The sequence below is a fragment of the Syngnathus scovelli genome, chromosome 12 (assembly GCF_024217435.2).
Source record: "Syngnathus scovelli strain Florida chromosome 12, RoL_Ssco_1.2, whole genome shotgun sequence".
Taxonomy (NCBI): Eukaryota; Metazoa; Chordata; class Actinopteri; order Syngnathiformes; family Syngnathidae; genus Syngnathus; species Syngnathus scovelli.
This window is the reverse complement of record NC_090858.1, coordinates 2,193,292-2,321,010: the sequence shown is the minus strand read 5'-3', so window position 1 is coordinate 2,321,010 and position 127,719 is coordinate 2,193,292. Positions and strand designations below refer to the sequence as shown.

Sequence of the window (127,719 nt, the reverse complement as noted above, 5' to 3'; positions counted from 1 at the left end):
GTTTATGCGTATATCCAAAGAGTACGCCATTAAATATGCTAGATCATGTTTGTTGTGTATGTACGTTAACAACACGCCGTGAAATGTGCGTTCTCGGCGGAAAATGTGTTTGCAGTGTAAACAAAAGCATACTCGAAAAGTAAAACGGGCACAAAACGTTCCGACTTTCCCACGACGACTCAATGTCAAATATTTCCCTTATCGACATGCTTACCTGCACTTTATTTTTAAATATTGCATATTTGGATGGAAAAAAGAAAAAAGTACATACTACTTGGATTAAATGTAAATATTAATATAATGCAAATTAATTGCAAAATATATTGGATTAAGAGAAACATAAATGGAAAAAATGCAATCTAAAAAGTAAATTGTACAAATAATTAATAGAATGGAATATTTGGATTTTTCTGCAATTTCCCTCACCCCCCCAAGTCTTATGTGTTGATATTTTCCAGTCTGTCTCAATTTATTGCTTTTACAATATTCATGTGACGTTGTGTATTCTCACCAGGAAAAACATGACCTGCAGGAGGAATATTTTTTATTACATTTCCCCATAAACAAGTCGACAACATTGCAAAATGCTCCAGCTGTCAACATTCATGCAGCTGTATTTCCCGCTTTTCAGTATTTGCCGCGTCATCAAACTCTCGCGGTTTCATTTAAGAAATGGAAATAAGGCGGTTGCAGTGGATGATGATGTCGTCCATTTGCTATTGTTAGCGCTGAAGAAGTTGCTGAGGGGTATTGTGTCGGATGCGCTCGTGAATCATTCACGCGCCGCCATTCCACCCTAAACTAAATCTACCAAAGAACTTCATCACTTTTGATCACAATGGCCAATAAACTGTTAGCGTATGGAAATAACCCACTTGAGGGAAACAAAGCATCAGGACAAAAGTCATTTAGCAAAGTACAGTTACGGAATTATAGCTTGAATTGTTTTTCCACCCAGCGCTTAATATTTCCTTAAGCGTGCAGTACACTGGAAAAGTTCTGAAGGAAAACTTTCAGGCCATCAGCAAATTTTTCAAGATTTTTTTTTCAGACTAATGCGGTAGACTAGGCCTGATCCGTCACGGAAGAACCTCAGCTGCCCTCGGGAGTGAGGACACGTCGTCTTCTTAGCTATTTTTAAAGCGTAAGAAACTGTAGTTTAAGACTTTTACCCTAGAGGTCAAACTGAGTGTTAGGTCATTAACACCAAGCAGGGGGTGACAACCACGCTAATCCACGAGGTCCTCTTAAAAGGCATTTAAACGTAAACATGCTAGACCAGCGATTGTCAACCGGTGGTCCGTGGCGGTATTGCAGGTAGTCCGCGAAATACAAAATGGAAAATAATTGTAACATTTTTAAAGAATAATTTGTTTTCATTATTTAAACTTTATTTTTAGCTAATGTGAATCATTTACCCATCCAAATTGTGTCAAATTTAGCTCCCAAAATAGACCAATAGCCTTGCTAGCGCTTCATTGTCTCGGCCGTCATCTCCTGATGCTTTCTCATTTTCAATCGACCCCAGCAGGCATCAGTGACAGCTTCAACATGAACCTTCGCCAGGTTGAAAGCCCGCACGTCGTTCACGTCACCGTAGTACTACTTGCGTCGCGCCAGCTAGCTAGTACCAAGCTTCAACTGGTTACTAGTACAGTTCAACATGTTCTAGTCATCCCTAAATTGTTGTCTCTATGGTGACGAATAAACTAGATTTCTGATTCGGTTCGAAAAGCCATGCTAATTGCTAAGCTAACCTACAATTGACACGTTTACCTCTTCAGCTTTTCTCCTGTTTTCCCAAAATGTAAAAAATGACTTGACACAGAGGTCACTTTTAATGTGTGCATAGCGTGCAAGGCACACACACCATATCATCGTACACAACCCTCACAATCTCGCCAGATATTAATTTTCACAGCTGGCTGCCTCAGGGTGCCTCTCATACATCAAACTCCGCGTCCATGTGTTAGACGCCCTCCATCATACCCCGACGCTTTCCAGCAGGAACTGAACGTGCTTCGGTATGGTTTGGGTCTTCTGATATGGGCTGAGGGGCGTCCAGCTGCTACGCAATTTGTCCTTTACTTTGGTTACGTTCACACCAGACCCGTTCGTAGGCTTCCGTTCGTACGCCGATCGCTTAAGCGTGCCCGATCGATCGGGTTTCTGCTTGTCGGTCTTCGGCTTCATGTAGGTGTGAGAGCCCACGGTTTTCCAGTCCTTTGTCGTTCTTTTGTTCCCTTTAGGACGTGACGACTGCTTCGCGACACGGGTGTTGCGATGACTGATGGAGCTGGTCGGCGTCCAGTCGTACCTCGTGCTTGGCGTCCCGCCGCTTTCTGTCTCGATAAGACTCAGATAGGTGAAGACCGACTTAATGGGGTAACTCGGAAACGTGGCGGCCGAAATGTTCTCTGGCGAGTTTATGTATTTCCGCTTCGGCGTATTTTCTTGACTGTGGTTCGTACCAGGGGTTGTGTTGGACCGGCCGGGTCCTCTCCACTGCTTTTTAGTCTCCATACTCTTGTCATCCTTGTGGGATAAAACCATTTCCACCCTTTCTAGTTTCTTCTCAGTCTCCTTGAGACTCTTGTGCATCCGGTGGTTTCCATTAGTATTCTCCAGTCTTGTGTCCTTAGTTTCCTTAAGAACGTCACGGGACTGGGCAGGTCTCCGGTGGTTCATTTTATCTACTCGCGTTGAGTCCTTAGTCTCCTTTACATTGCCGTACGTGGAGTACGGGGCAGCCTTCCGTTGGTTTCCATTTGTTTTATCCACTTTGATGTCTTTAGTCTCCTTAAAAGTGTTGAGAAGGTGGTTGTTTCTTTTATCGACCCCTTTTCGCTCTCTCTTCGGCTCCTTAGTCTCCGGTAGGCTGTCGTGAGCCTGGGATGTTAGGTAATTCCGGTGGGTTCCGCTTACTTTGCGCCCTCCTATTAACTGCGTCGTGTCTTTAGAACTGTTGTGAGCGTAGTTATTTCTGCTTCTCCTCTCCACTCCTTTCCTCTCCCTTTTGGAGTCCTTAGTCTCCCGTAGACTGTCGTGCGTATGGGATTTATGGTGTCTGTAGTTTACTTGCGTATGTACGCTTTTTCGATCTGGTTTTTGCTCAAGACTGTCACCTATGTGGGCTGCAAGGTTGCCATTTGGGATCTCGGCCCTCATCAGCACAATCGTCTCTTCGTGTTTGTCACCCATTTGGGGTTCAAAGTGATTATTACCGTACGTGTTTTTGAATTTCATTACCTCCTTAGTCTCATCAAGATTGTCACGCATGTGAGAGGTATGGTCCCGGCTTCTTTTTTTGTTTTCAAATCTTAATTGTTCCATAGCGTCCTCATGATCTTCAGGCATACTGGATGTACAGGATTTTCGGTTGTTTCCGTCTACGTTTTCTCCCCCAATGAAATCCGTAGTGTCCTTTAGACTGTCATGTGTGTAAAATTCAGACGGTTTGTGGTAGTTTCCAGTTGTTCTATCAATTTCCATGAAGTCCTCAGTCTCGGAAAGACTGCCATCCGTCATGTGGGCTGTGCGGGGTCTCCGTTTCTTTCCATTCGTGTCTTCAACTCTTTTGGGCTCCTTAGTCTCCTTCAGACTAAAGTGGATGTGGTTGCTTCCATTCCTTTCATCAACTCCTTTTCTCTCTCTTATTCGGTCTTTACTCTCCATAGGACTGTCCTGCATATAGTGGTTATCCGTGTCTATTAAGTCCCTGGTCTCCTTAAGGTTCTGGTAGGTGTGCGATGCAAGGGTCTTACGGTCGTTTCCGTCGGTCTGATCGACTTTCTCCCGTAGTCGGTCCGTAGTCTCCTCAAGACTGTAACGCGTGTGAGGTGGTGTGATGGGGTTCTTTTCACGACTGTACGTTCTATGAACTCCCTTTCTCTTGTGCGGCGTCTCTTGAGGTCTGCGAGGCTTACTGTCGGGTCCCTTGCCTTCCCTGGAACGTGTCTTTCTGGTCATTAGACTTTCAATCTGCGAGCACATCCAGCGCAAAAAGGCCGCCTCGGACCGGTTACGCAGAGCCGCCCCGGGCTGCGCGGCGTGAAGGCGGATACACTCCACCACCACGTCAGGCAGCAGGGGCAGCGTCTCCGGGGGGATGTGCTCGACCAGCCGAGACAGACGTTCGCTGTAGATATCCATGGGGAGTAGCGAGCATAGCCCGGCGCTAAGTATGCTCTCACTATAGCCGACACGTGGCGATGTATGCTCTGGTGGTGTGTGTTCAAAGCCCAAATCTGATGTAACAAGGCTCTGATGGCATCAACACATGCCGCCCGGTGACATCGCAGCGGCAGTCTGCAAGGAACTGCCAAGACCTCCAAGATGGGCTGATGTTAATCATCTGAACTGTATATACGGCAGGCAGCGGTTGCCGTAGCAACCTACCACGGTGGGTTGCAGGTATAATGATATGTCCTTCTCCTTATCGTCTGTATTTAATCCCTCTGTATTTTGTATAAGGCATCATTAAATGCTCTTTTAGTTGTGTTGTAATGATCCTATACTTCTAGAAAGCCATTCGGGCGATTGATGTGTGCTAGTCCATCCGGTTGTTAGAAGGCCGACAGGGTGATATCAAAGACGACTAGACAGTGAAAAAAAAATATCTATACGAATGACCTGACTGAAGTTTTCTCGAGATACCGTATGTGACCACGCTAGCAAAATAACAAACAACAAAGTACAGTAAACTGGAGCACTTGTATCTCGAGGCAACATTGTGTATCACGAGAATGCCTGCCTAAGCAAATGTGTTTTGAATTGTTTTTTTAAATGTTCATAAAAAAAAGGCAGCTCTGTGGATAAAATATATTTGGAGGAACTTGAGTTGTAACACTGTACATCATGTTCATTTACATCTGTTGCATTTTAAACATTTCATGACACATGGAGTTTAATAAAATATATTTCAGAGGCGATGAATCCATTTTGAGCTGGTCTGTCCTTCTGAACGGAGTCGACACGGTAACGAGACTATAATGATGATCTCGTTAAATTGCTAGTGAGTGAAAACACACATGCACAAACCTTTTATGAGTCTCTTATTTCCCAGTGGTCTCGCTCATATTGACTGAGGCACTCCTACAGTGGTAATACGGTATGTGCATTGTGTGTGTGTGACTGCGTGTGTTTGTGTATTGATGAATCGCACCGATATTTCTCATTCAACCTACTTAGCTTGTATGTGGGGACAATCACAACAGGTATCCTTTGGGGCTTTTTACATGTTTTGTGGTTGTCCATTAATCCCAATTCAATAGTCCATGTCAGTAAATAATAAAAAAAAAAAGTCAAAGAATAACCCTGGCAATGAGCCACATGCTGCTTCACTGACTTTTTTTAGCTAATGTTAGCGACCTGCTCTGTTATAGTTCCATGAGCATAACAATGCTGAGATTGATGGTAGCAAAAAAAAATTGTTTTGCAGGCCTACTTCATGCGTCTGCTTTTATAAACAAAACCTCTCCGCATCGGCTATCCAAATCCGGGTGCATCGGGAGAGTCTCATCTCATCCGCGTGTCATTCCGACATCTTTTGGCATCCTCGGCTTCTCTGATGTAGCTCCAGACTCCCGTTTTCCAGAGAGGCCGCCTTGTCCCGGAGGTTGCCCGAGGCGTGAGTGAAGACAAACAGGCGGCTAACACTTCCCTCATGGGAAGACGGCACCAAAATGAAGGCAGCATAGACACAAAAAAAAAAGATGGCCTCAATCACGAGATGCTCCCTTCGTAGCACTGTGACAAATGGTGTCTGTGTTCTGTACAAGGCATTAAAGGCAGCTATCTAATTAAGTCCCACACTACCTGCGGGATCAAGCCAAAACGAATTTTTCAAGCCTCTAAAAATACATCTTTGTGAGCTGACACTATTAATCCACAAAGCACAGAAATCTTTCCAAGGAAAAGTGGCCAGTGTATCCCATTAGCGACAAACGTCTCTTAACTGTAAAAGCAGGCAACACAGGTCAGACTCTGCAGTTGCGATGACAAAATTATTTTTTTGTAAAAAAAAAAAAACGTGATTGACAAGTGAATAACAAATGATGTAAAGAAAGTCAAAAATGTTTCTCTTCTTAGCCTTTGCGCTTTCAATACAATCAATCTAATTACTCCAGTTGGTCAGCCATTTTGTTTAGCTACACTCGTGTAACGTAGAGTATCTGTCTTTTGCTTCGATATCGACGACAAGGCCGAATGGGAGCGTTCTTTGTGTAGTCTCGCAATCAATCTGTTCATACAATGAGCTCCTCATTCTGCCCTGAAGCATTAGCGTGACATGTATCTATCCTCTCGTATTACGTTACAGGCTACTAAATGTTTGTTTAGCAATGATTCTTGTATTTCAATAATGTCGCATTCAAGGTTACAATAGTGGTAATCATTCTTTTTAATCAGTTATTCAGTACAGTGACATTAGCCATGGTGTTAGCTATTGGCTAACATGTTAGCAAGCCAATTGTCAGCTTCACCATTGAGTAAAACAGACTCCATGATAGTTTTGAGGCAACGAAACGGTTGGAAAAATCAGATTTGGAAATGTCGAGCATATTAAAGTGGGAGTTTATCACAACAGATCTGCTAACCTTTCTTAGCACTCATCGCTAACCGCAGTCTTTCATAGTAGCTATTTCCGAACCTGTTATGCACTTGAGTGCCTTGACGTCCACAAACCAAAGCCAGCTAGCATGACAGCTGACGCCACCAAGGTGCAAATGAGAATCGCAAACCTGAGACAGGCGGAACCTCGGGCGACAAAATGCCACCGCTAACCGACTTTTGTTACGCAGCTTGCACATGCCTCGACGACTGAAATGAATAACAGGCCACTACAAAATACCAACATATTTTATTAAATTTAACAGTGTTATTTTGGGGAATCCTGTTTTGAAATATGAACTGAGTCACCTCGTAAAACCGAATTTTTGTCCCTTTCCACAGTCTATATTACCCGTTTGGTTTATATTGCCTTTACTTTCAAAATGTAGTTATTCACGTGGTCATAATGATAAAGACAAAGCGTTTGTCTTTGCAAAAACAAATCAATTGATTGTTGTTGACGAGCCGTAAGGAGGAAATGCCTCCTCGGGCGCATTCTTCACACCGATTGTAATTACGCTCTTCGATCTTCCCTGGCGTTTTACAAATGAGAAGGTGTTGCCGAGTCTCTCGGACAAGTCGCGAGGTAACCTGCTTCTCCACCACCGCATTGTCTTGCGAGGACGCAGTGCGGATCGATGACCTCCATGCTCCCCGGCGTTTTGTTTTAATCTATTACTGCCACTGCTGATGGACGGCAAACACTTGAAGCTACTACCCGTGGAGACGGGCGGAGGTAACATTCCGGGAATTTCCTAAGTTGGCAACTCTCCATCGGAATTTATCGTGGAAATAAAATGACAAAATTCAAGGTTGGCTTTTAATAGGGAACTTCAAATCCCTGTAAATTGAAAATGAATGTCTTTTGAAAAAATATTTTCCACCCACAGCACCTGGAAGGAAGATGATGACAGCTGAAGATACTTGAGGAACCCAAAGGAAGAAACTATTGATAAACAAACGACGACGCTATATGGTGATCCTGTGAGTTATTTCCGGATGTCCGCATTCAACCTCAAAATGTCATTTTGTCTCCTCCCAGAGCCAAATTTGTCGGCGTCTGTGCCCTTATTACTTTCCTCCCACTCCTTCCTTCCCTCCTTTGTCTCGTTTGGGTAGCTAATGTGCTGTGTGACTGGCTGGCATCCACACTAAGTAGAATTTAAGGGTTTTAGTCATTATACATCAGCTGCCAGGGCTAATGGATACAATCATCCTTGGAAAACATGCTCAAAGGAAAAAGAAAAGGAGCAAGACATTGTTCAGAGCCATTTTCTTGAAATTATAGCCTGAGCATTTATTTCATTCTGACATCTTTTGTTCCCTGATGGACAAGCGGTGGAATTTATATTGAAATCACCAAGACAGCGTTTTAAACGTGAAGTATGCGTAATAGCGTCTGGCTCAGACGAAAGACACGCAAAACTGAGTCCATCACCAAACACACCACGCATTTTTCCACGTAACGTTGCAGTAATCATCAGTATGGATGGTGCTGAGCAGGACTAAATGAAATTGAAAGTCATTAGAAGTGAAAGATTGCATTTCCGCCTGATAGAACATTTCATATTCACGGCGGATATCCTCTTCGGACTTGGCGCTCGCAAGTAAACATTTGCACAATTGCTTTCTTGGGCCAAGATGGATGCAACAAAGCAAGAGGGCAGAGAAGTTCAAAGATTCAATCAAAGCGTGAAGCCAAAAATCTTCAAATGAGCCACTTAAGCTTGATACAAATAAATAAATAAATAAATAAATAAATAAATAAATAAATAAATAAATAAATAAAAATGTAAAACTGTAAATAAATTAATAGATAAATGTGTAAATAAATAAATAAATAAATAAATAAATAAATAAATAAAAAGTGTAAATAAATTAATAGATGAATGTGTAAATAAATTAATGAATTAATAGATACATGTGTAAATAAATAAATAATAAATACAATAAAAGTCATTCTCCGTTAAATGTCAGTAATCCACCTTAATTGTCACAATTTGCAATCTGGCAGGCAGAATCAAATTCAATGTCCTGGGGAATCAAATGAAAGTCATTCATGCAAGCAGAAGCTAAAAACACAAAGTAATAAAAAAAGGACCCAAGTCAAAAACCGAAAATGAGCAACTAAGAAAGACACAGAAGTAAACATTCAAACAACCAGCCGACTTTGCATCTTCCATCCTCGTCCATCCATTTACCGCTCCGAAATAACACCCCCTTCTACTTTAGTTTATTCATAATGGCTTTAAAATAGCAAGCGTGGAAGAGTACTTACACTACTTTCAATTAGACGGCTAAAACTAGCTCAGTGTAGCGCTAATGGATTCACTCTGGCATCCGCATGTGATGCTTCAAAGCGTCATAATTGAATGAAGTATAATTAAAGCGAGCGACTACGCAGGTACGCTTGCCTCCATTTTCACTCCCGGGTGAGCCTTTGTTGACAAAATCCATATCGGTGACGACACTGCAGATTAGCCAAGCACTCAGGGAAAACACCAAGCGAATCGATGACTCGGCTCTTTTTGAGATTGGCGTGAAAAGTTTGTAGCTGGCGTGGAGTGTGGAGCTCTCACGGCGGCTTTGGGGATTCATTTGCTGGAAGCGGAAATTGTTCTACATCAGCCATGATTTGACAGTCGGAGGTCACTCAAGGGCATCACGACTCTTGCTAAAGCTTCATCTTTGGCCATGCTGTCATATTTATACTCTATTTTTTTTTTAATTAGATTTTTTTTTGGGTTATGTAGAATAATAAAGAATGCTTTGTATTTTAATAATCCATTAAATTGGCTTTTATTACCTTCAAGGGTACAACCATGGGGGGGGGGGCAGTATTTTGCTCAAGGACACTCTTAAATTCAAAATAAATATAATATAATTTTGCCAGTGACAAATATTTAAGCCTTAAGGGAAAGTCTCTTTCGGGTACTCTTGTTTTAATTCGTTTTCCAGCGTAGCGCCGTTGTGCTTTATTTAGACAACTGTTTGTTTAATCGCGCAGGACGAGCCATTAAAGGGAAAACAAAAGCGTACTCGGCGGAATGGCAAAAGGAAATAAATGACTAATACACAGGGACTGCTCGTATGGTTTCGTAACAGCCCATTGTTTTAGGAAGGGCTTTTTCGCAAGAATCGGTGAGCTGTCTGTGACGATCTGCTCAAGCAGAGCCTCGGGAGTGTCGGCGAGGTCAACAAGCCCATGCTGATGTTGGATGATGTACAAATTTGTCCTGTGGGTCGGCACTGGCGGGTTGTTAAGTTCTTTCAAGCTTGTCACCTAAGTGAGAGGCGTCAAAACTGTGCCACAAATGTTTCCATAATTTATTTTTTGGTTTATTTGTCATAATTTGCATGGGTGGGGTGCAGCACCTAAATATATTTTTTAAAAGAAACAGGCAAACAAGGGACTGGGAAGAAAAAAATACTCAAATAATTTTAAAAAATTTACTTTTTGGGGTAATTCTGAATGAGTCAAAAATGTAAAAGTAAATAAATGACAGCTAGCATTTCGCCTCGCCTATGCAAATCTCATGTAATATATTTTTGAATCGCACTTTCAAACTACTGCGGTCGTAGAGCAGAAGGCTAAAATCATCAATCAAAAAACTTCTTGAGTGCTATGCCTTCAAGTCACATTGAAGGATTTATTTACTAGTGCTGCCGTCAGAGAAAGTGCCAAGTGACATTACAGTGGAAAGGTCTAACGTTGTCAAAGGCTTTTTTTTTTTTTTTTTTCCATCATCATTTTTTTTCACAGGAAATAGTGTCGGAATTAGACAACGGCGGTGAAAGACATTACCGAAGACCAAGCTGTGATTCACGTCGGCCGCAATCTATCAGCACTTGAGCGAACAACTTACATTATTCATTGACCTCGTGAGATCTAACGTGTGGTCGCGGTCGTCGTGTGAAATAGCTTAGCAACACATTTAGCCTGGAGTAGATGGAGTTTTATGAAAAAGTGTCCGTAACTATATCAAGCCTACCCGGGGGAGCTTAGTGACAGTGCAGGGACAGTGTTTGTTTCATGGCTGCCCCCCAGCCAGAGAGCGTCACAGACTAAATGAAATCATTGCTCCCTTGCAAGGTTACTCTAGGTCACCGTTACATAAGATACTTTTTTATTTTTTTGGGTCACCAATTTTGGAAAATTACAGAAACTACAAAAAAAAGCTACATTTTTAAACCTAGATTTAATTGTGAGGATTTATTTCGTATCTCAAGTCAACATTTCTTAATGAAATGAATGGAAATACCTTTAATCCGTTCCAGCCTCCTAAAAAATACCCCCAAATTTAGTGCTGTTTAATAAGAAACCCAAATATGTTGGATATACGTGAGGAACAAAAAAAACGTAAAAGAAACGAAAAATGAAACACACACCCCGAGGATTTCTTACAACAACTAAACTTGTGTTTTAAACAAGAAGCCAATCAATAATTTAGATTTAGCGCAAGGACGGCAACCACTTACTGTCCTTTCTGTCGACTTAATTGAATCACTCTGAAGGAACGGCGTGACGGTGGAAATACACGAGTGACGAATACGAATGGTACGAAAAGCGCTTACGCCCACATACAGTAAATGACACGTATGGAAAATGTGTTGTAGCATGTTGACATTTGGTTAGTCAGCATGCAGATGGTTGCGGGAGATTAATATTGTGATTATGTGGATGGAAACATGCAGGTTTTTGTGCTTACGTCAGCACGGAATGGCGAGGGAGCACATGACATGATGAGATCTGTCGTGAACTTTCAGTTCTGTATTGTTCAGTAGCAATACACCAATATTTTGATAAACTTATTTATGTCTGGAAGCAAAACAGGTAATAAACTATCATACTGGATTCATCAAGCCCAATAGTCAATGGCTCACTTTTTATAAGATATTTTTATTTATTTATTTTATTTATTTACATTTTTTATTTATTTTCCCACGACCTTCTTCTAGATCCTCAGGCAATTCCAAAAATATTGCTCAACTAAAAAAGCTTGCAAACCAATATTTAAGAGTTTTTCCCGCAAGAGTACATGATAGCTGTTGTTAGCTGCTATGCTAATAGGGTCGATAACAAACTTTGATGTAAGATAAATTAGAAAAAAAAATACTTTTTGATGATAATTAAAGGTTAAATAAAAATTTAGACACAAGAGTACATGCTAGCTGTTGTTAGCTGCTATGCTAATAGGGTCGATAACAAACTTTGATGTAAGATAAATTAGGAAAAAAAATACTTTTTGATGATAATTAAAGGTTAAATAAAAATATAAAGACACAATTGAGGCAACAGGACTTTTTATTTTTTAATCCTTTTCAAACAGGCTACCATGCTATTATGCTAATGATATTCCAAACAATCTCTCACTCCCTCACAAATAATAAAGGAGGGGCGTCTTTTCAGAACCTAAGTATTAAAAAGCTGTCCGGTGCACTCAGTGGCTCCGCCGTTGATCTGTCTTGGCGTTTGTCCGCAGGGCTCTGCGTCGCCAGCTGTCACTGACAAACCCGAAGCCTTCAGCGACCATGCGCATCCTCCCAAAGACTCAGCTCCTTCCCGGTGTCGTTCTCTCTACGAGGTGACCTTGCATTTTTTATTCACGCTGCAGTGTCACATTGTCATCTTACAGTTACAATTGCTCATTGATTAATCCCATCATCCAATCAAAACAGCTTCTGTTGTGGTTAGCCCATAAAGAATCTTTTATTTCTCAAATGTTGACCTATAGCTCAGACATCGTCTCCACTGAACAGTCACCAGGGACAAACAGATTTTTTTTGTTTTGGGGTGGGGGGGTGGGGATCAGCTGCTCCAAAGTACAAAAGCAGGCCGTGTGGTCCCCAGGCAGACTGCTTATGATGCAACAGTTGCTTTAAAGCGGAAACCGCTCCTGTTTTCATGAGTCATTAACGCCTTATGGTCGCTGCCAACAAAATTGAAATATTACAAACAAAATGCAATGTTAAGAAATCCGAGAAGCACCCTGGAAAATATAAACGCGACATATCGTTGGAATTTGAAAAAGCCATAACAGCCAATCAAAGCGTAGAACAAGTTTTTGTTCAATATATGATCAGAAACGATCTAAGAATGTCACCGCTCGCATTCGCAAGAAACATTTCTGGCAGCGGAGATGAGAAGACCTCGTGTTGGACCATCTGCTTGAAACAAGAAACTCGAAACGACTATTAGCGAGAGGCTGACAAGTGAGCGAACGGATAGATATGGAAATAGATAGATAGTCCTCACATCCACTTCTCTGCATATCTGATGTTTCGCCGCTGTTGTTTGTCTACCACTCGGATGTAGTGTGTGTGTGTGTATAAAATGATTGCGTAATGAGAGCAGAAGGGGGAGGGGGGGTGGATTAACGCTACACGCATGAAGCGTGGGGCTTTTATTGTGGAAAAAAAAAGTAGAGCAGCTGAAGATGGCCAACGTCGCCATTGATCAATTCGTCCCGCTGTGCCGGCCCGTCACACCTTCTCGATTCAGCCGCTCAACTATGACCTATTATTTGATACTATTTTATTTGTTTTTAATGGTAGTCTCGTTTTTTTATCTTCATTTTATTTTGTGTAATTCTTAATGTTTTTATGCAAGTCTTGTTTTTAACCTGCAAAGATTTTTTGGAGGATTTACAGTCGTACCTTTTTTTAAATTTGTCCAATTTATTTAAACCTGCGGAATTTACTGCTGTCATTTTTTAAACAGTACAGCTTTATTCTTAATTTACGTGAAGTACATTGTGTATTAAATTCGATAGATTTGCCTGTCCTTGCCATCTTTGAGTCTTTCTAGTAAAGCACATGGGGGGAGGAAAAAAAGTGAATTTGTGAAGAGTGAACAGCTTGTTTTGCTTCTTTGAAACAAGATGCGGCCATCTGATGTTGTCCTGACCTTGAATTTCCCTCGCACTAATCTCCTATTGTCACCTAGCATCCTCGTGTTTGTCCAAGCTCGTGATTGGTGGCCAACGAGGCAGCCTGTGCGTGACTTTTCCACTTATCGAGAAAGAAAAGGGAAATGCGGCGAGGTGAGAAGGCTTTCCGGTCCAGTCAGCATCATGGCAACCGTTGCCGTGACAGCAAAGAGGACGGAAAAGGGGATTCCTCAATAGAACTGCGGTTAAAGCCTCTTTGCGATGATCAGCTTTTCCCTCCTGGGGCAGCAAACCCCGAGGGGAAGATTGCCGCAGTCTTCCGCCAAACTCCCACTTTGTCTCTGGAGAGCCCTCCCGATAATGGGTTGTTGCCAAGGTCACCGCCGCTGTCATCCAATCCCGATACTTACGCCGCAAACCGGGCTTCCTGCTTGGGGGTAATTTGACCCTGACATTGTTCGGCGCTACCCGGCTCACGGCTGTAATTGCGCAGTCTCCAGCGACGGCAAAGTCAAGTCACCCATTGAAATTGGCCATTAGCGCTCGTGGGGGCGGCCCGGGCGAGGCCCGGGGTGCTGCAAAACATGACAACGGCTTTTTTCCGCGCTTAGCACATCTGACGCTATTGAATTATTAGCGAGGTAAGGAAGAGAACCCTTGTCGCATTTATTAACAAAGGTCATTATCGAATAACAAACACAGGACTTTATTGACTGAGAGGAAAAATGTCAAGCAAGCAGGTGCATACGAATAAAGTTGCAGATTTGTAGGGGATTGACGATTATACACTCCGAGTCAATCATCCGTCTGTGAAAACCGAAATTAAATGGATTATTTGTCAGGGTTTGAATGATAACGAAATGAGCACTTAGAGTTGTTGTCATTGGCAATTACTTGTTTTTGACAAGTTGATGTGGCAAAAAAAAAATCAAAATTTGACAGTTTGCGTATCGAGCGATTGTAGCTTCTGTTGTGTGTTGGCTAACGGTTCGATTCAATCGAGCCCTTTCTTGGATGTAGGCCAATAATCCCTGAAGGTTAGAAGATAATTGCCTGCGAATTACAACCGGCAGAGCGCTAACAAAAATCCTTAATGGAAGTTTGGGCCTGGAAGCTAATCCGGTGCTATTTCTTGTCTACGCCGCTAAATATAGTCCGCTGTTTTGTCAACTGTCCAAATGCTAATCCATATGTCTGCGCTAGCCAAAATGGAAAAGTCCTGAATTTGTGGATCAAAATGCGCATACAACGTTCCCACTGAACAGTCTCTAGGGACGAATTGATTTTTTTTTTTTTCGGCGTAATTGTAATTGATTAACACCATGAACATTATGGCAGTGGAGGATGACCTCAAAGATTGTAGATATAAGAATACAAATAAGGTCTTATTTCAATTTGGATTCTTTTCCAAAGCTGACAGGTGGTTAGCGATTCACCAAAATGAATCATCTCCTTGTATCAACCACACACACACATCGAAAACCAACACGGCAGCCTGTAGGGCTTCACCGATGTTGCTGAGGGTGCAGAAAAAGAATCAAAGCGCCACATCTATCGGCCGTGCTTACGTTGACGGTAAAACGGTGAACGCAAACCAGATGAAGCCAGCCAACCAGCTAGCGGCAGTTGCTATTTTCGATGCCGGCTGAACGAAAGGCGCGATGGAGAAGGTCAAGAGAGACAGATGAAAATAACCAGTGTGAGTTTGTCAGTGATTGCAAAATTGAGGTTTTCATCCTGTTGATTTTTACCTTCCAGAACACAACGACTCTCCCAAATGAACGCTTAACCGTCAAATGGCTCGTATGATTACATTCAAGAGCAGCGGCGTGTAAAAGCGTCACACGCTGAAAATCTTTACTTTCTGAATGTGAGAAATTTGCCCGCAGGAATAAAATCAATAGCAAGCAAAAAATAGATAACCATCGGCCCTGATCCGTCCGCACATAAAACTGCCGCGGCATAAGCGTTTTATGAAAGCAAAATGCAAATGTAAGAGATTGTTATCGTCAGATTGATAACAGGGTGGCCAGAAGTTGAAAAAGTCTCGGAACCGGTAAAACTTTCCTCAGTTTACTTTATTTCCCAGGGGTCTGAATTTGTAAAACATTGTGTTTTAAAGGAAAATACCAAAAATGCAGAGTCATCGCTTTGAGGCTGTCAACAGTAACGATGCATGCAAACCTAATTTGGGGAGTTTTGTTCACTTTCACAAATGAGGCGGGGAAAATATTTAATTAGCAAAGCGTGACATTAGCTTACAAAAGTAGTCTGGCTGAACACAAACATTCCTGGCAGGTTCTTGGACATGTGTAGGCCAAGAAGAAGTCCGCCAAGGAGCATGCGTTTCTTTTTTTCTAGCTAAGATTCTTCTTTGGCTATCAAGATTTTTCTTAGCAGTGTAAAAGTATCTCAGTTGCTTCAAGCATTTTTTTTCCCACGGTGGTCAAAAGCTGAAAGATTGATTTTTCATCATTTAAATTCTTATATATTTGTTTAAATTATTCAAATTTGGCAGTAATGTTAACACTTTTCTCTATCAATTTTTTCAATCATGGCATTATCCACATTTTCAGCAGAATTATGCTTGTTTTATATCCATGCACCTCAATATACATATTCTATAAGCATTCCGTAAATATCGTTATGCGGATGTCTTATTTTCAGCATCCACTTCTAAATCCACCCACATCAGAATGAGGCCATAAAACAAAGAACGTTCTCGACGAATGCGAGCGAGATGACTCAAGCCTTGTTGTTTTTATTTTTTATTTTATTTTTTCGCCAAACGACAAACAAAAGGCGTACCCGCGATGCCCCGTTATGTAAGCGCCGTGTTTTTGTTGTGCTCCCTAAATTGCGACGTGTAGGATTAAACACGGCAACCACGCGCTCATCATCAGATTTGTCCTGTGGCTAAACATGCAATGCTAAGCCCCCCCTGCCAGGGAACGTTGGGTCCTGCTGAGTGCGAGATACTTCAGAGTGTTTGTACACAAGATTTAACACCAAGTGACCACGCCGTGCTTTGAATTATTCATTTATAGACACTCATCTTATTATTGTAGAGTAAGCTATCTGCGGCCGCAATGATTTGAGCTCTGTTAGCATTTAAGTCTCGCTGTCACTTATTCGGCAGTTTTGTCTATACAGGTAAAAATGAATAATTGATGCTAACAATTGCTAGCTTGCGTTGGCTGCAGTTCATTAATGGCATTCATTCTCTTCTACTTTTTTTTTTTTACATTATTATAAAGGCTGAGAATTCTTTCCAAAAGGGTCAGGTGAAAAAATTGTAGCATGAACGCGGTGTTAAAATGTAACCTGTCTTCTCATCAAAGAAAAATCAGAAGAAAAGTTTTCTTCGATAGAAACTCCACCACATCACTTTCAGACCCGTCAAGGGAGCGGCACCTCAGGCTACAATTACAGTCGGTGCAGTTCGAAGTTGGTTCATTAAAATTGTTTTCGATACGACGGAAAGTATGTTTGTAGGTCATCGTAGGACATGCTAACACGAGGAAGGTGTCAGATTGAAACTCAAGACTTCTTGTGAAAGCTTTACCGCCAATAATGTAAAAGGAATAAAGATTAGTTGTCTAATCCATTCTCTCGCCATTCTTTTTTTTTTTTACGAGTGTGCTCCTGAGGCAGAGCGGCGAAAGCGTGGAAGGCATTAGCGAGTCGCTTTGTCGGCTCCCGCGCTAGCTACTTAAACATGAGTCGGGCAAATCCTCCTTTCATACATAAAGGCCCAGATTCGCGCTATTGTTGGCTCAGAGCGGCATGCACCGAGACCTTCCAGTCGACCGCTCTACCGGACAAACCGACACGAGATAATATTGGATGATTACGTTTCTCTACGAAGCTTTTTTGCCAGAAGTCCAGAAGTCAATCCAGTGATTCAAAACAACTGCGTGGAGCTTGGAACAACAGCTTCAAAAATAATGTTGATGACACGCTGGTTTGTGATGAGTAGCATCCCTGTCGTTACCATGGCGACAGCAATGATCTACTTCAGTGCTCTATAATATTGGCGGATCTGACCAGGTGTTACATGATGGTAGCACATTGAATACATTTTTGCCTTTTAAAATGGTGAGAAAGGTAGACGCAAAATGCCAGCCCAGAATGAATGTTTCGTTTTAACATTGTCGAATGACAACACAACCACCTTGGTGGAAGTAATACTATTTTTTTGGTCTGAGTAAAAACAATGTGGAAAAAAACAAACAAGTGTTAATGCAGTCGGACTTGTTTTATTGTTGTCCTTTGCTGTCACATGTGAGGAGCGATCCAGGAATAGATCAGATCAATCCTTTAAAAAAAAAAAAAGAATCTGATAAGAAAAAGACTTCTCGGAGGAGAAAAGTGATGTTTTTTTTTTCCACAAACTTTGCATCGTTCTCAGTTAATGTCTTCATTTCGCTCCTTGTCACTCTGGCTCTATTTGTAAACGAAAGCTATCAGTCTGACAAAAACATCTCGACGAATTTGCTTGCGTGGGTGTTTCGAAAATTACACTTCGTTGACTGAATGTCAAAAAGATGAAGTTGTTATCTTAAAGGGAACAGGAGTCTTGTAAAAAAATACTTTTATGAGTTTATTCGCCGGCTACGACGTCTAATTATCTGATGTGCTGCCTTTAAATTGCTGTCCGACATTTATCAACGAATTTGTTTTAATGCGCCCGGGACTCTAATCATATTACATCAATAGAAGTATGAGTGCCCTTGTCTAAAAGTAGGTCTCATTCATAATTCATGGTGGATTATTAATGTTAAGAGTAGAGGAGAAGCTTGCTTATTCTAGACGCAAAATGAGAGTGATGCTGAGCTGTTTCGATTTTTCATTAAAAGTCACCTTGTGCAGACTCCAAAAAGATAAATTGACGCAAAAATTGTTGTGGCTCTACAGTGCTGTTTGCCCACCACTGGCGGAGCTAGAGGGTGGGCCGTGAGGGCAGTGTCACCCCAAAATATGCTATTTCAATTCTGAAATAGTTTTATGTCGGTATATCCATATATGTAGTGTATGAAGTGCTCCACGATTGTAAAATATTTTTATTATCTTGACAGGCTCTTGCTGCTGTATCATTTTTTTTATGACAAACTATTAATAAGATCATCAAAGTTTGATGTCATGTTCCACTCAGACTAGCTTGCGTAAGTAAAAAAAAAAAAAAGCCGTAATTGCCTGGTAGGAGTTTGTCAAAGTACAAACCTTGGGTATTGCCCAAGATGGCCGACTTCCTGTTTAATTTCAGGCATGGGTCCTTTTTGTGTGTCCTCTTATGAAAGTCATGTCCACCCACTTCTGTATCGGAGTTTTTTTTCTGAAAATCCTCAACAACAATAAAGCCAAGAAGTAGAATTGCATGTTGTTGTCAGTGTTTGTCCCTTAGGGACACGCTGTCAACAATCAGGCGTCAGCATCCGGCCGACTTGCGGCCCCTGAGGGTTCTTTGTCACTGGATCTCAGGGATCCTCCAGGGAGGAACGTATAGGACAGAGGCAAGAGGGCTCCATTTCCCCCCCTGTCACTGACCCCAATCACTTGACTCTACGTGTGTGAGCATATATCCAAGTCTTGTAGAAGTCAAAGCTGTCACTGGTCGTCCATGCTTCGCTTGCAGTTGCTGTCAAAGAGCTGATTGTTCTCCAAGGTTACTGAAATAAAAACTTGAATCGTGTAAAATCCCAAACTATTACAACTTTGGTTTATTCCTCTTTTACGCTTCTATTTCAATCTTGCGACACATTTCCTTTTATCGGATTTGACCCCTTGGGAAAAAAACGTTACTTCCTTTGACCATAGAAACTGAAAGAAATGTGTGTGTGTTTTGAAAGAAAATGAAGAAGTGGCAAAAGACTTGACTTATGGAGTTCATAGTCGTCTGCCGTCACCATTTCGTTCCTTGTATGTGATGTGAAGGCCATCTTGGAATTGAAATTTGGTAGGCCCACGAAAAAAGTCACCAAATCCGACATTTTGATTGAAAGCAGCCATTTCATGGTCGTTTCGTCAATTTCCAAAACTCCCTTGGACAAACCCGTCCTATCCAAACATTTGGAAAACACTCAAATGTCTTCCACACATTTGGCAGAGCGCAGAACTGTGCTAACAGATGCCGAGACGCTGTCTAAGCGCTATTGGACGACAGTTGGCATGGATGTGGCGCTCCCCGTGGGTCCCTTTTTAGACGAGATGGAGTGTGCGACATCACGAAGCTGTCGATGCCATCCTCGTGCGAGTGGAGTGTGTATTTGCGTGTGATGCTTCACTCCCAGCTGTGTCTGTCAAAAGCAGAAAAGCTTCTGGTCGGGAAGATCCCAGAGAGGAGGATGATCGGAATAATGAGGAGGAGGAATAATTGTGTGTAATTATAAATGGGGACGATAATGAAGCTTGAAATTGAATCATCAGTTTGAATCAAAAGATTCACTTTGTAAGATTTTTTTTTTTTTAAATTGAATCATCAGTTTGAATCAAAAGATTCACTTTGTAAGATTTTTTTTTTTAGTGTGAAGGCCGCAATCAAATTCACGGACAAATGCGCAGCAGTGTTTGAAATGCAAATATTTAGCGTTTAACAATTAAAAGGACGCACGCATGTGTATTTGCGAACACCAACACGGAATGCCGCCTACGCAATCCGTCGGGTATGCGGCGCGGATCGAGGCACACCAACAAGGCAGTCAAGCGGATTAATTCATTTACGCTTGTTTTGACAACAAACCACTGCTCGCTGCTAGCGAGGAGACAACATGTGACGTGTAGCATACGCGTTAGCTAGCATATTCAAGTACAGTGCTACCTTGAGTTAAATTCTATGTCAAGGCATTTTGGCATTTTTTGGTTTGTTTTGAACCAAATGATGAACTGGGCATGCTCAAACATGGCGAATAAAACCTCTTGAATCTTGAATCTTGAATCATTGTGTTTTAGTAGCCTAACACTGACAGTTGACTCAATCTCCAGCGAACGATAACGCAAAGACAATCAGCCATACATACTGTAAATCCGTCCCGGTTTTGACGTGACATAAAACATGACTCCATCCTACATCATTTGAATGCCTGCACGCCGCCGCCGGAGAAGGTTGTAAATCTTTTATATCTTTGATCATAATGCGGACGAGTGAGTCATTCAGATTCCAAGTGCGTCTGTCCATTAAAAAGCAAGCATCTCCAGATTCAGTTCTTCTACAATTAATAGTACGTAATAAGAACATTTTTATTTATCTTAACAAAAAAATTTGATGTCTTATACAATATTTGCCAACTTGTCACGATGTCACTCTGAACTAACTGCTAGCATATCTCACTTTTAAAGCTCGCAGCCAAACGTTGACTTCATTAACGCTTCCGATCCGTGGAAAGTTGAACCCGCTCGGAGACAAAGTCGTCAACAGCGTCGCCCGAGTGATTACACGTGACGGGAGAAATGACTCGACAAAGAGTGGCGAGGCGAGGCGCGATTGCTCATCGTGATCCTGCCCGTGAGTGATGGAAGAAGACAAGGAGGGCGAATACAAAAGTGTCATTGTTATTATTGGAATTATGATTAGGCCACTTACAACGTCTGTAAGTCTCTCTGGATTGACTCATTAATTTACGCGGTTTATTTACGATGTTTGGCACAAAGGATGAAGAATTACACCACCTTTTTATCCAATTGACCTTTGACCTATTGCTGGACCAATAGTGAGTCTAGCTAGAAGGTGGTGCTAGGGTGTTGCCACTAGGAGAGCGACTTATACTTGCGAAACAGAGCTCAGGGTAGCAAAAAAATGATAATAGCAGTCACTTGAAAGTGGCGCTGAATCTTCACCCAGCCTGGCTGATCATGTTTTTGTGTAAACAGACTGGTTTTATGTAAATTAGCCTCGCTGTTCTGTCACAGTTGGCTAGAAGGGCTCACTTAGAGACACAAAAGGCAGATTTAGCTTTTTTTTTTTTTCTCAATTCCACACTTGATAGATGAGCAGGCACTCCACAGACCCAACTGTTTTTATACGAGTCATTAAAAAGTCAATTTTGCGTGACATGTCCCCTTTAATACCTTCCGGGTTAAATGGTTTCAGTAAATTTCAACCCCAGGCACCTCGTACTAAAGATCCCTTTTGCTTAGATTACCAAAATATTAGAGACAGCTGCACCAATAATAACCTCTTTGACAACGGCAATCAGAAATGAGCAAGGCAATGCAAATTGTCGGGTTAAATACACCAAATATTGCTCCGCAATTATTTCCAACAATGAGCCCCGTTGTGCTTTTTGACAAACATTTGAACCGCGCTCACCCTGTCAACAATCGCATTTGCATGACAAAACGCCCTAATGCGGCATTGTTAAATCAATTCGGTACGAACTGGGAGTCAGAGGAAACAGATTTCGACAATTTCCTAGGCAGCTTGTGCCAGGGAGGGAAAGACGGGAAATGAAAGGAAAGCAAAATGCCGTACTTGGTATTAAAATGGAAATGAGAAAATGCAGGAAAGTAGAAAACAAAGCAATGTGAAAGCTTTTGAAAAGCTCGCTGATGAAACCGATAAGGGTACCTTTAATTAAAACTGTGATTTATTTAATTTTCATTGACTGTATTTTATTATCATATTAATTAACAAGATTGAGGCTCAATTGTAGGCTGAAAATTGACTACTTTTCAGAAAAACTGATGAGTACTGATCAATATATGGTCCTTACAAGCGACAAAATGTTGAAAAATTCATTTGGTCAAATGTCAATTACCCACCCTGGTACCTAGGCGGTCCAAGCATATTTCTGGGGCTGGGGAGGTCAGTGCCCCCAGAGCCCCCCCAATCTAGCTCCGCCAGTGTCCCCTCTAAAAAGCCATAATGTCCCAAAAAAAAAAAAAAGCCAATCTGCATGGTGTCTGCAAACTATTAAGATATTTTGCTACTGCGTGCCAGAAACGAAAACAGGACCGAGACAATCAAAAGTCGCAACCGCAAATCCACATTCACAGATTGCGGCTGCTCCACCAATGAGAGAAGTAAGCAAACGTGACAGAAAGACGGTATAGCTTGTTATCGCAGGCGTGTTTGCGTGATTGTGTGCGTTTGCAACCGAGTTTGTACACAATGACTCATTATCTCCAAATGAACACTGAAAATGAGGTTCAGACTTTTCATCCAGGTAAAGGTTACAATCTGGAACACACAAATACTCATTCCACCCAAACACACTTTGAGTGAAAATACATCCGGCAAGGAAAGCAAAACCAACTGACAAATGTTTTTTTTTTTTTTTTTTAAATCCAATGAACACTTACTTTATTGACCAAAGTTTTTAGACACCCCTTGCAATCAATGAACGAATCCATCTGAAGTTGGACTAAACCACTTAGCTAATTAATTGGTCATCTTCTAAAGACATTTTGGACGATTAGATGCCTCCAATTTTCCCAATCCAACAATTGTATTAAGTCTTATGAGAAGAGTATAAATCTGCTGTTCCATTTGTACTGTACAGTATAGAATGTTTCCAGAGATTAGCCTATACCTCCATGAATACAAATTTAAAAAAACTTGCTAAAAAATTGGACGAAACCGATAAAAGGACAAGTGGTGTCACAATTATCTACAAGATTTATTGTGGCAATTGGCTTTCCTGCCATGTTTCCCGCACAGAGAAGGCCGCTTCTTATCTGCAGTGAAGTCACATCACTCATCTTTAGGAGTGCCTTTCTCATTCACGGCTCGCCGTTTAATTGCCTTAAAAGGAGGGTGACTAATGATAAACTAGACAAATGTGAATAGGAGTTAATTAGGATGTTTTGGGTGAACCGATTTAGCTTCTTCAAAACGTAAAATAAAAAATAAAAAAAACTCGGTGTGATGTAGTGAAGCTCTTTACAAACCAAAACCGTAAGAATTAATAATTTTTAATCGGGAATGTTCAGTGTTTGGGAAATTCAGCCCCCGAAGACAGTTTCACTTAGCTACATGAAATTTGGGTGGCATGTCAAACACAAGTTTAGACCCACAAAAAAGAATCTTAAGAAATCATACCCTGAAATCTATGTCGTCCATTTTGGTTTGAACTGGCCATTTTAGATGAATGGAGGCCATTTCAAAGACAAAATTGGCTCTAGAATATTTCCAAAATCCACTTCCTGAAGTCAATGTTACTTAAGATTTGGGGGAATTTTTCATCAAAAGTAAACTCACCAAAAAGTCTCCTAAAGCCAATTAAAAATATACAGGAAAGTCTCCCATTTTGATTTGAAGCGGCCATTTTGGAATGATTTGGGCTATTCCCAGAGGTCCCTTAATGACAAATGGCTATCAAATTTGAACCACATGTGAACCACTAAACCAGATAAGATACACCAAATTATGAAAATATTTTCACTTTAGCCATTACGTGTGGTCAAAGAACAGCAACGAGGTTCGAGGACCCGTCATCAAAAACAACTCGACCCAATGTTTACTTGATGAAGACAGTGACGTCACTCCCCATTAAAAATGAAAGAACACAATCGCAAAGTACGATACGACTAACACCACAAAACAATGGGGCGATGCCAACATAATTCAATTAAATAAAATCACTCATGTGTAGCAGATTAGCCACTTGGCTTCGGAATTTATCAACATGAACTAAATTGGCCGAGGCGGGCAAAATACACTTCCTCATAGTCTTCCGTCCTGTATATTTTTAGCCTTCCTTCAAAATGAAGCACATCCCTTCTTTTTAACCAGGAAGAAGACATAATGTTATTTCCACTTTGGAGACTTTGCAATCCTTTCATGCACGATGACTCACTTGGCCTGTAAAAGTCCCGGTCTGGAAGGTGACTCCATCCCCCGCTTTTGTTGGGCTAAGGCTGTTTATTCCCGTGTGATTTACTGAGCGCTTTCGGTTGACAGTGGGCGTCCGACCTTGTCCTCGGCAAAATGAGCAGGTGCGGCGACGGATGAATGGGATGAAATTGGGAAAATGTCTCTTTTGGCGGGCTTGGGCGCGCCGCTCGTAATATGGTTTGCACATCCATTTATTGATGAGACCCCATGGCTCTATGATTTATTATTTTTTTTATTATATATCACCAGAATGGAGCAGGGATGAAATCACAAGTTATTGCGTATAAGTTTAAAGTAAAAAAAAAAAAAAAGGGAAAGTCGTGTCAGTCAATACTGTTCCACTCCATTCCTGTAGGGGGCGGTAATGCACGTTCCATCGTCATTCAACCATTCGTGATCCGAACCGTTTATCCTCACGAGTGGCCTATCAGAAATTCATATTGGGTGTGCTTTGAGCCAGATTCTCTTTCTACTCTCCATTTTACTTAGTATTATCATTTCACAGCGTGTCTCCCGGCTTTCACTAAATCTCTCACATGGAGCCTGAGGCAGTGACACACCTCGCCTGTGATAAATCTGCCGCTTGATTTTGAGAAATGTCGCACCAAAGTGCAACGTAAATACGACCGGCGGCCTTTAACTTGATTAAATCCCCGGGATGCGGCACCAGGCTGCGACATGCGGAGCAACCAGACACACTTTTTGACGCCAAGGAAGCCCGAAGCGCAATTGTGTTCAAGAAGATTAGCTCAAACTGCTAAAATTATGTAATATGCTGATCATTGTTCCTCGCAGTCAGATGATGTCACTTGATGGAAAGCGTTTGACATCGAGAGGACGCTTGTGACAAGAAATACGAAATCGGACAAATGTTCTTGGACGGGTTTGCCTCCATGGGGATGCTCCTTTACGAGAAATATTCCCATGTATTCCCGATTGGGGCCTAAAATGTTTTTTAATGTGACTGATTCTTGTTACTCGTTGGAATACACACACACACACACACACACACACACACACACACACACACACACACACACACACACACACACGTTTTCATCTGATAGTGTGACATGTCCAGTTTGCACCGACTGCCCTCAACTCAACTCTGTTTTCTTCTGCAGGCTTTTTATGTCCACAGGTGACCCGGGGTCGGTCTGGTTTCGCCCTGTGTGTGCGTGCATGTGAGATTAAGCGGAAACATCATGAGGACGTGTCCTCTGATTAGCACACGGAAATGTCAAGCGTGTTTGGAGCCGCTGCTAATGAACAAAAAGCTCCGAAGACTTCGAAAAGGGGACAAAAGATGGAAAAGTGGGCAAAATTAGGAAATGTTTGAATATCAATAGAAACGTGATTTTTTTCGCTTTTACTGATGATGTCATCTTTTTTTTTTACCAGCTGGTTGCTTAATAATAGTATAAGTTTGAAGACAAATAAAATTAAAAATATATTAGCTGTCTTTTTCCCACGAACTTTCTTCAGACTTGGCTAAAGGGGTCATCTGTTCAATTCCATGAAAAGATTGTAAAAGTGGGAAGAGGCAAAGAAAACAGATTAAGTGGATAAAAATGTCATCAGACGTGTCGCTATTTTCCAACATTACGTGAGTGTCTGTTCCGTGGGTACAATTACAATAAAAGCAGCGTTTTTATCCTTCACGCGTAGATATACGGACGTCAAGTCCTATTACTGTCATCTTCCTCCAGATTGTTCTTTTTTTTTTTTCATCTTCTTCTGCCTCGGCACCATATTTCTCCCAAGCTCCATCAGTTCCTCTAATACCTTCCCTGCGTGAATAAACAGCAGACATATTTTGACTTACGGCAAACGTTTGCCAGCTGGCTCCGTTTCGTTTGCCATTCAAACTGTAACCTTTATTTTGTTCTTTACAAAATGTAGTTGTTGTTTTTTTTTTTTTAAATACACAGCAGGAATTGCTGAGCTGAAATTCACTTGTTCACTCGCGGCGGTGTGAACGCTGCTTTATAAATAAACCGGCCTTGTCTTCTCACTTCTCTACCGCTTGTCTTTCTGATGCTATTTTCTCTGTCCTCTCTTACTATTTCCATCCCTGTGTATGCACCGAATTACCAGATATATTTTTTAAAGGCAAACATTTGTTATCCTCAAGCCGATTTGTGTCATCGTTCTGAATTTCATTTAGTAGTGTCATGTTAAAGCTGCTACTTAGGAGAAGAAGAGTAGGGGAGGGGGGGGGGGGGGCAGAGAGGAGCCCTGGGCTTTTTTTTTTTTTTTTTTGGCACGGCCTTGCGTCCCTCCCCTCCCTTTCCCTGAAATAGCTCCTTTATTTTCAGCTGCCCCCAATAAGACAGTAGTGGCTGCAGGTGAAAAAGAGAGGACGTGAAAGAGAGGAAGAGTGGCATGCGATGGGTTGGCACGGCAATGTGGACATGTCATGTGATCACTCATGCGATTTTGTAGACTCCACTGGCTGTAATCCTCCAGTTTTTTTTTTCCCAGGTGCACTTATAGAAGAAACATTGGACATAATACATTATTGTTCCAAAAAAAAATCTAATTATGTTTTTCTTTTTATCCATAAATATTAAAATGCCCTTGCCACGATATAAAAACACCAATATGTTGATTATTTTTGTTTTAAAAAAATCTCATTTTGTCATTTACTTTAGATTGATTATTGTGAATTAGCCTAATTGACTACTTTTATTAACAACAAAGAATTGGTCACATCGCCAACTACTGGCCTAGATGCACATTACATCTTTTTTTACACCTGTGCAAAAGCATCCTCCTGTTATTCTCACAAATAAAAATAAAAAAGCTGTTTTTACTGACCTTTACCCCTACCCACGTGTTCTTTTAGTTTTTGCCTCATGATTAATTTGCTACAATTTGCATAAAATGCCAAAAAGCATTCCGATGGTGCAATTTAGATTTTACGCTCTGTCACTATCATCATGCTGGCGCATGTAACCCCAGCTGTTATCAAGACAATAAAGAGAAAGTAAGAAAGGAAGAAAAAAAAGGCGTGTGAAGGAAAAAGGAGTGCTCACTTGCCCCCCCCCCCCCCCCTTTCTCTCTTTGCAGATCTCTTTACGCAGAGAGAGAGCGAACGAGAGAGCGAGAGAGAGAGAGAGAGGGTGGGGGTAAGTGGAAGAGGAAGAATGAGGAAGACGAGCCTCTCTCTCTCTCTCTCCACTCCGGTCCCAACCCAAGCACACATGCGGGCTCTGCTGATGAAGCTCCTCCGCGGTCATTCAGGTCGCTCCGGAGGCGCTCCATGGAAACACGCCGACCGCACTCTCGCCACCAACAACAGATAAACAAACAAACACACGAGGAAGCTGCAGGAAGAAGAAGAAAAAAGTGCCCGTGTGCATGGGAATTCGGACCGGTCTGCCTCCCCTCCACTACTAACACCACCACCACCACCACCCCCTCCTTCTCCTCCGCCTCCTCCTCCTCAGACTTGTGTGTGCCTTCGCTCGGGGGCCCCGTCCGCCGTCTCGGTGGTTATAAGAGAAGCTCCGCTCGGCTCACCTCCACTCGGCTCACCTCCACTCGGATCACAGCTCGGCGAGGAAGGTAGGAACTTTTACCTCCACCGTACTGTTTTTGGGCCAAAGTGAAACGGAACACCTGGATGAGCTCTCCGTACCCCCGGTTGGCTCATCCGAGCGCGCAGCCGCCGGTATACCGACGCCCCCCCCCCCCATTCAGCCTTCATTCAATGCGCTCCAGGCTCCGGCTTTTCTTCTTTTGTGCACGAGTGACAATTACGCACGCCGAGCACGTCCTTGCGCCATTCCCTCCCTTTTTAATTAGACTTTTACCGTGCAAGTTGCGCTCCAAATTGGACCCCCTGCTAAATGTGAATGGACCACTGATGCACCCAATCACATTTGAGGGATTTTTGAGTCTTCTCTTTGGGGAAAAAAATGCTATCGCACGCCTACTACTACGATGCGGTCCCATCACTGGAAGGCTTTCCAAGCATTTTCCCGCTTGACTGCACCTCAAGCTCTGTGGAATTAGATTGCAGAGCAGATTTAACCAAAAAAAGTGTGAGAGGGGGGATGTCACGCCTATAGAATTTAATCATTGTTAAATCCAGATTGGAATAAACTGCACGGTCTTCCATGTAAATGCTTTCATGATGCCAGTGACGTGTGAGGTTGTCACATTACCCCCCCTCCCCTCATGTCCCCCAGTCATAAATATTGTCTAATGGTTGCCGTTGAAGCTGAAATGATCATAATGATAGAGTGAGATGCTGCAAATGACAAATACGAGGATGTTTGCTTCAACGCAGACGATTGTTTGAACAGCTTTGAGCGCCTCCGCCAGTGCAGAAAAGTGGAGTAAGAGAAACCCGCTGTTTACGGTAAGCACGGAAAAAAGGTCAGGGATTGGAGGTGTTAATGGATAACTGAGTAAGGCGGGAAAATAAATGATATACATCTTTTCTGAAGATGTTTTTTATGTGATATGTGCTGACAGGTACTATCTATCCATCCCGCAGGAGGAGTACGGTACTAGTACCCCGTGTAGCTGCAATCGATGAGGCAATTCAATCCATCGGTCGTTCATCAGTGGCGGCGGTGTGATCTAAAAATGGCGGCTAAGCGAGTCATGTTGGCCTCCGTATAGTCCGGAAGATGTCAAGATGATTTTTGAAAGGAAAATCTATATTCAAAGAGTTTCAATTGCTCTATGCGGCCATTTGTCAGTGGCCCACGGGGCAGGTATGGTTCAGCCCCATGAACTCTGCCTAGCAACAAGTAGCTGGGGCAAGTGTAGCTGTGCCCCATTAGAACCAGTAGACAAAAAGCTTTTACTTCTCATGTAGATTCCATGTTTGAGATTGAGAAAATGAGATTTTGTTCAGTGCAAACACACAGAATTCAGTTTGAGGTCTTCTGACTAAAACAGCAGCCGCTTTTCCGCCACAGCTGCTGTACGTCTCCAAAACACTGTCATTTTTATTTTTTTATGCGTGCATTGTAATCTTCTTAGACAATCCTTGTTGGAATGAACAATGGCGTACTCCAGCCCATGGGGAGTATGATGCAGCTTACAGATGATGCATGCACATTCTCATTAGTCTGAATATTCATATTTCACGCCACGTTCTTGTTTCATCTGTTTTTTGTACTACGACAACATACATTTATTATTCATCATTGGTATGTGTATACCAAATGTACACCCCCCCCCCCTCCCAATCCCGTTGCTTCTCGATAAACCGTACATGTTAGCTGCTAGTGGACCGATCCAAACGAGCTCAGGAATTAGCACGCGAGAGCAACAGCCTGGCTAATGTACGGCGTGTTGATGGAATTAGCATTCTCGCAATCTGTGACTCAAATTGATTGATGATTGGTGAAAGCGTCTTGAAACCATTTTTGGAGCAGGTTCTTAATGAATCAATTATTTCAGAGTCCTCCATCGCATACCTTGCCGCAATAACTTATGACAATCGGGGGAAGGCCAAAAAGTGATGTCGATGGCATTACAGAACAACCTGTGCAGCTATGACCGGACCTTGAACCGATTAATGGTTACATCGATGTGTGGATACTATTTTTAGCACGTGTTTACCCTCCTAGTTGCTGACCATTCTGTGATCGTTTTCGGAAGCGGCGGCTATAAAAGAAAAGATGATTAATGATGGATGGAACCGCAGGCGTGTGTAAAGCCCAAACAGCGAGCTGACAAATGTTCTTGTCATGAAATGAGACACCTCGGGTGGCCCCTTTGGACTTCCAAAATGAAATACCCCACTGCTGTCATCTCTGGATGGGACATAAAAGCAGAGCTCAAGGTCAACATCGATCTCATGATACGCACCATTACTCTTTTTTTGTTTTTTTAAATTATGTTTCTTATTTATTTTGCTCTCCTCGTTTACTTTAAATCCCAACTTTTGACGTCGTGGCTAATTTTGATACCGTTGTGTCAAAGTGACACAAGTTTTGGCTCTTTTCCGCATGAGCTCGTTTTTTTTTTGCCCTCACCGAGTTAGCTCCGTTTTGAACACGAGCCCAGCATATTTTCATGCCAGCTCGCGAGGGGATATTATGGAATGTGATATTTCAATTAGAAATCAATGGAGCTGCCAGCATTCAGCGGGTCAAAGCTCTCCGGTATTAGCCACACGCGTACTTGATACTGCTACCTGCTAATGCACACTTTGATTCCCTTTGTCTATCGATTAAAAGCTCGTAATTTATTTACTTTTGTTCTCTGTTAAAACTCATCTTGGATGCCTTTTAGATGACACAAGTGGTAATTTAATGATACTTAAAATGGAAATAAACACTGAAGATTTAATGTCCTTTCAAAAGTATATCGCTAGCTATGTTGCTTGCTAGCCAGAAGCTGAGCTGCACTGTTTACTGAGTAATCAAAATGTGTGTCGAGCTAGAGGCAGTTACGCTTCCTCTACTTTACCTAATACGTACCCCCCTAAAATAATAAAAATTCTATTCCACCCATTGTAAAACGGGATTACGCTATGAGTATACGCAGTGTTTAATTTGTCAAGAAATTGTAAACACGGTCTATTGATTGAATTTTAAGTATGACAAATAGAAGAGTCTGCTGGACTTTTACAATCATCTGGGCATAAAAATCAATCAACAATCGCTAGTTCTTTCCATTATGAGCGGCGGAGACGAAGTACAGACTTGGTTAGAACAGCAGCTATAAAATTAATAAACCTTTTGCGTATTGTTTGATTGCCATAGTTACGGAATAATGTGACAACGGATGACCACGGTTTGCTGTAATTACGGTATTTTCCCTCTGATGAGTTACAGTTCGGGGGGGGGTGTATAAACACCTTGCTCTGCTTGGCGCTCGATACCCCGCTAGTTATTGTGCGCAGGAAATAAACGAGACGCGGTGTGATCATGGACGAGGGAGATGCGTTGGCTCAACATGAAGCTTTTGTAATTGAATTTGGGATGAGTATAATAATAGAGTCAACGATCGTTACGATTGTTGATTAATCGTGTCTGGCTGGGCCTTGTTGATTCACTCAATGAGGTCACTGTCTCAAGAATAAAAAAAAAAACGAGATTTTAGAAAGATTTGACTTTATTTTCAATGATATTTACCATATATTTGTCCTATGAGGAAAAAAGGTTTCGAAAAACTACTCAAGTTGATCAAGTAAACCTTTTAGCTCCGACAAATCGTATAAAATTACGTGGAATTATAGCTCGACAAAACTCCAACGAGCTAATTTGCGCAGACGTGTTTTTTTAAATCCATAAAGGTTGCGATCAATAACAAAGCCCGACACGGAGAACGTTGTTTGCTGTATAATTTTCGCTTAGCGCGCTAGAAAACAAACAACCAAATATCGATAAGTGCATCAACACTTTTCTGCTTTATTTGCAGCCACGTCATTATCAATAGTCTCTCAACATCTTAATAATCGATGTTTTCACCGTGCAAAAAATCCTAATTCATCATTTTCCATCCCAAGATAACACAAAAGCCGTCTTGATGTTCCTTAATAATATCCTACATGCATTAATCTCACGTTTTTCCAGATATGATGCGTACGTGAAGCGTCAATCCCATGAGCTCCCTTAAGCCAAAATTACCTCATCTTGATCCGGCAGCAGCTCCTCGTCTCGTGCGGTCGCGGCGATCTTTGTGTGGCATTTGAGATGATAAATAATTCAGCCATCTTGGGCTCTTTCATCCCTTTTCTTCACTTGAGACAATTCTTTTTTTTTTCCTATTTTTTTTCCCTCTAACCGTCTGCGTCAGTGGCGCACCGCTGAGCTTTAAACACGATTATTAGGCTAGAAAATGACCACATTGTTCAGTCGGGGGCCGAGTCCTAAAGTGATATACTGTCACTCGTCTGTTTAATACATCGTTATTTCAACACGAGACCAAAGCACAATGGTATCCTGGAAATTGTCATTTAAAACCAGGTAGAGACACCTGTGCCACGTGTTACCGTCGATCCATCGTGGCGTAAACACTGAATGTTTGCTTAGCGCTTGTAAATTCCTGACTTGTACGGCAAGGTTTGTTATCTTGCCAGCCAGATTGAAAACACAATTTAGAGCCCAGCATCACCGCTGGCCAAACGTGTTTACGCTGTAACCTCATTTACTCGGCAAACCTTTTTACCACAAGTCAACCGGAGACCGTTATCGGTGAACGCGGGGACAGACGTCCCGCGGATTTCCGCGTGGGCCGAGTAGGGCTAACAAGCATATTATCGAATGATGGAAATTCAAGTTTATCTTTGAGTTATTTGAACTTCCCGACCTTTAAGCAACGCAAACATCTGAAAGATGCCTTTTGATGTTCTGCTTCCCAATGAACTACTGCATTAATTTTGCAGAGGCAATTTAAGCTAGGCTATATTTCACAGCATTGATTTCTTAAAGCAACAAGTAGGACTATAGCCAATTAAAAGTCATAAGGAAGCATTTGAAGCATTAATCAAGTCTTGCTCCTCCTGTGTCCTTTTCTTAAAGGTTCAACATCCTCATTGATCGTCACCTCACGTCAACATGGCTCCGAAGCTGTCAGTCATCGCCCTTGTTCTGCTCGTCAGGCTTCAGCCTTTGCTGGCCGGTGCGCCCCCTGAGCCCAGCTTAGGCAGCTCAGTGTCGGCGGTGTCCACTAATAAAACGGAATGCGGCAAAGCAGAAGAGTGCACGCCCGGCGTCATGCTGCCCGTGTGGGAACCCATGAACCCGTCGTTTGGCGACAAAGTAGCCCGGGCGACTGTGTACTTTGTAGCTCTGGTTTACATGTTCCTGGGCGTGTCCATCGTCGCCGATCGCTTCATGGCATCCATCGAGGTGATCACCTCACAGGAGAAGGAGATCACCATCAAGAAACCCAACGGAGAGACCAGCACCACCACGGTGCGCATCTGGAACGAGACCGTGTCCAACCTCACCCTAATGGCCCTGGGCTCCTCGGCTCCGGAGATCCTGCTGTCTGTTATCGAGGTGGTGGGCCACGGCTTTGACGCCGGCACCTTGGGTCCCTCCACCATCGTGGGCTCGGCCGCATTCAACATGTTCGTCATCATCGGTATTTGCGTTTGGGTGGTGCCTGACGGCGAGACCAGGAAGGTCAAGCACCTGCGGGTGTTCTTTGTCACCGCTTCCTGGAGCATCTTCGCCTACATCTGGCTCTACCTGATCCTCTCGGTCATTTCGCCCGGCGTAGTCCAGGTGTGGGAAGCCCTGCTTACCTTCTTCTTCTTCCCAATCTGCGTGGTTTTTGCCTGGGTGGCCGACCGACGTCTGCTTTTCTACAAGTACGTGTATAAGCGCTACAGGACGGGCAAGCAGCGCGGCATGATCATCGAGACCGAAGGCGACCGGCCGCTTCCTTCTAAGGTATAGTTTGAGCTCGCCATCTTCTTCAAAGCTTCTCTTACACATTTCAGAGGCTTATCTTTAAAAGTCTAGCGCTGTTTTATTTTACCGGGCAGTTTCGTCTTTGTCGTCTCCAGGCAACCTTTTGGTCGTCTTTGCTATCAGTGATGTTTGTCACAGTTGTCTCATTTCAACTCACTCGGTTCCATTAAAAATGACGTGACACATTGGAAACTGTAAACAAAAGTGAAAGCATAAAAGGCACTTTCACATTCGCCATGTCCGGAAGACTGATGTTGAAGTTGAGTCCCAAAATTTCCCAAAACTCATCAAGGACTGGTCCGGCTCCATCCTTGCTTTTGCTACCAATGCTAAAATGTTTTTGCTAGCTTGCGATGTATTTGAAACTCTTTTAGCAAAACCGTTACTGAACAACCAAGACTGGAAAACCAACTCTGAGATACCTTTTAAGCCAACTTTGAACCCCCTCCCAAAAAATGTATGGACTTTTAAGGTGGTATAAAAGGAATGTACCACTGTTTACCATTAAAATATAATCTTAAGGGAGATAATTGCCAGGTCAACATCATCCCCCTATTCCAGAAGGAAGGAAAAAAATCTGACTATTAAGACTTACTTAAAAATGTATGTGTTGCGCCTATTTGTCAGCAAATACTCATTTGATGGGAGTCTTGCCAGTGAATGCAATCCTTTAGTGCTTTGAAAATAGGGGGTTTTCTTTTATGAAAAGTTCAGATTCCGTTTCCTTCCAAACAAGAATCTCGTCAGCCTCGGAGGGTGACGATATGCAAATTCCCACAGTGTTAAATTGCCAATTTGCCTCAAGTAGAAAAGGAAGTCATTCTCAATCAAGCCTGTACAACCTCGAGAGCCCTGACGGCTGCAAAAATGAAATAAAAATCAGATGATGGACTTGTTTCTGCCTGATGAAATTAGTTGTTGGCAGCCACTTGCGCGAAAACCAGTGGTGCTGGTTTTTGGATTGTAGCGGGTCAAACACACGTCAACTTTTAAAGTGAGCTATTTGTATCTGCATTACATCATCCAAAACTGTTATTCACTTTGTTTACTTTATTGACTTTATACATTTACTTTTAAAAATCAAATCTGTCCCTTGAGCACAATTTTTTAAAGCCGACTTCCCTAACACCTCAAGGTGGACATCGAGATGGACGGCAAGATGCTCAACTCTCACGGCGTGGACTTCCTGGACGGCCCGTTGGGTTTGGATATCGACGAGAAAGACCTGGACGAGGAGGAAACCCGTAGAGACATGGCCAAGATTCTCAAGGAGCTCAAACAGAAGCATCCAGACAAAGAGGTGAGTTTTCTTTGTCCGAGGCTGTTTGTTGTGTGTCTACGTCACTCCGACAATAATTGATGAATGCTAGAACTGGTTTGACTAGGTCCTGACAAGGCTCTTTGATCTGATCGAACGAGGTCAGACACCAAAACACTGGTAACATGGTTAGCTAATGCTAATCAATGCTAACACAACAAGCTTTGCTTACCTTTTGATAACCAGGTTTAACAGTTCGCATTAGAGTTCGGAGAAGTTTCAAAGTTGGGATCGTATTCAGAAAATGGAAGCCAATAAATGTGCAGCCAAACAGTTTCCATGCTTATTGGCCCGAATAAGACTTGCAATCAACTTATACCAACGAGGAAGCGGTAAGCCATACTGATGAATTCCGACATTAGGCGCACTCACAGATTTAATAACGCCCTAAAACAGATCATGCAAGGTTTTGTGAGGCATTACACGGCTTTCTTAGCTGAGTATTATTTCCAGGTTTCACCTCCTCTGCTTTATAGTCGCATCTTCCTCACTCTCTTGCTTTACAAGCGCATCCATGTCCCAAGATAGTCTTGTTTCCAGTACGAGTGAATTTGCGAGGTCGTCTTCACAGCATGATTTAAGCTCACCAGCGCTGCTTTAGATCCTATCTGCTGACATAATACCTTTGCTATACCAGATACTTTTATGATCTGACTTGACATGCCAAAGGGGAATACAAGGACGGCGGCGAGGGAAGAATCTCAATGATCTTATCTTTCTGCAGAAGAACCTTTCGCAAACTTTTTAAGCTAATGCTTTGGAAAGCTCAATGTATCTTGTGACGCATCTGCATATTGTGAACAATTGACTTTTTTATTGCTTGTATACAAATCGCTGGGTCTCTGCAGTGCCTGCTCACCAATCAAGTGTGAAATTAAACAAGTACGTCTTTTGTTATCTGCCTAGTACTTCATGAAATATATGTCTCGGAGAAAGTCCCTTAGAATTTTGCTGAATAAATACATCGTCCCGTATTAAACCCAACCCTCCTTTGTGTGTGTTGTATCCAGGTGGAGCAGCTAATAGAACTAGCCAATTACCAGGTTCTGAGCCAGCAGCAAAAAAGTCGGGCTTTCTATCGCTGCCAAGCCACCAGACTCATGACGGGCGCGGGCAACATCCTGAAGAAACACGCCGCCGACCAGGCGCGCAAGGCCGTCAGCATGCACGAGATGTGTTCCGACGCCGCCGACAATGACCCGATTTCCAAGGTGTTCTTCGAACCCGCCACCTACCAGTGCCTGGAGAACTGCGGCACGGTCGCGGTGAACGTCATGCGACGCGGCGGCAACCTGGCCAAGACCATTTCCGTGGAGTACCGGACCGAGGACGGCACAGCCAACGCCGGCTCGGACTACGAGTTCACCGAGGGCGTGGTGGTGTTCAAACCTGGCGAGACGGTCAAAGAGATCCGCGTGGGAATCATCGATGACGACATCTTCGAGGAGGACGAGAACTTCCTTATCCACCTGTCCAACGTAAAAGTCCTGACAACAGAAGGCGAGGACCCCACGGAGGACGAGTCGGCTAACCACGTGGACTCGGTGGCCTGCCTGGGCCTGCCGGCCACAGCCACCGTCACCATCTTCGACGACGACCACGCCGGAATCTTCACGTTCGAGGAGCCCGTGTTCCACGTGAGCGAGAGCGTGGGCACCATGGAGGTGAAAGTGCTGAGGACGTCGGGCGCCCGCGGCGTGGTCACGGTGCCCTACAAGACGGTAGAGGGGACGGCGCGGGGCGGCGGCGAGGACTTTGAGGACGCACACGGCGTACTGGAGTTCCAGAACGACGAGATCTTGTGAGTAGCCACACTATCGTGGATGCTGTTGATGAAGAAGCGAGGTGCGATGTGGTCACAACGATGGTTCGCTCAACTCTTACACCTATTTTCTTCATCTCTATCAATCTGTCCTCTCTCCTTTGTCTTTCGGTTTCCATGAGGACGTTGGTTTGATCTGCTGAAGGCAGAATGAGTTAACTTGACTTGGTCTTTGCCATAGGTTAAGACTTTTAAGTCCGAGACCTTTTTGCGACTCCCTTACTGTATGTGGCTTGAATCTATCACTGCTCTTTGGATTCCACCGGCCGTCTGTTTAATCTGTTTTAGGGTTCTTATCGATCCCCCTCCCGCTCTGCACGCTCAGCAGGTTCCGTCCGCCGCGTGGCACCGGGCTGAAGATGTTGGGAAACTGGGTTATTTGTTGCTCAAATCTTAAGCAGGGAGGAATTAAATGCAGAGGCAGTTTCCGATAAATCACACGGGGGGGGGGATTACCCTGCGAACAGCCCTGCCGATCGATAAGCTCGTCAACTTGACGCACACCAAAGGCTAACACCCGTTTTTCAGATGAATCGTACGGGGGCGTTGCAGGGGCAATCATTAACAGTCGGGCTTTTTGTTTTAGCTATTTGCCATCCCAAAAAAGGATAACCGGTTATTTACCACCGGATGCTCTTTACCTTCCAAAAAACAATTGTTACGAGTTACCTAGGTTGACGTGTTTCCATTGTGCATGAGGTGATGAAGCAAGCTTATCACTCATTGTCACTTAAACTGAAACTGACAAGAAGATTTACTCACGCCTACCCTCGGGAGCGATTATTATATTGTATTTTTTCGGAAAGCATTACAAACACACCCCGAGGCTCACATTTAAAGTTATAAACAGACAAACAAAAACCCGTTTGTCTTTTTTTTTTTGCCATGAAACCTGTTTTTTTGTGCAACCCGGGGTTCTATACTAGCGCATGGTGGGCGAGCCTGTATCGTAAATCAGCCATTGCGGTAAAGGTCCCCCTCCCATCTCTCTCTTACTAGACCGCCATAAAGTTCACAGCTTTGAACCGATAGACCTTTCGCCATGGTGACCATTCGCTGGTTTATGGCCAACGCCTACGAGTATTTCGACCGGTCCATGATTGGAGTGTTGGCTCGGTGATTATCCGTTTAAGACCCCTGCTTGCACTGTTTCTCGTCATTCTAGAGTCTTCCGGATGAGCTACTGCTGCCCCAATTACATTAACGTTTCTGACTTCATTGATTATTTCTAGTCGTTGTGTTCATCGTGCATGTTAGCGAATATTAACTTTTAGAAAATATGGCTTTATTTAATTCTATTCATTAATGGTGCCAAAGTTTTTTGTTTTTTTCTCGACTGCCTTATTTATTCCCAAGGGGCCAATATTGGCATGTCTCTTAAAAGCATCGACAAAGGCCTTATTTGGCAATTAAAATATCTTCCTTAAGCACTTTAGTGGATTAGCATTCTCCCAAATGAGGACGAGTTGAGTACGTACAATACGTCAATCACACAAAGAGTGTTTTCGTTCTTTGAGGCGTCAGTCATCCATCAAATTATTCATTTTAAAATTTGACTAGGTTCAAAGGGACAATAGACACATTTTAATGTGAATTTGTAATCTTCACGCTGCAGCCTTTTTTTCGTCCAAGCCTGGCATCTCCTCTTTATCGAGAGCACCTCACGGCACACTTCATCTTCCATTTCTATAAAACCTGGTCCAGATGGGCTTGGTACTAGAAGTAGGTCAGCGGTTCTTTTTTTATTGAAATTAGACACACTGATGAGGACTGGCAGCCTGTTCCTCGCACGTAGCCAATGTTGGATAATGACGTCTGTAAGAGCTTCACGGATGAGACCAACGTAGGAGCACTCACGAATTGTTTGTCTAGTTTTGGACCTTGTGAGCTTGAAAAATGCTCTTGACTCTAAACACAATCACACACACACACATTCCTCTGCGCCATTTATGCAATTTCCATAAACAGGCAGGAGAAACGAGGTGCAGATTCAAATGAGGCTCCCTCCTACACAAACACACACACACAGACAGAACACACACACACGGCACACTGGGACTTCACACTCCACTAAACAGCACAGATTGGCCTTTTGAGACGCATGTTCACAAGTGTTGGGTTCCTCCGTGTGTAAATGTACTGTATGTGGATTTGTGTGTATTCAGTTTGAGGATTTTAAAGCCACAGTAAAGATTTTTCTTTTTTTTTTTTATTGTTAATTGTAGAATTGGGATGCAAACAAAGTTGGGAGAAATTGTTTGAATAAGAACTGAAAGGGCGAGCACGCTTGTATGTGTCATCGATGAGCTTCCTGTAAAAATACTAATTACTACTTTCCTATTCAGCATTCAACAAAGGTTATTTCTGATTATTTACCAAAAATTATCTATATAATATATCCTTGAAATTCATATTATAGATTTGTGCATTTTCCAGATCAAATCCTGGGGCGGGACGTGGTTGGCCACCTCTGGATTATAATTATAAATTTAAAGCATCCTTATACAACTTTAAACAAAGTCATAAAAAGCTTGTGAAAGTTCCTGGCCGGGTTGCCTGTTTGGGCTAAGTGGCTTTAATGGATGACGACGTGCAGGCTAATTGTTTAGCACTAGTGTTTATTTTGTATTTTTTTGGCTGGCAGCTGCTGGGAGCCCATCTCTGTTTTATTTTGGTCACTGGGGCACTACAAGTGGTGGCCAAATGTTTTCGGTTGGCGAAGGGATTGGCAAGCTCATCATCATCGTCACTTAGGGAATCCCAGGTTACTACTATGAGACGTCAGGGTGAGACTCCAGGAAGTAAATCAAAATCTGTTGTCGAGAAATTTCCATTGTGGAGATTTCATCACTTGGTCAAATGAGATCAGCAATTAATAATTGCTTCATCAGCTAAAATTTGAAAAGACTTTTTTTTTCCATGAACCCCCCAAAACTCACTCAATATATTTTACAATTATTATTTATCATTTATTATTATGTATTAATATCATTGTTTTAGTTTTATTGTGCCTTCCGCACAGAACCCATTCAAGCGTCATATCAGTGCCAATATCGTCCCACGATCAAGACACTCCATGACATCAGCAGTAATTATTTTTAACACAACTGGGCGTGAGAAGTAAATGTCATGTGTTAAACTTCACAAACCTCTCCTAACTCCGTTACGGCTTTGGTACAACCGGTTTTTACAATAAACACATCGCTAACGGTATTCTTCAGTTCTCTTTTTTCAACTAATCCAAATATTAAACACATCATTTGTGTGTTTTTCACCCCCCCAGTCTACCTCATGCCGTCTTATTCGTCCCGTGTTGCCTTGGGTTACGGCGCTAACAGCGGCCAAATTGTAGTAAGAAGTCGTGAGCCTTTTCACACTCGGCTGAGCCTCTCTCGTACTCCATGTTGCTTATTGTACCACGCTGACACCGAGGAGGCCCTCTGTGAAATCAATGGAGGGGGGGAAAGGGTTGAAAGAAGAGGTGCCACCGAGTAATCAATGCAGAGAAACAGAGGAAAGGATGAATGCGGAGCAGAAGAGGCGAGAAAAACACTCAGTGACACAATGTTGTGGTTTTTTTTTCATTCCATATTGTATTTCGTGGAGCTATTTTTTTTTATTTAGAAACTGAGTATGATGCAAGATACTTCTTATACTGACTACTTTACAATATTAGTTCTTGGATTTCTCTATTATGGTCAAGGATGGGCTTGAAATTAGGGGTTAGGGTTCAAACTAATATTTGTGGCCTTAATTCTGAATCTAAACGTTGCTTCACTGTTAGTAGGATGTCATCTTTTCTTCCTCCCTTTTGTTCTCCGTTGGATTCATTCCAGTTGGAGAGCGAGTCGCCGACTGCGCCTTGTTCTTACAAATAAGATCCTTTTCTTCTCCTTCAGCTCCAGCTCTGTCCTTTGCGTCAACTCGCTCCACTTCTTTCAAACGAGAGATTCAACAGAGTCGTAGCGGCCGGTCGTTAGCTATCCACGTTAGCTCGCCGTTAGCGCATTGTTACACCTATTCCTGGGTTTCTTCGTCACTGTGTAGCCGTTGTGTGTTTACAGCACGTTAGCATAGCATGCATAGTTTGGTGGGCAATGTCCAACACCAGAGGAGCTTGTCCAAAAAAGGACAGAACCAGAAATGGACTCGAGTACAAACGTGCTCGTGGCGACATAACATAAAAGCACAGATTGTTCAGTGAGATGAAAGCACACTCCAGATTGCGCTCATTTGCGACTGACTATATTTACATGCATTTTGCAAAGCGGGGAATATTCACGAGGGAGCGATCTCTTTGTAAAACAAGCACTTTTTGTCACTTTGCTCAGCCTTCTTTGTCAGGAGCACCAATCTAATGAGCACTCCAAACGGAATATTGCCAACATGGTGTAGGATCTATTAATTCATCAATCAGGGGTTGGAAATTCTCGCCGAAAAATTAGGCCGCAAATGGGAACACTTGTCTCTTTCTTCATTAAGTCAGCACCTTTTTCATTTATGTCACTTGGAAGACTTGTGACTAATCACCATGCTGAGGTATTAACGTCGATAAGATTTCCGTCCTTTTAAGAATCGGATGATTTGCGTGCAACTTGTCTATAAAGATGAACTTGACATTTAGAGAGCAAAGCTGGCCATTGCGACATGATCCTGACATTTTCCTGTCGATGAGAATGTAAGGATGATGAACCAAGTGATGATAACTCAGAGGAGAAGCTGATTTGTGCCGCTTAGCGACCCAGATCACTGCGGTGGATCGGAGGTGAAGACTGGAAATGGCATTATAGATCTTACACACACACACAAACACACACACACGCTTACTGCAGTGTAAACTGATCTGCAGGAGCGCCAGGGTGTACAATCCCAGGCTTAGCGATTTGATAGCAATAGCGCTAAAGCTCAGATCCTCAAAGTGGCTTGTGTATGTACGACATACTAGTTAGAGACGTAATCAACACTGAATCTGAGCTATTTATGGGTAAAAACAAATAATTGTGGAGCCAAGGGAGAGCTAAGTTAAAGGAGTTGTGGCCAAAGAAAATAATAAACAAAACCCTCGTTGGCAGGCTAATGATTAGCATCTACGTGGCAAAGTTTAAAGGCTTTAAATGTTGTGTATTTGAACACAAAGGGTGCAGCAACACATGTAGACTGTCACTATAACAGTTTTCATAGACATATATTCTTTATCCTCTGCAAAAAAATCAGAAAGTCATTTTTTTGTAAAGACTGGAATGGATTAATGGCATTTCCATTCATCTTGATGGCAAAATATGATTTGGCATGTTTCATCCCAACCTTGCAATATAACAGCATAACAGAATGGAGCTCATTTACCAGTAGCCATTGTGGTGACTCAGAATCCTTCCACAAACACACACATGCACACACACACTCTGAAGAACAACACAATCTGTCCGCCGCCGGCGCCAAGCTTCTTATGACTCTGACCAAAAACCCTAAAATGTCACAGTCGACCTGAGCATTAGCACAGCACTGCTAAAGTCATCGTATGCTAAAACTGTGTGCGTGTTAGTTGGGTTAAAGTCAGCAAAAAAAATAAAAGAAGGAAATCCTATAGTCGGGCCAGAAGCTACACCGGACTAACCCAACCGCTGACAGCTTCCCCTTTCTCAACTTAAAAGTTCACAAAAAACTGGAAGTGTTTGCTTTGAAAACAACACTGAATAAAAAAGCATATTCATGTAACTTAAGCTTCTTTCATGCAAAATTGCCGCATTAGTCATACCAGGAGAACTCGTGAGTCTTTTTTATATTCCCTCGAGGTTATGTTGCATGATGGTTTCCTTTTTTTTATATTTTTTTTTTTTACAATAAAAGGATGAGAACAGGCTCGAAGGAATATAAGTTAAAAAGTGTCTTAATAGATTGAAGTCAGTTTTGATCAATGCATTGAAAGCATGTGGAAGGGGTAAAACTTAAAAATATTATATGCATACAATTAAACTAGGCCATATTGTAGGTTATCATCCTTTTCTAACAGACTCCCATGAGTATGAGGTGGAGAATGAGGGAGAAGCTAAAGAGAAAGGCCTGGGGCCATCTTCTTGCTCTACCTCTTCCTCCCCTCTCGTAAATCCACATCCAAAAGATGTTCCTTCAACCTCCCGCTAATTTTCTCTCAGGGCTACTCGACGCCTTTCATCGCTATGCGCTCATCGTCTCTTTGAACGTGACATACATTTTCCTTTTCATCTGCTCGTCCACTTGTGTATTTGTAATAATTATTTCCCCAATATATATATTTATATACTACTTATATCAATTAAATTAAATTTGTTATATAAATTAATAGTCATATAAATCAATTAATTAAATTAAATTTGTTATATAAATTAATATAAATTATATAGTTATATAAATTAAATTCGAATAATGCTCACATTTCCCAATGGTCTGCCTCCTTGCTAGTTTTTCACGCTAGCTACCGATTGACCTGCCGCCACACTTGTTACTCGTAATAAAAGCATTATTAGTTCAACGTCTATCCCACCACTAATATCGTTTTGGTGAAGTTATTCTTCATTTGACTTCAGTAATTTCCGATTTTAAGCGTCCAACATTTGTTTCCGTTCCCCTCCAGTAGCAATATCGCTAGCACTACAAAGCTGGATGGCTAGTGCGTGAAATTAAAGTAATTTTAATGTTTGCCTTATAGTCTTATAGTCTCTCGGAATACGCCGCCATTATAAAAAGTCAATCTGGGAGACTCACACAATCGGTCCGACACATCTTCGTGCATGAAAGTGGAGACGCCATATTACAAGCGAGCCCCCGAAGCGTTTTAGTCAAATATTAAAGCACCAGTTGGTCTCTGGTCTCCCTTCAATCAACAGGGGATGTTTTTTTTTCTTTTTCCTACCGTGGGCGTCTTCTGCCGTAATATTAGTCCAGATTGCTGACGAGTGGGAGGAAATTACAATGAAAGCACAAGCGTCCTCAAAGAGATGAAAGAAGTCTAATGATGTTAAAGGTTAGCGCGTACGTAGCGTGGGCGGCCTATACCTTTTTTAACGGTTTGATTCCCTTGAAGGGGGATTCGCTGGATGGCTACAAAATAAAAAGTGCGACATCAGTAGTTTGATAGTCTTCTGTTTTGGCTCAATATGACGAGCTGCTATACCGCTAAAAACATTACCATGATGCTAGCTAGTAAGAAGCTGAGCCGCACTGTGTTTGTTTACCGGGGCTACAATATTTCTTACTCGCTATCTTCCGTGTTCGAACTTTGATTCAATATCGGTGAGCCTCTTGGTCATAATACATTGTAACTTTTAACTTGAAGTTGAAATGGTTGCAATCACACTTCCAGTGCAAAGGGCCCGCAGAGGACAATCAGAACCCCGCTGTCGGGTGAAAGCTATTTGCGAATGCTTTAAGTGTTTATCTGCACACCTGTGGAGAAGAGATCGGCAGCAAGCGCTGACGTCGACTGATTCAAACACACACACGCAGAAATACACCAAGTTTGATAGAACTACATTTTGCCAGAGTGGGAAAAAATTTCGCCAATCCTTCGTCCACTCCCTTTACCGTCTCGGCATTAACCGGGGAAGGAAGAGGCGGGAGGAGGGAGGGGGTGAGGGGAAATGGAAAGAGCCACGGTCTTGTTTCCATTGCTTCACCCAGAGGGAAACCGAGAGAGAGAGAGAAAGCCGCAAGGAAGATGGCCAAGTGACAAACGTCTGGCTGTAAACTGGAGCCAAGAGGAGGAGAGAGGCAGGGAGTGAGTCGAATATGTAATTAAAGCTGTGATGAGCGTTTCTCCCGTTCATGTCTGGATTGGCGCTGGAGCTCTTAAGTACACACTTCCCATTTGCTGTGACTGTTTACAACAAGGGTCACGGACATTTTGGAAAATCAAAGCGGCTTCCGATTAACGCTGAGGGATGTACCATTCGAAAACAATTCAATTTCATCTTGCGAATACTTTCATTAAAAATGCAAGCACAAAAAGTATCCCAGAAATGTTGGGTTTTTTTTTTTCCCCCTAATCCAAGTTTACGCCCACGACACACATAAACAAGCACAAACGCGTTCAGGGTGTGCTCGCTGTGCGGGAGAAATTTCTAGTGGGTCAATAACAGCCGTTGTCAACGAAGGTCAGTCATCTTAAGTGAGCTCTTCTTAGACACCTCACACTCAAGTAGCGCTCTTAGCCTCAAGCAGCTAGCGCTCCACCAGGGTCACCATTAGGGACGGCCTCTTTGAATCGCTCGGCTACATTTGTGCCTGCCAACAAATCAGGTATGAAATTTAAAAAAAAAAACATACGAGACTCAATTTAACAAAGTGGTTAATAACGACTTCATCTGTTTCTTCCTTGACAATCAGAGCATGTCTTTCTGGTTTAATTAAGAAAAAAAATAGTACAGTTAATTGTGTGTGTGAAACCTCAAACGCGATATAACATATTTTCATGATGGTCCACTTCATTCGCATTCAGCCATGTTGTTCGCTGTTGGTGGGCACCTGGAAGCAGTTTTAAATTGTGTGGGATGAGAAAAAAAAACTCTAAAAGGTAGACTCAAGTCTTTTTCAGATTTAATTAGAATGTAAAAGCACAACTTGCTGACCAGGAGCTCTCTAAATTGACATTTTGAAAAGTCATCTCTCCTGCATTTTAAAGTGCAGTCCAATTAAAGTTGAATCCAAACTAATTGCAGATAGTTTTTACTGGAAGTATATTTTCAACAAGTTCACTTATGGCAAAATAAAAAAAATAAAAAAAACCCTCCTCTTAATCAGTGACACATAACTATGATTCCTGCAATCTGATAATTAAATGCTGATGATAGTTGGGTGTTAAACATCATCCAGTTTTCCATTTTCACGCAGTTGACACACGCTCCCATCTGTTCCGCCTCTCAATTTAAATTTGCTGTTAGCGTTACATTTTGCTGCCTTTGTCCAAAGAATGGCAACATGGCAAAAAGGTTGAATTTCGGGGCAGTGTTAAAGGTTCCGTCTCAATCCGAGCCGCACAGACTTCTATTTCCCTCGACTCTCTTCACCCCTTTCCTGCCCTCGAACTCTCACTTCGTCTCCGGGGACTCTCGTAGGAATGTTTCCATTCGTGAAGATTAAAAAAAAAAAAAGGGAAGTTGCACTGGTATGTGTGTATAAACTGTATAGTTTCTACAACTTAGAGAGAAGATTTTTTTTTTTTTCTAAGAACCCCCCCCCCCTTATTATTTTAAACATAACAAGCATGTATACCCCAATTAATCATTGCAATTAAAAAGTTGGGAAGGAAGGACCAATAAATTCCCACATTACATTTGTTTCCTTTTTTTTAACGATACGTCAATATATTATATTTATTGCAATTTTTTTTGAGAACCACTGTACAGTGTGTGTGTATTTGTGTGTGTGTGTGTGTGTGTGTGTGTGTGTTATCGATCAGGCCTTCCTCCTTCATCATGGGTTATCAGAGCAGGCCATGCACGCTGACACACATTACTCACTGTCCACGCACACACACACACACACACTCATCGATTTCCTTGTTTACCCCATTAAAACGAAAGCCGTGTGTGTGACCGCATGATAATTCTTTACAGAATTTTTCCAAGGTGCTTTTTAAACCAACTTGTAATCCCCACAGCGATAACAGAATACTCATTTTTCGAAGGCCGTATTCCAGATCATTTTACAATGCGACTTCTATCACCTTCCATCTCGACGACTCTCTAGCCCGGGATAAGTCATTACTCGCGCTTAATGACTTTGCTTCCCGGGACATTCCGCCACCATTTCTTTTTTTTTTTTTTTTTCATTAAGGCGGTCAGGAGGTCGCAGCCGGGCCTCTCGGGTGGCCACTTGATGAGTTTCGCTCAGCTCTCCAAGCAGACTATTACATTAAACCCATAAGGCAGCTAGGTGCATCGTGAAGTGTCCCCCGCGGGTCCACCCTGATGGAAATTCAAAATGGTGACCCACCGAGATCTTTCTCTGCCTTCCAGCCATGTAAATTGAACTTTTGCTCTTTATGAATAGCATTTGGAAGATTGTTTTGTGGAGGCTGCTTCCTGGTGGAGCTGTAGTTATTTAGAAAGCAGCAGAGGGCTGGAAAAGGTCAGAACGATGTCATTTTTTTTTGGACTACTATATATAAATAAATCTAAGACTAAGGTATTTAAGAGGGCGTGCATTTTGCGTACGTTGCATTTTGTGTGCGGCCTTTTTGTTGTCTCACCAGCACTTTGTCTCGTGTCAGAGGTTGAATGTCAAGAGGCGTTCCCCAGTGAACTTTAAGCTTGTCCCTCTGCTGGGAAGCAGCATGGAAGGACATCTGTCACAACACACACACACACAAACACACACATTCAAGTAGGATGGCAGTTCATCCATTTTCATTAGAGTCTGAACATGCGGCAGAAAATTCAGCCCACGCAGTCAGTTTCATTTAGCAACCTGAAATTTGATAAGCAAGTCTATTATGAGTAGACACCTCAAAATGTCTGAAGAAGCTATGCCCCATAAAAAAAACACGTCTGCAATTAGAGCGGCCATTTTGTTGACTATTTCCAGGTGTCCTTCAAGCAAACATTTCCTAAAATCACATTTGTTACTTATACGCCCCCCTATAGGCATTCATTTATAAAAGCAAAAATGAACATCTTGCCCCAATAACTCGCCCTTTTCAATTGGCTAAATTTGGTCGCGTCCCGCCCTTTGCAAAACTCCAACAACAGATAAGTGACGTTGAAGCGTTCCTTCTCTGGCATGCAGTGAGGTCACAGATTTTCTCAGAGGCTGAGCAGACCTTCTCGTTTCTATTCCCAGCGGTCAGCCCCCGTTCATTTTCCCAGCGGGTTGCTTTTGGGGATTTAAAAAAGGCAAGGTTGGTGTTTCCCAGCGGATTCCGGCCTGCTTCCATTCCCTACTTGCGCTGTCCTGGTTCAGGCGGGTAATAATAGAATAGCCGCTACCTGCGATCTTGTCTACGCTCACTGAATCTAGAACGGGGAAATATTTTTTTGATAACGACCGCGTTGTTTCATCAGTCGACTTAGCGGACTTCGTGTGTACCGCGTTTTCTCCACTGTACTGATGAGTGTTCGAGCACGGCGGGTGTCTCCATGTCAGAGTTTAAGTACATCTTTGTGAAATGAATACAAATCTGCGGTAATACGTTATCTCGGCGTGAAGGCACACACGCTGACACCTCGGTCTATTGTGCTTTGACCTCTAGCGGGCTAATTCTCCGGGGTGCTTCAGCAGTACACAAACACACGCCGCTACGTAGCGTAGCCGCTAACAGCAAAGTTTAATGAGGGAAGGTGTTAAAGCCGCTTAAGCGTCTTAGCCTCCCGTCGTGAGCACAGTATCTACTCTTGTAACAAAAAAAATTAATAATCTTAAGAAGGCCAATTCCACAATGTCTGACCTACTTAGCGTACTTATTAATAACGCACACGCAGTCTCCTTTCTGAAAGCGACCTGCTTATTATTAGGCTACTTGAGTCTTCTTCCTCTGATGAATTAATCGACTTTTGGGAGCTTCGATAAAACTTTTGCTCTTTCTCGCACTTGTGCAATCCAATCAAAAGCAGCTGAGGATGACTTCGGCTATTGTTTTCCCCTTCTCTGCTCCATCTCGACATTATCTGTGCTAATCATCTGCCGGCACCGACTTCCGAAAAGAACCGCCTGCTGAGACCAGGGCTTCGTTCTAAGCATACACTCAAGGCTATGAAGGGAAAGAGAAAGTGAGCGAGAGTTCTAGCCAAGGGCGACTGCGACATGTAAGCCGCGTAATTAAAAAATCGACAACACTAAGTAAAAAGAGCGTGTAGTAGCCTAACAACCAATCAAAACATATTTTGTGATGCCATGTTTACATTAAGCATCTCTATTGGCTGCTAGAACATTTGACCACAACTTCAAATCAAAATGGCCGACTTCCTGTTCAATTTCCGGCATGGGTCCTTGAGACGGTTATAATTGAAGACCCAATTTCCGGTGGATCGCTGTACCTGATATCATATTTCACACTCTTGATTCACTCACAGAATGTCATTTCTTCATCTCCGTCCTCTTCCCTCCTAAAACACTTCACCTCCACTCTTTCATCTCATCAGCGGACCTTCTCTTCTAATCTTCCTGACATTTGAAAGAAGTCGCCTCACTACAGTGGTTTTTATCCCCCTGAAAAGATCTTTTGATTTTCATCAAAGCCCAAGCCGAGTGTGAAGTTCCGCTCTCCCTTTTCTCGGAAAAACAAAGGGTGAATTTTAAAGTTTGATTTCCTGGTCCATAAATTACTCTGCCATGTGCGAGACCTGCTGCGATGCAAGCATTTCCGACAAAGATTGAGGATTTGGCAGCGACTGGAAAGGCGAACAAAAGCACCAGAGAATACGTTTGCGTTGGCCGGTGTTGCCAAGGGAGACGGCCGCGTCGTTACCCCGAGCTCTGACATTAAAATTCAGCCTCCCGTGGCGGAAGACTGAAACTTTTCAAAAGACCCTTTGGCGCTAAAATATATATTATGATCTTGTCGAAAGAGGTTTTGATTACCTCTGTGTGTGTCTTTAGCCCGAAAAAAGTAGAAGGTCGCTCGCTACATTGTTGCCGTGACGACTAAGAGAGTTTTTTTTCCACCCCCATTTGTCTGAATAATAAACCTGGTGATCTCTCATTGATGGTGATTTGAGGTTGTAATGTGCATGCCAGGCCAGTAGTTGGCAGTATCTCCACATGGAGGGATGAAACAATACTGTAAAAAAAAAAAAAAATCCTAAATTAAACTAAAATACTTCTACAAATGTCACATTAGTTGGGTCAAAATAATTGACCCAACTTTGGGTAAAGGTAATCCAATCTGCTCAAAATCCAGAGCGACCCAGCTAACCCCCCCCACCGCAACGCCAATGCTGAGTCGGCCTTTTCCTCTCAACTCAACACTCGGGACACCAGACAAAGTCTGCGATGTGACTGTGCATGTGTTTGTGCTTGCATGGATGAGTGTGTGACATGTTTGCAAACATGTGCCATTACCCCATAGCCGAAACTAACAGAGCGTGGCCGAAGCGAAGCAATTTGTGTAATTGAATGGCTTGAAAGACCGCATATCCCCCCAGAATGTGTGCGTGCATGTGTGTGTCTGTCTCAGGGAAGTAAAGAGGCACAAAGACGTACATAAATAACCCAGAATGAAGACGAGTGCATGTTTGGATAGGCCAAATCTTCTCCTTCACCGCTTTTCATGCCACAAAATGCTTTCATGTTTATGTTCGTCCTTCGTTTTAATTAGTTTTGTATTTGGACTGAATATTGTGGGAACATTGTGTATTTATCAGCACACTACGTAGCAGTCATTTGACGACACTTGTTTTTAACTGGCACGCACAACGTGATGCATTCATTGCCGTTCGTTTATTGATTTGGACTCTTGTCCAAGTGTGCCTCGTCATTTTGGAAAAAAAAGCAGTTCTATTCAACCTGGTAAAAAATTATATTTAAAGTAGTGTAGCTTTGATAGCTTTACTCCTGAAAATTAGCTTAGTAGTATCGTTGAGTATTTTGAAAATCTTGATCCTAGTTTGACTCGGCAACATGAAATTTAGTTGGCAAGTCGATCATGAGTTGACCCACGAAAAACGAAGGAGACATTTTCGCGTGCTTTGCATCACTTCAAAAATGAACTTATCCGACTGAACTATTTTAAAAATGCATCCCCCAAAGCGAGTTTTACTTAGCAACATTAGCAAAATATCTTAAGACACCACGCTTGAAAAGACACAAAAAAATCTTGAAGTGACCTTTTGATAGCCATCATCAGCATTTTCCCCAAAGTCCTTCAAAGACTTTACAGATTTTGTCAGATTACTTCCAAATTTCAACTATATATGTAAAGATGGAGGATGCTAACTCGATCAGATGAGTAGTGCGTAAAATTCGGACCCCAAAGCCAGTTTCACTTGGAAGCATGACACTTGCTTGGCTATCATGAGTCGACACAGCAAAAAAAATCTCCCATTTTGGTTTGAAGTGGCCATTTTGTGCTACTTTAGCTATTTCCGCTAGCACACTCCACAATCCAACAACAAGCTGTACTCTACAGGTTTGTATTTGTCATACTGACTTGAATCATTCAAAGTGCGACAGATGTGCTCCGGGGTCAGCGTGCCCGCCCACGTTCGATCGTTAAAGCTCGAGTAGCTCTCCCAGAACCAGATGGGTCCGTCAGGTTAAGAGTTGAAAGCAAGACAACTCATCGTTGTCTGGGTTTTGCTTGCGACGTCATCATCGGTTCCTATCCTTCTGTTTTTCAGTCTGCCAGATGTGAACTTTCTTAATCTTCTCCTCCAAGAAACGTCAACACGGTGTTTTTTTTTTCCCTCTGACGTAACAGTCGCGGAGGTTTACGCGAGGATTATGTGATGATCTGCAGGCAATAATAACACTGTCACTGATCTGATGTGTTATTCCACACTTGAAGGAAAGCACTGTACCCAAAAGATTCTCTTCAGACAAGACACAAAGTCCCTCTTGGAACTGCTTCTTAGGTCTTGTCATTTTCGAGGCTTTTACGCTTCAAAAATTCAACAAATTAAAAAAAAATCCTCAGTAGCACTCATAAATTTTTTCTATAACTCACCCCCCTAAAGCTATTTTTCACTTCCTGATGAAAAAAAAGCATTTCAGACTTTTGAAAGGCAGATTCAAATGTTATGTCTTCTTTTTAAGGACAATAAAAGTCTCAAGTGTTATTTTACGAAAGAACCTACAGACGCAATTTCTCATTTTTGAAACAGTAGAACGTGTTTTCTACAAGAAAGTCAGAAAGAGAAAACACAAGACGTGATCATCAAAATAAAACACAAGGTGACGACTGGGACAATCGGTCACGCGCAGGGGAAAAGACAGCCAGCTCGGCGTGGAATGGAAAGCGAGAAATCAAGGCGATCCCGAGTTGGCGATAGGCGGGAAACAGGAAATGAAAAGAGGATGAGGAAAGCGGGAGGAAGGCTGGGAGGGAGCGATCGCTAGCGATTAAGTCGGGGGAAGGACTCCGCCGAGGATTCAAAAGCTCGGACATCGTGGATGGTAATCGCGACTCTGCCCTTCGTCAATCATCATCATTTTAAGGATAATCAAGGCATTTGATTATCAGAACTCGGGTGTTCTGTTCTACTGTAGCTTTGACTTTGAGTGTGTACGGCTTCAAAAGTCTGGTGAATAGAGGGGAAAAAAAATGAGGGATAGCGACAGAACAAGGAGGTCATGAATCATGATGACATTCCCGTCGTCACTTCAGAGATTCCCTCCGTGAAACGTTTATTAGCAGCTCCATAGATTCCACTTATGTCTGTCTGGGCTCATGTCAACTTGGAGGATTAAGTATGTAAGCGTTAGCAACGTGTTCCAGCTTTCGCTAACATGAACTAAAAATGCTAAATCAGCTAATGATGTGAATGACTGGAAAACTACACCCAACTGGTTTTTCAAATCAGATGGAGAAGTTCTAAATTCATGATAAGGTTGACACAAGACACATTCACTACAATTCAGGAACTCGTACCAAAAATGGCAAAACTTCCTGTTATATTTTAAACGTGCATATCCTGTTGACTTAAATCTACTAACCATTCTGAAAATTAAAAAGTTTGAGAAATCAGTTCAAGAAATCAAATCTTCTCATCATCTTTTTTTTAAACGCCTTTAATAACAAAACTGGTTTATTTCCGTTCCATTTTATTTCCCGTACAGTACATGGAAGCTTTAGTCAGTGAGGTGGCAACTCCACGAAAAAGCCTCTCGCTTCTGTTCTCTCCCAAACATCAAAACGCGCTCACTCACCCGCGAGTCCGTATGAAATATAAATCATCATTTGAATTAAAGATGGTGGTGGAGGCGGTGTGGCAGGACCTCCTCGCGCCTTCACACGTCACCCGAGTCACAGCATTTGCTATCCTTCTTTCTTTTTCACTTGAAGAAGGAAAAAACATTCCAAAAATTTCTTGTTTTGGTGTGATGGACACGTTGCAACTACGCTAATCAGGCACACGATCAGAAAAACCTGAAAAGGCCCGGAGGCTACATGAAGCAATACATTGTTTTTGTTTTTGATGTAATCGTATCCTTAAATTGCAGCGATGGTAGAGTAAACCGTTTTTTTTTTCTCTGTCGTGGAAATCCACGCTGACATCTATGCCCAGCCGTCTTTTGGCTGATATTGCTTAATATAATATTTAAGTATGCTTTTCAGCCTGCTAGCTTAATGCTAAACATTGTGCCCACCAACAGTGCAGCAAAATATGTAGACAGACAATTCAACAGATATAAATATCCCATCTCAAATCTGACAGTGACTTTACTTTGAAAAATGATGGCATTGTGATTTATTTAGGTGGAAAAAAAATTGTAAAATGACAGATAAGCGCTACAAATTCAAGGCCGTAACTCAAGGCTGTAGCTCTTTCCCAGGAATGGGAACGTATTTGTCCTTGGTGCTATGAATCTTTTCAGGGGCGGGACCTTCATCACACAAGATATTTGGTCCAGCTCTGACCTTGTGGTCGCTGACTTATTAGTTTTATCTTTTATGCCGAGTCATCAAACTGGATTTCCACTTTCCAGCCCATAGCAGTAACCCCAAAAAAATGCTCTTCCTAACATGTGCATTGTTAGTTCTCTTTTTGCCAGCATTTTCCATCACTTTGCTTAATTTTCTCGCTAGATAAAAGTGATGTCGTGCAAAATTCAGAGCTACGCAAGAGTGGAACAGCTATGAAGGTGTTGGGCGCTTTGATTCATGGGCCCCCTGCCTCCATTTAGTTCCACACTTGGCTTTCATTTCATTATCTGCCATCTGCTTGATTCCCCGTGTTTTCCTCCTTCCATTCTCCATCCTTTCCACAATTGCTGCTCGTCTGGTTTAACCCCCTCAATTCCGGCAACTCCTCAGGTGCCCCCCCCCCCCTCCTCCAGCCTGAGATGAATGCGCTGTAACTCTGAGATTTAATTGATCGCTCCTCCGAGGTGACCCTGGGTGTGTGCGACTCTCCGTTTGTTATTTCCGTATAGACCGTTTTATTTTTCTGTGATTGCATTCGTCAAACAAACTCGCTTCAAAATGCTGGAATCACAGTCGCGCAATCTTGTATTTTGTTCACCCGTTCCTCATTCCATCGTTCGAGTAGGCGGAAGCTGTCGGAGGTGAGAAGCGAGAGTGCCAGCGTGTGCACCGGTAACCAAGGCAACCCACTTCTAATTGGCCGGCAGTGTGATTGGCGGTCTGTTGCGGACCCGAGCGGTGGTGGGCTTGGGCAAGAGCAAGCATGTCCAGAAACAAGACAAGTTGGAGATGTAAAATGTGATTGGTGATGTTGTGGCATAAAACACTTCTAGAAGGTTCTTGATCAGAATGCATTTTTTATTTTATAGCTAATAAAAATCACCACTTGGTGGAATGTATCGGACGTCTATTAGACACAATTAAAGTTCATGTTTTGTTCGGAGAAATTTAGGAAAATTATTTTTTTAAAAATCTGATAATAGTCAAGGTCAATTTTTAGACCATCCATCGTAAAACGTTTTTGTTGTGTCTTCCATTCACCATCAAACACGCTTCCCTCTGATTGGCCAGCATTGCACGATGCGTTCAATTTCATCTGATTTTCCGATTTCCAAAGACATTTGCAGATGTTGACCCGCTGTTTGCTTCAAGTGATGTTGCATGCATGGAAAATGGGAAAATGCCACTTGGGCTTCTTTTGACTCTGTTCCTGCTGACTAAAGACACACACACACACACACTCACACACACACGATTTTGCATCATTTTCCAGCCAAGAAAGGGCAGACAGAGCTGATAAAAAGTTTCCCCTTACATCACCACTCTTTTCTCTTTTTGCACGTTTTTCATCAGCCCTCTTGACCCAGCCCCCTTCCCACACACGCGTACACAAAAACACACAAACACACACAGTCAATTCCTCATTGTTTAGAGGAGCAGTGTAAACTGGCTACATTATTTCCATGACTTCAGGCTCTTGATGCCACACACACACTAATGCGGCAGTATGAGTGCAAGGAGTGTCACGATATCACACCAGTGGAGTCTCTCTCGGCTTCGCAGCTTTGAAGCAGCATTATCTGCACACACAAGGTGCACGCATGGCCGCTGGCAATGCGCTGTTGTTGCTTGATAAGCAACGCACCTGACAGCCTTCCTTAACCTCGTATCCAAGACTGTTCCGACTTCACTGTCGAGTAATAATCACCGGTGTTTGCCACGTGCAAAATGTCATATATTTCAGCAATGAGATGATGACGGGTAAAAAAAAAATAACAGTAGTATTGTGATATCGTGGACAGGAATATTTAAATGGAGTTAAAAATGCCGCTTGTTTTGCAGATTGTCTTATTCAGGCTTTTTTTTTTTTTTTATTTAGACCACATGTGTCAAATTCAAGGCCCGGGGGCCAGATGCGGCCCGCCACATTATTTTATGTGGCCCGCAAAGACAAATTATGCATCAAATTCGTGTGTCATTACTAGAATTGCAAATAATTTACTTTTATTTTTTATATTTGACCAGTTTTTACTCGTCTGATTTGAAAACAAGTTATTTGTCAGTTTGTTTTGTAGATTTTTTTCTAAATTTCACCTTAAAAAAAATCACATCACTGCAAGACAAGAGAAATCCAAATGAACATTTTATAAAAGAAAATACTTACACTGAACCTTTTTGTCAGTCTACAGAGTACATACCACATCTGAATTATATATGGCATAATCTGGCATAATTCTGCAATTCCCGCCTATCGTACGCTGGCCCTTTAAGTGTTTTGTTATGCTCTATGTTAAAGAGTCTTGTTCCCTTACTGAGCTGCGCTTTGATGAGGAAGTGGTGCAACGCTCCATCAGGGAGCATTAATATTAAATCACCGCACACACAATGCACACACACACACACCACTAAAATCCGATATGCCGATGCAGTTAAACACACACCAGGCTGCCTGCCGCATCACTTCACCGTAGAGCTATGTGGCGACCATCTTTCCATTTGTTCTGCCACAGTGTGTGCATATGCGTGTGTGTAATTCCACACACTCCGACACGCAGGGAAGTAAAAAGTTTCCATGTTTAGGCTAACTTTTAGCTTTAACATGACAGATGTGGACGGCAGCACACATGCACGTACACACGTGCACGGGGCTTGCTATTTTTAGCCTGTTTTATGTCTTTGTGTGCATAAGTGTGTGGTGGGGGGTGGGGGGGGGGACACTTGGTCATTTATAAATGAGTGGAAAAGAAGTAAGTGCACGCGTTGGTGCAAACACACACAATGGCAGAGTTTGCTGCTGAGTTCACGGCTTAATTTTCCAGTGGGATTTTTCTCAATCTGCCATGTTCTGCAGAAATACTTTGATTTTAAAAGACACTCAAGGAAATTTTGTATGACCTAAGTCTTGAGGTGGCCTTAACTTTTATTAGGGTTAAATTTTTGGGCCATTTATGTTTTCTTTATTAAAATAAACCTATAGAAAATACCGTATGCTACAAAAGTAGGAATTTGCCGCAATTGTGCTCTATTTTGGAATCAATTTCATGATCGTCAGTAATTTCATACGGTCGTTTCTTTCTTATAGTTTTGCAAACAATGCGTGTAAAATACATTGAGACAGTTATCCTCCTTTTCATGGAAGCACAAAGCGTTTCAAGGAAGCCAATTTTGATGCTTTTCCTTAAAAGACAACATTCTTCAAGGGAAAACCCAAAACGAAATCAGTCATGACAGATTGGGGTTGAAAAGAGTCTCGAAGAAGAAATAAAAGAGAATGAAAACATCGAGTAAGAGTCGCATTGCCTTATTGAGTGTGACGCAGCAGTGTGCAAATATGTAAAGAAACTGGCGGCAGCTCGCCGTGACAATAATTAATATGTAACAATTTCAAGGAAAGCTGCTGTGCGAACAGGCATTGCCGCTAAAATATTCACGCCGCATATTGGATAAGAAGCCGAGAAGGAAATTGCATGGCAGAGCCAGAGGTGTTGTTTGACGCTATCATCCGATAGAGTGTTCAACTCAAATTGATGTACAATAAACCAGATGGCATTTCAAAATGTGCTAAATTAGCACAATTATGCTAAACTAAAAAGTGGAAAGTTTGATACTTGGTTGAATTACTAAACATGTTTTCATTGGTTGTACATTTAAGCTAAAACATGTTTTCATTGGTTGTTCAGCTACGTTTAAGCTAACAGGCTACAAGCTAGCAATTTCATCAACCACGTCAGGAAAGAAGCTTGTCCAGAAGTCACTTTCAAGTGGCTGTCAAACGGACGCACTTCCAGCCCAGCGTCCTGTTAGGCGATCGATACAGCAAGCCGGTGATTTCATTTATCCGTCCGTCGCGGTAACAGACTGTCTCTATCCCGTCTCCATCTTTCCGCGCTGTTCTTTCGCTCTCCAGCAGTTTCCCGCCATCCATCCATCCATCCATGTGCACATGTATGATGTGATGATGGGTGGGGGTGCGGAGGCGGCCGCCCTGGAGGAATCAGCAAGATTCTAGTGAAAGCTTTTTCCCCCCCCCCATATGATTTGACCGTTTATAATTTGCCCTTTGATAAGAAGCGTGTTTATTTCCATGTAGGAGGCCGATGATGAAATGTTTGCGTGGATGTAATCAACGCCATTCACTTTCAATTAAGATTCAAGTATTCACTGATTTGTTATTTTTTTATTAATTGCCTATTTTTTTTGTTATGTTCTGGGCTCCTGATTTCAACCCATTTGAACTGAGACTGAAGTGGTGCACTCCATTTTACCTCCCTGCTTCCAGACATGATTAAAAACCAATCGATTGCGCACAATCGATTGCTGTCTGAGGTTTTAATTAATCCATTTTAAAGCCCATGGTTACAGTTGGAAGAAATATATGTTTTTAATTAGAGTTGAGCCACTAAGTTTGTAAAGTAATGCAGATTATTTTTTGCATTGACAGCAGTCATCTACTAATAGCGCAGCACGGTGTCTGTTAGCGTACTGTATATCTTGGCAGTTAGCAACGTTAGCCTGCGGCAATCTGAACTAGAGCTGTGTAAATGTCAGCGAAAGCTGGCGTGTGTAAAAGGTTGCAACCTGTCTGGATCACAATGGCAAAATCCCAAGCTTGCTTTGTCGCCGAGTATTCGCGTTTTGTTTATTTTCAAAATAACGGCAACCCAATAATGACTCGCCTTTTGGTGTCAGGTTAGCGCAAATCGTTCATTCTTTCTTGGCCTGACTTTTCAACCTCTCCAACATCCTCGATATTTACCGCTAAAATTTACATAAACGGCAACAAAAGTACTCGCTATTTGTTTGCAACGCGAGTGCAGTCTTGCATGAAATTAAATCACTTTAATTTTGGGTCTCTCTTGCCGAGCTACATCCTGACAAAGTGACAAAATGTTTAAAGGCCAGTCGAGGTGTTTGTCGTTCCCGTTCAAGTTGATCAGGACAAAAAAACGAGCTTGAAAGTGCAATTCACTTTGCCGGATGTTCATTTTTGTTTTCAAGACAATCATGTTGAGTGCCGCTTAAATGACTACACGGTGGCTTGGCGCTTGTTCCAGTCAAAACGTCGAGATATCGAAAGAGGCTTCGAGGCTTTGTGATCACGGATGTTTTGGTTTGTTGTTCAAAATGGCGTGAAATTACACGAGTCCTCGTTAAAGTCCCTTTGAGGCTTTTGAAACGTATTGCGGAGGTCAACGTGTTTGGTTACATTTATCGCACAGCAAGCCCCATCAACAGTATCAGTTGCGGTACAAATGCAAGCAAAGCATTATTAGCTCTTAAATATATCTACGTGTCACATGATCGCTGAATAAGCTCCCGAGCCTGAAAATAAAACAACTAGCGAGCGGTCAGAAAGGCGATCGATAGCGTCTAATGTGACATGAAAACGGCTCCGGCTTCATTGGTGACCGATCAATGACATCATGTCTGGACTTACTGGACGCTATCGGACCAATGGGAATCTTGGTTTCAAAGGTCTTATCGGATTTCTCGTACTTCGGAGTCAAGATGGCCACCGAGCGATGGCGGCTAGCTGCCGAAGACAGAGTTGAGGCGAAAAACATCTGGTCTTTCTATCCATACTGCATGTGAACTTTACGACTCACACATTTTTCACACATTCCATCACCACATAGCGACTTCGACACTTTGCTCCTAGAATGTAGTTTTCCAGTCAATTAGCGGCACCTTTTGCTATGCTAATGGTCTAACACTCCCCGCACACCCCATCAGTCGCAGCGTCCTGGCAGTGGAGACCTTTGGCGAGCTCGCCGCCCCGCTGGGAGACCACCTGTTTGTTCTGGCTATTGCACAGCGGAATTCCGATTATTATGCATGTAACTCAGTTTGAAATCAGCACGCCGATTGGTTTTCATTCAATTCTGTTGTCAGTCTTGAATGGCTTTCTAATTAATTCTTTTCAGAGATAGAGTCATGAATAATTTAGACGGGAATTTCACAAGTTTGATTTGAATCTATAGCACGTGGTATATTTCCATAGATAAACAATCTCGCTGAAGAAAACAAAATCTTGGCTTCACACCACTGACTTTCCACAGTATTATTTGGAGGAAATTGAACTTCCTCCAGGGGGAAATATCATCCTTTAGGTTTGCTACTTTCTGTTCCTAAACTTGTCTGCGGGCTTTATTGGGGGACTCTGGCAGGAAATAAAAAAGTGAAACTCCAAATTGAAACATAAGCTGAAGAACGTGGCAGGATTTGGTCGTGTAGCAGCCTGTAAATGATTTTTCATACAAGATGTTTTAAATTACCTTAGAGATTGTTGACGTGCCTCTCGATGCTGCTGTTTTGGTTAGCAACATTATTCAAATGACCTCTGGACAAGTGTGATGTTCTATTTAAAAAAATAATGATAATTAAATGTTGACATCTTTTACCTCATGCTTTTATATTTAGTTTCACATGATAAGGGCAAGTTATGGCTAACTATGACTCAGCAAGTCAGCGCTGCACTTTAAATTGGCTCCGGGGGGTGTGGACATCCGGGATGATTTCTCAGTATTTTTTTTTTTCCTTTTTCTTTTTTTATTTTACGATGACTGCAGCGATTTAGCGCACCTTAGCGTGTCAGGGATGAGAGCCGGGGGGGTCGTGGCAGGGAGAAATGAGAGGTAGCGTGTTGGTGGTGGCGGTAGAAGCGATGGGGGGTGAAGCTGAGGTCTGAGAGCAGATGGGACAGGATAATTTTGGAGGAGCTAATGAAACAAAAAACAAAGATGAAACCATTGCTCACACACAATCAGAAAAGTGGACACCTGCAACCCCACCCCCCTCCATTCCACCTTAGTTGTACCTAGCATCCAGTAAGCATCCCTTAGAATGATTCTTCCACACGCAAGTTTCCAGCTGCCACCGCCCGCGGTCCTTCTGTAAAAATAGAGGCAAAACAAATAAACAGAAACTTCTTTTTCAAACAGGGAGTTTCTTTCAGGTCACCCGAGCCACTGGAGCAAAAGTTTTTGGCGCTCACTTAAAGACAGAATGGCCAGAAAGAACTGGGAAGATGTCTCGGCCATGTTGGATAATACTAGCTAATTAGCATATGAATAAATTAGTCTTTGCTAATCGATTAGATACCGTTTTTAAAATATAAAATGGTCAAAATGATTGGAATTTCAGCTACTCAATCGTAAATATCCAATTTCTGCTCTGTCAACTTGAAAGAATGATTAGAATGATTTGTCGTTGTGGCACGCGACAGCTAGCAAAAATTGACAAATTGCGGCAGTGTTTTCTTAGCATGATGTCATCGGCATGTCAAGCGGGACAAGGCATCACGCAACTCCGATTCGGGCCAGCTCGTCTCCAGCCACGACGGGCTGATTGACAGGTGTCTGTTGACTTGGGGGTGAAGTGAGCGGAGCATTTGTCACAAGTGGCTTCCGTCACTGTCATGTAATGAGGATGCTGACTGTTACTGTTACTGGACGTTGTTATTCTGGTGCGACCCTGACCTGACAACGGCGCCTTCAACGAAAATTGCCAAATGCTAAAAAGATAATCTTACAGGAAGTTTTAATATTTTTGACTAATTTCATTCAATAATAATAATCATAATAATTCATGCCATATTTAAAGCATTACCATATTTTGGAGCGTCTTTTTAATCCACAATGTGCTGTCTCATCTCTTATGCATTGTGTGTAAAATCCGTTTGGGAGGTAAATCCTCCGGTTCACCGCATTAATGTGAATTCAGAAGGCAATGAAAGTCAGCTAATCCCCCCCGTCAGCCTCTTACTGAAGTCGGCCCACTTGATGGAGAAGCCACTCCGCTTGCCGCCGAGAGATCAATAAAAGGAGAAAGACTATTTCTGATCAATAGAGGAGCTCATCTATTATCCACGGCAGCCGAGGGAAAGAACGGCCCGTCGCAAGCTCAAACGAAAATTCCAAATTCACTTTTCATCAGTCTTTTGTCGAGCATGATTTGAGGTGATGTGCTGCTGAGCGTGCAGGAACAGGAACCAGGTGATGCAAGTCAATCAATGTCCCATCGCTGACCTCGTTGAACCTTGAAGACAAAGTCGAGACGCAGGATAAATTTGACTTCAGAACGATTCACCTCGTTTTAACCTCGACAACCTTTGCTAGCATCCCAAACGTGAGCGTTATGTTAAACTGCAGTTCAAAGGCACGTCTTGTCTTTTTTTTTTTTCCAATCGCTTGTCAGAGCCGAGACTCATTTGCATAAACCGCATTGACGATCGAGGTTTAATTAGCATAATATTGAAGCCTTTAGCCATAATAATTAACCTTTTTGATTTTTGATTGACTCCATTTTAATCACAATCTCAGGTTGCTCAGGAAATGTCAAACTCTGCAGACTATTTCAATTTGCCATTTTTCACAGAAATGATCTCTCAGAAATGTACAGGTTGATTTATTGTCTTTGCAATTAGGATTATTATGTTTTTATTGATTTATTCTCAGTAATGATTTGTTCCTGAAAAATTGCGAGACAAAAAAAAAATTCTTTCTACCTCTGGCTGTCGTGCGCTTAGTTTTTTTGTGCAAACAATCCAAGATTTATGAGAACACCCTCGAACCAATCGAAGTTTGATCCTATCACGACATCTCAGTGTCAAACTTGTTTGGAGATAGCTGCTGGAAAATGCTATCTCTTCGATGAGATTCTAATCGATTGGATTCCATTCCTCTTGTCCGTTCGCGGCGCGCTAACCACAAGCTCCATCTGTCGCCTCGGGCAGTGTAACTCGATTGCGTCTCCGGGGAGACGGCAGCCAGAGTTTGCTCAATGCATGTTTATGAAGGAGGGTTATCTGTGTTTGTTGAGCTCTTCGAAACCAGAAAACACACTGAGTAGGGGAAAAAAAAAAGCTCAGTCTTGCCTTGTTTACAGTCCGATAATTCCTGTCTTCAAGTTTGACCGAGTGCTAAATTGCACCTGCATTTAAATCGCTGATCTCAGCAAAACGTTTTTTTTTTTTTTTTGACAACTGGTTGCTTTGGGAAAAAGTTTGAGAGAGTCATTTTTTTCTGTCAGTGACTAAGTGCGGTCATGTAAATCACATCCCGGTTGATAGTTAGCCGTTCCACTTGACATTGATGTCCTCTCGACATCTCTTGACGTGGCGCTTCCGGAGCCGTGACGTCAAAGCAGGCTAAATTGCTGATCTCTTATCTCTCATCATCTCGCCCACGTCTGCCTTAGATAAGAAGTTTGCATTTTGAGATGTTTCGTTGACATTACATCAAATACATGTCGGGCCTAACTTGTGTTATGTTTGGAACCCAGGATACTTGCAGCTGGAGTTTTGACACTGGTTAGATAAGAATATCCACACACACACAAGCACGTGGCCTCTTGTTGTTTTGGTGTGTGCTCATTAGCGGTTAGCTAGTATGAAAACATTCAAACATGACTTTGTTCCACAGCCTGGCCATCTGTCGCCGCTCTCCTCCTCTGCTCACCTACAGCATGTTTGCTGGCCTAATTGCAATTAAAACGTGCGCATTGGTAGTGTGTGTGTCTGTGAGTGTGTTTGTGTGTGCACTGCTCTCCTCAACCTTGACTGGATTAATTAAATTAAGACAACTGTCTCCTGTAATGGGAAAAAGTTTTAACAGTCTCCAAGCACTTATTTAGCTGGGTTACTTTAGTGAGTCTTCATTTTTTAAAGACGAGTCTCCTAGCTTAATGCTAACAAAGAATGCAAAATATTATTGACAGGCTATGGAAACTAGCATGGATGTCATATATGGGAATGGATATTTGAACACAAAAGGTGAAGCACCTCATGTAGACAGACAATATAACAAAATTCACAGGTATATATTCTTTATCCTCTGTGATATTTCACTGGAGAAAGATGATTTGAATGTTCTGAGTGGCGAACGTCACCAAAAAAATTACCCTGACCAAAAAAAAACAATCAATAGAATGGATTAATCGCCTATTCTTCAACTTTTTCGCCTTGCTTAATACGACTGAAATTTCATCCAATTAAATATTAACCATGTGACTTTATTATGCTCCAACCAGATGTTACATCAACATATTTGTTCACACCCAGAGGTGCTCGACATCTGGACAAAACACACACACACTCATTGACCAAGACACACACACACACACACACAAAGGTGAGGATACCTAATAAGGACATCACTTAGAAAACACCCCGACAGCTTCCTGGCAAGTCGGTGGAAGTTATCATCATGTTATACGGTGTGCGCACACACACAGACACACACACACTTGCGTGCTTCCAATCAAGATTTACAAGCGTACCACGGACATTTCCGATGTGTGTGTCCGTGTGTGTTAGGGAGTCCCCGGGATGTTCCAAAAGGCCTTATTTGGTTTGCAAGCCATACTTCAGATAGGGACAAAGATAGAAAAGACATCGGGGGAAACTCCCTATGAGGATGAGGCGAATAAAATAGTCGGAATAACACAAAAGGGGACTTTGAGAGACACACACATGTAGCATCTGTTTAGGACTCCATCAACTGTTTTTCATTATGCAGCCCAATAAAGACGAGCAGTCCCGTAATGTGATTTTCATAGGACTGCCAGGCATCGCAAATCGAGTATAAGCAACGGAAAACAGTGCGCAAAACAGAAGCCTCTGTGAAAAAAGGCTTTTATGTATCTTGAAGGACCTCCAAAGTCAAAATTGCCTGAAATCGGGCAAAACTATTGAGAAAAACAGAAAAACCTTGAGTTCCGTGAGCTCGTTTGGAACTCAAGGAAATGTTTCCTATTGAATGAATAGAAATGCAATTAAAATGAAGTCATTGTTATATTTTTTATCAAGCAAAGGAGAAAAATAAATCAAAATTGGAAATCAGACCTTTACAGGGGGGTAAAAAAAAAGATTTTAAGGCCATAGTGCCCAGCCTTAATAGTATCTTTCCTCTCTCTTGCAAGTGAAAGACATCTCTTGGAGTTTAATAACAGCAAACAAAAGATTCCCACAACACAATGTATTCCAAAAAAAAAACCGTGTAAATGCACTCATGTGTGAAGTTGTGCAGCTGCCATGTTTAAATGAGCTCCGCCGTACAGCTGCGGACACAAGAGACAAGCAGAGCGGCGCGTCAAGGGGTAAGCTAGCAAATGCGCGCCTTAATTAATTTGGAAGTTCAACTGTAGCGCCGCTTCCCAGGTGTGAATGTTTGCGTGAGCTCATATGCTCCTTATTAGCCTCTGAAAAGACCACATTGTGTTGTGTGTGTTTGTGTGTGTGTAGAAACTCGTTAGCCTGCCACTGACACAACGTTGTTGTGGTTAGCTTCTGTGGCTAACGGCATTATCAGCCTGTAAAAGCACACTTGAATGCAAATGCCGCACTTCCTGTTCGTGTGTTGTTCTTCCACTCCATGGTTAGCTCTGAAAAAGTTGCCCCGCTATGCAGTTTTTGTGCTTTTTGTGTAATGCCTATAGGTGGCGCCAAAGTCTTGAGTAAAAGGAAAGTAGGAGTGATTCAACTGAGAGGATGACAAGTTTAGCCTGGGCTGTTAGAGGAAGTTACAAAGAGTCTTCGCCGTGAGTTATAATACTTCTGCTGCATTTTTCGCTGAATCAAATTATGAGTCAAATTATGTGTACACACGATTAAAAAGTCGTGTTAAAAAAAATGGCCGCATACAACCTGCAAGTACACTAGAATATAGTCGTTGCATTCACAAGTTAGCCCACGACAAATCTGTTCTTCGCCTGAGTACACACACACACAGAGTCAAACTTAAAATAAAACCTTGGCTTCCCAAACTGGCTTTTTCCGATCCAAATATGTCATGGAGGGGCGAGGTTTGCCATGATCAAATTGTATTATAATAATAATGATTGTGCTTTACAACTTCCTGCTTGACTTTGTGCTGGGGACAGTGTTTACATTCATGTGCATCATAAATCCCCCCCCCATGTACAAGTACGTTATTCAATCAGCAGAGGAAAAAAAAATATTGTAACCCATTTATAGATAGTAGTATAAATAAAATAGTATAAAATATGCTTAATAAATGCAATAACGTCCACATAAAAGGTAATTATCGTACTACATAATTAATGCTGTTCGTCTACTTCAAACAACGCAGTGCATTTGAAAGACTCACAATGCTTTTAATAAACAAACAACAGCCTCACTGCATTTTTAATGCTGCTATCCCTCATACAAGTCATAAAATCCAGTGCATTTAACAGCCCTAAAATGCAATTAATACATATTTAATGTAGTTAATTTACCTGCACGTTTCTATTACTGCACATTGATATGATTACAGATCCTACAGAATTAATCAAAAAAGTACAATCGCACATATTGCAATAAAATCCACATTGCAATTAGTAAACTTCATTGTTCTTTTTTTTTCTGTCTCCCCTCACTCCATACGGTGACAACGTATCACTATAAATACCCAAAAGGTGCTAATGTGTGAAAAGAGATGCGAGGAAGGAGAAGTGATACGTCTCAGCTGCTTCCGAGCGGCCAGATGGAGGCCATTTGTCAGGGATGTAAACACACAGGGGTGCACCTTTTCAAGCCCAAATTCCTTCAAAGTGTGTGTCTCAAAGTGTGTGTGTTTGTGTTGCCATGCATGAAAGAAGGCACCACTGTCTTCAATCCTCATAAGGATCAAGTGTAGTGTGGAAAAGTGAGGATCACCCGCGGGGAATCAAATTAAGGTGGGACCTCCATTCTTTTTCCCCAATGGGAAATAGTGAGAAGTGAACTTACGAATAACTTTTTCCCCCGCTACAGCTACTGCCGACTAGTCGAGTAAAATAGAGTTGTCATAGAGTCGTTGAAAAAAATTGCTAGCAAGACACAGTTAACCGATTTTCTTTATCTTCACTAGTAGGACAACTTTTGCATACAACTTAAGACCTCAAGGATATCGAATAAATGCTTTAACGATGGCTTTTAACACACACATTTGTGCGGACACGTGCACACGGCAGCAAAGAGTCATTTATCTACGCTGTCTTCATCGTATATATGATCAGATGATTGGATGCAGGCGCTTCGACAACGCTTACTGCAAACAATGTGGGCTACTGTCAAATATTATACACACAAGTTTGTGTTACTTAGTGTGTGAGCAAAAGACTTGACACACACACATTGGTCTGGAAACAATCTTGTTCGCCCCTGTTAGCGGACCAAATATCCCGTCGCTATAACAACGCATCACACAAGCCAACGTGCTGGTCACGTGCAGAATATGCGCCTCGTCTTTTTTTTTTGTGTACGGTCTGCACGATGATGAGTGTGTGCGTGTGTGCCGTCTGGGAATGTGTATGTGGTCATGTGCAATGTCTGCCAGCTTCAACAGACAAGTCACCATTCCCGAATTTAAGGGGGGGAAAAAAACATAACCCGCCCGCCACCCCATTGGTAATTTCTTGCCACGTAACTAATATGGACGACGACCTGATCTGACCGTTTTCCACATGACCTCACTGGATTCCACCACGTGGTACTTCCACTAGCGCCAGACGAGCGAGACGACTTTTACACGCTTAGATTTCAGTTCAGATTCAGATTTTGATCCCTTATTGAGGGCAAATGGGGTAGTGACCCACCAGATCCACCAAATGGCGCTGCAGTGACCCTCAACGCTGCCATCTACAGGACGGGAGGCACTTTTAGTTTCGTTTAAATTGATGTGCTTCTATTGACAGCTACGAGTGAGCGTGATTGTGTTTGATCCTAATCGTTCACCATAAAGATCCACGTAGAGGGTGATTAATTAAGCTAGTACATGATAGTTTGATGATGGCTCGTTAAGAGCACCCTGACATGCCCCCTCCATTACCTCCACTAAATGATATTCATTGCCCCTCGACACCTCCTTTATACATCACAGACGTCCTCCATCTGTCCTCGATATCTTCACAAAAATGTCCTATCCAAAAATGTTCTCATTGCCTTTTTTATAGTCTATTAAGAGTTTGGGTAAAAAAACAAACAGGAAAAAAAAAATGGTCCACAAAATGTTCATTTCTCCTCTCGACCTTCATCTTTTCTTTGCCTTTTCTTTATCAATCCTGCATTTATCCGCAATCCATTATTCCAATCTGCCTCCCATATTCTTTCTATTTGTCATCCCTTCTTCTCCCATCTATCATCCATCGTTTCATTGTAAGTCCTCCATCCTTCCAGAATCCATCATCCCATTCATTCCTTAACCCATTCACTACCAGCTCTATGAAAATTGACGTCTATATCTGTCAATGGTGTTCATTTCTCACCTGTTCACCCTCCCTCCCTCCCTCCCTCCCTCCCTCCCTCCATCATCCCTCCAGTTGCCGTGAGAGCAAGCAGTCTGTTAGTCGTTGGCTTCTTCTCCAATCCAGAAGGTTCTCCGTCTGCTCTTATGGGACATTTATAAACGAGCACGGCCGCCCTCTAATAGGTTAATCCCTACTGCTTTGTGCGCGAGCTGGTAATTTACAGGATTAAACTCCGCTTTGTTTGAATCAAGCGGCAGATAGATCAACCTGCGTGTGCGTAATGAGCTAATGAGAGAGCTGTTACACGTCTTCCGCCGCCATGACAATTAGGTCCATTAAAGTGGCTCCAAACCACAACATCTTGTCTTAATGCATTCTTTTGTTTGCTTTAGTATCATTATCGCGTATACAAATCGATTTTTTTTTTTTTTTTCGGCCAGATTATAAACGTTGGATTTGGATCTGGGGAGTTTTTGGTCACAGATGGAAGGACACATAAACAAGCTTGCTGGATAGTATTCGAGAGACATGCTGGATTTTATCGAGTTGGTCTTGATGAGTGTTTTGTTAGTTATCGGCCATGAAAGCAATTCGAAAAGTGATAAGCGTTGAAAGGGAACTTGCTCAGGATCAATTCTTTATCTTCTTCTTTGTTTTATCCTTTCTGCATTTTTATATGATCGTAAAGTCTAAACTGTGCTGCCCACTTGCCAGTTCTGATTCAGCCAAACCAAATCCCATTATAACTTGCTAGGGCCTAATTTTGTTACAAAAGCAAACCAGCCTTGAGGAACATTATCGTTCCCGGTGGTTTGGTGGCTCTGTGCTCCTATTTAATCTCATTAAGTTCCACCTGAGGCTGACTCGTGACCTTGTAAAACAACGGTCTGTTTTGGACCGCATTTTTAAAGTGATAGTAACGCATATTATACAATATGGCGGCAAATATTTTTGGCAGAATTGTTGGTGGAATGTGGCGATTTCTCACATGTACTATGGCAAAGTTTAAATCCAAGACTAATTTGTTCATATATGGGGGGGGGGGGGCCTGAAATATTGGTCACTTCAAAACAAAATGGCGGAATTTTTTTTGTCTTTTCAGGCATGGCTTCTTGCGGCATCTCTACCAAATTTCACATTGCCAAGTGGAACTAGATTTGAGGATTGAATTTTCAAAATATTCAAATAGAAATTTGGTTTTGAAAATACAAAATGGCCGACTTCCAGATGATACAGCAACTAAATGTCACGTTGCCATGTGAAGCAAACCTCGGAGATAGACATTTTTTAATTTTCTGTTTTCGTTTTTGCCAATTATGAAATGTCACTTTGGTTAGCACGCTTCCAAAAGCCGATGACTCATTTTTGACTTGTAAAACCATCAATAAGGTGATTTATGACACCTTAAACATTCTGTTCCTTTGGTGGGAAATCCAAAACTTCCTGTTTCCTCTTAATTTTCCAGCCTTTTCCTCACTTTTCTCTTTGCTTCTCTTTCCCCTCCCTTTCTCTTCCTCCTTGCCGGCCTCCCTCCTCCTCTTCAGTAAAACCATCAACGTGAAAATAATTGACGACGAGGAGTATGAGAAGAACAAAACCTTCTACGTAGAGATCGGAGAACCTCGCCTGGTGGAGAGCGACAACTCCAAAGGTCGGCAGGAGCCTCATTGAGCGAATCACCGCCTTGTGCACCACACACTCCTCCTCGTCCGTATGTGTGTGTGTGTGTGTTTTGTGCATTCATTTGTGCCATGTTGTTTGTTTTTATACCATGCATGCATTTACCATCCCCCTCGGTGTGTGTGTGTGTTATGCTGTGTGGTGTGTGTTCCATACAGGAAGAGCATAACGATTAGGATCTTAGACCGTGAGGAGTACAATAAGCAGTCCTCCTTCTACATTCTACTCGAAACCCCCCAGTGGAGGAGAGGCAGCGGGACAGAGTGGACAGGTGTGAGACCCCCCCCCCTCCCCTCCCGAAATCCCTTCAGCAAGGAGAACTTGCTCCCTCAATCAACTGGCCAACCTGTTTATACTAGTCAACCTGAATTGGAATCTAATTTGAATCAACACCAAATTTACACTGTTCATTCCCAAAAAAATGGAGTCCAGCAGCTTGATCAAATGTTGCATTAAATTTGACATGTTTTTTTAATTATTAGTCGTAGTATTTAATGACAGTCTCATGTTATTGAAATTAATGAAAAATGAAACTTAAAAAAATCAGAATCCAGCATCTGAATTATTGTTAATATTAAGAATAATAAAACAGTCCAGAGCAGTTTTATGTTTAATTATAATACATCATAATTTTTTTTTTTTTTTAATGAAGTCACCTTTTCACATTTTCTAAGCGTCAGCCTACGAATAATCACTTTTCCGTGATTTTCATGACCTTTCGTTGCTGATTGGCTGCGCAAAACAGGCTCTTTGATTGAGGTTTAGCACTTCTCCTACTCCTCTTTTTTTTTTTAAACAGTTTTTTCTTCTTTTCCTCCTTTGCTTCCCTTCAGAGGTTTGCTTGAGTGGGAATCACACCTGTCCTCTCATCTTCCTCCATTTTCTCCTCCTGGCTTTTTTTTCTTCCTTCCTTCCTTCTCCCCACCACTCAGGAGCTTTCAAAAGCTTCTTGTGCAAGATATGAAATCTGCTGCTGGGGTTTAAAATGTCAGAGCTTTCTCACTGTGACATTTATAAAGTATACACAGGTGGAATGTGCATGGAAGGTGGGCGCAAAAGCCCACCATCACATAAAGGTTGTTTGGAAGAAGTCATGGAAAAAATATCACGAGAAGGTGACGCAAAGTCTAAAACACACATTAAATATTCACAAGAGTCTTATATTAAATTAATCTATGACATTTTTGATGTTCAACAATGTTGCGTCATTCGGCTAGTCGACTCAAATGATATCGAGAATAGATAGTGACCTCATCAGTAAGGTTGTGATGTCATCAGTTAGTAGAAAACCTAGTGGGAAGACTTTGATAAGAAGCGCTTTGTGTTTCTTTAAGTGCTGCAGTGCTTTGTGGGTATTTAATTATTATAATTATATTATTATTATTATTTAAGTCGTTTTGACATCTAATGTGATCTAATAGTTTGTGCTGGCCTGTTTTTTAAAAAATTAAAAAAAGACCAATCACTACTTGTCTGTCAGCCATTTTAAAAATTTCAATATGGCTGATTATCCAAGACTGAATTATATTTTGCCTTCAAATAGATGTTAGACGAGACATGAAGAACTAGTTTCATTTCATTTTCAACTCACAGGTGAGGTCACACACATACGCGACTTGTGTGTGAGGGAGACGTTTTACGGATGACCTTGTGATATTACACGTTGAGTTTGTTTTATGAAAAAAAAAGACGAGAGAGTGCAAGAGGCGAGTTCACAGCAGGCTGAAAGTGCAGTGTGAGGAAGGAACAGCCCTGAGAGGGGGGAAACAGTCCAAAACACATGGGTCAAGACCCACACACACAAACACACACACACACACACACACACACACTGATTCACACACACGCATCCAGCATATCTCAGTGGGAATATACGTGACAGATTTTGTCTGACAGCAATGTCCTCTCGCCCTCCTTTTTCCTTGTGTGTGTGTGTGTGCCTTGTGTGTGTGTCCATGTTGTGTTGCATAACATCAGTGTTACCATCTGCTAATTGTGCGAACGCCCACTTTTTCACATTCTTCTCCTTCAGTAGTTCTCAACCGATTCAAATTATTTTCATCGTCTTAAAATTACTACTTTCCAACAAGATTATGTTTTCCCTGAAAAAAAATGTGCTTGAATGCTCAGAATGCTAGTTTGCCAATTTGCCTGTTCAGTGTGTCGATAATAATTCTGCGTTTAAACACAACAGAAATGACATTCTCAGGCAACCATGACAAAAAGCGAATGGTAGTCCACCTCCTGCAGTTTTCACAGCCATCAAGTGTCATTCAGCCGCTCGCTATGAGCGTCTGTGGACATTTTAAGCCTGCATTGTTAGCTAATGTGTGCTTAAACAGGCGGCGACAGCTCTTAAGTGGTGCGGCATAACCTGGAGGGTCTCATTGTCACCATGGCCACCAGCGCTTTGACTTTAATCACTACTTTCTTGCCCAGCAGTTATTTTCTACTTGTATTTTATCCGCTAAACACAACTTCATTTATCATTTGAAACGTCATAAGGCAAAGCTACATAGCTAGCTTGCTAATTTCCATGCGTGTAGCAAAACGTTTATTTTTATATGTATTTAAAATATTTTGTAAACGTGCTTCTTCGAATATTATGACTTTGTTGTTACCCATTTCTTGTATTTTTAACTTAACACAACCTATTTTATGCAAATTGAAATTAAAATTAAGCTAGTTTGCTAATTGCTATGCCAACACAGAACCGAACGAAAGCTAACATTAATTCAAACTGTCAATCATTTTCCTCTCCAGATTGATACCACTGTCTTTTATACGTTAATTTGTGTTTGGTTTTTTTTGTGCAGAGGAGAAGCTGCAGCAGAAAGAGGAGGCAATCGTGGAGGAAGAAGAAGCTCTGACGGGGATGGACGAGGAGGAGAGGCGCATCGCCGAGATGGGTCGCCCCATGCTGGGAGATCATGTCAAACTGGAGGTGATCATTGAGGAATCCTACGAGTTCAAGGTAAGGCTGACAAAGTTATGACTAGACGCGTATTTTCTTCGGAATATTTCTTCAAACCAGCCTCTACTGTAATTTATCCTCAGCAAATGCATCACCTTAATTTTTTTTTGTTCCTCTCACCTCAGGAAATAAACATTTTTAATATCGTTTTTTAAAAAGTGCTTCTACACAAATTGACAGAAAGTACTGACATTCAGGCGAAAACCATGCCGTTATGTGACTACTTAAGCCATCAAAAAGTCATCGCCGTGGCAACAATGACGCCATTCCACTCCATGATAAACAAGTGGTGAGATGAGGCTGTTTCTTCCAATCTTGGGATGCCAAGGGCTTTTTTTTTTTTTTCTTTTTTAACACCTGACATAAAGTGTTTTGTGATTGCTGCGTTTAAGACACAACACACATATTCCGCAATCACACAATGTCACAAAGATTGAATATATTGTTAAGGGAAATCAATTCAGTTCTTCTCCCACGTGCTCTTTTGACAAGTGTTCAAAAAATGAGTTCATGACAATTTCCCCCATTACCATTTCACATTGCCCACATCTGTCTGTTACTGCCACCCATTGGACCGGAGTGAAACTGCAGCTCTTACTTGATTGACATTTTTTTTTTTCCTGAATTTCTCCAAACCAGAAGTTCCTAAAAATGTTGCAAAAATTCTTAGGCTTGTAATCTCTCCATCCAATTTAGACTAATTTATAGCTCATTTATGGAGGACTGAGATAATAGTCTTCCACACACATCCATGCACAGTGCTAATTAAGCGAGCAGCGCGACTGTTATCCTCCTCCTTTCTTCGCACTTCAGAGGGAGAACCGGCTTGCTAATCGTGTTGAATGGATCTTGGAGGAGTGAAGATAAAGCTTAGCACACACACACACATGGGAACACACACATATATGCAAACTGATTTTTTTTTTCTGTTCTTGCCATTATAATGACTTTTGGCATAAATTACGTTGCCCCAAAGACCAATAAAAAGACACGCATGAACTTACGGAAAACTTTGGGGCAAAAAAAGATCAGTAAGACCTGGTAAGAAGAAAATTAGTTCAGGAACACTATAAATTTTAATGTAAATGATCTTTATTTTCATCACAGAACTAAATGAAAGACCATAAATCAAAAATTCAAACAGGATGTGTGTGTGATTTTTATTTTTTTTTATTTCAAGAAGAGAACAATTTTAATCATCTTGTCATTTTTTGGCAGAACACAGTGGACAAGCTTATAAAGAAGACCAATCTGGCTCTGCTGGTGGGGACCAACAGCTGGAGGGACCAGTTCATCGAGGCCATCACGGTCAGCGCAGGTAAGTCTCGCTTACGATGCAATGTCTATGATTTCATACATACCCTTTTTCCCCCCTCAATATTTTTCAACAATACACCAATGATTGTCAAGTACATATGAACTAATTGTTGATTGATAGACTCTATTCACGAGGCTCCATTATGTTGAAAGTAACACCTTGGAAAAACTATTAAAGGTCAGGCCATCTGTCGACTTTGAAAGGTGCTACTTCCTAAAGTGTGGTTAGGATGTTGTTGCCAGGCAACCAGTGGAGACTCCAAAGAAACACGGGCAAGAAATCATCTAATGTGCTGATTATTGAGCCCCAGGGGTGCTTGTGGCGCATTTAAATATAATTGATGCGTTTATGTTCGTGCATAGGAAACCTTTAGAAGTGATTGGAGCCAACACAAAAGCTTCTAATGTTGCTTGTTCTCCTCATTTCGTTGTATTCACTAACATGCAATAAGCAGGTTATTGAAATCTAAATAGATGTGCATAATTTCATACAAGTTTTACTCATTTAAAATAAGTTTACTTTCACCCTTTACTTTTAAATATCACAGTAGCAAAATGTGGCAATTACCGCCACCTACAGGACTGGACCTGACGCATGTTTCGGGTTGTTGGGGCTTAACTGAGGTTTAATTTCTTAAATCCACACAAAAGTGACACCTAATTGTTTCCTTGGGCCTATCGAACCTAAAGCCGATTGGTTTTAAAGTTGTTGAGGTTCTGTGAGTCCCCCCCCCCCCCCCCCTTTTGCTGTGGCTCCCACACCTCATTAGCTGCTTTAAGTGCAAGGTGAAAGGTTAATTACCTTTTCTGGCTGGTTAAAGCGTGTCAAACCCAGCCACGACATCACGGCCTGGCTGCGTCAGGGTAATTGTCTCAGAGGTTGCAACTTGTAATTGATGCAAGATGATGTGTCGATGAAAGAGAAGAGAAGGCGCTCCTCAGGGATGTGTTCTTGGACCTCTCATTTATACACTTTGAATGTCCGCATTAAATCCAAAACTACTTTTGTCCATGTCCAGTAGAGCTTGATTATAAAGCCTTTGTGACTTAATGGTGGTCTTCCAACGAGTTAAATAAGTAGACGTCACAGAAATATGGTCACTCCAACATTATACTATTTATTTATTTATTGTTTGTCTGTTTGTTTATTTATTTATTTGTTTGTTTATTTTTTTATTTTTTTATTTAGGTGCAAACATGACTGATGCAATTTTTTTTTTGACATTATTGATTGACTCACTGCTCTTACTGATGAAGAGCTGCCTTGTTTACTAGAAACAATCAGCTTAATGGGCAGCTAGCTATCTGGGGATTGTGTGTGTGTGTCTGTCTGTGTGTGTGTGTGTATGGACTTTATGTGACAGGATATCTGGCAGGAGTGGCATCACATGAATATAAACATGAGTATGTCAGCACAAGTCAAACACACGCGCGCTTGCACACGCACACACATCGACGGCTGCTGTCATGCAGATGCGGCCGACGTTTGTGCTGTAAATCGAAGCTGCCAAGCCGTCATGCAAAACGATTAGAATTTCAGATTAGCAGATACTGAATCTCAGGAGATTATGCTTTTGAGGGATTTTTTTTTTTTTTTACAAAAACAGTTTAAGTCGAGATGCAATTAAAAGTGGATTTGACACTCATCAAATATAATCAAACTCGTTAAAATAATCATATGGAAATAAATGTTTGAAATAAAGTGAACTTTTTTTTTAAATGTAAAAACTACTTGTAAAAGTGCAATAATTATAGACATATTTATACAAAAATGATATTATAAAACAGTATTTATTGTTAAAAAAATCATAAGAAAATAAGTGTAAAATAAGAATCCTATATATATATATATATATGCGCTGTAATGAAATAATCACACCTTAAAGTCAACCTTTTCATTACGTAGCCAATCAAAGCATATTGGCCTCTATTTTGGTGCTTCCCAGTGGACGGGTACACCCTTATAATTAACACACAGAGGTACTTGGGGGGGTTTGACCTTCTAGTCGCCGTTGCATTTATACTTAATGAGCAAATTAGCCGCCGTCTGCTGACCTCTTGAAAAAAGGAAACATTTCTTTTCAACCACATTAAAGTCTCAATGATTTTGCTGTCAAAAGAAAAGGAATAACATGGCGCAGCTAAAGGCACAAGATCACACCTAATTATTCTAATTAGGTTTTAATTTGGTTCATTTAATTTATGTATGTATTGAGTATCATTAAGCACTTATTTAGATTTTCTTGAAATAAAAACATTTTCCTTACTTTGTTTATATAAATATTTTTTTTCCCTGTCCGTGCAGGTGAGGACGACGACGATGACGAGTGCGGCGAGGAAAAGTTGCCATCGTGCTTCGACTACGTCATGCACTTCCTCACCGTCTTCTGGAAAGTCCTGTTCGCTTTTGTGCCACCTACCGACTATTGGAACGGCTGGGCGTGCTTCGTCGTGTCCATCTGCATGATCGGGCTGCTCACCGCCGTCATCGGTACAACGCCGCGACACCTCTACGTGTGTGTAAGCTTGTGTGTGTGTTCCCAATGTCACACTTCCGTGTGATTACAGGCGACCTGGCGTCTCACTTTGGCTGCACTGTGGGCCTGAAGGACTCGGTCACAGCCGTGGTGTTTGTCGCCTTGGGAACGTCGGTACCAGGTGAGCTACAGTGACCCATGGTGTCCATTAGCCTGTCTATGGCAATTCCCATGATGTGTTAGCATGAAGCTAGCAGACATAGCTAGTTTTAAATCAACAACTTGTAATTCAAACAGTGATTTACTGAAGCTTCTTTGTGATACTACAGTGAAGGCACACAAGTCTGAATTCAGACTTGCCTGTATACAGTAGAAACCTTTAAAAAAAAGTAGATTAAAAATCTGCAATGAATGCATACGGAGTGGGCGTTCACTCTTTTTCTGCAATTGGATATTCTTCCCATTCCGGCTTTCACGAGGACTTTATGATCACAAACCCCCCCTGGGTCTCTCATTTTAGAGATTTGTGTTGTATTGCATAACATTTGCAATTCAGTACGGCCATTTTGCACCAGGGATTTATTCTTCCCATTTCCTTTCTGCACATTTTCGACTGGGAAGAATCAGGGGAAAAAAAGCAGGGCTATGCTGCCGCAGTAAATGATTTATTACTAAAGCAGCCTCTTAGAAACAGTCATTCAAAGGGGGAGGGCAAGATGAAGTACAGAGACTAGGGTCGAAGCAGTAAATGACCATGAAAGGAACAAAAACGACACTAAATGCACTCTTAGTGATGGATAAATTCATTGAATCAGTATTTATCAATCACGAACATTGTCGCTAGCGAGAGAAATGAAAACTACCACTGTATTCGTGAAATTTAAATATTTAAATATTAGATTCTTTTCTGCATAAATGAGCTGCAATTATGATTAAAACAAGAAGTAAAAATACCTATTTGAAATGTTCCTAATTCAAGGAAATAGTTGGACTGTAGTAGTACTCTAAAAAAAGAAATGTATTGTATTTATGAACCTAACAAACAATTTAAAAATCAATCCCTCCAAAAATAACAAATCCTGAATTTATCAAGCAATTTTTGTCAGCTATTGTTTGACAATTTGTTTGACATCTTTTAAAACTAATACGATCTTATCATGCCTGTATTTTGCATCAGTGCACTTCAGGTAGCACAAACTAATATAGGCTAAAAAAAAAAAAAATATCAGCTTCAACAGACAAACCCCCAAGCTATACAATGCTGGTTAATGTTTTAATACAGACACACACACACACACCGATTGATTGTATATATAAGCTGTGTTTACATAGCTATTAGCATGCGGCTATTTGTCATGTCAGGATCAGGCAGTCTTAAAAAAAGCATTAACATGATGCACAACACACACATCCAGATATACAGCGTGCTGCACAAAATGGAGGCAAGCAGCCCTTCTCCCCATTTAGTCTTATTAGCACACTCAAACACACAGTTGCCACAAAACAGACCTGCAGTTATTTGGCTTTCGCAGTTCGTAAATCCCCTCTCGCGCCGTGATTTCCGTGACGATTAACCTCGTTTATCACAGCTATCTCGACCCCGCGCACACACTCGGGCGCAGAAAACAAACAAGTAAAAACTGGTGGTTGTAAACACCTAAGCTGCATGATTTCACAAGTTGAATTCACTGCCAAGTAAAAGTCCTTGAAACAGTAGGAAGCGTTGACAAAGTGTACAAAAGGCTACGCTTAGCAACATAGCCAATCATTTCTCGCCAGCGCCACGATGATTGAAAGCGAAGCGTGGATGGCAGAGTCCATTACGTTTATTCACATTGACCTTTTCAAGTGGCAAAAAAAAAAATAGCGCTTTGGGCCACTCAAGACATTCCTAAACAGTTTTTAGTTTTGACACTTTTATATCGCCAGAAGAAACAAAATGGAGCTTCTGAGACCTCTACCGAAGCAAATAAAACATTTATGGGATTGGACAAAAAAAAACATCTCGACATGTTGGCGAGGTGGCGGTTGATTGTGCTCTAGTGGGAAGAAACTTAGTGAAGAAACTTTCCTCCATGGTCCCCCTGAGGCCACGGCAGGAGGCGAGAGGTATATGAAGGTAATTTAGCAGCTTGACTTTAGCGGAGCGTCACTCCCTAACGGCATCTTCTGCTCGGGAGGGCGGAGTTTTGATTGACAGCTAGTCGTTGGGAAACGGGGCAGGGAGCTGTCTCCGGAGAATGACGCTCGTTGCTGAACATTGAAATGGCGCGGGGTGCACATGCAGGATTTGAAAAGAAGTGGCGTCTCAAAATGGAGGCAGGTGGTATGCACACATACACGCACGAAAGCGAGAGAGCAGAAGGTCCTTGAAGCTTTACGGCGAGTTAGATTTATCTTCACAGTCCGTTTTTTCTTCGGCCCATTGCCTCGCACCCTTCTGCACCTCCGCTCCTTTGGGTGCTCCCATCATCCCTTTTTTTCTTTCTTCCCACCATCATCCGTTTTGGCTGACGTTTCAAGGAAAAGCATCACTCGATCGCCCTCGTTTGCGCGCTTGTGAAAGAGTCCGTAATGAAGAGGAGCTGCTGACCTGTGACTTCCTCCTTGCTCTTTAGATGTTTTGGGATCACAACTTCAGGGAAAAGTTTTGAGACAGTTTGCTGAGTCATTGGGAAGTTAAGAGAAGAAACTGTTGGACAAATTGGACACTTTGTGAATAAATGAAGAGACCGCTAATCATCTGATGGGATCAGCGTTAAATTTATGGAGCTAATGCCTCGTGTGCGTGTTTCCTTCTCAGACACTTTTGCCAGCAAGGTGGCAGCCATCCAGGATCAGTACGCCGACGCCTCCATTGGCAACGTGACAGGCTCCAATGCTGTCAATGTTTTCCTGGGCATTGGGGTGAGTGTTTTGATTGGGTGACCAGAAGGAAAGCTGACCGGTTTCTAAAAGTTGGTGTTTACGTGACAGGTGGCGTGGTCCATCGCCGCAATCTACCACCAGAGCAACGGCAACATTTTCCGGGTGGACCCGGGCAAGCTGGCCTTTTCCGTCACGCTCTTCACCATCTTTGCCTTCATCTGCGTCGCCATACTGATGTACCGGCGGCGGCCCGAAATTGGCGGCGAGCTAGGCGGGCCGCGGACTGCCAAGGCCCTGACCACCATGATGTTTGTCAGCCTTTGGCTCCTCTACATCCTCTTCTCCTCACTGGAGGCCTACTGCCACATCCAGGGCTTCTAAGATGGTGAAATACCATCCAGAGGGGAGGGGGGGGGATTTCAGGGGGCGGAGTCAAGGTGGCCTACTCGGTCGATCGTTCCCTCTCTTTTTGACGGCTGAATGGATGAAGGAGTGAAGGATGCACCGGTGCATCTGAAAACACAAACGAAGGAAAACGTGGACGTGGAATCACACCGGAACTATTCAAATGCATTTCTTCATTTAAAACAAAAGCCACTAAGAAAAAAAAATGGTCTTAAATTTGCCGTCCGTAGAGTTCGCGCACCAGGTAGAATTTTCCAGACTGATTTGTTGCGTTTCTGACTCCGTGCATGAGTGGACGATACTGACAATATGACCACAGGAGAGCCAGTGTGTGTGAATGTGTGAGTGTGTGAGTGTGTGTGACATCACTGCTGCTTAGGGACTCAAGTACTGAGTAGTCAAGTACTGTGAAAACAAACAACAACAAGATAAACTCGCCTCTTTGTTTTTGCTCCGCGAGACTGAAAACGCTTTTAAGTATTCAACGCGTTGTTTTTTTTTTTTTCATTGGCCTGTAGAAACGCCGAGTCGCCGTCATCGTCGTCGTCCATGAGATATGTAAATAAAACCCAGCTTATTCACGAGTTGCGTTCGCAGCTCGTAGCGAATGTTTTCCCCCGGTCGCGCTGGACGTCTTTTCTGTTGCTTTATACTGTAGAATGCCGTTCGGACATGACAACAAGAGCTTATATACCTTTAATCAGGCCTCGTCTGATCGGACAAAATGGCCACTATACCGTTTAAAACTGTTAAGAGTATTACAAGTGCATATATATATATATATCTACATATATATATATATATATATATCTACATATATATATATATAGATATATATATATATAGATTTTTGTTTGTTCTCACCTAGTGTAGATGTAAAATAACATTAAGGTACCACCCTCAGTCATTTTCTGATGCCTCACTCCCATTTACGTAGTTTTGTCTCTTGTTTTGTCTTAAACCCAAACCCTACTACCCTCCTCCACACAATCGATGGACCATTCCAAATCCTTAAGGGCTGACCTACATTTATGACCACCACCCCTTAACCCGAACTTGTTCCCTTGCTTGTAGTTTTGTCTATGGGGGTACACAGCTAAACCTGATAACAATGGCTGATGTTGCGTAAGACGGGACAGCCCCCCCCCCCCCCCCCCAAAAAAAAAAATTGAGCTGTTGAGAGTGGGTAAAGGTTTTCTGTAATTCTTAAGCCCAAAAGTATTTTGAGCAAATAAAATGTATTCAGAGACCTGGGAACTTTTTAAAATGGTGAAAAAATCTGGAGTCCACACCCCTGATCATCTACCACAGCTCGTCCTGGAAAAATTGATACTTATCTTATCTCATGTCGTTCTTATTTACAGATTATCTTAAATCCTACTGCTGATCTCAGCAAGTTGCTGAGGGGCTTTTCCACACAGCAACAACGAGGCGCTCTAAAGCAGCCAAGTGTGTGTCTAGGTACTGTTTTAGCCATGCCCCAAAAAATCTGAAAACTGAATTTTAATTGTTGTCTTTGCACGTTTTCAGCACTTAAACATAATTCGAAACAAATCTCTGAAATCTCATTTCAGGGTCTTTCAAGTATTTCTTATCAATTTTGTGACGGAACCTGATTTGTTCTTTTACTTGATATCTTATTTTAAAGATAGAATTTGCAATTAGATGTGTAAATCAATTTTCAACACAGCTCTGTGTAAAACTGGAGGTGAGTTTGGCGTAAATATGTTAAAAATACAACTCTGGAACGACTCTCCTCTTTAATGACTGAATTCACTCATGGTCATAACAACGATAATAATAATATCCGTCCAACTCTTGCATGATGCACGACTTTTTTCCCCGTTTGGAATTCTCCTTGAAGGCCTTCGAGTGGCAGTTTACCCCTGTTTTTGTCAAAGGGAAATATTTCTATGCGAATATTGACTGTACAAGGGTTTTCTAGCCGAGGGGTTGTTTTCTTACAAAAAAACACACACAGACAAAATTTATTCACCTTCTTAAGAGCTTGTGAGAACCTTAACCACGTTCAAAATTTCTATATGTATTTGTCTCTTCACTGGCATGGAGCTGAAGGTTTATACACTGTAAAAAGTTGTGCTTCTTTGTGGAGGCTGTCACTTTTTGAGTAACTTCAACTGTTAGCTTTGGTGGTAGCTTCATGTGGTTGGACTTACTGAAAATGTGCACGCTTGCCATATTTGTTTGAGCGCAGGAATGAAAAGCTTGTAGTCACGTGTTCATAGGTGTTTGCATCAAATTAGGTAGTTAGCCTTTGTCTTGTAATGGGGAATGAAATGATTTTGCTATTGTTCTATGACGATTTTTTGAGTCCAAACAGTCTCTGCTGGAGATGATGCTGTATTTGAGACCGCTGGGAATTTGAAGTTACGCTCCCGAAAATAAACACACGCACTTAACCGGACCAAATATGGCAAATCGGACTTCAGGACATCAATCGTCAATTGGGCTACTTAAGGATGAACATTAACAATAGATTTGTGCTTTTTATCAAAACTGTAACTTAAAAAAAACCATTCATTTGGTTTTGTCTTTGAATTTCTTTAATGATGGCAAAGAAAAAGATTTATGACGATAATGGGAGCCAAGAATAACTCATCCGTGTGTTAATTTCCCAATTCTTAAATGCAGCATTAGCCCAAGCTAGCAGTGATGCTAACAGAGCAGAAGTGGACAGTTTATTTTATCAATGAAGGAAAAAGATTTGCACTGACTCTGTGGCTTTTGTGAAATGGCTACTGCTCTAATGTTAGTTTTCCTTTCTAATGTCAAAGTTGCTTACAATGTAAACAACCACCTTGTACTTAATGTAAAAAACTGAGAAAACTACAAAACGACGCAATTTACCTCCTGGTGAACTTCCTGACTGATTCGAGCTACGGATGAACGAACGGACAGGAATGGGAACCGGGACGACGGCGTGAAACGATACCAAACAGGAAGCGGAGGTGGGGGGGAAATGAAGTTACAGCCATATTTCGTTGATTTGTGGGTCAGCGAGCATATGTGTGTATCGTCCTGGTGTCTTATCTGTCCTCCATTGCTTTTGTCTTCACTACCGGAAAACTGAACATAAGGCAGCGACCAGTTTGTCTATCTACATCTATCTCCATGTTTTTTGGGAATGTCGACGTGATACTTGTGGACACAGTGCATGAATGCTAATGTGTGTGTACATAGTAGAGTTATAAAGAATCGTATCTCATTATTCCAATTAAAAACAAAAAAATAGGTCTGAATGCTGTACAGATTCAGGATTTCTCTTCATTTTCTTGATCTAAATTGTTTTGGGAGGAAATTGCACATTGCAGCAAAGGCGTATTAAGGCCACACAGCAAAGAAATCAAAAATACACATGAGAAAAAAGTTGTATGTTTTCAGGATTTAAGTCACATGTTCTTGAGGGGGAAAATTTAGTATTGTTTATTGATATCAAGTATAATAACCAAAGGGCATTTTTAGGTTACCATCACAGTATCAATGAAATAATAGTTTTTGTAAGCAATTGTGGCATTTTTGTCTTGTTTTTTTGAAAATGAACAAATGTGACTTAAGCAACGACGCTCTTAGACTGACGATATATGACTTCACCCTTGTACAGCTAATACTATGAGCTCCAAAATAAATTTCTCAAAAATAAACATTAATATCGGTAAATTATAACTTTTATCTATTTTTTTTAGATAAATGCCTTTCATCTGGAAATTATATTTTCTTTTCCACGTAAATTACTGTGTATGACTTTACTCTAGGAAAATATCAATTTTGTTCAAATTTCAGAACTTGTATTTTGAAATTATACTTGAACATTTTACATTTTATATATGAGTCATAATTTTACATTTACAACTTTTAATCACAGAATAGATGACTTCATTCTCATTAAATTAAAGTTTCTCTCAAAATTGAGCAACTTTATTCTCATACAATTACGACTTTAATCTTGAAAATATACAAATCTTTATTCTCACAATGTATTTTCTGCTCATTTCAATGTGGTCCTAATTCTCCTTCATACATTTCAGTTTTTTGTCCTTCAAAAAAAAAAAGGGAGGGGCAATATCTGCTGCTGTTGAATGATAAAGATGGCTGGGACTTCACGTAAAAGTTTATTTTGCCGCAAAAGAAATTTTATTGTGTATATACTGTACAGTGTTATTAAAAAAATAAGCGCAGGTGGCTGTCAACGTCAGCCCATTAAGCGAAATATTTATTAGGGGGGAAAAAAAAAGAAAGTCGGTGCAGTCAACAATGACTTACAGTTGCGTTTATTGCCTTTGTGGGACATTGCTTTGTTTTTTCACCTTTTTTTGAATTTCCAACGGGCCTTTTTCCGCCATTATTTGTGTTGGTCTGTCTTCACGACTCACTCCACCAACTTGCTGTCGTTCCTATCATGCTTTGCGTCATCCACTTTTCTCTCACAGGGTGCAGTTTGCCACTTAAATCATCTTTGGTCAAATAGGGACTTTGTTCTTTTGCCTCTGTCCTCTTTGTATGTAATCGTGTTTTTGTTGATTGAGTCTTAATATTATTTGTCAGAGACCAACGGGAAAGTTATTTGTGTGTTTGTTTGTGAGCGCGTGTGCGCATGCGTGCGTTTGTGCGCGTGTGTGTGTTGCCACTAACTGTGACTGCTCTCCATGGTACTTCTGATTAAAAATCCAATCAAATAAAGTTTGAGATACCCTGTTTCAGAGACACCGCGAATTCAGTGTTTTACTGTGTGTGTTGTGACTTTCAGCTAGAATTTATTCTTTAGATTCTAAAGTACACAAATGTATTTTTTAAATACATGGAAAATTTACGAGTGCAGTCCTGGAAAAAATCATTTAAAAAATAATTGAAAAATAAAAATTCGCAAAAATAAAAACAATTTTTTTCCAATGTAATTTAATTTGTGAAAATTGAACATTTTTTCCTCTATAAATGATTTTTTTTTCTTCTTGAATATGTCCTAATACAACTTAATTTTCATGACGTGAAGATAAAAATGCCCTTTTCATTTTGTCGACGCGACGCAGCCAAGCACGGTCATGTTCATCCTTTATAATCTTTTTTTCTTTTGTGTTTAGCAACCATCGACCACAATGCTAATTAACTGTCTTGTCTTTTTGAGTCACAGGCAGCGACTGATTAATTCTGTTTACGTAGACTTGTAATAAAGGAGCATTGTCTCCACTTGCTTTGCGGTGCTCGTCTGTGGTGATGATAATAATAATAATAATAATAATGGTAGTGGAGGGCTGCTACTATTGTATTTGCATTCATGATGTCCTTTGGGTAGAAAAAGATGCTAGCACAAACAACATTTGTATTCATTCCATCGTGATTTGATTATTTGTCATTCATTGTACCGTGTATCCTCAAGGAGTGACTGTGTTTCCCTAACCTGCCCTAAAATATATGCTTCTATAAAGGCTTAGAAAATTAATTCATAAGACAAACTAATGAGAAGCTTGCAAACAAACTGCCTGCTTGATTCATCAACTTCTTCTGCAGTTGAGTTACTACTGTAGATTCCATAATCTCCAACACATAAAAAGATATTCTTCCTTGGGCTCCACATTTATAGTCATAAAACAAGCCATTAGAGATAGATCAGTCGGTGGCTCGCCAGATGCTTGAACTTCACCTGCCTCTTTGGTCTTTGCGCATCGTGTGCCACTATCTAATTCCGCTTCCTTGGGTGAGAGCAGCTGCCTGGCTTCTGCTGGCTTGGTATGCTGATGCCACTTGAAAGGAGCAACAGAAAATGACTTTTCCTCTTCTGGGGGGGCTCGCATGTGCTAAAGTAGCAGCTGGTGAGGTTGCACGTTGTGAAAGTTGAAAAGTGCAGATGCTCGCCGAAGCATTATTAATATGAAACACACCCATATACACATATATATACAGCCTCATATACTACTGAATGTTTTTTCCTCTCTGTATTCTGCAGAAGGTCTCCGACACTTCAATACCTCGGTGATGCCTGCTCTATGTGGAGGTAAGAAGAAGATCAAATCAGCCTATGTGTCACTCTACTGTCTAGACGTGAATCTGGCTTACCTCACATATCCTCGTTGACTGAATCTTTATTCCGCCTTTAGAACGTGGCTGGAATCACAATGTGTGCTATACCTGTGTGAAGTAATAGAAGCACCACCATTGCTAGTCTACAGGGAGATGTTCCACATGTCAATTTGATGTGGATTTCTGGCAGGTACAAAGCCTCTAAAGCTCTCTGCTGATTTAGAGAACAGGGTGGAACATATAGAGCATTACAATAGTGTCTAAAGATCTTTAGGCAGGACATTCTGAATCTGTAATCGCACAAATAGCTATTTAATTTTAGGTGTGCCACAGGGCTTTGTTCTTAGCCCTGTATCATTGTCATTTAAGAACATGAGTTCATTTAAAGATTGTGTCACTTATTGTAGTTTATCAAGTTGTTCAGATTTCTTTCAATCAGGAGAGGCTGTTTTGAGATTTGACCTAGATAATGTGCTTGGCAAAACCCAGGCATGGACATCCAATCATCTGGTTAGACATCTGGGCCCACTATTTAAGTCCGTCAACCACCAGTGTTTGCCGTTCCAAATATTTACATCTAAAGACCAAGTCTTGGTGCTCCCCAGTCTTCATTTATGTTATTAACCCAAAAAAAGTGAAGCGACCCGTCGGAATACGGGAGGACGAACAACTACAAGACGGTATGTGTGTGTTCATGTACAAGCAGCTGTTTCTCACATAAACACACACACACAGATTAGACCGAAATGTCAGGCAAATACCAAAGCCTGAACTCCGCCCGGCATCCAACGTGTGTGTTACCATTGAACGTAAATGATGACATTTGAAGCATTTTAGATGATTACATGTGAGGAACACAAGTAGTAGTGAGGTGAAGATGAAAGGAGAATTTAATCTTTCACCGTTTGAACTCGCCGGTAAAGGGGGAACAATGAGCGTTTGACAAATGGTGCGTTCACTCTGATTGATTGTCTCTTTAGAGCCTGTTCCAAGTGACTGAAAGTTAATTCTGCTCAAATGAAATGAGTTCAGCCAGTAGGCTTCTAAATCAATGACGAAGTTTCAGACCTTATGCTCCACTGCCACTTTATTATATTAGATGATTATTTATTTATTATTATATAGTATTTTATGAGTCATGGTGGAAATTAAGAATATTTTTTTGATTATCATGATTACTGTACATAATAAATGATAATAAATCACTTGTGCCAGATCCTTATCATTTATTCAAACTAACCAAAGTAAATTATGTTGCCCCAACCCAAATACATTAATATAGACCAAATTGCTTATTGTTAAAAAAAAAAAAACATTTAATGATGTTTTTTTCCCTTCAAGGATGGTATGGTATGCTTTTATTGCCAGTCCACAATATTAGGGACCCCAAAAAAAAGATTCAATCACAACCAACAAACTCTTCTCCATTCATATACTTTGTTTGAAGCAGTTCTAGATAAAAAAAAAAAAAAAGACCACCTTCTCACTTCCCACCAGTATGTAGCACAAGTACCACTTCAATCCTTTCACCATTCTGCACCATCCTATTTATCATCTCGCCTTCATCACCTATCCTTTCCCTCTCTGTCTCTTTCCTGCATTACCAACTTTGTTCTCCGCTGAGAGGGCCCGTGGGCGGCAGTGCAAACCCTTGTCGAGTTAGAGCGGCGCTTTTTCCCCGTTGCCGCGGCAACGCGCCCGCAACAACAACCACCTGAGAAGAAAAGAAATAGCCAGCCATCCATCTCTGTTGAACTGTGCGAAAGTCAACTATCTGCCAGCCTGCGTGGAAAAGAGCAAGACGAGAGTAATAACAGCAATCAAGCGCCGTTCGGCGAGGAGTCATCGGAGCGGAAGCCGTGCTTGCGTGTTTTAAACCGACACGTAACGCAACTTGTGACTGTGAATGTCACTCGGTGTGTCACGTTGGAAAGGTCAGGAGGAAAAAAAAAAGTGCCGTAAAGTTAAACTAGTTAGTTCTGTTATTGTTTGACATGTCTTTCCACAATACTCAACTTCAACTCTTTATCGCTCCTTTGATCATTTTTTTTTGTTTTGTCTTGTGTTTCGAGCGTGTGTCCTTCACATTGTCCTTTCTCTTTGGTCAGACAATCCGCAGCGACAATTCCGATTCTCATTGCTCTCAGCTCGTCGCTGGCCTTGGTGAAGTAGTTCTTTAGCTCCCCCACGGGACCGTCTTCAGAGAAGATCCGCTCCACGTACGCCTCGGCGTACTGATTTGAACTGATAGAGTCGGAGTGGATCCGGGATGACAAATCTGTAACATGGAGGTGAGAAAATGATAAGGCTTAAGTGCTGTGAAAGCTGGCTTATTAGCTGACTCGAAGGGCTGCAGAGAAAAATGGAAGTGCATTTCCAAGTAATGTTCATGCTAATGCAAAGAAAGTGAAGTTTTTGGAACCAGAATATGAGGTAGATTTTTTTTTTTGCAATAACATATATCGAATTATTGAGTGGTTCTGACCAACAGACATTACCTATCTCTGCCTCCAGGGCGGCGAGAGTGACACTGACGCTCTTTCCCGTTTCCCTGTCAGTGAGCGTCAGGCCCGTCAACACAAGCTCGCGTCCTTTACGTTTCGCCACATGCACTGTATTGAGCTTATAACACCTATAAAAGACACAGAAGAATATGTCTGGAAAAATTCTATCCAATTTGTACTACAACAAGATGCCATGTCATTATTTTGCGTTCCACTAGAGGGAGCCCCTGTTTCTATGGAAAGCTGCTTAGTTTGTCCTTTATTGTGTGTGGATTGGCTGTTTCACCTGTAAGCAGGTAGGATCTGGGCCAGGTCCTCCTTGTATTGGTCCAGCACAGCTCTTGCTGACAGGGGTTCCCCCAGCCCCTCCAGATCAGCCAGGTTAATCAACATTTGGGTATGGAACGCTGCTCCGCTAGCCCAGAACCTCAAAGACCTGGAGATCCAAAGTGGCAAGTATCTCAATAGAAATACTGTACATAATTGTGTTTCTTTTTATTTTTACTTGTTCATTTAACATAGCTGAATAATTGACAGCTTGGCTAACTTTAGCCCACGTTAGACGATAGTTAGCATGTTGGGAATTAGCTGCCATTCCACTAATCAAGAGTGTGTTACTTAAGCATAGCGTGTGATGCCATCATCATTTTTTTTCACAGCAACTCACTGTGAGTCACAATCTCCGCCCACCAGGGAGATTTTCAGCTGGGTCAGCGTGAAGCTGAGCTGGGCCTCCATTCTCAGAGAGTCTTGTATGAGTCGGGTTTTATAAGCCAAGTTAATCCTGCAGCGTTTCAAGTACTCCTCCATAACTTCCTGAAGTTCTCGCACTCTCTGCTGGAGATCATGTTTTATTTGACGTCCATCCAAAGAGTCTCATGGTCATATATATTACAACAAGTGATGGGAACCTGGGATGAAGATGAACCAGTCGCCTTCTTTTTCAGCCCAGATGAGGACATAACAAGCAGGTCTATTACGATGGCAACACCCAGTCCCAGCAGCCCGGTCAGACGGGGCTTGTCTGAGGTTGATGATAGTAGTCCAATCAGATCCTTCAGGTAGGTGGGTGCCAATTCGCCAATTTCATCCAGCAGCTGAAATTAGGCAAAAATGTTAACAGTATGATTAATTGACATATACAACAAAAAGAAGATGGTCACATCTGCACAGTGAGCTGCAATGTTATAAAAAGAGGATAAAGAATATATGCCCATGATGTATATATTCTCTCTCTAAGTGTTGCTGCACTATTTGTGTTCACATATCCAATTTGCTTGGTATTCAAGACAAAAACAAAAATCAGACAAGTACTGACTTGTATTTTGAAAAATGACTAAGTTGCGTCAAGGTAAGAAAATAGTGGACGTTTTCAACGACTGCAATAAAGCACGAGTACTGTACATCTAAAAAAAAAAGTACAATGATGTCACGACATTGCTTCAAAGCACTTACAAAGTCACTGCCGGGAAATATTTACACACTGTGACATAACTTGGCAATAACCTGAAGCATTTGCGCCTGGAAGCAGGCTCCTGGGTCTTCATTGTGATTGGCCAACAGCAGGGGGTTCACGACTCTGAGATTAGGCACACCTCCACCCTCCAGCATGGTCCGGTACAGAAGGTTACCAATGGCATGTTTCACCCCAGGGATCTTCTCTTCTAATGACAGCGGCTGGCCCATGTTGTCGTCTTTAACGGCTAAGATGCTAAGCTAACACAGAGAAGAATGCGGCATTAGTTTGAGGTTTTGTGTGTGGCCTCTTCATAGCTTCTAGTTCCACTTCCTTTTCCTGCTGCAGGAAAGTTTCTCCAAGAGTAGACTGCAGTAGAATTTAGCTGAGCTGTAAATAAAGACCTCCCCCTAGCCACGGAGAGCAGGACTTGTCATCGTGGGAAGAGAGGGCCCTTTAAAGCCACTGACCCACCAAAGGCCCGCTGACCTCATTTACCTACAAAGAGTAGCACTTTTTTACAAATCTTGAAGTGGATGCAAATTAAATGAATCCTCTTCGTGCTAAAGGGGTAGAAGGAGCCAGCGGCGCCGTGGGATTGGAAGTAATAGCTACAAACTGACAAATAGGCCAAGGGCTTTTATTTAGCGAAATGGAACAGAGAGAGACCTTGATGGTGGTGTTTTTTTTTTTCTTTTCTCGAGATTAAATATGGGACAAGAGGGTGTGGAAATTTAGGTGGCGTTGGAAATGTTCTTTGTTATCTGGGACAAGGGCTTGATAGAGTGATATCCTTTTTGTCTGCAACTCAAGTTACTGCATGTCTAATTTTTAGCAAATTTCCACTTATCAAAGGACAAAATGTCTTTTGAGACCGATGTGCTATTATTTTTCTCAGTATTGCAACCCCAAAATTTCTGATTTTCTGCTAAGAGAATCACATCATTTCTTCAAATCACTTATTATGCAAATAATTACAATTCCCATCACCAAATAATACACCTGACACTAGCCAACAGGTATAAATGATTTTTTTTTCCCCAATCCTTTTCCCTTCACTTTTGGAACAATGCTCCTCCCTCATTCACATGACGTGTTGTTTTTGTTTTTGTGTACGGGTGCTGACTCATTGCTGACACACTTTACACTCCTCTAGGAGTAATGAATATTTCAATGTGCTTATGTCGCACACACACACACACACACACACACACACACACACACACACACACACACACACTGATTCATATACTGAGACTCCACTCTCCTCTGTTGTAAAGGTCTCTTTTACATTAGACTTTGAAGATGAGAGAGCACGTTGCAAGGAAGCTAATAAAAAGAGCACAAGGAAGAAAAAGAAAAGTATGGGAGAGATAAGAAGATGATACAGCAAAGGGAAAATGATTAAGTGGAGGCCAGACACATTGATCCCAATTCTTACTTAAGAGGTGAGCCAGGTTGGAACATTAGGGGAAAGATTAAGGCAGAAAAATAAAAGTTTTAGCCTCTAAATGACCTCTTGATACCTACATGGTCTAGAGGTGCCTTAATATTCTCAAAAAAAAAAGAAAAAGAATGTTTTTTTTTCAAGAAACTAACAGTAGTTCTAACAATTTCATTTCTAATTGGAAAATCAAAAATAATCTTTTAGCATGATGCTAACAAACAATGCAAAACACCATAGAGAGGCTAACGAATGCCATCAATGCGTTCTAACCTTTAAGCAACTGATATTTGAACACATTTGGTGGAGCATTACATGACAAATGACAAATATTACTGTCCTTTGTGAAACTGTTCTTTGTGTTATACATCCTGAGAAATACAAATAACAAAAAGATTCATTTCATCAGGTAATTCGAAATCCTTTTAGTTGTAACGTCCATATCGCAGGAAAAATAGAACAATTTTCCTTTGTGAACTCAAGCAATTTGATTAATGAAATAGCACTCGCATTCATCTCGGGAAATTATGCAAACTTGGCAGGTTGCATTATAATTTTGCTGCCTTTCAGAGTCACATTAAAAGCCTTAAAACTTGCGCCTGTGAGATGGATGGTGATTATAATGACCCTGAAAGCCGCTACGCATGTACATTTAAAGCAAGACGAATGGCTTTCTTACTGCTCAGCTTTTCTTTGTGACGTCGCCCACGCAACAGCTTTCACCGGGCTGTGATATGCGACGTGGCCGTGCAGAACGCCAATATCAATTCTGCTTTTCTACTGCTGCCATTTGGCGTCATTAGCCCTGCTGCTGATAAGTGGACACATAAAATGGATGCTGTGTCACACGCCTGCCACTGGCTGATGTATTGATTCATGTTAAACTTGTTTCATCCATGCCGGGGTTAATAGAAAATAATGAATAGATTAAAAGTGCATGATTAGGTAACTGAATCATGTAAAAATCCAATTGGCAAATTCCTGAGTAGATGTGATTTTCTCACAACTGGTGTCAGGTGATGATTGATTTACAAAACTTTCTAATATTGATCACATATTTTTTTCATGGCAAAAAAAGGATGACAAAAAAATCCATGATTTAATGAGACAACCAGAACAGTAAAAACTTTTTCTTCTAAACTCTGTGGCCCAAATGCTCCTATTGATTTTTCTGGGTTTAATAAAGCTGTGTATGATTTTGTTCTGCGGCACGTCGATACATTTCATTACGCCAAACAAGCGTCCAATCTGAACTTGTGACCTAGCAGTTTGCCTGCATTGCTTCTGGGTGAGGTAAATAATAATGTATTTCTGTATTTCTATGGACAATTTTGAGTCTACATTAAAACTTAACATATTTTAAAATGTGTGGGATGAAGCCCAAATCTTCTGGAGCTTTAAACTCAGATCCACATAACTGTGAGTCAAACATGTTAACATCTCCGTCAACCTTATAATATAACATAATAAAATCTAAAACGGGTACAAGCAGGGCGATCTGACCTTCCGTTTAGATCCCTTGACATTTTTAACTGTCCTCTGGGTCACTTTGGTCCCGAAGCGTGGCCTAAAGGGGAAATGCCATTTAAAAAGGCCACGGTTCATGAGTGTGTCTGTTAATGCATCAGTCGCTCTAAGTTAAGTCACTACACTAAAACGACTCTAAATTAGGTTGAGGCTTGTGTGCGTCTGTGGATTTATGCATGCTCACACTCTATTAACCCAATAAATAAATTCATTTATATCTGAATAAAACTTACTATTATTTAGATTTTTCTTGTTGAGGCATTGCATTGTCACGTCAAACAAGAAAGTGAGAACGTGTGGTGCTTTTTGATAACATTAAAAAAAATACTTACAGTACTCCATTTAAAGAAGTCATTTACATATGACAAACATTGTACACAAAAGCTGGAACAAATTCAATAAAATGGTATAAAGTGTGCATGGAACACATTAAACTTGAAAATTAATGATTAATGATAAATTCAACCTAGAAGTGGGGACGTTTTTTTTCTTCTTGCAATTAGCAATGCATTCCTGCATTCACAAAGTTGAGCAAAGGTAATAATAGAAATAACATTTTTAAAAATATATCACATTTTCATCTATTGGAGATATTTGTACTTGCTCATTATAGTAGAATACTGTTGCAAATTCAACTTGTTTTCCAAAGGAGACCCCTGCTGGAGCAGCAAATTAAATGCATCTTGATGACGTATTTCCGCTTCCGGCATAAACAAGTCAGCAAACATGGCGGTTCATCTTGGTAGAATATGAGCTTTTGACCCCCTTTTATCCTCAGATGAAACTTTACAGTAAACGTAATGGTCAATTTAGGCAAAGAAGCGAGTCTAATTCGCTACTTTTGCACAGCCGGTTACGGGATGGAACAATTTCTAATCGATGAGGTGACGAAGAAGCTGGCAGCTCACGACGTGAGTGGAGACAGTCAAGAAAAAAGGGGATAAAAACTAAGATAAGAATATTTTGGGCCCCTGCCACTTTCATTCTGCAAATTAGAAATTAAATATATAATAAATGAATAAGTGTTTCTTACTTAATTGCTTTATCACTATTATCTGTTTTACAGATTGAGCGGTTGGAAGGTAAAGTGCTGTTCAGCTCCTCCGCCCACATCAGTTTAGTGAAGGAGCTTAAATCTGCGGAAAGACTCTTCTTGTTGATGAAACGAGACTCGCCTCTCAAGCTGTCTGCCCATGCCAACCCAGGTAGCCAGCACGCATTAAAAAACACAAGATAATGAATGTTGAATCGTTTTGTATGTTATATTCACAGCCAGAGTTGCGTCTGTGCTGAAGTCTACGCTAATTGGTGACCTGCAACGTTGGACCAGTGCTGAAGTGACATGGAGGCGCCTGCAGGGGGTAGTAGGAGACAAGAAGAAGGAGGAGAGCAAGTGTGAGGAGCAGAGGAAAGTGGAAGAGGAGAACGTTTTGGGGGAAGACAATGAGCGCGACTTCCCAGCCATGAAAAAAAGGAGAAAGATGGACTGTGAAGATGAGGACGTCTACGCGGGAACGCATGGTAATTATGCTGAATTATACGTTAACTCTCCTGTTGTGTTTGTTTCTTGGGTACTGTACAAAAAGTTTAGAAACTGTCATATTAAGGATTTTAAGTACAGGCTTTTTAGCAACTTTAGAGTCTGATGTTTGTATTATTTTACTCAGACCAGGATAAAACAAGACCACAGGCTAACCGGCATTGTTCTGACCCACTTTCCTTTCGGATCAGCTGCAAGTGTTCTGGGTCTGTGTCCCGCCACCTCAGTGTTCAGGTACGGTAATTTTGGAATGGCCCGGTCAGAGAGCCCCAGATAAATATCTGCAATAGCATTTTCACTCAGGAATTCATCCAAATATCATTACACGTGTGTTTATAAAAATCTTAATTTTGCTTGATATCGCCTATTTCTTTATATCCAAAGGAAGTGAGTAAAGTGTTGGGAACCAGTCTGAGTGGACAGTTGGGCTGGAAGGTTGATTTGAGGAACCCCCAGATTGAGGTAGACAAAACTATTTTCATTTTCGTTATTCCAGTCGTGTTCTGTCGTTGTGCATGGTGTTTAGAGCTGCCTATTCTTGACTCGTAGATTACCGTGTACTTAAGGGATGACCATTGTCTGCTCGGGATACCGCTCACCAGGTTGGCACTCGCTCAACTGACCCCAAAAGGAAACATTGAATGCATTGTTTTGATTTGGTGGTGTTTGTTTATTTCCCTCAGGTTACCTTTTGCTAATCGGCGCTACATCAAAACGACAGGACTGAGATCCACAGTTGCCTGGGCGATGGCCGAACTGGCTCAAATTCAGGTATTTGGATCCTTTTAAAGCTGTGCATTGTGTTTATATTTTCGTTTTATTGTGTATTTACCATGAGATGACGATTTGATTCACAGTCAGGTTCCCTTGTTCTCGATCCAATGTGCGGCGTAGGAACCATCTTAATAGAGGCAGCACAGGAACACAAGGTCACTTTATTAGCGTGTAAGATGATCAGCACAGTTGTAATGTAAAAACGATAATTATATCATGTCCATGTTTTCTGTCTGAATTGGATTTTCAGCTCGCTTGTTTCCTGGGTTTGGACATTGATGACAGACAGCTGCACAAGGCCAGTGAGAATGTGGCGTTTGCGGAGCTGCGAGACAGAATGCACCTCTTGAAAGCTTCATCTACTCGTGAGGAATCTGGTCCAAGATGATAGAGAATGTGATTCTCTTAAGAATTCTCAAAAAAGTGTCCTCTGGCAGATATGCCTCTACCGAATGCGAGCGTGGACACGGTGGTGTGCGACCTGCCATTCGGCAAGAAGTTTGGCACCAAAACCGACATGGCCGCCAGTCTGCCACTCATCCTCGCCGAGATGGAGAGGTCCGTTGAACTGGCTGTAATGGTGAGAAAAAGTAGAAGGTAACGATCCTGTGCTTGCAGAGTTCTCCGGGTTGGTGGAAGCTTGGTTCTCCTCCTGAGTCCTCAGCTCTCGTGTCTCCTGAAAAAACTCCTCACGCCGCCGGGCACACAAGAAGCCGCAAATCAGGAAGGAGTCCAGGATGTCACTTCAACGCCTACCCAGGGTAAAGAGCCTCCAATTGGGCTAATGACCGAATCGTGCCCGCCTCTCTCCTCTCTGAAGCACCAGACCTCTCTGAGACTCAGCTTAGGTACCATAGATGGACTTCTACATAAATATATAAAAACACACACTTAATTGATTCGGCTTGGACATTTTTTATGGAATATCTTTGCTGGGAATTGCAAACCTGGATGATGTTCTTCAACAAGTGCAGTGTAAATGCTAAAAGTAACCACACCAATTTAATTCAGGGACCACATCACTTCACTTTTGTTGCGCTGCAGTGCTCACACACTGACCCCCATTAGCTGAATCACAATGCTGCCATCTGCTAGCGTTTAGCCCCGCTTAGCCTAGTTAAACTGTGAAGGGGCCAGACACGACCACACTTACTTACTTACAGGCTTCCATTCACTTCTCCTTGTGATTCTTGATGCCAGCACACCAACAATGGAATACGCAGCAATTTGGATTATTGCCCTTTATCCATCCATTCATATACACGACAGATTAATCAGCCCAACATGACTGAAAAAAGTTTTTGTATATCCTTTCAAGAATGTATGGATTTTAATCGGTCTCTAAAGTGCACTAAGTAGCCTCCTTGGAAAGTTAAAATAAAAATTAATATGCCGCTTTTATTCTCTTTGAAGTCTTCAACTGCTTTGTATGTAAATGTTTTTAGGTGTTGTGCTTTTCATTGTTTGAAGCACTTTGCGTTGCTTTGAGTATAGAATGTACTATACAAATAAATGTATAGCGTCGAGACTCGAGAGAATTGCATTCAACTTAAAAGTTAAATACAACAGAACTGTTCTTTGTGATTCGTTTGCATTCCACCAGAGGGAGCCACTTAAGGCAGGAAAGATGAGAGAATATAAAATGGCGTGTATTTCATATACATGACAGTATTTTTAGGTGTGAAAACGGTTACATGATTCTTAAATAAAACGTACCTACTGTTGCATATCCAATTCCTGCAGGAATCAATGAAGTACTCTGATTATGACCCTGAACGAAATGGAAATTTAGTGTAAAAAAATAAATAATGGAATGCAGTTTTGTTGACCTTTATTACATTTAATTCAAATAATTTTGTCCGTAAATTGATGTGTGCGCATGTGCCTTGCATAGGCTCCATGGAAGAGGAGGGCACTTCCAATGCGCATGCTCCAAGCGCAGTGGCCGCCATGTTGGAGCAGGAGTGGGCTCGGGTTGTTATTTTCTGACGCCGTATGTTTTTTTTTTTCTCCGTGACAATTATCCCCTTTCGCACATAACATCGTCGGTGTCCGTCAACCGCGCGCGTCGTCCGGCGCCCTGAGCGGCACTTGGCCATGATGAACGCCAGCGTCGACCTGTCCCGCCGCAATCCGCAGGAGGATTTCGAGCTGATCCAGAGGATAGGAAGCGGCACCTACGGAGACGTCTACAAGGTAAAAAACTGCAGCCGGAGTGGGGGAAGACGCGCAGTTGACTCGGAGTTCCATAATCGGACACCCATAAGCGCTGGGCGTGTCTCTTAAATGGAATCAAATGTGTGTTTTTGCCACTCATGTCACTCATTTGGGAAGGCCCAACATTATCACTGTCACAACTTGAAGCTGTGGGCCGTTTAAAAGTGCGTCAAATAGAGCTAATGCTAGCCCCGCCGCTTGAAATCCTGGATGTTGTTGTCACACTATCTTATTAAATGCATTTATTTGCATTTCAATGTCAGCTTCTGCATCCACCCTGTTGCCTGCTTTAGTGCGATTACGTCAGAAGAAAACAGCACCGGATAGCGGACATGTGCAAAGCTAGCTGTCCGAAAATGGACTCAGTCGATTTGTGTTAGCATTGCAATGCTAAACCTGATTGCTATGGAGTGGAATAATGTCACAAAATCACAACGTGCATTGATTTATGTGCGCAAATATTCACTGACGGTTTACCTTTCTGCACAGCTGCCGGAAAAAGGTCCTTTCGTTGGACCGCCTAGCTGACAGCTGTCGTAAGCCCCCCTAAAGATGCTAACTCAACAACAAGCTACGATAAACAATAACATTAGCAACATCTCTTCAGCTCTAGCACGATAAAATTGATTATATACGGTTATTACACAAGTAATCAACACATTAATAGTTGGGCAGTTTGATTTATTGTGATTTATGTCTGTTATCTTTGTGATCAACAATCAGCCCATGTCCTTCGCGATGGTTTTAATTTATTAGACACCAAAATCAAATCAAAACTTTCTGAGTAAGTTATAATGTTTTGCTATTCTTGACAAAGAATAATCAAGCACCATATTTAAGAATAGTGTCAGGAAACGTCGTAAATGATTTATTTTGCTTGCCCTCTTTTCTCATATACCTTCACAATTTAAATTACTCGTATCTCAAATCCACTTTCCCAATCGAAATGAATAGAAATGTCATTAATCCGTTCCAACCTCCCTATGGAAAACAAAAAACCTTTTGTAATGTTTTTAATTCGAAAAAACAGCAGTCTTCCAATAAACATACTGTAATAAATTTAGTAGTCTTGCCCAGGGGCAGTATAGGACAGATAAATACTGTATATGGACAACATAGAAGGCTCAGCTCCTGTCAACTCGTCTCAGTTCCTTGCAGAGGATAAAGAATATATGACAGAATACTGCTATATTTAAAGGGTTTGATGTGTTTCCCCTCTATGTGTTAACATTGTGCTAGCAGACAAAAGGCAAAAAAATAGGCTATGTTCTGATTGTTGTGACTTCTAGCTCATGTTTTAAATACCCATGTGTAACTACTAAAAACAGTTACTTTAACTTATCACGCGGAGCGCGCTTCTGGCCACAATATTACACAATTTGGATTGCAGAGGTGTTTCGAATAAAGTGTCAGGTTTGTGGTTGTTTCAAAATGACATTCCGTTGGCTGTTAAACGACAGACAAAGCTGGCACAGCGCAGCTCTGTGAAACACGCAACACTCTTAAATTAATTTAATGATCTTTGGTCCTCTTCCAGGATTCTTATGTTGCTAAAATGTCACAGCAACATTTCCGAGGCCGGTTGTTGGATATTCTTTTATTTTTATGCTGATTTTTGCAACTTTGTGTCGTTGTTTTGCATCTTGCATGCATGCTTCCCTTGCTGGAGTCGATCATGTGTGTTTCTAATTTTAGGTGTTTTATCTTGGCTCCTTGCAGCCACTCGGGCTCTGACAAACTTGTTATTGTCCCCACTGGTCCTGTTATTGTTTTATAGTTCATCACACATCTAAATAATTATCACCAAATGTTTAGGAATCACAAGATGTCAATGGCTGCTATACATTTTTGCGTAATATCTACTTTCCTGGGCTCGCCTTGTACATGTCTCATGACCAAATTCCCCAAAACAGGTGATGACAGTTTTGGAGAGTTAAATTGTAAACCCTCGCCGCATTACTGGGACGTCTGTGTAAGCAGCGGGCGGCCTGCTCGGTAAAAGCTCATTGATGCCTATATTTGGCTCTCCCGCTGTGTGAAAATCTGCGACTCGGATCGGAATGTTTGAGCAGGAAGCAACGTGTGAGCCTCCCGACACATGATCGTCTTCAATTTGCGGAGGCGCTCCATTACATGGACGCTGAGAATTAGTATTTTGCACTCGGACGCTTGGAATCTCATTCCTGGAGGCACGGGGATGCCGGGCGACCTTTTCCCGCATATTTAAGTCTGTTAGGTTCTAACAAAGTGGCTGTTGTATTAGCGTGTTTTGTTAGCTAGCACCTTGCATTGATGGCATCATTGCCATACCAATACTGCAGTTGTGATGAAAATGTGTTTAGCCAAAAGTTCACAATCTCCCCCCCGCTTAAATGTAAATATGTTCAGCTCTAGAACAAACAGGATGTGGTGGTACTTCTAGGAATACCTGCTTCTCAATACTACGGCGTGCATCCTGAAGGTGTCACGATCCGACTGGTTGGTCCTGCATGACATTTTTGCCGCCGACACTCCCGTCAATAATCGTGGCCGTAATAGCTGCTCCTCTCAAGGATTTGCCGGATGCGATGTTGAGTCCGAAATTAGAATAGGATGACGTCCCTGTTCCCGCAAAGTGACGATGTGTCCAGCTTCGGATTGAGGAAGTACACTCACACTTTGGGTTGTCCTTTGGTTTACGCCAAGCGCACTTGTCACCTGGAAAAGTCATTTGACACTCTCCTCTTAGACATTGCTAGCATATTTCCCAGGCAAGGATCAGAGCGTGAAAGGCCATCGCGTTAAAACAAAAGAGTCAAGTCGGTTCCGATTTTCCACGACAGCAGTTGCCTTTAACCGCAGCGCAATGTGAGTTATGCTAACAATGCATGCTAGCTATCCACCAGATGATGGATTGGTTTTTTTTGGTCAGTGTGATGAATGTACACAATTAGTGCGTCGGTGTCGCTTGCATACAGAGAAATCTTTTTTGTCTCTTGGTCAAAAACACAATTCAATGCACAAGTCCAGGAATGTGTTCCTGTTTTACCTCTGAAATCAATTTTAAGCGCGTGCAATTAGATGATTATTTTTTTTAATGGCTAATTCCTTGTGCCTGTACGTCCCGCTGAGTTTAACGCCAGGCTGAATTAAAATGTGCTCATAGTAGCAATTTCCTCCCACCGGGCCTTGTTGTGTGTTTGTACGACATCTGGACGACCGCGGTGCAGGAATGCAACAGTCCCGGGGCTTCCTTTATGTGTGTGCGTGAGTGTTTACGTGTGCGCGTACGAAGGCCCTCATGTCCTATTGTTCCGCGCCAACAGAGGAAGGCGACCTCGCAGAGGGCTTGCGGCATGACCCGCCCACTGACCGAGGCGATTGCGTGCCGTCACCAGCTTCGCAGATGGCCAGCGGACCCCCCCTCCCCCCATTCTTGTTCACCCACCGAACAGAATGCAAAGGCCCTTGAAAGTCATTCATTAAGCGAGCTCAGAAGGGTTCATTTGTGGTTGACCTTGGCATCAACTTTAACCTCACCTGACCATTCTTCTGTTGTGGGCTAACCTGGCCTCAGTCTCACCCCAAAACATAAATCCTGCTTTTCGCGCCTCGCATGAATCAATGCACATTTTTCATCGCTCGTTGCTCGCAGCAGTAAAAACCCAAAAGATTTTAATCAAGCATGTAAACACTTGCCGCAAGCGCAGCGGGGATCGAACAGTAACACCAGACGCAATCAATCGGACTCATTCAAGTGTGTGTTGTTGCCGCAAGCGCTGCCACTGAGCGCCCATGAGTCATCACCCTCGCCTGTCTGTAAAGCGAGCGAACACACTGGCGGGCTGTGTACGTCTCCTTTCTCGCCTTTGGACGTCTCTTTGTGCCTCCTCCCTCCTGCCACGGGCTTTGTTACGTGCTCTTGTGCTGCCTTCTCGTATTGTGCGCTGTCAATCATCGCCCTGTTCTCCACTTGTGCTCCTCGCATTTCTACCAGACTCAACGACAAGTGTCTGGGGGAAAAAAAAAAATGTCCACGTGTTGACATTTCCAGCACTTTAGTCAAAGCGTGTCCTTAGGTCTCTTTCATTAGAAGCTTTCACTCTCGGGTAATGAAGTGAGCGGGAGCGCCGTGTGAAATGTCACGGTTCGCTGTGTACAAAATCTTGGCGAAATATGCAGGCCAGGCTGCAGTTCCCATGGGGGTGTGTGTTTTCAGAACCGTACAGCGTTGCAGTGGTGTCTTGTTTTCAAGGTCGAGGTGTTATCTCGCTAACTGCTGTGAGCAAGGATGGCTAATTTGAGGAGCTGTAATTTGTGTTGGAAGCTGCAGAAGATAATAAAATATAGTGGCACCTCTACTTAAGAACTTAATTCAATCCACAATTGGGTTTGTAAGTAGAAAAGTTTGTAAGTCGAAGCAACGTTTTCCATAGGAATCAATGTAAAAGCAAATAATGCGTGCCGGATTAAACGCAGTAAAATCAGAGGCTCATCATTGAAAAAGAGGCTGAAAAGTAGCAAAAATATATTGTCACTATATCGTGAGCATTTTATTTCAAAGATGGCCGCTCTTATCAATTTTACTTTCCATTCTAAAGATTTATTAAGTCACGCCCATTAAACCATCAACGGCTATTAAAGCCACTCACTTTCACGCATTCTTATGCGGCGATGCTTCTGGAATCATCTTTTATTCATGTCTTGTTTCACAGAGGAACTTCTCTCTTCCTTCGCAAGCGATGTAAACACAGCTCGCTATTTTTAGAAAATCTGCCTCCTTGCTGCCCTGCCAATACGCCGCTTAGCAAAGAATTCCCGGCTTTTCGGGAATACGACTCCATTTCCCGTACGTACGTTTTATGTCTAGTCATTGTCATGTAAAACACTCGCCTCCTGCTACGTACAATCCCATAAACAATTGGAGGATGCTGTTCACGGCGGGAAACCATTTGGCCGTCCACCACACGTTTCAGAGCCTCCTGATTGCTAACCTCCCTTCTTCTTCCTCCAGGCTCGTAATGTAAACACAGCAGAGCTGGCGGCTATCAAAGTCATCAAACTGGAGCCAGGTGAGCACTTTAGCCTTCATCCTCTCTGGCCATCCTCCTCGCTCCCTTCATCCCCTCCGCTTTGTTTGCTTCCATCCAGGGGAAGACTTTGCCGTTGTCCAGCAGGAGATTCTGATGATGAAGGATTGTAAGCACTCCAACATCGTGGCCTACTTTGGCAGCTATCTCCGGTACGAACACTTTACATATTCTACTGACGTTTATTTGGGCGTTTTGGATAATGAGCATGCGGAACGGACGGAAAAAAAAAAAAATGCAAACAAAGTGATAGATGGACTATTATACGAGGGGATAGCTCCAAAACATAAATTGTAAGTAAGAATCCAATTCAAAAGATTTATTTCAAACTTAATATTGTTGTGGTGTTTTCTGGTGAATGATTTGAAAGCCATTGTTGGCAAATGGTACATTCCAATCTATTATATTTTAGAATGAAACATCTTTTTTGCTAAGTTGTTGTTACATTATGGAAGATGGCGCAACTAATCTGTGTGTGTGTGTGTGTAGGCGAGACAAGTTGTGGATCAGCATGGAGTACTGCGGAGGAGGCTCCCTACAGGACATCTATCATGGTGACACTCGCATTCTGATTGTTTAGTCACGTCTGGTCGTCCACGTAATGACCTTTTCATTCTTTCCTTTTCTTTTTTTTTTTTTTAGTAACCGGGCCTTTGTTAGAGTCCCAAATAGCTTACATGTCACGGGAGACCCTGCAGGTGCGGCATGATATTTTGATCCTTGATTTTATTTTATTTATTTTTTTCATAGCTTTAACAATTGCGTGATTGTGTATTTGCAGGGTTTGTACTACCTTCACAATAAAGGCAAAATGCACCGAGACATCAAGGTGAGCTTTGGGGGAACATGCATCACAAAATACACACACTAAATAAATAACCGCGTTTTGTCAACAACAGGGCGCCAACATCCTCCTGACAGACAACGGCTACGTCAAGCTAGGTGAGACCAACCGGTCCATCTCCATTTGTTCCCCCCCCTCCCTCCTTCCCTGGGGGATTTCTCTATAGTGTTCTCACTCCGCTTTCTCGAGGGGTCATTCATCTTTCGGTTCATTTTTCTCTCAATAGCCGACTTTGGCGTATCAGCGCAGATCACGGCAACTCTGGCCAAGAGGAAGTCATTCATCGGAACACCTTACTGGTGAGTCGTTGATGACGCATGCGAGGGGCCGAGTGTACAAACTGCAGCCGGATGAAAGAATTTGATTGATCAGTTGATGAATCGGCGCTTCTTGTTAAACTTTAATGAATTGGAGAATGTGTTTGTCGCAACAGGATGGCTCCGGAGGTGGCGGCCGTGGAGAGAAAAGGCGGCTACAACCAACTGTGCGATATCTGGGCCGTGGGGATCACCGCAATCGAGCTGGCCGAGCTTCAGCCGCCCATGTTCGAGTTGCATCCCATGAGGTTGTGTGTGAAACCATTTTTTTAGGAGTGAAAGCGATCCCCTTTCTAAGCTCCGCCCCCTTTCCTTCTCCCTACACAGGGCTCTTTTCTTAATGACCAAGAGTAATTTCCAGCCGCCTAAGTTGAAAGACAAAGTCAAGTGGTAAGGCGTCGTTCCCGAAACACACTAAAAACGACCATTTTGCTTGTTTATATTCTGTGCCGTGTTCCCGACCGCAGGACGGACAACTTCCACCATTTTGTAAAAATAGCCCTAACCAAGAACCCAAAGAAGAGGCCCACGGCCGAGAAGCTACTCCAGGTGAGAAAGTCATAGAATTTTTTTTTTTCCACATCTTGCTGTCAGTGTTGATTCTCTGTAATATTTCATAAGAATGAACAGAATTTTTTTTTAATCCAGCTATTAAACTGCCCCCACTCTTACATATTTCCTCACTGTGTGTGGGCTCATTGAATGTACAAATTCATTTCCCCAAGTCGCTCGGGGATTTGTAACGAAGCATCGAAAACAATGGCGCTTTGTGTTTAAGTCACCGTCAAGGTCTTAGTGACTTTGAGAACACAATCAGTCAGACTGTATCACCAAAATACGGAACAGGTTTTGTCCTTTGGCTGCGGTAGAGTTCCAAGTAGCGTCCACGTGTTTGTTCAGAAAGTCGATTCAATGAAACGTGGTTGTTATTCATGTTCTTGTAGGAGCCCCGGAAAAAATTTGAACGCTTCATTTCCTGTCTTTGCAGCACCCGTTTGTGTCTCAGCCCCTGAGCAGGACGCTGGCAAAAGAGCTGCTGGACCGGGCCAAAAACCCCGAGCACAACAATTACAACGACTTTGACGACGACGACCCCGAACCGGAGGTAACCTCGCTCGGTCGGGCCTTCTATTGTATTTTGGTGGGTTGCAAAATTCCAGGATTTTTTTTTTTTTTCTCCAAGCCAATGGATTGGATTCGATAAAATCTGTTGATTTTCCTTTTTGGTTTTGTTTTTTTGTTACCAAATCAAATCTTTCCAAAATTAACTTTATTTACTGGAAATTTGACACCCCTCACACAAAAGCACATGGCGGTGCTAATGACCTTTTCACTGGATGTCGCCTCTTTTCCTTCCTCCCCAAATCGTGTCTCATCTGTTCTCCATTTGTCAAATTCCAATCCCCACGTCAACAATTTCTCCCGGCAGCCTTAACTCCTCCCACGTTCCTGCGCTTCCTCCTCCATGGCACCGGCCTCACTCAACCTTCTCCTCTTTTCTCCATCCTGCAGCGCTTCCCCTTCTCCTTCTTGCCTTTCCTCTCCTCTCCTCTCTTCTGTTCTTGTCTGCCTTCCCACCATGCTCTCCCCTCCTCTTCCTCCACAGTTTAAGTACAGGGGCCGCTTCCTAGCCGTTAGCCCCGGCGCTCGGCGCGCGCCCCGCTTTCCCGCTCATCGGAAGGTACCATCTCGGAGCTGCGGTGTCTGCAGTGATGTTTTGTCTTAACAAAGCGTGTGTTGAGTTGATGTTGTCGTGGCAACCGTGGCGCATAATAGCGTTATTTCCTCAACTAGTGGCTCGTGTGTCGGGAAGGTGTTCCGGCCACCTAGTGGCGGAACCGGGGAATGCTAATTTGTGTTTTTTCGAATGCTCCTTTTTTTTTTGTAGCATGGTGTGAATTTGCTGTGTTATGAAGGAACCGAGAGATTATTTGCGGTCTGATGTCGAAGGTTTTTACAAATCATTGATTGAAGATATTTGAGTATTTTTTTAGCAGGCTGCACTTCTCCCGCCGTATCAATAGATGTAAACATCCTGACGTGGGAGCATTTGTTTGATTTGATTGTGTTGACCTTGTTGCTGTGTGCAGCTGGCAGCTTTTTTTTTTTTTGCTGTGTCATCAGATCGGCCCCCCCTCCCTTCCCAAAGAGGAAATAGCAAAGAGATTATTTTGTTTTTCACCTTGTGTAATCTTCTCGAGTGGCCTGCAAAACCGTCGCGGTGGTTCATTGGAGCTTTTATTTGACTCTGTCTCCATTTCTCTTTCCCTTTCAGTCTCCAGTGTCCGTCCCTCACCGAATTCGCTCCACCAGCAGAAGCACCCGAGAAGGAAAAACTCTCTCTGAGATCAACTGTGAGTTCACGGACAAGAGAATGAACGCATACACAACAATAACCTTTAAATGTTCACCGCCTCCATCTGTGGTCATTTTCACAGTTGGACAGGTGAAGTTTGACCCGCCGCTGAGGAAGGAGACGGAGCCCCATCACGAACCGGTGAGTTGTTACCTAATGTCGTTGTCCTCACCCATTTTAAGATCACCGTTGTTGATGGCACTGGATCAACACTCGAATTGAATGAGTTGCTCTGGTGTTCTTTTGGATTCAAAGGTGCATAGTTGGGGTTCCAAAATGTGCCTTGGAGGAAGTCTGGGCTATTTGAAATTGGGTCAACACATTATTGGTGTCGGGGGTTTTAAATTGCCGAATGTCGTTGATGTAACAATCACTTTTCACTGTCACATCCAGTCAGTTCATCATTGTCCTCCATTGTTGCTGCTGTAATAGAAAATATTTTCAGGTTTCGGGAAGGTGCTGTATCTCCTGCTTACATTGACACTTTCTTTTTGACAGGTGGCGTTGTTAGTTGTTCACAGTACGAGCGATGCAGAATGTGTTGTAGTAGAAGAAGTCATGTCAAGTCGATGTTTGCAGAAGATGATGTCTTTTTTTTGCAGTATTTTTTTTAATACGCGCCACCCCAAAAAGTTTGGAATATTGGGCTTCTCGGGGAAACACCAGGATGAACCTAAAATGCACTATAACATTTGCGGTGTAGGGATTGGACTGATTAGGCGAGGCGTTGACTTTACAAATAACAACAATGACGTTGATTCATCGTCAATATAGCCGCCGATCCAAAATGACCATTTCCTTTTATCGTCTTTAACAAACGCACTCCTGTTTTTCTGTGACAGCGAGGAGACTGAGCCATTTATTTGGACCGATATAAAAATAGCATCATAATCACGATTCGACTCTTGAATAAAAATAATAATTTTAATCAGCAGCATATATTTGTCAAAAAAACATGAAATTCTTACTTGTTCAACAAATTCAATCCTGCCCTAATCAATTCCCGTGACCATCTGCACTTGCGTAAATCAACATCATTATTTGAGGAAATCCGCAATCCCGGGATTGGTCTCTGTATCCTCTCTCTCTTTCTCTCCAGAGCCCATATTGGCCTTGTTCCATTTTTGTTTCCCCCTCGCTCCCATACATCATCTTCTGTCTTGCATCAATGCACCGATTCCTGCCATCCCTCGCTCCCGCCCCCCTCCCTCGCCCCATTTCCCCTTCATCGTCCGAGGTTGATGTATTAACTTGAGGTCTCTCTGGCTTTGTCTTGCTGACCAGTGTGATTCTGAGCCCTATCTGGACTGTGTTGAGGAGCTCTACTATACCGCGAGATCTAATCTGGTAGTACTCTCTCTCTCGTCTCTCTCCTTCTTTCTCGACCCCCCCCCCCTCTTTTTTTTATTCATTTGCACCAATCAACATTAACCTCTTCCATCTCTCTCTCCGCCGTTCGTAATCTCCGCCTATTTCTTGTTGTGTGTTCATTTCGGTGGATTGGTGTCCTGTTGCGCTTCTTCTGCTCATGTGTGTTGTTCTTCTTTTCAGCCTCATTATCTGTAGCTGTCATCTTTCTTTTTTTTTTCCCGCCTTCAGAAGTTTGTACAATCACATAAAAGCACTCCGAATGGAACAATCACAGAAAAGTTTGAAAAGTCCCGCTGCCTTGCTCCAAGGCACACCCATGGGGGAGGGGGGAGTTGACGCGAGGATATTTCTCTCTGCGAAATGTCTCGCTATGTCTTTTGTACACTTCTGCTCTAACTTCTCGTGCAGTAGATGAAGAGAACAAGTGCGTCTCTCTTTTTCCACCCCTCCTTGTTTTCCTTTTTCCTTTTCAAGATGTCTTTTTTTTTTTTCTCCCCCCCCCCCTCCGCCTTGACACATGGCTGCTTACACATTGTGGCTTTACTTGGTGGTTTTTGGTGGACAACCTCATCAAGTTCAGCTCCATCCTCTCCGTCGAACATCTGAGTTACTTTGGATGAAACATTTGAAAAGGGCCAGCCCTTGTAGAATTCACCCCGGAATGCTAAATGGTTTAGCGGCTCGGGTGGCGCCGAACAGGCCGCCGCGGTCACCATGACGACCACATTAGGGCGAGCAAAAAGACAATGATGAGGGCAGACGGCTTATAATTACGTTTGTTTTCCCGTCACTGTGGATAACGGAAATTCCTTCCGTTGGGATTGCGATGGAGGAAAGACGCCATCGACGAGGATGGTGAAACGTTGACGCAAAGTCGCTCAATTTTTTGGGCTACCACAGAGTTGTTTTTATTTATTTTTTTTTTGCGTCCTCGGCGAGGGAGACCGCCCATAAATTCCAAACATGTTTTATGAAGACGCGGTCGATGTTGATGGCTTACCATGTGGAGTCGCAACACTTTTGGTGGGGCCCAACTTTGGGTAAGCGTCAAACAATTGAGGTCACGTTGGGGTTGCCAAATTGCAACATGACCACTAGATGTCAGTAGTCATCCTACATAATGCTGGTTTGAAGTCCCAAATGCCTTCTAATAACTATTTTGTTGGTGTTTTTTCTTGGTGGTCTCTTAAAAAATCTAATTAGAGATACAAGATGGGGCTGGAGATGCACGATTTTTTCCTCCCCTCAGATTTGTTTTGCAATTTTTTTTTTTTTTTTTTTGCGATGAGCGTTGTTCCAGCTGCGCTTGTAAGGCCACAATGTGAGCACAAGACAAATACACGTCATGATCTTCTACTTGTAAAACTCTTTGCTGCCATAACTGAAGCCCCCCCCAACCGGGCTTCAGTTTTATTAGTTGTTTTTATTTGATTGTGAATTCAAGTGCGTCATTTTTTTTGGATGTGATATCCTAATAGTGCTGCACTTTTGTGTTTTTCTAGGACTTGCAGTTGGAGTATGGTCACGATTCGCCTTGTCTGCTCGGAGGAAACAAGTAAGTCCCCTTGGTCTTTTATTGTCTTTCTTTCCTTTTAGCATTCCTCATTGTGTCACATTTGATTGCAAGTAGAGGGCGCTTTGTGTTTTCTATTTGTGGGGGACTGGCAGCAGATTGAATTGATTAAAATATTTGTTGCTTCTTCCCTGTTAATAAAAACGTCCTCTCGACTCCAAACAGGAGTCTTCTCAAATCGGTGGAGGAGGAGCTGCAGCAGAGGTGAGTCTGACTGACTCAGCACCTTTCGATTTTTTTTTTCTTCTCTCCTTCTTTTCTCGTTCTAAACACCGCATCAGCCAATTAACTCGCAATTAATCGGGTCTGATGACGCGCCACTAACGACTCTTTGCCGTTTCCCGGTCTGTCAGCGTTTTGCACTCTGCTTGGCGCTTTAACGTTAGAGTTGAAAGGTTGCGCTTATTAGCCGCTTTCCCGCAGAGCATGGCTTCCACACGCTGATAACTGGCGCTCCACACAGGCACGTGGTCGTAGCGTTTTTCAATTTTAACAACTCCACTCACAAATCTGCAGGGGTTCTTCTTGCTTCATTTCCCACGCGGCAATCTGTCCCAACATTCTCGATACTGTTGGTCACCACAAAAGTGTATGTTGATAATCTGGTGATATCACATTTAAAGATGGGGGATAAAAAATGAGGAGTGGAACTTCATTGTGTCTAATTGTTTGTTAGAAGTTGTTTGAAGGGTTAGCGGTTTGTTTGTGGACAAAGCTTCACACAGCTCTAATCCCCCCATCCTTACCTCTCTTCCTCATCTTCCTCCTGTTGTCATCTCCTACCACCTTTTTGCTTGCATCCTTCCTCCCCTCATCTTCCCTCCCCTTCGAATCCCCCCGAAAATCTGCCCTCCCTTCCTATCTCCACCTCCGCTCCCAGGGGCCATGTGGCACACTTAGGGGATGATGAGGATGAGGATGATGATGATGGTGCAGATGATGATGAAACTCACACTCAGTAAGTCCCCCCCCCCCACCCCATGCAGTCCTAGAACGGGAAGCCTCTCTGTCCTCCTTTCCCCTCCCTCGCCCGCATCAAAACGAGGATGAGGAGCAGAGGAAAGGAGGAGGAAGGCTTCCTGTTTTGTGCTACAGTTTCATCCACGCATCTCTCAAATGCAGCACAGCGCACCATCACGCCCTTTTGTTTGTGTGTGTGCATCTTGATAGCTTTTCATCTCAACTAACCCTAAAACTCACCTGGAAGCCAGCAAAAAACAAAAGCACTAACACCCTAAAGATGAGTGTGAGTGGTTTTAGGGTCAGAGTTGGTCCAGAAGTGCTGCTTTGTTCTCCTGCTGCCATCTCTCCATGTGCTTCTTTGTTTCTGTATTGATGCTAACGCTGCTCGCTGCATCTTTTTTTTTTTTTCAAGTATTCATCAACATGCGCTCTCTTAATGTCGAAAAGCAAACATGAGAACTTTTTCTGCGCTTTGCTTTGTATCCCCCCCCCACCCCCTTAAGCTGGATAATAACCAATTTAAAATGTGGCATCTTGGGATGTGTGTGGAAGGCAATCTATTTACAGGTTTAACACGTCTCTATTATATTTATTATCCAGCTGCTGTCCATTCTCATTTGCGTGTTCATGTCAGTCCTGTAGCTCTCATTAACTAGCTAGTTAAAATACTTTTAACTCTTATGAAGCAAAATGGAGTCAAATCTCTGTCCTTATAGTGCTAACGACACCTCCAAATTGACTCGCTAGCATGTATAAAGTTCCGTGTCGGCACTACAATTCTCAGAGACTTGACACCAGCTTGCTTGATTCGCGTGCTCTTTTTGTTTAGCCCAGATGCCGTGGTTGGTCACTTAAAGGAGACATATTATAAACATTGTGGTTTTTTTCACGAAATGGAGGTAGCACTTCAAGCTACTAAATTGCACTTTGCCAATTAAGTCTGCTGATCAATGCATGTGGCGCATGAAGCTGCCAAAAATAAATCTATATGTCCCCTTTGATTGATTTGACTTGTATGCTTAAAATATGCTGTCCAGTCAGTGTCACTCTCTCTCCATCTTCTCACGGTGTAGTAAGATGAACACGATCCTGAGACCAAAGGTCCCGCCCCCGCTCCCGCCTAAGGTAGGTTAACAGGTCTTTGGTGAGGAACAAAACTACTCGTCTGCCTAAAATTCAAGTAAGACTCTTGTCTACCCCCCACCCAAAGCCCAAGTCCATCAGCTCGCCCCAGCCACATCCTAAACAGGACGACCAATCGCACAGCGAGGATGACGGCGGCGGGACCATCAAGCGCTGTCCGGTCCCGCAGACGCCAAGCCCCGCCAAGCCCGCCTCCAACGTGCCCCCGCGGCCGCCGCCCCCGAGGCTGCCGCCGCACCGCCGCAGCAGCCTAGGTAACGAGACCGCGAGCGAGCGCACGGACACGGCGGACTCGTCCGCCCCGGAGGACGATGGCAGCTTTAGGCATTTCTGGGAGTGGCTCCACACGCCTCACACAGAGGAGGAGCTGGAGGAGGCGTGGGAGGTGCTGAAGGAGGTGAAAGAGGAGCAGGAAAAAGAGAATGGGGATGAGAGTAAGAGCCAGTAGCTTGATAGCATCCTTTTGCCCCGCCCCTCCAGTTGTCCTCTCCCACTGATTTATCTGTCCCATGAGTCCATTAATAGCAACACTTTTAATGTCTCCTGGGTTATGTTCGGAATCGTATCAGGGGTCACCAACCATTTTGAAACTGAGAGCTACTTCTTTGCAACTGATTATTGCAAAGGGCTGCCAGTTTTCTGCCAAGACAGATAAAGCAAACATCACAACATCAATTTTGCGATGTAGCTCAATCAATGTTATTTTTACGGGAATGACAAAGTTCCAAAGTAGCTTTTCATTTGAAATACTTCTGATTAAGGAATGACTGAATGATTCCGAACACAGCCCATGTTTGTAGTACCCACCAGCTTTTCGCTATACATGTCCTGACACTAAACGTTAGACACCTGATTGGTTGCCGAGCGCTGTCAATCAATTAACAGCAGCCCTTCCATCGAGGATGGAGGAAGAGGAGAGAACTTCTTGCCATAGGGAAGCAAGAGTAAAGATGAAGTCATGGCTGCCTTTATCACGCCAGCCGGCTCCCCTCTTCCCTCCCTCCCTCCCTCCCTCGCTGCCTTCCACCTTCCCTCACCCGCCTTGTAGTCAATTCTCGCTCTCCTCCATGTCGTCAGTCCCGTGAGTCCAGTGCTACGCGATCACCTTCGGCCTCACCCAAACTGACGTTATGCGTGTTGTATATCTGCAGGGAACGGCCTGAGCGCTTCACACAACGGCGAGCGCAGCAGTCCTGCAGATAGACAACAGTCTACGATGCCCCCTAGTGTCCCTCTACGGAAGGACAAGAAGGATGTCCCGGTAATTTGTTCACGACGTTCGAAACAGAAGCTTCATTTTTCTTTTAAAAAACAAATAAAATTACGTTTGTGTGTCGATCTATTTTAGATGCCAAGTAGCAACGGGCTCCCACCGACACCTAAAGTCCACGTAAGTGTCTCTGTGAACTTGTGCGGCAGATCTTTGAGCTCATTGACGGTTTCTAAGCGCCCCTCCACTTTTGTTGGCAGATGGGTGCGTGTTTCTCCAAGGTGTTCAACGGTTGCCCTCTCAAAATCCACTGCGCCACTTCCTGGATCAACCCTGACACTAGAGGTAAAAAAAGATACACATAGGAGGAATATTTTGCACTTCCGAGAGCCATTAATCTATGCGCTCATTGCAGCTCTGCTTACCTTTTCGATCGTTGTGTTTTGTTCTACTGGAGCTTGCGTGTGTTGTGTGTTTTTTCCAGATCAGTACTTGATATTTGGCGCTGAAGAGGGAATTTACACACTGAACCTTAATGAGCTGCATGAGACCACAATGGAACAGGTGAGTCATGTTCTTCCTATTTGTGCACCTTGTAAATGACTTTAAATGTGGAGTCAAAACAACAACAACAAGATGCTGCACCTTTTGCGGTAGCTCTTTCCTCGACGCTGCACGTGGTTGTACGTCATGAACAACAATCTTCTGTCAGTATCCGGTAAGTTGCTTCACAGCTGCCCCAACAAAACGACTTTTGCTTCACCAAACAATTAAATGGTACTTTTATTTGCGCCTTTTCCAGGAAAAGCTTCCCAGTTGTACTCTCACGGCCTGCCGGGACTCTTCGACCAGGCCAGACAGCTGCAGAAATTACCCGTAGCCATTCCCACACACAAGCTGCCTGATAAGATGATACCCAGGTAAAAGGTCCAAATCCCATAAAAAATATTTGAATGTAACCATCAGCAATATGAAATGTCACGATTTAAGTTGGACTGTTTTGTTTTTTTTAATAGGAAGTTTGCTGTTTCCACAAAAATTCCAGACACTAAAGGGTGCCAAAAGTGTTGCGTGGGTACGTATTTGATGAATGCTTCAAGTGGATTTTAATTACGTGGTTTGTATTATCAAGCCACCGTGCGTCTTGGTTCTGACTTGTTGTCCTTCGGTGTGCAGTGCGCAACCCGTATACAGGCCACAAGTACCTCTGTGGGGCTTTCCAGTCCCATGTCATGCTGCTGGAGTGGGTGGAATCCATGCAGAAGTTCATGCTCATTAAGGTCACCAGGACATGTTTGTCATCACAATTATATTGTTGGTTCAAACTTAATGTTTATTTTTACTTTTGGTGGCAAAACAGACCATCGACTTCCCCCTGCCGTGCCCGTTGGAGGTGTTTGAGATGTTGGTGGTCCCGGAGCAGACGTACCCTCTCATCTGCGTGGCCGTCAGTAAAGGGAGCGAGCTCAACCAAGTGGTCCGATTCGGCACGGTCAACCCCAACCCCAACGCTACCTCCTCCTGGTTCACAGAGACGGGTGAGAACGCACACTGAGCATTTTGGGGGTCTGTTTTTTTGGAGAGGTGTTCTCCAAATGTTTTCTTTCTGGCCTACAGACACGCCTCAGACATGCGTGATCCACGTCACGCAGCTGGAGAGGGACACCATCCTCGTCTGCCTCGATCGTGAGTCAGCCGGAGGTCTGACGAGTGCCTCCAAAACACGTCGCCTCATTTCCCCGTTTCTCTTCATCAGGGTGTATCAAGATCGTTAACCTCCAGGGACGACTGAAATCCAGCAGGAAATTGTCGGCCGAGCTCACCTTCAACTTCCAGATCGAGTCCACGGGTAGGAAAACATATGCGGAATTAACTGAAGACACCACTAGACTTAATTCAACAAAATAATGCTCCGTGGCTGCCATGTTTTTTTTTTTTCTTCACAGTTTGTCTCCAGGATAGCGTGCTGGCCTTCTGGAGGCACGGCATGCAGGGGCGGAGTTTCAAGACCAACGAGGTGAGCCAGGTTTCTTGGCCCGGAACCTGCTAGTCTTCTTCATGATGTAACTCTGAAATGTTCCACATTGCCACAGATTACACAAGAGATCTCAGACAGTACGCGTATCTTCAGACTACTGGGATCAGACAGGTGGGCGCACGTCATGCACACAGACACACACACGCACACATGGTCAGGCATTAACCTTTTCCAATGCCTTCCCACAAAAAGACGAGACGACCACAAAGGTCACCATGACAAAGGTGTTACTCTGCCAAGGTATCGCTGACTTTGTTGGGATTTTTTGAATCCTGGTGTGTGTTTTGGGTTAGGGTGGGGCTGGAAGTGTTGGTGTTGGGGAGCGGTTCTTACTTAATGAGAGTGAAGACATCAAAGTCTAAATAAACGGTTTGGAAAAAAATGAAATTTATTTTGGTGTCTGCACGCTCATGATTTAACATCATTCTTTGATGACATCATCTTTTCTTTGGGGTCTTCTATGAGTTCTCAAATATGATTCTTTTTCTCAAAGAGTCACTTTCTTTCAGTTTGTGGTTAAAGCAAATAAATCAAATTTGATATAAGCTGATTTTTTTTTTACTTCAATTTTGTTGTGACAAAATTCACGCTTAGAAAAATCATGCGTATTTGTGCACACCGTCGTTTCATTGCGGTGAAATCCTTGCTTCGTTTTAGGTCTAAATTAATAATCCTTGTGTGTTATCTTCAGGGTGGTGGTGTTGGAGAGTCGGCCGACCGACAACCCGACAGCCCACAGCAACCTCTACATCCTGGCAGGCCACGAAAACAGCTACTGACACACAACGCAACACACGTTCATGCTAACAACCCCGCATTAAGAGCCTAGCAACTAGCAAAGGGGAGTGCGCTCACCCCCTCCCTCCTCCTGCTACCCCCTCGCATCCCCCTTTCACAGTGTCGGTCGGAGAGGCGCCGCGGTGCGTTCAAGGGCAGATGACGATGTAAGAAACACTCGCGCTCACGATGCCCTCCCGGGAGGTCGGACCTCCACACCACTTGTACTACTTAGTTGTACACATTGTGCTACTACTGCGGCCATCTTGCACAGACCCCCCCCTCTTTAACCAAACCCCTCCCTCACTTTTATTTATTGTGGCATGATGTTAATCCGCCAGCAGGATAACGACTCTCCTGTTTTTTATCTGTGTTAAAAAAAAAAAGAAAAAAAAAAAGAGGAGAAGGCTTCCGGCCGCCTCCGCTTAGCAACAACAGCCACATAAGTGCTTAACTGATGTCTATTTAATTGATGTACATATAAATGTAGTATTTTTGGACAGATATGAACACTAAAACTGCTCGTGTGTAGTTAGGCGCGTGCGTAGTTGCTCGGCACAAACAAATAATGGCGGAAAGACGGACAGATGAGGGGAAGTAGGCGACTCTGGAGGAAGCGGAACTTGCGTAACCCGTAAAAGTCGACTCGCGTGGACCTTTGTTGAAATGCCGACACAAGATGACGACTTGCTCATCCTGCACAGGTTTTTTTTTTTTTTGTTGTTGTCATTTTTTAAACGTCTTTTTCTTTTTTTTATGCAGTTCTGATCATAAAGCTTTTTATGTTTTTTATTTGAACCACTGGTGTTAAACATTTGCACAGAGAATAGGGTGTTTGCGGAAAAAAATGTGATGTCATGCCTGCGTGAGTGAGTGTGTGTATTATAAATGTGCGTCTGTACAAACATTAGCAGGCTACACGTCAGTCCCCCCCCCCCCCCCCCCAGTGAATAACGACTGAAGTTTTTTGTCACGAGAATATCGACATCGAAACTTAAAGGAGCTTCATGATTAAAACAATTACGTAAGATTGAAAGGGAGACTTACACAAGCCGCGTCATATTTTTCCTCGTGCCCAAAATGAAGCTCGAGTGACACAGAACTCACGTTAGTATAGAAGTTTGTACATTTTAGGCTTCAAAAAAAAAAAGCTCCTCGTAAATTGATTTAGTTACATAAAAACGTGAAGCTTATTTGTCAAACCCCCTTTGGCATTTTTGGTTCACATTATTTCTTGGAAAACTTTAAAAGGACAAAGTAGAACACTCCTTCCCATAAATTTAAATGACACTTATGAAACCTCAAACAATATTCAAATTGAAACAAAAAATATTGCCTCTTCACTTTTTTTAATTTTTTTAATTTTACATTTTTGTATTTTTTCATGTTTCTGTTCATTTTATTTCAACTTAAGTTTTCAAATAAATTAAAATTTTACAAGTAAATATAAATTCAAAATGACCTTGATGAAACCATTTCAACAAGATACTGAATACCGTAATTTCCTCTAATAGTGGCCTGGAGCAAATGCAATTATGTGCAGTGTGTCTCAAAGGGAGCAAATGAAAAAATGTTTAATCATATATATTTCAAAACGTTTCCCATAATTATACTTAAATAAAATAATATATTGCAGTATAGTAATATATAATGCACACACACTGAAACAGCCACAGGTCATATCAGCCACTTTTTGGGGAAGTTTTTTTTGTTTCTTTTTGATGACAGACTTGGTGATTAATTGAGTCACGGCCATTATTTGAGGAAATGCGATGTTCCCAAAAACTAGCCCATCATTTTTCTTTTTTTTTTTTAAACTGTGAAAACAAAATATGTCCGAAACTTAATCTCCACGAATGATCACTCCACTTGCATGTTGCAATTTTTTTTAACCAACTCCAATTATAAATTGAAAAAAAAAAAGTTTCACATTCCATACATGGATGTTAAAATGTGGATTTGACTCATTTCATGTGATAAGCACCCAGTGTCAATTTGGATTCAGTCGGCCTTGTGATGTTGCGGGTTTGTAACGCCACATTTGACAGCACGAATGAGACATTCCACTGAAATGTGTTTTGAATTCATCTCCTTTTACATTTCTTTTTCTCTTTACTTTAACCACCCAGCATATTTAATGTGATCACTGACACAAACAACACACTAAAATGTCTCGGCTCTGACGCTTTTGTTGATATTGACCTCACACACGTTGCTTTGTTTGTTTTTCACGATGCAATGCGCACATCATGACATGTATATAGTGTAAAATAAAATTGGGTTTGTTTTACATACTGTACAATTGCCTATATTTTGTTTTGAGAAGTGTAACAAGATTTATGAGGATGAGAGGTTAACGCATTAAAAAAAGGATGTCACGCCTTGATTGTTCCAAATTGTCATTTTGTTATTCGCTCTTTGGAAATGGGCAGAAATCGGTAGATTTTATAAACCATTATGGGCCATTTTATTTTTTAAAGATTTTATACTGAAACAATAATTTACTCCAGTGTTTCCCAACCTTTTTTCATTCACGGCACACCTTTTCATTGGAAAAAATCTCGAGGCACACCACCAGCAAAAATCTGCTAGGTGTTACACCAGCTTCTATATTAAAATCAGTTATATTACAACAAAAGACGTAAAGTTCTACTCCTGTATATATATGGAGAGTAGAATAATTGAATAAAATAAATACAAAATATACTTTAAATTGTATTTCTTTTGCAAATGAAAGTGACAGTTTTTGAAAAAAGGTTTTAGACTAAGGAATAAAATATTGAACACCAACTCGTATAACAATGTAAATCACATATATATACACATATTGTCTGGTGTTTTATTCCTTGTTTTTATTTTTGGGGGCATGAAAACAAAAATCTGACATTTGGTTTACTGCTTTATATGACAATATGTGTAGGTACACCTCATGGACATTTCAATAGGTACACTCCACGAGGTAAAAAAAAAAAAAAAAGAAGAAATAAATAAAGGGTTAATTGCACGGTAAAAGCACGTTCAGGTATGTTCTCACACCTGGGTTTGAACCAAGTTCTTCCCGAACATGAGCCCGTGTCACTCACCAGTCGACTATTTCGACCTGCCAGCTAGTAGTCGTCTGCACTGATTTGTACTAGTGATGTGCATTCCAGTTCTCAAGTGAACTGAGTCTTTAGAATCGGTTCACTCACCCTCACTCGATACAAATATTTTCATTTGATTGAAGGCAATGGCGTTAACCACTCGACCAGAGCCTGCTCGGAAACCAAAGGAGATTTGGTCATAATGATAGGGTATCCTCCATCCAAATAGTCAGTCCGAAGCAACCCTTTCCGCAGTAGTCACCATGACAGGCGACCACCTGGTGGCGTCAGTGTGCCGAGCGCCGTTGGACGATCAGGAGAAGAAGATTTGAATCGACGGATGCGACGTCGGGGCTTTAGGTCAATTGAAGACAGGTGTGCTCGATCAAGGGGAGTTATCATATGCAGGTGTCACCGAGCGCGGGCCGGCGGCGGCGGACGGTTTCTCAGGTAAGCGAGCATGCTAGCAAATGTTTGTCGTCTCCTGCCGTTTCTCACGACGGCACGCTTTGTTGCTTTTTCTCACAAGCCTTTTTTTTTTTTTTTTAAATTTATTTTGTTTGTCGCAGGATTGTCGTACTCTCGTGACTCGGCAACGTCACGTCCACCGCGACGGTGGGCCTGGAGGTAAATTGTTGGCCGCAGGCTATTTAGCCCGTGAGCAAATGTTTGCAGTTTCTTACGATGCCATTTATTATTTCTTGCAGGATTTTCGCTGTCTAGGGAGTGCTTGAGGTTTCGGCACGGCACGGCACGACACGGCACGCCGCAATCCACTTTGCGTCGCGTCGTTGCGCGTTTTGGTGGTATTTTAAATGTCTTTCGGGGTTGCTTTTTTTCATGCTGGCCAGCATTTTTTTCATTCGTCTGTCTGTAGACGGTTCGTAAATGACGCCGCCGATAAGCGCGTGTTTGTCTGACTATAGGAAATGTTAGTTTGACTCTAGTCAACTTAACCATTTTTTAAATTATTTTATATGATGCGTGTGCCATTTCCGTGTCATGCAAACTGGTGAATGCAACGTATGTTACGTCATGTCCAAATCGGACCAAATCCATTCAAAGATGGCGCCCGCCCGCTCTCGTTCCGTTACGCAACAAACATTTGCGCGTGTTATTTTCTCCCGTCTTGGACGCCGCCAACCTGGATCATCTGTCCAATGTGAGGGGAGTTGATGAATGATAATAAAAAATGAATTATAATCCTGAATAATTATCATAATTTACTACAATGTGATGATTATATATTTTTTCAAATGTAAAACTCTATTTAGAATGTATCAAATTCAAATATGAACTATAATTCTGATCAATTATCATAACTTACTACAATATAATATTTTTTTTCAAATGTAAAACTCCTAGTATGTATAATTGTTGGTAAGAAATCATGCCATTGGCACTCGACTCAATGTCTATTTTTGTTGCAATCCTTTGCTTGTCTTTTGTAGCACTAAAAACTGCCACCCAGCCAGCATCCTTCTATACAAAGCAAGCAAGAGGCTCTTGAAGGAGCCCTTTCAGTGATGTTGAGGACACTGAGGAAGAGCAGTCCAAAATCAGGTGAAAACCTGTTTTTGTCAAGTTTCAACTTCCCAACACACAATGGTTGTTGAGTTTTAGCTTCCCAGCACACAATTAATGGCTGTCTGTGTTTTTGTAGGCTGCAAGAGGAGCCGAATGGGATAATTCCATATGAAAAGGCACAATGGCCTATCCAAAGGAGCAATGGCCTATCCAAAGGAGCAATGGCCTATCCAAAGGAGCGATGGCCTATCCAAAGGAGCGATGGCCTATCCAAAGGCGCCATGGCCTATCCAAAGGCGCCATGGCCTATCCAAAGGCGCCATGGCCTATCCAAAGGAGCCATGGCCTATCCAAAGGAGCCATGGCCATATGCAAAGGAGCAATGGCCATATGCAAAGGAGCAAAGGAGCAATGGCCATATCCAGTCAAGAATCAAGCATCGCGCTGCAAAAGTCGACGTGTGCGGATCATGTGCCCAGGAGGGGGCAGTGTGGTTGCCTTTGGTTATGGGTGCACGACGGAAAGGTTGCAGGTGTGGACAGTGTTTAGGGCTCTGATGGTTGGTCTTGCTTTCGAGGTGCGCTGTGGTTGTGGCTGGTCTGGATCCAGCGTTGTCTTGTGCTTGGTTGCCATTGACGGCCCACTTGGGGGAGGACGTGGTTCCGTGGATGGACACTAAACTGAACGTTGACGTGGAGCCGAATGTCCAATTTTGCCATACGACTTGTACCATTGTGTATCTTTTTCTAACCTGCCACTGTCGTAGTTGCTGCGTTCTTTGTCCTCGGTGTAGGGTGGCGTCGGAGCGAGCCGATCCCGAATGTCCAATTTTGCAATTTGACTTGTGACATTTTCTTTTTCTAACCTGCCACTGTTGCACTTCCTCTAACCCTAACCTACCACTGTGGTATTTGCGTTCTTTGTTCTCCCCTAGGTGTTGGAGCGAGACAGTCACATTTTGTCTTTTTCTAACCTACCACTGTCGTGCTTGATCTAAGCCTAACGTACCACTGTGCGTCCTTTGTTCTCTAGGTTTAGGGCGGCGTTGGAGCGAGCCCGTCCACGAGGAAGACACAATGATGCGAGCAGCGCCCAACTCATTGCATGTTCTGCCTTTTGCAGGCCGGACGCGAAAGGGGGGGAGCGCACGGCCCGACCCGATCCGACCTGGCGACGGTAACCAAGAGTGGCTAGCCGCTGTGATCAAGTAAGCAAGTGACCTACAACTTGGGGTGCTTTTTGAGTGTCTAACTTTTGTTTTTGTTTCTGCAGATGGCGACCGTGACGCGACAGCATCTGATCAGAGATGGACGGACCACTGTGCCATCACTCTGAAGTAGCAGAGTTGTGAGGGAGACCCGCTTCCCTGGAGGCGTCGACCTGCGTAGCTTCAACATGTGAAATGGATTTTTTTTTTCTAATTCACACCAGCGGTGTCCAAATGTCTGTTTGAGGGCTGCATACTGAAACAAATTGAGAATTCTTTGACACAAATTCATTAAATCAATCACGGAATGTTGCCATTGATATTTAGCGCTACAAAGCAGTGTTGTGTTCATTCGTGTGGTGTGTTGATCAAGTTGGCCCGAGGCTGCCATTTGGACACCAATGGTGACGTGTGTGTAGGGCTGCACGTGTATTGGAAAACTGCCATATGGTGGTCTAGGTTATTGACATGCACTTTAAGACAGCAAATTTTTTTTTTTCATGTCTCAAATGAAACATGTTTTCTTGCCTAACTATTTATGAGTTAAGACGATAAGTCATTGATGTAAGTTAGTTAACTAATCTAACTGATCTCATTGCGATCAAATAGTTAACCTCCCTCCAAGAATTGTCCACAACTTGCCTCAATGCAGTGGTCTGGCCCAATACTGCCATAATCATTGATTTTCCAAAATGTTGTGCAGCCCTCATTGAGTGCCAAACGCGCAGCGATGGCAAGCGCAAGCGAACGCGCAAGCGACGGCAAGCGCAAGCGACCGCGCAAGCGACCGCGCAAGCGACGGCAAGCGCAAGCGACCGCGCAAGCGCAAGCGACGGCAAGCGCAAGCGACCGCGCAAGCGCAAGCGACGGCAAGCGCAAGCGACAGCAAGCGCAAGCAACCGCGCAAGCAACCGCGCAAGCGACGGCAAGCGCAAGCAACGGCAAGCGCAAGCGAGACTTTTGTGCTTGTCTTGCAAGGTGGAAGAGACGATGTATGAAACGAAGAGCTGGTGGACGGAGGCACCCAGACCCGCGATTGGTGAGCGGGTTGCAAAGGAAGGAATCACCCAAAGAAAGCAGTCGCCAAGTGTTGAAGAGGAGCCTGACGCATGACTGGCCAAGGCTGGCCAGAGGCGGTGACATGGCAATCCAATCTGCAAGCGTAGTGTACACACTGGTTGGGTTTAATTTGATTTCCTTAATTTTCTGCCTTTCAGGATTGCTGGGGCGGTGGATCGGACGAGTGCCTGCACAGAGAGGGACAGGACCGCGGGACCAGAGGGTAATAATAAAAAACTTTATTTGTAGAGCACCATTCATACAAGAAATGCAGCTCAAAGCACTTTACAACAAAGAAAGAAATTATAAGCATTGAATTCTTCATATAGGAACAGACATAAAAAGAAAACAAAAACATTCATGTATGCATACCCAATAAATAAAGGGAGCTTAAAATAGGAGCAAGCTTTAATAGACAGGTAATGAGTACGTCCACAGAAGTGAACCGCGTGCAACAGTGCCGTTTTTCTTTTTGCAGTGGCACGAGGCGGAGGATGAGTCCAAACGTCGAATACCGGCCGGGGGGGGGGGAAGGAAGCCAACCATCGGCCGACCTTCGCCCGTGATGAGGGGCCGACACGAGGCGGCGGACGGGTGCGGATGCGGCGAGGGCAAAGCGCCCAGCCAGCATTTAAGGAGAGTATGACTGTTTTTCCTTTTGTGCTTTTTCTTTCCCTCCCTCCACTTTTTCACTGGGTGTGCACACTGGCCGTCTGCATGAGGCCTCTCTCTTTCTCAGCGCTGCGTCATTTTGCAATATTGTTGTTTTATTGTTATTGTGTTTTTTAAATACATGAAGTGAACTGTTTGTACTGTAATTGTGTGTGCGTGTACCTCTGAACCTGAATTAAACTGTGAACTGAATTCAAGTGGTCCATTTTAAACATTGGCATGGGCAGTCTATCGTGCATACAAACTGGAATCATTTGAGACCTTCTCAATGACAAGACATTTGTAAAGTTAGTCTCAAACCAAATTGTCTTGTTAAATATGCAGTGTCAGGCTTTTATTTTTTTAACTACACAAAGAAAAGCTGCATGCATTCGACATTGTTGACAAAAGCCAAGTAGCCAGACACCCATAGATGCAAACGGCAAGCGTACAAACGGTCTCTGTTGCGATCAATAAGTCATCTTTGGCAACCCTGCTTTAAAATGGCCACCGAACTCAGAATCTTGCAGAATGTTGGTACATTTTTCTGTACGAGTAAAAGCTGGTATCTTAATCTAGTCGGAGCCATTTTTTGGTTTGTTTTGAATCGTCATGCATCATGTGGGCGTTCTTGTGAATAAACTCGACAGCGTGTTTTCTTCCTGTTGGTGGTCTTGTAAATAAAGTCAACTTTGGTGTCAGTCATCATTCGCGATGAGCCTCAATTGAAGCTGCATCTCTTGAATGTGAAACTTCTTGCATGTGTTGTTGCAGGGCTTGGTGTCCCCATTGGCTGTCTGACTACAAAGAAGGCCGTTTCTGTACAGTCCAAGTTGTTGCTGAGGTCAAATGAATTTATAAACATAGCGTGTAACTTCCAGGACCTTAGCTTTCAATTCAAAGCACAGTTTCTTAACTACACGGCCAGCCACTGTACATGTACTGGATGGTACCAGCCAGTTCAAAGTAAAGGCCAGAGTGGTCGTCTTAATACCAGCATCCTCATGAAATTGACCATATCAGACAGGCTAGATGAATTCCAAGTGCTACCACCGGGTGGCAGCATATTTGCCTCAAGCTGTCTGGTGCTGGGTCAATGCGATGCATCTTTCGTTGTTTTGCCCAAAGCAACCTAATAAACAATATTTGCCTCAACCTGTCTGACGCTCCATTGAATTGTATGCAATTTTTAACCTGAAACAACTACATTACAAATGATAGGCGCCCTAATTAGACAGCTGGGTCAATGTGACCCGTCTTTTGCGGTTTGTTTTGCCCAAAGCAACCTAACAAATAAGCATAGGTACTGTCGCTAGCTCGTCAATGTGCATGTCTCTAAAATGTACAAAGCAAATTCATTTGCATAATAAACTTCCAAACCACATGCTAAAAATATTCATGTGATGCAGAAAGTCGTCTTCTGTAGCTTGCTAAGATTTGCCAATTTGAGCAATGCCGTATCTGAACCCGAGGCTGGGGGTTGCCCGTCCATGTCAACTCTTGAATCTTGAATGTGCCTAATCGCTGGGCCATTGATACATCAGCACTGCTTCTTTCTAGGTCTCCTCATGTCCTCAGCACTGCAAACCTTTGTGCCGGTACGCCATATGAAGTAAATGATGGAATGTTTTTTTTTTTTACACCTCCTAATGTGTATCAAGCATACCAGATGGTGTTTTAGAACAGCCTAGAATAGTAAATTACAAAAAAAAAAAAAAAAAACTTGTAAAGTCCTAAAAAGTTATTAATTCACTTATTAATCGCTGTAAGTGGGAAGTACAGGTAAATGTCTGTCTATTCATAGCCATGCCTATGTAGACCATCGCAGCGCGGCGTATGCAGTAGGTGGCGCAGGCGGCATGGGGGGCGCAGGCGGCACGCAGGCGGCATGGCGAGAGGGAGCGCAGGCGGCGCAGGCAGCATGGGGCGCAAGCAGCAAGGGTGGGGAATCGAACCCTGGATCTCAGGTGTTCAAGCGCAGCGACGGAGCCACTCGCCAAGCGTGGCGAGCTCGGCAGTCACCCCGCTTTCACTTCGAGTCATTCTTATACGTTCAGTATTGCGCTCCGCGCGCGATGGGTAAGTACAAAAGGGAGCAGACGGCCGCCAGCTGCCAGGTCACACTGGCCGACCGGTTAGTGACACGGCCTCATGCACCGTACAATGCTGGTTCGATCCCAGTGGTGGGAGCTTTCTCCAGCCCACTTTTGTAAGTGTCTGAATACATGCATATAGACTGCATGTCCACGCATTTATTTATGTATAAACGTCCAGTGCGGCCCCGCCCGCAAGTGGGCGGAGCGATGCAGCGGGCCCCGCCCCCATCGAAATGGCCCCGCCCCCCACGGAAATGGCCCGCCCCTGGCCACGCCCCCTGCCCTACAAAAAGCCAGTAGGGTAGGGGGCGGGGCAGAGCCCCGCCCCCTGCCCTACGAAAAGACAGTAGGGTAGGGGGCGGGGCGAAGCCCCGCCCCCTGCCCTACGAAAAGACAGTAGGGTAGGGGGCGGGGCGAAGCCCCGCCCCCTGCCCTACAAAAAGACAGTAGGGTAGGGGGCGGGGCGAAGCCCCGCCCCCTACACTATTAAAAGACAATTGAAAGTGTATTGAAAGACAGTAGGGTAGGGGGCGGGGCGAAGCCCCGCCCCCTACCCTACTGTCTTTCAATACACTTTCAATTGTCTTTACTGTCTTTAAATACACTATTAAAAGACAATTGAAAGTGTATTGAAAGACAGTAGGGTAGGGGGCGGGGCTTCGCCCCGCCCCCTACCCTACTGTCTTTCAATACACTTTCAATTGTCTTTTAATAGTGTAGGGGGCGGGGCTTCGCCCCGCCCCCTACCCTACTGTCTTTTTGTAGGGCAGGGGGCGGGGCTTCGCCCCGCCCCCTACCCTACTGTCTTTTCGTAGGGCAGGGGGCGGGGCTTCGCCCCGCCCCCTACCCTACTGTCTTTTCGTAGGGCAGGGGGCGGGGCTCTGCCCCGCCCCCTACCCTACTGGCTTTTTGTAGGGCAGGGGGCGTGGCCAGGGGCGGGCCATTTCCGTGGGGGGCGGGGCCATTTCGATGGGGGCGGGGCCCGCTGCATCGCTCCGCCCACTTGCGGGCGGGGCCGCACTGGACGTTTATACATAAATAAATGCGTGGACATGCAGTCTATATGCATGTATTCAGACACTTACAAAAGTGGGCTGGAGAAAGCTCCCACCACTGGGATCGAACCAGCATTGTACGGTGCATGAGGCCGTGTCACTAACCGGTCGGCCAGTGTGACCTGGCAGCTGGCGGCCGTCTGCTCCCTTTTGTACTTACCCATCGCGCGCGGAGCGCAATACTGAACGTATAAGAATGACTCGAAGTGAAAGCGGGGTGACTGCCGAGCTCGCCACGCTTGGCGAGTGGCTCCGTCGCTGCGCTTGAACACCTGAGATCCAGGGTTCGATTCCCCACCCTTGCTGCTTGCGCCCCATGCTGCCTGCGCCGCCTGCGCTCCCTCTCGCCATGCCGCCTGCGTGCCGCCTGCGCCCCCCATGCCGCCTGCGCCACCTACTGCATACGCCGCGCTGCGATGGTCTACATAGGCATGGCTATGAATAGACAGACATTTACCTGTACTTCCCACTTACAGCGATTAATAAGTGAATTAATAACTTTTTAGGACTTTACAAGTTTTTTTTTTTTTTTTTTGTAATTTACTATTCTAGGCTGTTCTAAAACACCATCTGGTATGCTTGATACACATTAGGAGGTGTAAAAAAAAAAAACATTCCATCATTTACTTCATATGGCGTACCGGCACAAAGGTTTGCAGTGCTGAGGACATGAGGAGACCTAGAAAGAAGCAGTGCTGATGTATCAATGGCCCAGCGATTAGGCACATTCAAGATTCAAGAGTTGACATGGACGGGCAACCCCCAGCCTCGGGTTCAGATACGGCATTGCTCAAATTGGCAAATCTTAGCAAGCTACAGAAGACGACTTTCTGCATCACATGAATATTTTTAGCATGTGGTTTGGAAGTTTATTATGCAAATGAATTTGCTTTGTACATTTTAGAGACATGCACATTGACGAGCTAGCGACAGTACCTATGCTTATTTGTTAGGTTGCTTTGGGCAAAACAAACCGCAAAAGACGGGTCACATTGACCCAGCTGTCTAATTAGGGCGCCTATCATTTGTAATGTAGTTGTTTCAGGTTAAAAATTGCATACAATTCAATGGAGCGTCAGACAGGTTGAGGCAAATATTGTTTATTAGGTTGCTTTGGGCAAAACAACGAAAGATGCATCGCATTGACCCAGCACCAGACAGCTTGAGGCAAATATGCTGCCACCCGGTGGTAGCACTTGGAATTCATCTAGCCTGTCTGATATGGTCAATTTCATGAGGATGCTGGTATTAAGACGACCACTCTGGCCTTTACTTTGAACTGGCTGGTACCATCCAGTACATGTACAGAGGCTGGCCGTGTAGTTAAGAAACTGTGCTTTGAATTGAAAGCTAAGGTCCTGGAAGTTACACGCTATGTTTATAAATTCATTTGACCTCAGCAACAACTTGGACTGTACAGAAACGGCCTTCTTTGTAGTCAGACAGCCAATGGGGACACCAAGCCCTGCAACAAAACATGCAAGAAGTTTCACATTCAAGAGATGCAGCTTCAATTGAGGCTCATCGCGAATGATGACTGACACCAAAGTTGACTTTATTTACAAGACCACCAACAGGAAGAAAACACGCTGTCGAGTTTATTCACAAGAACGCCCACATGATGCATGACGATTGAAAACAAACCAAAAAATGGCTCTGACTAGATTAAAATACCAGCTTTTACTCATACAGAAAAATGTACCAACATTCTGCAAGATTCTGAGTTCGGTGGCCATTTTAAAGCAGGGTTGCCAAAGATGACTTACTGACCGCAACAGAGACCGTTTGTACACTTGTCGTTTGCATCTATGGGTGTCTGGCTACTTGGCTTTTGTCAACAATGTCGAATGCATGCAGCTTTTCTTTGTGTAGTTAAAAAAATAAAAGCCTGACACTGCATATTTAACAAGACAATTTGGTTTGAGACTAACTTTACAAATGTCTTGTCATTGAGAAGGTCTCAAATGATTCCAGTTTGTATGCACGATAGACTGCCCATGCCAATGTTTAAAATGGACCACTTGAATTCAGTTCAGTTTAATTCAGGTTCAGAGGTACACGCACACACAATTACAGTACAAACAGTTCACTTCATGTATTTAAAAACACAATATCAATAAAACAACAATATTGCAAAATGACGCAGCGCTGAGAAAGAGAGAGGCCTCATGCAGACGGCCAGTGTGCACACCCAGTGAAAAAGTGGAGGGAGGGAGGGAAAGAAAAAGCACAAAAGGAAAAACAGTCATACTCTCCTTAAATGCTGGCTGGGCGCTTTGCCCTCGCCGCATCCGCACCCGTCCGCCGCCTCGTGTCGGCCCCTCATCACGGGCGAAGGTCGGCCGATGGTTGGCTTCCTTCCCCCCCCCCCGGCCGGTATTCGACGTTTGGACTCATCCTCCGCCTCGTGCCACTGCAAAAAAGAAACGGCACTCTGTTGCACGCAGTTCACTTCTGTGGACGTACTCATTACCTGTCTATTAAAGCTTCCTCCTATTTTAAGCTCCCTTTATTA

General features: G+C 42.7%; 4 protein-coding genes and 1 long non-coding RNA gene across 15 annotated transcripts; 4 read left to right on the top strand and 1 right to left on the bottom strand.

The window, feature by feature from the left end:
- Positions 1 to 27,438: 27,438 nt before the first annotated feature.
- slc8a1b (solute carrier family 8 member 1b) lies at positions 27,439 to 84,094 on the top strand. Of its 3 annotated transcripts, none has more exons than XM_049736923.2 (11): positions 27,439 to 27,900; positions 32,826 to 33,704; positions 34,861 to 35,025; positions 36,054 to 36,844; positions 69,194 to 69,300; positions 72,146 to 72,303; positions 73,522 to 73,621; positions 75,926 to 76,111; positions 76,189 to 76,278; positions 78,901 to 79,004; positions 79,074 to 84,094. In XM_049736923.2, exons 2-11 carry the CDS (start codon positions 32,862 to 32,864, stop codon positions 79,344 to 79,346), a joined length of 2,817 nt encoding a protein of 938 aa, XP_049592880.1. In that variant the 5' UTR covers positions 27,439 to 27,900; positions 32,826 to 32,861; the 3' UTR covers positions 79,347 to 84,094. The 3 variants fall into 3 exon arrangements, with proteins under 3 accessions (XP_049592880.1, XP_049592879.1, XP_049592881.1); XM_049736922.2 differs by lacking the exon at positions 69,194 to 69,300 and adding an exon at positions 69,488 to 69,600 and having other exon boundaries at positions 27,440 to 27,900; XM_049736924.2 differs by lacking the exons at positions 27,439 to 27,900; positions 32,826 to 33,704; positions 34,861 to 35,025; positions 69,194 to 69,300 and having other exon boundaries at positions 36,702 to 36,844.
- A 2,515-nt stretch (positions 84,095 to 86,609) lies between these two features.
- On the bottom strand, positions 86,610 to 89,869 carry LOC125978982 (uncharacterized). Of its 2 annotated transcripts, none has more exons than XM_049736928.2 (6): positions 89,414 to 89,869; positions 88,819 to 89,004; positions 88,575 to 88,744; positions 88,194 to 88,343; positions 87,902 to 88,035; positions 86,610 to 87,681 (listed from the first exon to the last, which is right to left on the bottom strand). In XM_049736928.2, the coding sequence occupies exons 1-6, from the start codon at positions 89,591 to 89,593 to the stop codon at positions 87,386 to 87,388; spliced, it is 1,116 nt and encodes a 371-aa protein (XP_049592885.1). In that variant the 5' UTR covers positions 89,594 to 89,869; the 3' UTR covers positions 86,610 to 87,385. The 2 variants fall into 2 exon arrangements, with proteins under 2 accessions (XP_049592885.1, XP_049592886.1); XM_049736929.2 differs by having other exon boundaries at positions 88,575 to 88,741; positions 89,414 to 89,864.
- A 3,157-nt stretch (positions 89,870 to 93,026) lies between these two features.
- Positions 93,027 to 96,176, top strand: thumpd2 (THUMP domain containing 2). 2 transcript variants are annotated; one of them, XM_049736926.1, is made up of 11 exons: positions 93,027 to 93,245; positions 93,401 to 93,539; positions 93,607 to 93,855; positions 94,002 to 94,108; positions 94,259 to 94,336; positions 94,424 to 94,476; positions 94,558 to 94,645; positions 94,732 to 94,803; positions 94,899 to 95,013; positions 95,086 to 95,206; positions 95,267 to 96,176. In XM_049736926.1, exons 1-11 carry the CDS (start codon positions 93,135 to 93,137, stop codon positions 95,541 to 95,543), a joined length of 1,410 nt encoding a protein of 469 aa, XP_049592883.1. In that variant the 5' UTR covers positions 93,027 to 93,134; the 3' UTR covers positions 95,544 to 96,176. The 2 variants fall into 2 exon arrangements, with proteins under 2 accessions (XP_049592883.1, XP_049592884.1); XM_049736927.2 differs by having other exon boundaries at positions 95,073 to 95,206.
- A 393-nt stretch (positions 96,177 to 96,569) lies between these two features.
- LOC125978978 (mitogen-activated protein kinase kinase kinase kinase 3) lies at positions 96,570 to 116,912 on the top strand. 7 transcript variants are annotated; one of them, XM_049736914.2, is made up of 35 exons: positions 96,570 to 96,844; positions 101,859 to 101,916; positions 101,996 to 102,086; positions 102,424 to 102,488; positions 102,577 to 102,632; positions 102,716 to 102,763; positions 102,834 to 102,876; positions 103,005 to 103,077; positions 103,212 to 103,343; positions 103,423 to 103,485; positions 103,563 to 103,644; positions 104,084 to 104,200; positions 105,371 to 105,449; positions 105,534 to 105,592; positions 106,736 to 106,798; positions 108,325 to 108,377; positions 108,561 to 108,599; positions 109,276 to 109,353; positions 110,432 to 110,483; positions 110,569 to 110,935; positions 111,653 to 111,762; positions 111,850 to 111,891; positions 111,972 to 112,056; positions 112,196 to 112,275; positions 112,369 to 112,429; positions 112,514 to 112,631; positions 112,728 to 112,786; positions 112,888 to 112,991; positions 113,072 to 113,249; positions 113,329 to 113,397; positions 113,468 to 113,560; positions 113,658 to 113,728; positions 113,805 to 113,860; positions 113,942 to 113,989; positions 114,441 to 116,912. In XM_049736914.2, the coding sequence occupies exons 1-35, from the start codon at positions 96,746 to 96,748 to the stop codon at positions 114,526 to 114,528; spliced, it is 2,979 nt and encodes a 992-aa protein (XP_049592871.1). In that variant the 5' UTR covers positions 96,570 to 96,745; the 3' UTR covers positions 114,529 to 116,912. The 7 variants fall into 7 exon arrangements, with proteins under 7 accessions (XP_049592871.1, XP_049592876.1, XP_049592873.1 ...); XM_049736919.2 differs by having other exon boundaries at positions 96,571 to 96,844; positions 110,569 to 110,755; XM_049736916.2 differs by lacking the exon at positions 106,736 to 106,798 and having other exon boundaries at positions 96,571 to 96,844.
- Positions 116,913 to 121,206: 4,294 nt separating this feature from the next.
- LOC137840830 (uncharacterized) lies at positions 121,207 to 122,761 on the top strand. Its single transcript, XR_011087925.1, has 3 exons — positions 121,207 to 121,479; positions 121,561 to 121,625; positions 121,881 to 122,761. It is a non-coding gene; the product is annotated as an uncharacterized lncRNA (long non-coding RNA).
- Positions 122,762 to 127,719: the final 4,958 nt, after the last annotated feature.

Excerpts from the sequence above, each read along its gene's own strand:
- slc8a1b (XM_049736922.2), top strand. The coding sequence starts at position 32,862 with ATGGCTCCGAAGCTGTCAGTCATCGCCCTTGTTCTGCTCGTCAGGCTT. Across the intron at positions 36,845-69,487 it reads TTCCAGAACGACGAGATCTT|GAAGAGCATAACGATTAGGA; the intron begins GTGAGTAGCCAC and ends TGTTCCATACAG. Across the intron at positions 76,279-78,900 it reads CTTGGGAACGTCGGTACCAG|ACACTTTTGCCAGCAAGGTG; the intron begins GTGAGCTACAGT and ends TTTCCTTCTCAG.
- LOC125978982 (XM_049736928.2), bottom strand. The coding sequence starts at position 89,593 with ATGGGCCAGCCGCTGTCATTAGAAGAGAAGATCCCTGGGGTGAAACAT. Across the intron at positions 88,745-88,818 it reads CTGGTTCATCTTCATCCCAG|CAGAGAGTGCGAGAACTTCA; the intron begins GTTCCCATCACT and ends CATGATCTCCAG. Across the intron at positions 87,682-87,901 it reads CGCCCTGGAGGCAGAGATAG|ATTTGTCATCCCGGATCCAC; the intron begins GTAATGTCTGTT and ends TCCATGTTACAG.
- thumpd2 (XM_049736926.1), top strand. The coding sequence starts at position 93,135 with ATGGTCAATTTAGGCAAAGAAGCGAGTCTAATTCGCTACTTTTGCACA. Across the intron at positions 94,477-94,557 it reads CTCGGGATACCGCTCACCAG|GTTACCTTTTGCTAATCGGC; the intron begins GTTGGCACTCGC and ends TATTTCCCTCAG. Across the intron at positions 94,804-94,898 it reads AGGCAGCACAGGAACACAAG|CTCGCTTGTTTCCTGGGTTT; the intron begins GTCACTTTATTA and ends TTGGATTTTCAG.
- LOC125978978 (XM_049736914.2), top strand. The coding sequence starts at position 96,746 with ATGATGAACGCCAGCGTCGACCTGTCCCGCCGCAATCCGCAGGAGGAT. Across the intron at positions 96,845-101,858 it reads CCTACGGAGACGTCTACAAG|GCTCGTAATGTAAACACAGC; the intron begins GTAAAAAACTGC and ends TTCTTCCTCCAG. Across the intron at positions 109,354-110,431 it reads GATGATGAAACTCACACTCA|TAAGATGAACACGATCCTGA; the intron begins GTAAGTCCCCCC and ends CTCACGGTGTAG.